The sequence below is a fragment of the Cinclus cinclus genome, chromosome 5 (genome assembly GCF_963662255.1).
Source record: "Cinclus cinclus chromosome 5, bCinCin1.1, whole genome shotgun sequence".
Taxonomy (NCBI): Eukaryota; Metazoa; Chordata; class Aves; order Passeriformes; family Cinclidae; genus Cinclus; species Cinclus cinclus.
Window position 1 is genome coordinate 17,955,526 of NC_085050.1, and position 117,466 is coordinate 18,072,991.

A 117,466-nucleotide genomic window follows, 5' to 3' on the forward strand; every position below is an offset into this window, starting at 1 on the left:
TCAGATGGCTTTAATGTGTTTCGCATGCTACATAAATTCAAACTTGATGGCTCATTTATTTGTTGGATTGCAGCGTTATTCAACCTAAATGAAGCCTTGGTATTTACTAATAATTTGGGCTCTGGCTGCTGTTTACTTAAGCAAGCAATGTCCACTGTCTTCTCTGTTGTCTGCATTAAGTTTGGACTCTACTAGCTCAAAGAATATTATAGAAAGGGCAAAAAATTTGCAGAGAAAATAGCTTTTCATTTGGGGACAATTATTTATCTTAGCCTTGAAAGATAAGTATTGCAATATTGCAGTCCCTGACATCAATTTTCTCAGTGTCAGAAACAACTCAGACTTCATCTAAGCTTCAAAGTACCCCCATGAGGAAGTGAATCATCGTTATCAAATATTTTGAAAAAGGGCAAATTTGAGGTAAGAGGAGGCTAGACTCCTTATTCCATGTCAAGAAGAGACTAAGATGCTTCCAGAATCTGAATCTGTGTTTTAATCTTGGGACCAGACCATATTTCCTTTTATGACGTGACAATATTCTTTGATGAAGCTACATACACCAATTACCAAACTATGTAGTGACACCACAGCAGAAGTGCTCAGAACACAGAGATTCTCTTCTGCTGTCTGAAAAATGAGACTATAGGGCTATAATGAGGAACTATGTAACTATGAACTGTGTGATTACATACAGTGTGCATGCTCTATTCTACCCTTTCATGTGAAGTTTCTTAAATCTAAATGTCATAGGGGAATTCAAGTTGAACTCTCCCAAAGCTGATTTTAAAGTCCTCACGTAGATGGGTATTGTGAGAGCAATCCTGACATTAACAGCTACCCATTAGATCAAAAAGACTCCAAAGAATCCTACTGTGCCACCTTAGATCCAGTTAGAAACATGAGTAAATATCCATAGTCAAGGCAAAAGATACTCATCCTTCCTGCAGAAACAGACAAGTGGATTTTAATAAACTGAATAGCCACACTCAGGGGAAACTTCATAGCCATTTCAACCAAGAGGTTTAGGTTGGATGTCAAGAAAAGGCTCTTCACCCTGAGGATGGTTGGGCACTGGAACAGGCTTTCCAGGGAAGTGATCACAGCACCAAATCTGAGAGAGTTCCAGATGCATTTGGACAATGCTCTCAGGCATATGGTGGAATTCTTGGAGTTTCCTGTGAAGGGCCAGGAGTTGGACTTTGTCAGTCCTTGTGACTCCCTTCCAACACAGGTTATTCTATGAGTCCATGAAAAGCTCAAACTGATGATGGGATTCAGAGTGGAACAGGATTATGGCTAATTCACAGGTAGGAAATATGGAACTGTAGTATAAACAGCAAATGTATTTATGCTATTAATTGCAATTTCAAGTTATATACATGGGCATGAATTTTCCCTTTCCTTGTAGATCCCAGAAGGGAATAACTTTAAAACTAGGAAAAATAATTTTTCTGGCATTGAACATGAGCATTCTTGGGCCAGTTCTCCCAGTCAATTTTCACTATGAAGCAGCTGCTCCTTGCTGGATCTTCAGCCAGTTAATAATTTTCTACTCTACCAAATAACTTTTCGAGTGGTTTATTAAGTGATTAGGAGTCTGCTCATATAAATCAAGTGGATTTCATTATCTCAGCACCAGTAATTCAGCCCTGTATCAGAAGGAAAGGTGTACCTGGAAGTACAACACAGACTCCTTACTCAATACTTGTCACTTTTCTCTTGGAATTGCAAACCACATTAGCTATGACACAAATCCGTTTTCTCTTTTCCCTCTCTGTAAAGGGCTATGTCAGCATCCAGTCTTGCAAGGGTATTGGGTTTGGTTGAGATAGAGCTAATTTTCCTCAAAATAGCTTGTATGGTGCTTTTGTTTGTACTTATGGCCAGAGCACTGTTGATAACACAAAGACGTTTTAGCCACTGCACAGCAGTGCTTACAACAGAGATCTTTTCTGCCTCATCCCACACTACCAGCAAAAGGAGGCTGGGGTGCACAAGGATCTGGGGGGGACACAGCCAGCACAGCTGACCCCAACTGACCCCAGGGATATTCCATACCCTGTGGCAACATGCTCAGCAATAAACAGAGGACCTAAGCGATTCCAAAGATTCTGTTGCCTGCAGCATTGGGCTATGGTCTGCTGGTGAGCTGTGACTGCTTTTTTATCACAGGTTGTCTGTGCCCCTATTTCCTACCTCCACCTAAACTGTCTTTATCTCATCTCATGGGTTTTCTTGCTTTTTCCCCTCCAATTATCTCTGCCCTCCTACTGCAGGGGAGCAAATGGCTGCATGGGTATGAGGGTACAGCTTCCTACCAGGGTACACACCACAGCAGGGTACAAGTTGTTATGCAAACTGTTCATAGTTTCTGGAAATTTCCTGACTCACCTTCCTTTTGGAAGAAGAGTAGAAGTTTCCTCCTCAGTAGCTTTTGGGTGACCTTAGTTGGGCAAGTTCATCACTGTGAGAAAATGGTGTCCCCAGGGTCAGATTATTTCTATGTTCTTCATCAACATTCTCATCTGATTTCTTGCTTCAAGCTCACTAGCTTGAGTTAGCCCCTCACTCACAAACACACCAGTACAGTGACATTCACAAGAGTTAATGTCATCATAATCTCATGCCTTAGGATCAACAAGTTTGCTTAAGATTTTAGTGTCATATACTAGGAATATGAAAGTTATAAAAAGCTACAAAAAGCATGAAATATTTTCACTGTATTTGAAACTAACATTGAAATGCACCCCTTGTATATTGATTTTACTTTGTTGCCTGTAACATGTACCAGCAGTGGAAAAGGATTCTGAAGTGAGCAAATCAATGGGATATTTTGGATTTTTATGGTGAGATACCTCTGCCACAACCATTACACTTTTTCCAGTGAAACCATTATACATCTTTGCACTGATCCAGCTTTACACATCATGAACACAACCTGTTCTTGGCATGGTAAGAGACCTGGGCCTTGCCACAATCTGAATCTGCTTCAGGATGTTCATAACAAGCATAGCAGATCTTCAGTAGAATTACTCAAGTATACTTCTGTTAACAAAATTTGGTAATCCTCCAATAAAAACATCCAACCCATATCTGGTTTCTACCACATCCTGCATAACCTTATAATCCTCAAATTTAATAACATCTGCAGGTTTGGGGAATAAAGTCTTGCAAGTGACAAGACAGATAACAACTCAGGGGAGGGAGACATGGAGGCTGAAGATGGAAAGAAGGTTTGTAACAAAATCAAGGGACAAAGAAAATGGAGTTGTATCCCTTTATTCCCCCTGCATCTATTAGAACAGTTTCTGATGCAAAGGACTGCCTTCCCTTCAAGGTTACAGTAAAATATTTCTGTGTTTTTGTTCTTTTTTTTTTTTTTTTTTTTTTTTTTTTTTTTTGCTTGCATGCATGCTAATGCTGGGAGTAGCAACAACAACCAATCCAAGAATTTCTTCATGTGCCCTGGAAAACAGCTGGTTATCCTATTTAACTGGAACTGAAAGACTCCACATTCATAAAACATCCCAGCAGGAGTCTTATTTTGTACAAATGTGTGCAAACTTCAGGGGGGAAATCTGCACCAGCGTACCTCATTATATCTAATGGAATACTATTAAGAACTCCATGCCCTATGAGCTGAAAGCCTTTCTGTAAGCAGGTGGCATTCTCAGTCTTGCCTGTTAATGCAGACACAGGAGCTGATAAAATCAGAGTGCCTTCATGTGTTTGCCTCCTATCTATCCTCTGTTTTTCTAGAGCCAAACATCCAGTTTCAGAGATGCTCGAATCATTTGTGCTGCTGGGCTGAAACTAGTGAGATTCTCCTGGTTGGAGATCAGAACCCACAGAACCATGCTGCACCTCTGTGCAGATCCTTAAACCTGGCACCATTTGGGGAGTTTTTTTGTTCCATTCCACAGCTAAAAGAAAGGAAGAAAAAAAATGTAAATATAAAAAATACTAAGAGCATCTTCAGCTAGAAGTGACTATTCCTACATGGTTTTACTCAGAATGGCCCATGACTTTAATAATTTATTTATTTGCTAATTAATCTTCTCAGGGGAGGAATTCAGGTACAAATATTTACCTCAGATAAAACCTTCAGAGTTTTCAAAATGTTTGTTAACACTCTCAAGGTGAGTAATTTCGAATTTATTTCAATTTAGCGATTCATATATTTTTAATGCAATTTTCCTAAAAATGGCTCACTCATACTGTGGCCCATTTGAGAGTACAAGAAAAAAAATCTTAATGACTTCCACTAAAATGTCAAAATGATTTTAAACAAGGCAAAACCAGGTTGTGTTCTTAATCCTGAACATCTGATCTCCAAAACCATTTGCCATGGAAGAATTTAAACATGTGCACAGGCTTACAAAAGCTGCACAAAACTAAGAGGTGTTAAGGTCAGATGAGGGCTGGAACCTCTGCAATTTCAGAGTGTAAATAGGATTTAGGAGTCTGTGTTTTCACTGAGAGAACAAAATTGGATATAATGAACACACATTGTTAAAATTCATCAGCCTCTCAGGGTTTCAGTTATTCTTGCAAAAGTCAACCACTGGGATAAATATGGCTGAAAAGGTGGGAAGCCACTTTACCATAAAAACTATTTTTATTCGGCAAAAGGTTGCATTTTTCAAATTTTATAATGTCTGCTGTTCTTAAAGTACAAATTCAAAGGTTTTACAACAAACTGTTTTGAAAAGTACTCAGTGGCTCAGGTCCTGAACTACACTCAGTTTTCAATGGAGGTGGGTATCCAACATAGATAACCCATAGCTTTTTGTTACTGTTTATTCTACAGTAGCATACCACACCATCTGAGGTGAAATAGCTGCTCTGAGAAAGCCTCCAGGAGATCAAGGGCTCTCCTGCACCTTGCTGAGTTCAAGGATGAGGATCCTCCTGGATGCTGCTGAGTGTTGACTCCAGCAAGAGCCCACGGTTGTCTCCAACCAGGGCTGCCACTCAACAGCCCCTGCCTCCACACAGAGAGCCCTTTGCTGGGCTCTCACCAGAACAGGAGCTGCTCCAGGTGTTAAAGCCAGGTGGGCTTTTGTCCTCCTGGAACATGACTGCCCTCAGGTTCTGTTGAGCTCTAGTGCAGAGCAGAGCCCACGGTGCCTGCAGGTGCCTCCAAGGATTTAAGAGTTATCAGGGTCTCTGATATGAGCCATGGGAGAACCAGGATCCTCCTGAATTTGTAAATAAAGCATTAGGGTGTTTCACTTTATTCATTTAGTGACTTGACAAGCACCTATGATTCTACATTTAAATGCAAACTTAAGAATGAGTTTAATTTTCCCGGTTTTGGCAAGGTATGCCTTCAGTACTGGCAACTGTAATGAAGTGGTGGGGAATATGGGTGAACTGGGAGACTTTCACAAACAAGTGCTGCTTGCAAGAAATAAGAGGGTCAGAAATGGGAACCTCTGGAAATTTATTTTTTCTAGCTAGCATGAATTAACCTAATCCTTGCTTCTATTGGCTCTTTTGGAAGAAGGGAGAAAGCAATGTGTGTACTTAAATGGTGGCTTTTTGTTAGTTTTTGTTATTTTTGTATGCTCAAGGTTTCAGACACCACTTAGTGCCAGGCAACTCTTCAAAGATATTTTGCTTTTCCCAGGATAATAACAGTAATGAAGATTCTTTGAGATAGAGCCAGCAAATGATTTTTGTTCCTATGAAGTCTGAAAATTCTGTAATGACAAGTGTGGCTTAATCCAGGATTCACAGCCACAGAAAAACATCTAAAAGAGGCAAACTTCTTGCATTCTGAAAGTGTACCTGAAAGGGAATGGATAGAATGTCAGAAAAGGAAATGGATGAAAGCAAACAGGAACTTTTTATTTCCTTTCTATAGCAAAATAATCAGTCTTGCACACAGAGAAGGAGTAGGTGATTATCTGAATGAACTTTGCTGAATATCTCAACTAATATCTCATGGGACATTCTTACATACAAGCCAATCTTGATCACACTCTTATAAAGCAGGTATGGGGATGGAGGGAAATCTGTGCCAGTTTGGAAATCATTCAGTTCCCAATAGGGAACGCAACTTGTCTTGGGTGCAGAAGTTTGTCTATTCAGCTTTATTCAGCCCTCCTGTTAATGACATGAATGACAGAACAAAAAGTAAACTGATTAAATTCACAGCTGTAAACTCACTGTGAGGAAGGATTAGAATTCAAAATGTCTGTGACAAACTGGAGAAATAAGAGGCAGGGAAAATAAAAATAAAGGAGGTAACTCTATTAAGACAATCGTAAAATCCCATACCTGGCAGAAATAGCAGATACTAAAATATAAAATGGAAGTAATTGCATAAGCAGCAGTTGTGCAGGAAAGGGTCAGGCAAAGATCTCATTATGATGTAGAGAATAATATAGTCTGCATGACAAGCATGGAGGTAGTTCTTGCTGTTTGTCTGGCACACTGGGATTTTTGTGACTTCTCTTCCAGGAAGTGCCCAGTCCATAGGAAAAGGTGGTTTACTTAACACAGGAGCCCACAAAATTTAGAAGAGAAGCTTAAAGTAATTGGAAATGTTTAGCAGAAAGATGGAAGAGCCATCAGTACAGAGTTAAACTCTCGAGTCTTCCTGAGGCTGCTGCAAATAAGAGAATAATCTGCCCCCTGTGTCTGTGGTGAGTACAACCAAAACAATGGTTCCATGCAGTGAGAACAAGGCTACAGAGATGGAAGACCAGAGGTAAGAGGAAGGACCGTCTAAGACACAGTTGATGGCAGATTCTTCAGCAATTATGAGTTTTGTCCTAGTTTGAAAGACAGGTGTTTGCTAAGGAAAGCAGAAGCCTCCCTTTGAACTGAAAAATGTGATCCTTCCTTCCTACAGATTATTATGATTTTGAAATTAAGGGAGCTCTCAGGCAAAGATACGGGGGTAGGAATAACAGTTCTTTACTAGTGTATCTAACAAGACAAACAAGAACAACAACAGCTATGAAATTACCCACAAACAGAACAGTAACTCAGTCCCAGTGTTTTTTGGCTGCAGGCACCTTTTCCCTGAGCTGCAGTTCCCGGTGCTGGGGGCGGGCGGGTCCCGCAGAGCCGCAGGAGGGCTGGGGGTGATGGCAGCGCTGTCCCAGGGGGAGAGAGAGATGGAGAGAGAGCTCTCCGCTCACAGTGTGGGTTCTGGTGCTCAGCAGAGTGCTGGATGGTGGCAGGTTACAGCGAGAAGGCAGCAGGGCAGGGTCTGACAGCAGTGAGGATGGCTCCCGATGCTGGGATGGCAGGAATGGGACACAGGCACCGATCGTCCTTCTCGTCCGAACTCCGCGGGGGAAAAAAATGGGGAGAGCCAGAGCCTTCCGTCTGCTCTTCTGGATGTTTGGATATCGAGGGGTTTCCCTCTTCTCTCCCCTCCCCCTTGTCACCAGGGCCCAGTCAACAGGTATCTTAGCATGGCAATGGGGAAAATTCCACAGAGGGAAAAGGGAGAGAACCAACCCCCAACAAGTTTTAAAAACAGGATAGAGAAGCCTAAGTTTTGATTTAGTAAGTCTTGATTGGTAAGGTTTGGTCTGGTGTCTCTAAATCCCTCTCAGACCATAATACAGATACAAACCCAGGGGTGATGACACACACAAACAGAAGGCATAGTGGCCTGTTAGCAATGACTGTGTATTTTTAGTACACTAAGGATAGAAATATGTAAAAATCATGGTCAGGTAATCTGTGAGGATCATTAGACTACTGAGACAGGTGCTATTAAATGTCATAAAAGACAAATTTATTTGTGTTTAGTTATTTGTAGATAACCACTGCTCATACATCTGACCTAATAGCCCAGTGTTCCTATGGCTCCTGAGCTCCAACATGAAGCTATGCACAGAGCTGAAGTTGTGCAAATATGCAAAATGTGTGCAATGTGAACTTTGAAATTTAAAAAACCCCTAGATATTTCCATTTGTGGCCATTGGGCACTGAACTTGAAAAAATTCTCATGTTTATTACTTGTCTCATCTCAAACAGCAAACCCCTCATCAGATTAATGCTACAAAGAGAAAAGGATAAACATTTTATAAAATATCAGGGAATAAATGCAAACACAAATAATAACCTAAATTATCTAATAGCTGGGCTCCATCCCTACTTCTTACATTACATATTTATATTTTATATTCACATGTGAAGATGAAATCCTGTTAAATTAGGCTGACAGACTTGAAATGAGTTTCTGAATGCAGCTTGTTCTGAAAGCTTACTTACAGATCATCTCTTCCCTCACTCTCATAAAATGATTTCTTCACGAGCTATTAAAGAGGAAGAATTTAAAGAATTTTTCAAATTGCCTGACTCAGAGTAGCTTGACAGTTGCATGAGCTTCTATTTGCAAGAGAAATTATTCCCCAGAAAGAACAGTGCTGTTTCCCTTTTGTTTATTTATTTAAGTTTTCTTATGGGTAATGAAAAGTTGGAAATGCTCATAGATCTTTTGTAAGAATATTATAAATGGATGCTTATCTCAGGCAGTAAATATTTTTATTTCTTTAAATAGAAATACCAAGTCAAGGAACAGGATTAAACAGGAAGAAAAAGTCATGACCAGCAACAGACTTTCCATTTGCTACAGCAAAATGTTTAATTTTCTTTTTTTTTTTTCTCCATAGGAATTGAAGAGCAGTTCCTCCATCATAATTCCGGCAGGATGTGGTCCTGCCCACAGCCCAGTGCCAGCCCTGTCTTCCCCACGCGGGTGAAAAGGCTGAAACAGCTCAGCCGGGCGGAGCTCCCCCCGTGAGCACCAGAGAGGTCAGGGGAGGTTCAGGGGCTGTGTGGGACAGCAGGACAGGCAGGGAACAGCCAAAGCCACAGCGCCTTCACAGCCACCCTGCCTGCACTGCTGCTTTCCCTGTCCTGCACTGCTGCCTGCACTGCTGCTTTCCCTGTCCTGCACTCCCTGACAGCACTGCCTGCAGTGCTACAGATGAAAGCCAGCACTGCAGGCTTTGGCTGCAGCCCCTCGTGCAGGTTCTGGGAAGTGCCAGATGTCACACAGGGCTGGGGTACACAGGACACTCGACACCTCACCTAATGCAATACATGGAAGTTTTGCTGCCTTGCAGTCTCTAACTCTACGCACCAATAAATGCTGCATGCAACCTGCTGCTTGCCTGATGATCCACCAGCATAACTGGCTCCCATGACTCAGAAATGACAGAAAGTGCCCAAACCAAAGGAGCAGAGCAGGTGCCCAAGGATCTTGACTGTTACCCTCAGACTACAAATGTCCCCTTTCTTTCAGGTGCTCCAGCCTCTGCCATATGTGGAGAAAAATAGTCAGCTCCATCACTCATTCCCAAAGACATAAAAGTTTCCTTCTCTGGCTGTTGTTCTTATGGAGAACCATTCTATCAAAAAAACAATGAGAGCAGATCCAACAAAAAGGCAACAGCTTGCTATAAAAGGATTCTCTCCTATGCAGTGTTTTCCTTATTATGTTTAACTCTGTGCTGGACAAATCAAACAACATTAAGTCAAAGAGCAGAGTAATGCAATAGGAATGGTGTTGTTGCAAAACAAGCCCACCAACCAAGCAACACTGAAGGTCACAGCATGGACTAGGAGCTTTTCAGCAGTCTCGTATAAAGCTCACTGTAAAATGAATTTTTTCCTATGCAGTCTAGAGAGCCTTGCAGAAGTTTTTTTGACTAGTCTGTCTTGTATAGCCCAGGAAACTTCAGGACATTGCTTGAAATTCAGGATACAAAAGATCTCGTAGAACTGGAACAAAAGCAGAGGTCTATTTTTTTAGAGCAGTGATTGTAACACAAGTGCATGGTCAGGTCACTGTGGGCTTTCCTCCCAGTAACTGCTGTCTGGTTTAAAGGCTGTCAAGCCCATTATTTGCTTATAACCAGAAAATTAAAACACAGTCATTGGGTAAGAACAGACTTTAATGATACACCATCTTTCATACTCAAAAAGAATGCCAAATCACCCTGGCAATTGCATTCCTGGTAGTTATCGGCCCTTCTCCTTTTTAAAATACATCTTTCTGACAGCAGCCCACAGCTACTATTTCCTTTCCATTCTCTGAAGTGCAGAGCACTACAAATACATCATTTCACTTTGCTGAAGTCTTTTCTGTCCCTTTGATCTTCTCCTTTACACCTTCTGCATTTCTGCTTCCCTCCCTCATGTGCAGTACATCAAAAAAGAGCAGCAAGTAGGTTTTTCCAGGGACAGGATCCCAGCTGGTGTTGACAGCACAAATGCCACTGAAGTCAGAAACATTGCTGTATTTAAGCCAGCTAAAATTCTGTCCCTAGTACATATTTCAAAATGCCTTATAATTCAATTAAAACTTTACAATTACAATTCTCTTCTCGGAGTGCTGACTGTGGCTCAGGAATTTCCTTGCAAAAGCATTAAACTCAGCTGAGTTTACTACTGAATTCAGTTCACTGCTTTGTGACTACATTTGTAAACAATGAATGATGCTCCTTTCTTCTTTCCATTTGTTGTGACCCCTTAATAATGGTTTATGCTGCTAAGAAGTAATTTTTTCTAATAGTACCTAGACTGCATATTTGCTTCCTGTATTTTACAAACTTAAACCTTTGCATTTGCTAGTCTTAGCTGAACATTTTTTGTGTCTCTTTATAAAATTTGATTATAAACTTTCAAATGCTTTGAACCCAAACAATTTCATAGTATTATCACACTGCAAATATGGCCTTTCCAGCTCAGAGACTGCCAGTAAATGAAGTTGGAAGAGCTGCAAAGGAGGCAGTGTTAGCCTTGGGGTGATGGACAATCCCGGTGCTTGTCTTCTCTGAGAGTTCAGCTCCCACTGAACGCTTCACAGTGCCCAGGAGCACAGTGAACTGAAAAAACTTGTAAATACCCTGAAGAAATACCAATTGTCTTGTTTCACAGATTAGGAACTGAACCCCAGACCTAAGGTAACACATTCACTATCCAAAAATATTTAATGATATAATATTCAATAATATTCAGAAATGAAGTTAGTTAATTCTGTATTTCCCTGGCTAATGATCCGAATAGTTGACATTCCTTTAGCTCTACTCTACCTCATACATAAAGAAAAAAAATTGTCTCTCTCACATAACTGAATATCTTGGATCTGATGTGGTATATGATACCAGTGAGATTAACACACACAATTTTACCATTGCAGAAGCTGACAGTCCCATTATTTACCTGGCTGGCAGAATATGTGAACTGGGAAAAGGGATTTTCTTTGCAGTTTTCTTGCATTGAGAATTGTTCTGTAGTACTAAGAACTACTCTTTTCTCTCCACAAAAATCTCACCCTGTTGCAAACAAATCCACATTTCAGCTACATCAGTGCGAAGTGCTGTGGGCAGGGAAACGCCTCTGAGAGGAGAGCATTTCTTAGCTCATGGGATGATCAAGAACATGTGAACTCCCCATGCTCCAGCCAGCTTCTGAGCAATTTCTCTGCACCTCAGTCTGATGTGTCTGATGTTGCACTGCCTCAGTACCACTTACTTCTCTCTTAGGAAAGAAATCACTGCTAGTAAAAAAAAAAAAAAAAAAAAAAAAAAAAAAAAAAAAAAAAAAAGAAGGGCTGCAGTGGAGTAGGTATCTTGGTGAGTAAAGCAGCAGAGGAGATGCTAACTAATCCTAAAACTTCAGAGAGGCATCATTGACATGTACCTCAACAATTAGAGTTTAAACTGTTTCCAAATCCACAAAAACTTTTGTATACATCCATATAAAACAGTTTATGTTGCTCAAGCACCATTTTTCATTTTGATTAATGAAGAAATAAAAATGCAAGCTAGCTCCACACAATCAGCACCCAAGTGAGCAAACTGTCCAATTGTGCCTTAATAAAGCTCCATCCTCTCCCCTGCCTGCTGAAGTCCACTTGTTTTAGATGAGTGCACAAAGTCACCAAAAGGCAGATTAATTTCAAAGTTTTATGGCCTTTTTCCTTTTTTTTTTTCCTTTTTCTGAAATGCCGATGAGGACCGAAAGCCAGACTAACAAACTCACCAGGAAAGGATCAAACATTCACCCTGTCAAAACAAAAATGCCTAGAACTTTCTCCCCTCCCTTCCTTCTTCCCTCCGTCTCCGCCTCCCTCCCCTCCCACAGTTCTCCCGCCTCCACAGAGCCAGCGTTACCTAATTTCTACACAAACACGCAGTTTCTGTAAGCATCACCTTCCAGCAGCTCTGGCCTTCTGTCCGATCACATCTTCGTTTAGAGGAGCAGAGGCGAAGAGCTACTACTGAGGGGTTCTGCCAGGTAATCGCTTGTTGGATTTTTACTTTTTGTTTGTAATGCCTAACTAGTGGTTAAGTGGCTGGACCAAGAAAAAACTGGCAAACTGTCTTGCTGGAATTTGTTGGAAGTAGAAAAGCCTACTTTTCTACAATACAAAAATATAAACTTAGAAATAGATTTAAAAACATTTTGGCTTGCTTGCTTGCTTCCTGCTGGGAAACAGAGGCAGTTTTTGAGATCAAGATCTAATTTAAAATACATAATCACTAGAATTTCTTTTAGTCATGGCTGCCAGTTGTATGTGTTTAAATACACATATGCATTCTGATTGTTTCAGTTCATCACATTGGACTGGTTTAGCAAGTAGCAGTCCACAGATACTAATCTGTATGTTTTGCAGGCTCAAAATTGCCAAGATGTTCCTGATTCTTTCTCTGGTCTCTGGGCTCGCTGTGTCTGGTGTCATGACAGACAAGGAAACTGACCCACTCCAGGAATCATTGCATGAAATACAGAAACAAGTGAATGACCTCTGGCAGAATTTGCTGTACCCAGTAGCACGTGATAACGAGACTGATGGGATGATTTATGCCACTTGTGAAATGAAGCCCAGCTCCAAAATAGATGCTGACAAGCCACAAGTGACTGGACAAGTCTTATTCAGGCAGCTTTACTCGTATGGAAGATTGGAAGCCATTTTTTACTTGGATGGGTTTCCATTGGATAGCAATCAGTCTAGCAGAGCTATACACATCCACGAGCTTGGAGACCTCAGCAATGGCTGTGATTCTACAGGGGGACACTACAACCCTTTCAGAGTGAATCACCCTCGTCACCCAGGAGATTTTGGCAACTTTCTTCCTAAAGAAGGCAAAATCAGAAAATACAAAACAAACCTGTTTGCAACAGTCTTTGGTCCATATTCCATCATGGGCAGATCTGTTGTGATCCACGAGCAGGAAGATGACATGGGCAAGGGCAATAACAAGGCCAGTTTAGAAAATGGAAATGCTGGGAAACGCCTGGCTTGCTGTGTGATTGGGATAAGCAACAAGAACTTGTGGGAAGAGAAACTGCCTGAGGTTATGGACAAGAAGAAGAGAGGGCTCAACAAAAGAACATAGAACCAGGCTTAGGTGAAGTCCAAAATGCCAGCTACAGCCCAGGCAGCACAAAGTAACTCAGGCTGTGCTATTGCCCCCTAAGATATATGGCTAAAGGATTCCCATTTGCTTGCTCCTCTATGCAATGCATATCACTTTTGTAGAGCTTCCTTTATGTAAGCCCATCAATAAAACCAGCATCAACTCAACATTGTGAGTGTTTCCTTGAAGGAAAAAGATTCCCTTTTATGCAATTTGGGAGTTGAATACAGGTCAGCAAGAGTGCAGATGGATAGAGTGTGGGCTAAAGAATCTGTGCACTGCAACGGTCTTTTAAGGGATTGTTAGATACTAAAGGAAAAAAGTAAGAATTTGCCTCTCATGAGACACTATTCTGTAGTTAGGTGCCAAGTTGAAAAGCAGAAAGGTCTCTATACTGTTACCAGTGTTGGGTGTTGTGTTGCACGACCTTGGTAGTGGACTTCCCCTAGAAATAAGGGAAAGTACAGAAATCTCTCTGTTGAATTTCTGATCCATTATGTTATTCTACTTGCATAACTCCAGTCTGTGCCTGTTAGTAACAAAGTTATATACAAAAGTTATAATGCTGCTTAGACTTATGATGATAAAGTCAGCAGATCAGAGAGAAATATCATTTTCAGAGCAAAAAAATACTGAGTGTGTTACTTCATACAAAACTGTAGGAACAAAGTCAGTTTGGGCTGGGAGAAATGACAGTGAAAAGATTTAAGTAAGATAATTTTCAGACTTAAAACTCTCACTTAATAAGGCTTTACTTTTTGAATTTAACACAACTCAAAACACCACCCCATGGCTATCATTCATCTAATAGTAAGAAGAGAAAAGGAAACAAGCAGGTAGAACAAATATATAATGAAAGGCGTTTATTAAAGATAACAAAATTTATTAATATAGTTTAACCATGTTGTGATGTTAATCCAGGCAGCAACAAAAGACTGGTTTGCAAATAAATTAAACTGCATAATTTAGAAAGCAAACTACAAAACAGAAGCTGGTTAACAAAATGCTTTTAGAAATGTAGCAGATTTTCAATTTCATCTCAGTTAAGATTTTGAAATACATTCCTGAGCTCATAGGGATTAAAGAAATTCCACTGTCTTTATTATACAAATTCCCATATGCTTAAAAATACTCTCACTTAGAAAAGAAGCAGCATTCTAAAAGATGCTTCTTAATCTTTCATTTTCACATGCTCATTTTACAAATTCAGTGAACATTATTCTTCTAATAACCACATCATCATACTTTCAAACTGAATCCTTCTCACAGATAATGCACCTTTAGGTATGACAATTTAAAATCAGTTTGTGAAATGCAGCTTCTCCATATTCCTGCCACAAAATTCCCTTCCCAGTTTGCTTCCCCAAAGCCCAACACCAAAAAGGCTTAACATGTCTGATTGTGATTTCTGCACTTCTAAAGTAGTAGAAAAAGAGAACACAGGTCTTACAAAACAAAACAAAAACACCCCTCCAAATCTAAGGTAGAGTCCACAAAAACCACAAGTTAAATTTACTGGGAAAAAAACCACATCATTAAAATAGCACAAAAATATCAATTAAAGCAACATCCGAGGAAGATACTGACAATATTTAATTACTTTCACCTAGTGCAGCAACAATGGGTTTTTCTTACAAGTCTCCTTGCTTTGAAGTCTTGTGCTCCTGAGAGAAAGCTAAAGATGTAGCTAGAATACACATTTGCTAGAAGAGAGAGAGGGCCAGTATTGCAGCAACGGCATCACACTGGAAGTCAGGTTTTCAGAGATCTATGTATCTTACTGGAATTTAGTGATTGCAAAAATTTAAAAATAGCATCCAAGAGGGAGAATGGTGTGAGGACAATTACCAAGATGCCCTAATTGTTCTGCTGTACATCAGTATGCTCTCACAGAAAAGACATACTGAAAAGTATCAGCAAATCAAGCACTAAAAAGCTCTTGATCCAGCACTGCTTCAACCTTAGACCAAGTTCTTCATTAACTAATAGCATTAACTGGCTCTTAAGGGATTGTGAGCAAAAAGCTCATTCTCACATCTCTGGGTCAGGAAAGACACAGGACAGGGAAACAGTAAAAGATGCTAAACATTTTTGAGCTCAACACATGAAGTCTTGACCTTCTTATTTGCTTGCCTCAGTTCTGACTGAACTGATATTTAGCTCTGTGCAGGATCAGTCTGTGAAAGATGGAAAAAATATATTTCAAACAAAACGCTACTTCATAGGACATTCAGGCATTGGAGGAAGAAATCCTGTACATTATCCTGGAGATTTTAGTTTCTACAGCTATTTATCTTCTGACTGTCACAAAAAGTGAGTCAGTAATGCAGTCAGTTACAATTGCTGGGAACAGCTTAACACTCTTTCGAACTCTTAAACTCTTGGGTTTTTTTCAGATAATGAGGAATTTTAATGCTGAACAAAATAACAAAATAAAAACTTTTTACTGCTTCATGTCCCTAATACACTTAACTATTTATATAACTTTTGTTCTTAAGGACTGCTGCTTAACATCAGTGGAATGTTGCAATGTCCAATTACCCTTAGAGACAAAGTACACATATTTGAGGAGCACTGTAAGTATGGCTTTACATCCTGCAGACAGACACTGAAAGGGTTACACAAATGCACCTGCTAGGGAAAACACATGAGAACAGAGACAAGCCACATTTTTCACCTTCTGACTATCACTCCTTATATTTATATCTAATAATTTACATACAGCCTTTCTTCTGCTGAATACAAGCTGTTCATGGGCTCTGACACCTTGATTATGGCAGCACCTGCTAGCTCATCTTACAGAAGAGTTTGTCAGTACTGCCAATATAAACTCTTTATTCAGTAGCTGACAAGTGGGCTGTAAAAACTTGCAGCTGGCAGTTATTTGTCAAAGAAGTACTCAATTTGGGAGGGATTTTCCTTTTTATTAGTAGTATTTTATTAAATTTGCTTTAATTTTCTCTGATTGGTTTCAAGTTCTAGGAGTGAGAAATGAACATTTACAGACAATTAGGTCCCAAGCTAGCAGAAAAATTGCCTTGACGGCTGCTGGCCCATAGAAGCTCCACAGCTGCAGAGACTATTCCATATGCTACAAACAGGAGAGGAAAGACCTGACTCCCCTTCCCCTGCAGCTGCTAACTTCAACGTTAAGTATTCCCTCATTGCTGCCTTCCTAGAAGCAGTGGCACAGCTCCAGCATCAGGACCAAGCTAGGGAATGACACAGCAGCCCCTTTTTCCCCCAGTTATTATAGGAATGTTTTTCTATGACTAAACCACTTCAAGAGAAGAAGTTTAAAAAAGTGACAGCAATGCAAATAATCCTTATATCATACCACAAACTGGTGAAATGAGGAGGAAAGGAGGAGTTATCCTTAATTCCAAGTAATGAGAGAATTTAGAAGACACAAAATTCCTTTAGAAAGGAGAGCACAGATGGAGTAGGCTGAAACCTATTACCCATTAACTAAGCCCAAAGGCCTGTTCCAGCTCCTGTAAGTAGAGGAATGCAGTTCTAGAAACTGACAGCCAAGTAGCTGGACAGGACATCGCTGGATCTCCTCATGCTGTTTCCTTTGCATTAGAACAGCATTGCTGTTTCTCACATTAAGACTTCTGGCTTCTCTGATGATATTTCTTTCAGAGCTTGATTAAACTGGGCTCTCAGTATCTGGTGAAATAACTTGCTTCATTTTCATGAGATGAGCTGGGGGAGAAAAGGAAAAAAAAATGTACAGTTGACAAAAGACAAAGGTATAAAGGTAATGAGAGAACTATATACATGCAAGGATGGTTTTCAGAAACTTCCTGTAAAGGAATGGTGATCTTATTCTAAGGATGTACTGACAGCCACTATATGTAAAGAGAAACAGAACACAGCCTGAGAAAGAAGCAAAAGCTCACAGCTTTAAGACGTTTCTCAATTTATCACTCCAAATTTTTCATCCTTGAGAGACAGCATTAAAATACAGTCCAGCACTAGGACCATACATGTTTCAGGAGCCTAGTGATAACAAGATAAATCAGTACCACTGGCCTTTTTACTACACTAATGTAAATTACATCAATCTATACAGGAACTTCAAATCATTACAAAAAATCAACACGACTAAACTTCATCACTAATTCTTTCCCGTAGATAATTTACAATGTTGGTACACTACAGCCAGAACTAACAGAAAACATATTTTTAAAATAATTATTAATAGTTCAGTATAAAATAATCAATCCTACAGCACAATATTTTACTGATCATATCTGCAACAGCACAGACACTGCACAAGGATTACACTGAGAAGCTTGAGGGCCTGGATTTCATACCTCAAGCCAAACTGTTATCCAAATATTCACGGTTTTCAGCAGGATCAGATGGTTTCTTGTTTTCAGATCCAGAGAGCTCCTCAAAGCTGTTATTTGTGTCTGCAGTTTTAACACTGAGCCCTCCATGCCTTCCAGCATCTTCAATATGCACCACATCCATGGTGCTGCTATTTTGATCCCCTCTTTCATTTGGAATGTCACAATCTCTCTCTAAGGTTTTGTCATTGTCTTTCAGGACCTCAGTTTCACCTGTTCTTTCATTCTCAGAGTTTGAGGGATCTGTGGGGTCAGATGGATCAGGGCTGGAAAGTGGGAACTCTATCTCTGATGAATCATTAAGCTCTGCTCCAACTCCCACATTTTGCTCCCCCACAGGAGCGCCTCCTCTTTTCCCTTCCAGTTCTGCAACTGTCAGTTTAATTATCTGACTTCCAAGCTTGTTTATGTCTTCTTCCTCAGAAGGTAGCTGGGGTAATGAAGGGTAAAAATGTTTATTTTGGATTCTGTTATTTACATTTGTTCCCTCTGGAGCCAGGGACTCACTTGCAACAGCATAAGTTTCATCTCGTTCTCCCTTCTGTTCTGCTGAAAGAGAAATGGAACAGCAAGATACTCAAGTCAGTTGGAGACATTTGTTATATACCTGATCTGAAGAATATTACTATCAGTGCTGGACCACAGAAATGTTTACCTCAGTAAGGAATTTTTAAGAGTGCTTCCCTATCCCTCCCAGGTCTATTTCTTAAATAATAAACAATCAACACTAAGTTTCTTGCTGGATTTGGCCCTGTTTTGGATTCCATCTTTCTCTAATACCAACAATTCTAAGAATCAGACAGTACCATACTGTTGAAGGTCAGGAAAGGTCAGGAAAACTTTTCCAGAGGAATATCAACTCCAAGCAAGTCACTTAGCTATGGAAATTTTTGGCACAGCTTACCATTAATCCCCCCCATCACTACCAATTTCAGGGTTTAACACGAGCTCCATTTATTTGGAGCTTTTCACAGGCTTTCATCCAATAATGAAGTTTTGTTATTGGTCCTGCAACATTTCTTCAATCATAAAAGATTATTTTGATTAGGGTAACAGCATGAAACAAAGCAGCAGTACAAGAATTTTAAGTATAACATTATACTAAAAGGCAAACACTGAAGAAAGTGTCAAAATAGAGATAAAATCAATGTGCAAACAAACACCCTTGTGAAAGTGTCCTTTAATGTGTTTATTAAAGGACAGGAAGCCTCATTGAAAATAAGCTTGCAAAGTAAAGTAAGAAAAATTAGGAAATGCCAAAAATAAGTCTGCCTTGAAGAGCTTAAAATTACTCTTGTTGTGCAGATGCATTACCTTTTAATATGTAAGAGTTTACTCAATTTCTCTTACAGGAGTCCTGCCTCACACAAGGATGGGACTGCCTGGCTGCAGAGGACCAGCCTACAGTCTCTATCATACCTGCCTCATTTGGAATTTGAGAGCTGCTGAGTGAATGAGACCAGGGTTGGCACAAAGGGAGCAGACACTCTTACGGCCATCAACAAAGCTAGGAATGCAACTATGAAGAGCTGGAATTTAAGTCTGTGGAAAAGGCAGGGATAAATTAACTTTCAAAAGGTGATCACCCACTGGATCTAAGCCTCATTATCTGAGAAGTCAGCTGGAAAACTAGGAGCTTGATATGCACTACTGCTCTGCTTGTGCTGTATATCAAAGTGCTCCAAATGAGCCAAAATGTATGTACCTCAAACTAGCACTCGAAATTAGCAGGATTCTACCTTCCTCTTTTCATGCTTCAGTTTCCTCCCTCTTACAGTAGAATAACACCAACCTATCATCCTGCTGCAATCTTCAGAAGATAAAGTGTCTCAAAGCACTAAATCACCAGAGAAAAGTTCATAGAAGAACAGCACTGTTTTCTTCAGGGAATGCCTGAAATAGCACCCAGGCAGTACAGCAGGGACAAGGCATTCAACAACAGAGCGGAAAAACCCCAAGTAGCTTCTCATTAGCAGCTGTGATGCTTAAGCACAACACATCCCATGACACTACCCATCCTGTGCATTGGATAAAGTGAGATTCTGTGGCACAAGACAGGCTTTAATTCATATGTCTTTAAATTCACTCTGTCATTATGCATGTTCACACAGGAACCGCAGAGATCCTACAGACATCCACCATCCAGCTTAACTGAAACAATGATAACAAGTGCAGATTAAAGGAGGCTTTGATGAGACCAGGGTAAGTAGATAGACTTGATAAAAAAAGCCTGCAAAAGCCCTCTGATTAGCTACAGATCTAGCTAGAGCAACACTTGATGCATTACAAAAAGTTCTGATGAAGAATAAATGTTTGTTCAAAAGCTAAGATTTCTTGGGTGAAACAGGCCCCAAATATCCATGCTACTCTTTAAAAGACCATAGCTGACCAATGCGACATGAGGTCTAATATATAACAGTAAGTAACAATTTCATTGCTCTCCTGGTTATCAGCTGCTTTCACTCGACTGATCATTCAACAGATAGGAAAATAAGAATGGTCTTGTTTTTATTTCAGTAGTACCTTAACTAAGAGCATACTTGTTTGGTGAATGATGGTAAATGAGCACACTCCTGTGTTCTTCCCACTTGCCAAGGTCCCCCAGATTTTGGAGGTACATAGTATAGATGAAAAACTGCAATATGCACCAAGTTCCTAAACCTCAACAGCAGTCATTCTCTGTGCAGTGTAATACAAAAGGTACCCATGCATCATTCCCATACTGATGCTGACTGCAGAGGAGTTGTGTGACTCCAAGCACAGGGATATGCCCCACAGCTGAAAACACGCTGCTTCCTTTTCAGGCTTTGAAGGGAAAATGGCAGCCCCAAACATCCTTCAGAAAAAGCAGCTGGAGCAGCAGAACAGGTTATTGTTGTGCCACCTACTGCCAGAAACTATGGTGTCCCCTGCACAGCTGGTTGTAGATATGTGCTCATCTGTGTCACCAAAAGGTTGGCCCAGTTTAATTATCACAGAGGTAACTTTTGTCTCAGTTCTCACTGCAAGTTTTCAGATATATTGGGATATAGGCAAGGGAAAACCCAAGCTATTTGTGCAGGCAGAACAGTTTTTAACCTGTTTTAACTCAATTTCTTAACCTGCTTCAGTTCAATGACAGAATTTCTGTCATTAACCTTGGTTCTCATTATGGTCATGGGACAGAGAACAGAAAAGGAGATCACCTACTGGGAGTTGATTCTTCCTGTGACTGCCACAGGTCTAATCCTTGTCTGTCCTTTCCTATCCAGGGCTGTTTTCTTCTGCTCTTCTCTTCCCCTGCCTATCCTTCTGCTCCTGCTCCGTATCCCTTTGTTTATACAGTCCCTACACTCACTTTGCCCATTTCTCATCCACCTTTCAGTATTTTTTAGTCACATCTTCCTTTCACTTGCCAGTGTTCTGATTCCTCACCTCTGTGCTCTGACCTCTGCTCAGCCACATGCAGGTCCCCCTTCACTCAGACTTCCATCAACTCTGTCAAACCCCATCTACTCTAGTCTTCCCACCACTTGAGAGTCCTGATCTTGGCCTTTCCTCCCACCCTGTTCCAGGCTTTTTTCCCCTCTAAGCTTACTTTATCTCAAAGGAATGGGCCATACAGAGTTTTACCAGCACTGGTGGCACAAAGTAAGCTTAATAGAATAATTTGTTTGTTTTTCACAGATGAGATTTTTAAGTGAATCACATAGAATGAGGTGGAAACTCCAGACTACTTCCTCAGGCTGGATAGATTTCAAATTCCTATAATTCTAGATACAGTAAATGCTTGCATACTTGAAAAAAAAACAAAAAAAACAAAAACAAACCAAAACTCAAATTCAAACATACAAAAGACAAAAAAGCCTGCCAAAAACCCATGTGGTCATCAGTATTTAACACAAAAAAGAAGCTACTTGGCTATCTTAAAAAAAATAAACAGCTGACGTAGAAAACACAGCATGGAAAGCTTCAGCCCAGAGCAAAGTTTGGCAGTGTTACAAAGCAACAGCAAGAGGGTCTGATGAGATGTGACAGGCAGATCAGACTGCCTGTCTGATCAGCCTGTAATCACAACTGTAATACCAGCTTCACCTAGGACAAATATGGAAAGAAAAGAGCATAATGCCACAAAGCAAATACTTTCAGTAACTCCAAACTTAATTAAAAATCAACAATTAAGTAGGTAAAATAATGAATATTTATGAGTTATTATTACTCACCAGAGAACTGTTCATTACAGTTTCACTTCTTACTTTTAGCAAAAATATCAGCTGATCAAGATTATAAAAAATGATCAGCCTCGCTGTCACATTTTATCAGATAATGACATGGACTATAAAGTCAAAATTAAGCCACAATCTATTTTGTTTCAGGACTAACAAATAAATTGTTTATGATGCTTCATGGTTAGCTAAGAAAGATCTGGGCATATCATAATGTTATGCCCATTAAAAACTTTATCCAAATGCCAATAAGCAAATATAATAATCCATCTCCCATCCATTATGAAAAAGTATGGAAAAACAAATCAAGGTTAGCAGCAACTGTCAAATAAAATTAAGCTTGACTTTGAAGAGATGTTAAAGCTTGGTACTGGAGAAAGATTTTTAACAAAACACATGTAAGACTATGAAAAAAGCAGTAAATTTCTCTGGGAAAATGAGTTAGTATTTCAATTTACCATGTGCAATCAGGAAGCCATTCATCTAGACATCACCTATAATGCAGGAAAGTGCTAAACCAGTTCCACAGACTGCTTCCTACTGTGCATTTTAACTGAGGGGAAAAAGTGCAGGAAACAGTTAACTCTCATACAGATGGCACGAATAACTTCACACAGTGTCACGTTATCTGGCAGGAAAATTCTCTGAGGTGTAAGACCTGATCCCTAACCTTATGCAATCCATTCAACAGTAACTTTTCAGTCGTTTCTTGGCTATTTGTACTGGGACCATCTATCTGTTTTACTTGTGGATGATGCATTCAATCTCTGTGATCACTGAAACTTTGCCTTCTGCTATCCCAGTGTGAAAATTTATTACGTTTTATTTGGAAAGAAATGAGTGCTCAGCTCTCATCATGTTCTTACATTTCAGGTGCTCACCTTGTACTTCAGTTCTCTGTGGCTTATCAGCAAACGCTAACAAGGGTGACCTGGCCCGCTGTATCACAGGCAGGGTTGGGTCGCTGAATGTTATTGTATCCTTCCCACCTGGAACAATCACAGTGTTAGAACTGCTGGTTCACCAATTATAACCACTGCATCATACCCTACAATTTTTTAACAGTGTTACTGAAAAGTACAGAACAGGAAAAGCATCTCAAATGATCCTTTCACAGTATGGAACAAAATACCCTGTACTGGAGCCACAATATGTAAGGCAAAGGCAGAAAAGCTCTATGTTTTTATCTGCAGTACCCAGTCAAGGCTAGATTTTGAAAGACCAGGTGCTGTATGCAGAAAATTGAATTAGCAATTAGAATTCAATTAAAAATAGTAATTATCAGATCATACCAAAGTAATGGATCACTTGCATGCTATTACCAGCAAGTGTTCAACACTCTTTACTATTATTCTGTCTCATGTGATACAAGCAGGTTCATTATTATGTAGCTTTACGCTTCAGATTTACATGTTATCCTGCAATGCTTCCTTTAAAAAACCCTAAAACCTCTGCAGATTAAGAACTGAGGGAGCAAACAAGTACACATTTCTGGGGAACAGAAGGGATTTTAAACTTAAAATTCCCAAAACATTTCTGAGCATTTTCCTTTTAAACCAAATGGAAAAGGCAATTTTCTAGTTCTTTTGCAAAAAAAAATAGTGCAAGAAACCTTCATCTGAGGACTGCTGTAGATTCTTAGTCTTTACATACTTTAGCAATGCAGAAAGCAACACCTGCAGATCCTTTAGGAAGTGCTCCACTATTCAGGATGCTCATGTTTATAGTGACTGACACTACCTTAAACCTGGAGGGGAAATGGCAGGAAATGTGCAAGATCAGCTAAGTGTGGTGTTTGTGTGGCCTCCAGAACAAGTGCCAACTGATAAGTAATGGCTGGGGAGGCAGCAAGATACTGCTCTATCTATCTCCATGAGAACCGACATTTATGTAACAACCACTTTGCCCCTCTAAATCTGTTTGTATGTTTCACCTTAAGGCAACATCCTAAATCTAATCACCCATCCAAGACAAAGACTTTCAAGAGAACACCAGGTCAAGAGATACCTGGAATAAATCCATCTCTAAGAAAGTTCTGGTGCGTGCTAAGGAATAATGAAAGTCAAGCTGCTCCCATGGAGTCTAACTGGACCACTCCAATCCCTAATTCCTTTTAAGGGCACTGCAAATACCTTGATCCTAAAGGTAGTAGTGATCTTTTCATACCCTTGCCATGTCAGGCAATACACTGCAGCAATATGAATGCAATTAATGCTTTTGAAGCATGGAGCTTGTCGAAATTTGATCCCCCTGTCAAATATGCATCAGAGTTCTGCCTCCACCAGAGTAATAAAAAACAGCATTAACTAACAACGAAGAGGACAACCCTCCCACTGTAAGATAAAATTAGTTAAAAACATTAAAAAAGGCAAAACAAATCCAAGCAATATTTCAAAATGCAAAAGCTCCTAAATAAATGTACTTTCCTGTAACAGTGAAGGAATTTTCTGTTGGAAGAACCAAATCATATAGGGGACTTGTGGTATGAAAATACCCAGCAGATATTCACACAGAGTCAGAAGCAGCCACATATCCCAAAAGATACAAAAGAATCCAATGAAGTAAAAAGATGATGAATAAAAAATTCATAGAGGTTTTAATACAAAAGTAGAAAGCAGAGGCTTTTTAGTTTATTTCATAAAAATAGTAAATCCTGAGCTGAAGTCTCTGAAGATAGCAAGACAAGCTTCACAAAAGATACTCCTTGACTTCCAGCCAGCATTTACACAGTAAACACATTCACTTTCACATTTTTCTCTGAAAACCAGCCTGGTTTCAGAAAATAAAGCTAAGCTCAGTATCCACACATTTTAACAATAGATGTGTCCCAAAGAGTCTGATGAATATTTATTTATTAACAACGATCCACATCCATTCATGAAGGAGGCACATAGGGGTACTGCTGCACTACATTCTGTGAATCATGATCTGAAGTTGGATTACACACAAAGAATTTCAACTAGCTGCTGTGTAAGCTCAATTTCGTAACTTATATAGCTTCATGTTCCTCTAATGAATTTTTCAAGGACTATAGTAAAAAGTATACAGATCTGAAAACACAGATAAGTTTTCAGTAGTAGTAAATTTTTCATTTTTTTCCCCAGGGTTGGGTATTTTCTTATAACCTCTGCTGCACCCTCTGCCACTATAACTAGCTACAGCCACAGCAGCTGCAGAGCCTTTTAATTCTACCCTGCCTCTGCTCTGTACTGATTACTGCAGGGCAAGAGGCAGCAACAAAACTCTCTTATCATCCCACACAGAAAAAGGCTGAGTCATAGCTGGCTCTTTCTTAGACTTTTTTTTACAGTGGAAATCTGGAATTTTCAGGAAATGATAGATTTAAAAAAAATACAGAATTACCTATCTGAATGCCTAGTGACAACAGATTGCAAAAAGAATAAGATGGTGTTTATTATGTAATGTTATTGAATACATTTAACTTATTTGTGTGCATATTTCAACCACAATGTAGCCAAGAAAAAGTGAAGAGTTAAATGCTTCTGTGAACATCACATTGTCTGCTTCCTTCTCAAGGGAAGTAGGATCATAAAAACAAAATCAAAGCCAAATCTATGCCCAAACTTACTTTCTTTTCAGCAATAAAAACAAACCTCACAAGAGATTCATTTAACTAAAGCCCATTTTCTAAGCAGGGCAATATAAAGTCTGGTAGGCAGAACTTCCACAGAGAATGAAATTTTACCTTCTCAAAAAGTAAATAAGCACTTCCTGTTGATTAGCTTCCCCATGGTCCATTCATGACTTTCTCAAAAAGCAGATGACAAATATGTCACCCATGACATACACCTATGTATGAAAACCAGAGGCATTCAAGATCTCTCTTCACTATGATAAAGTATATTAACAGCACTTGGAAGATGCTATTATCATGGTGACAGTGTATGTTATAAATGTTATATAAATGTTGACTAACTAGGAACATTAACTTCAGATTAAAATTCTGCAATTTGTAATGTGCATTTCTTTCAGTGCTAGAATGAACATCAGCTTTTATCTGCATTTTTTTTTCCAATGACAAAAATTTCCACTCACAACCAAATAAAAAATTTTCACTCTGGATTTAAGACTGACTAGATGAGATACTCTCCATGTTCTGCTCCTCACCCAAGCCAACACTCAGCTGCAGAATCCATTGTGGTATTCCCATACTAATTGTTACACACTGCTGTTTTATGGAGCATAAGCTTTACACGCCCTGAAAACTGGTGACCCACCAGGTGTTGCAAAGCTCTTTTTGACCACCTCAGGATTAGAGTGCACTTGGAAACAAAAGTGCACTCCTCATTTAAAAGGCAAGCAAAAAAATCAACAGAACCGCAGTGCCCAACAAAACTCACAATCCAGTGCAAAATTCCTTTAAAAATATTTAAGACCATCCCATCTTAGTATTTTCCTTTAGCCAAATGAATTTTCATGTAGAACAGCCTCTATTTCTCCTGTGGTCATTTAACTCATTTGACTGAACATCCTAATCTGCTGGATATAAAAATGTTCAAGTAACATTTCCATTTATATACATGCAATGACAATATTTAATGTACTGCTAGGATCAGTTACTAAAAAAATATGTTAAGCAGAACCTACTCCCAAATCCCACTGAGACATTGTAGCTCAGGCCTTCAGGCAGCAAAAGAAAGGAAGGAAAGAGACAGTTGTTATTGTACAAACATTAATTTGATGCTTTATCTACATGGATCAATACAGTGTAAAAAGTTCCCACTTCCATTTTTCAAAATACATTTTGCAAACATGAGAACTGCTGCATTTATTAGTGTAAAAAAATTATGGAACACTAGTTTTGAAAAACAAAATAAACCCCTACAGTACCTTGAACCAGTGAGTTTGAGAGACGTGTGCATAGAAATGCACTAAACTGCATTAGCAAGGTCTTAGACAAACATTTCACCTTCATCTCTTGGAGAATGTGGGGAGGCACAAATGCACTAAGTACACTACACGTGTTAGGTGACTAACTGTGGAAAAATCCACGGAAACAGATTTGGACCTCTAGTTCTGGAAAGAGTCAAGCAGGACTGAGAAAGCCCAAGCTGAAGTGGCAGCACACCACATCAGCCCAAACAGCTGAGCACCATAGGTTTGTTATAAGGGCTCTTCAGCTCTGTCAAATGTTTTCTTCTAGATGTACAGGTTAGGTGGAAAAAGCAGAGCCAAAAAACAGAAGCCTAAACCACCCTTTCCCACTCTTACCAGCACTGATAGGAATCTGTAAACAACAAAGCGTAATGATGCAAACACCACCAACAAAGCAGCATAATTTACAGTGGTTACAGAAGACACAATTAGGTGCAATGGGAAGAAAAGAAGCAAAATAGTAAAGGTAATTTAAATATTGCACATTTTCCAAACAACAATGTCTATTAGGAAGCAGATTAATCTCCCATTACTTCAGCAATTGAAAATCAAATACAATACTTAAGGCACTATAGGGAATAAGCCTGTTCTGGAGACATGGACTAGAAAATTTAGGACTATTTACATTTCCAATTTATAGAAGTTTATGATTCTACAGAAAAGCATTTAAAAACAGTAAAAAACAAAATCCGTGGTTACAAGAAGTATAAAAGTAATAAATAAAATTGGTTGAAAAACATAATGACCTGTGTATCATTTTATGCAATGTTTAAATAAAATAGTTCACTTTTTTTTTTTTTGCCTGTTGTCTATGGAAAGATTTTGATTACTTCAATATTTTAACCTTTTTTTAGCACTTTTCATGTTATTTTCAATACATATTTGACTTAAAAGTTGACAAAGTCTAGTGATTTTTGCTTTCCACTTAATATTTATTAAACATTTCTAGTTTTGCAAATATGCTGAATAGAACATTCACAAAATAACTGTTATTAAAAAAAAATTACAGCCAAACTTCTCGTAAATGCAAACATACCCTTAAAAGTGAAACAATGCAAGCTATTCGCTTGAAATTTTACTAACCTGGAAGACTCCACAAGCCAGCGATTTCCAAAGTTCTTAATTTCTTTTCTAGTTCTGCCACTCGATTACCTAGAATTCTTAGAAAAAACAACACTTGTTATACCAAGATAACCAAAGGCCAATTACTAATATAACTACAGTTGAATTTTTAAATTGCTACTTAACTAGTGCAGTAAACCTGTATACAGGGTTCACCAGCAGCCATGGACAACCTCTCCCAAAAATTAAATATATTTGTATTATCTATACCTTTCTATTATCTACAATTATAGAAATATAAGTATTTAAAAGTACAGAAATAGAAATATTTATAAATATAGATATAGAAATATAGAAATCTATATAATCTATAATCTTTTAATAAACCAAAAGGTCTGAGATGTACTGGATATTCAATCTTTGCATCAGAGAAAAAGAAAAGCAACTCACAGAATTTCTATCTTCTTGCCTGCAAATATCACTTTATTTTCTTTATAGCTAAAACCAGAAGGTAAAAGTCACACAGACAAAATATGGAAAAGTCAAAACAGCATCTAGATTGACTTTGAAGTTTCAAGACAAAAACTTTTGCCAGTCCTTTATTCAGGGAGTTTTCTCTATCACTAAGATTGCTTAAAAGGTAAGGAATACTTTTTCTATAACACCTTTTTTTTTTAAGACTGAACTGCTTTCTGCTTTACTAAAAAGCTTCAAGCTCTTTAATGCCGTTATCACCCACTCAGTATTCACTGAATTTCTCGGGTCATGTCTTCTTTTGTATCTGACTTCATACACAAATACTATTTGCAGCTAGCTCTCCTGCAGGATTTAACTCTTAGTCTTAATTCTCTCCCCAGATCAAATGAGAGATTTCTATCTGGCAAAGAAGACTCGCTTCTCCAATGAATTTTTGCAAGTGTTTCACAGGCACAGCAAGTCTGCTAGAGTCAAAATCTTTAAATAAATCCCAAACAATACTCACCAGACTGAGAAACCTAGACAAGGCAGAAATTCTAAACATGACAGCAGAGATTATGGACAGCAAGTTCTACTCATCAAATTACAGCAACAGGATAAGTCAGTTAAATTTGAACTGAATGCTGAGAAGCAGCATATCCCAGCCCAGCAAGGCAATAGTATCTTCCTGTGTATACCAGAGCTGTGTAATACAGCACTGAGAGCTCCTCAGCGAGGGCTTTATGTACAGACATTTAAGCACACTGGGAATGTCATTACTGACAAGATGGCTGATTCTGGAAGGATGTGAAGAATAGCACACCCAAAAGGTATCAAAGGGGCTAGAAAAATTGATTAACAAGGACTAAGCATTTTGGAAAGCTCTACTGTGAGTGCTTTGCAATGACACCATAAAATCCTATATGTATTTTAAAGATTACAAAAATATCAAGACGGGAGAACGAATGTAAAACAGAAAGAGGAAGCTTGTAATAAATATCAAAGAAAGCACTGAGAGGTACAGGGGTGTATCAACTAAAAAGAACAGTCCATCACATTCAAAAACAGAGAAGAAAACACAAATCAGTTCTATTTCCCCACTGAAACTCAGTATTTCCATGGGTTAAAAAGGTTATGATGGATCTATTATTCTCTCCTCCAATTAAACGCAAAACTATTTAAGTCTAGATTTCACTTTCAGAATGCTTCCACCTGGTATGAGAAACTCAGCCTTAATAACACTATTTTCATAACCTGACATATAGCAATGAGGCTCTGCAGTACAACACAACAGCTGACAGCAAAAGGCAAGGAGCAGTTTTCAGGAGACTCCACCTTGCACACTGGGAGTCCACTCCCACATTCCTGCTTAAGGGTCAACTAAAGAACTTGGAATTTGCCAGGCTTAGAGGGGAACAGAGAGACATGATGCAAGACACATCACTTCCACATCATGGTACTTCTGGCAGGGAGCTGACAAAACAATGTTGATTTGGCTAAAGATTGTCACCACAAAGGAGTCAGAAGTTTAGCACTTCTAATCCTTACTATTTTCATCAGTTCACCACTAGTTCCAGGCAGAAAACAGATGCTGCCCTCCCTGCCAGCTAGCCATAACACAGAAGGAAACTCAACCATCTGTAATAAGTTATTGCTACTGCTCCAGTTATTCAGGTAACAACAGCAAAGTCACTTTTCTCTTGCTTCTCTTAAATTTTATAATTTATTTATCAGCTGTACCACACTATTTCTAATGGTTTTGGAGAGAATATATCCTGATAATACCTAGTGAATCCTCAGAAGAGGGACCGAGTTATTTTTTTAACCTTTACTGCAGGTTCTTATATAGAAGGATCATTTTGTGTCTCAGAACAACGCTTGGCAACAGCAGAAGACGATATTTAACCCCACTCCTTTCATTCAGGAAGAGAGCAAAATATATTCAGTGATGAGAATCATTCTAGTTTGCTTAAAAAACCCTATTATCCCAAGACAGGCATGGGAGAAATAAACCCTAAATAAAGCTGTAAGTTCTTATAGCAATAAATTTCTGAAAGATAAATGTGTAAGCTATTGTGAACACAACGTGGTTTATCGCATTTCTTCCTTTCCCCTAAGACCTCCAGATAATTTGCCACCTCCATACATGCTGTGAGAAGACTGAGCTGTGGTGGCCTGGGTAGGTATTTCTACCTGGGTGGGTATTTCTAAAGGGGCTGCATCAGTTGCTAGCACCCAGTTCCCTAATCTCTTTTTTAATCTGTAGACACAGTGAACCACATCCTTCAACTAAAACAGAAAGATCATTTCACAGACACAGGTGATGATAGCTATTTCCACTGTTCTCTGGTCCTGTGCCTATTGCAACAGGGTAATTAGTATAAACCTCCCTCCAGGATAAGGTTTTACAGAAACTGTTGTTTGTGCAACAGCAGCAATGCTCCCACCTGACTTCAGAAGCCTCTTTCTGGCTCTCTCATGCTTTTCAACATACATGGCCATGATCTGAAGGGAGCTGAGCTAATTTACAGCACCTGAGCTCCCTTCATCTCACTTTAATTTAGATCTCTCTACAGAAGACATACACCCTCACAGAGATACCACCACCTAAATGCCTGTAAATAGGTCTGTCACAGTCCCATATCTGGCTCTACACATCTCATGGAAACATGTGCTCAAGTTACAGACTGATACAATCCTTTTTGTAATTTTGGACATGACCGGACTTGCCCAAGTTAGAAATCTTAAAATTAGTCCAATATATCTAACCACCAGAGCAGCTTTTACGCTGATCTAGCTTGCACAAGTGCTGGCAATTTCAGGAACAAACTGCACTAAAAAGAACATCTAATAAATGGTTTATTGCTGGTAGAATAAAAAAGGATGTTTATCCACTTGCTAAGCAGAATTAGAACCATTTGGTTTTCCATTTATGTAACCGTTTAATCTTGCAATACACTGCTGTGTAGAGAATTAACTTATAACTGCCTCTTCAAATTAAGCTAAAGGGCTGGTGAAGAAAAACACAGGACATTACTTGAACTTACCATTGGTAGCTACCAACCACCTTGGAAAAACACTATGTTTTTTAACCCAACAACTTTCTTTTTTCTGAAAACTGGGGATAAAACATAAAGACTAGATTTAGCCTACTTGTTCCTAGGCACATCCACCCACAGCTCCTTTTATCATGTCACATCTTTAGAAGAATGGCAATAATAGTAGTGTGTCTTTTCCAAGAAGAAGTGGCAACGGATTTTTTTTAACAACAGAGTAAAAACAGAAAGTAAATTTCAACAAAGCATCCAAATTCCAATCCATACTAAAAATACTCATTGTCTTGTTATTGCTTTAGTTGTTCAGAAAGCAAATCCACCATTCTGCCATTGTAAACTTATACAGCCAACTCTCAATCTGCAAGCTACCAAAGAGGTCTAGACCTTAGAGTAGGTTAACTGTATGGGGGAAAGTAAGTTCATATTGTCTGAAAAATCTCATTTACTGATAGTGAGAGAACCACCACTAGGTCATTCACCCATCAAATATCAAATGCAGAATTTCCTCCACGAAATGAAATAACCATCCCAAAATCTCATGTTCTTTACCCAATAAATCTCACTTTCTTCAAACAACAATCTGAAAAAGTAAAGGTGTCCTCCAAACATACTCTCTGCACAGGGAAAGACTGCTACCTTGTGATTTACATGAAACTTTTTGTCACTACATTTTCTCTCTAGCCTCACATTCTTCTCAACTTCCTATTTGGAATGGAAAAATGTCTTCAGCAAAAGAATGCATCTTCTACTAGCACCAGTTTATGAACCTGTCCATTTAACTTGTGCACTGACTGTACACTCACATCTAACCTTCTCCAACACATGGGTAGTTTCTTTCCCATTTTTACAAGTCATCAGTCTTATAACTTTTTACATGGCAAATAAATGCCCTCATTTATTTGCATCTCAAACAAAGGATGTTTTCCCTTGATGCCCTACTTGCACTTCCCTTTTCCACATTAAATTTTTATGTCTTGGGTGTTTCCACTTGTACTGGTTCCTATTCCTCCTAGCTCCTTAACAGCGTCTTTAATTCACCTAAAGCCAGAAGTGACAAAAGGAATGAGAACACTACATATTTTTTAGGCTCTTCACTCAACTTAGTCAGGGCTTACCTTTCTTTTTTTTTTCCCCTGAACCATCCTGAACTGAATGTAACACTACAATTCTGAGAACACTCCTGACCCTGGACTGATATGTCACTTCTCTCTAAGACCTGATCTTCTGTTGGCCACAGAATAGTAGTTTTTGCATATATTCAATCTCTACTCTGATGGCTGTAGGTGAACCGTTGGGCACACAGACATAAGAATTGTGTCTCCTTGTGTGGGTTATCTCAGGACAACCCATACTCAGTACTTGAAAGCAGAAAGAGTAGTATCAGAAAACAGTCACTGCAGTGATATTTGAGAGATGCAAGAGACTGCATATCACCAAAGAGAAATACATAAGAAAGAACTTTGCACAAAAAGAAAAATTATGAAAACTAAAACACTGGGTAGTAATACAGGATCAGGATGTAAAAGGCAAAGATTGGTTACACCTGGAACAACAAAAATTGTTCTCTGGATTCCTTCTGATGTTACATTAGCAGTAAGAAGGGAGTAAGCAGGTGTTAGCCCTTCCTTAGCACTGCTCTGGGCAGCAACTCCTCTTGCATCACAGGACAAGAACTGACTGAGCTGCCATTAGTTAGATTTGGGATACATTTTTACCACTTTAGTCTCCCTTTAGCTGATTAGGCACTTGCTGTCTCAAAAGTATTAAAAGTAGCTATTAACTGCTCCTCCATTCTGTTGCCACATCACTCAGAGTTATGCAATGGAATCTGCCTAGTATCTAAGTTATCAGTTTTCAAAGTGAATCATCCATTCTAGTGTAATACAGTTAACTTCAGTACTACTTCTTTTCAGGAAAGTTGTCTGGCTGTTGCTAGCATCTGATCCTGATATGCTTTTAAAAAGACTGAATAACCTCTCATTACCAGTAGTGACTCAGGGTTAAAAAAACCCCAACAAACCAAAACAAAAAACCCACCAATAAAAAAAGGGAGGGGGTGAAACTGAGCACAAAATCAAGGAACACTTCCTAGCTCTGATTTTTATACACTGTATATGGGCAATAATATCAGAATGTCACAAAATGTGTCCAAATTTTTTATTTTCTGCCATGATAGGAACTGTAATGTGGCTTCTCTGTAAGCCACAAAGAATTCTACTGATGAGCAGAACAGCTAAGAGTAAACAAATTCTCCTTTAAAGTTCAGTTCAGAGTTTTAAAAAAAATCCATGTAATAGCAATCCAACTGTGTTTATCTCCTTCAACTTTTAGCAAAGTAACTACAGGAGCAACAGCTATCATCTGTATGACACAGGCCTCTGAGCATGTGGCAAATGCTATATTAACCCTTTCAGACTCTTTTCCAAGAGCAACACTTACTAACCCCACCAGTGCTTATTACAGAATTCCTACATTGACAACCAATTGCACGTATCTTCTCTCCAGTTCAAGGACCTTCTTTCCAGAAGCTTTTCTTTAGCTGTCCCTACTGACTTCCTGCTAGAAGTCTGCTTTATGTTATTACAATTTGTAATAACCTGAGCAGCAAACCAATCCTTGCCTAGCAGAGGCAGACAGGTCTCTCTCAACCCCAGAATTTAAAACAACGTTAGTTTTCTCAAATCACAAATCTGATCTTACAAACTAAAGAATCCACCACACAACTATGATGATGAATTTTCTGTGAAAATGAATCTTCCTTCCCATTTCCCCGAATATTTTCCCAAACTAACTTTCCCATAGCTTAGTATTTTTCTTGTAAGTCATGCCACCTACTTGTTGGTTTGTCTTTGGTGTTGTATGACCATGTTTTTTTCATGGATGGTTTCCAGTAATGCAGTGGCCAGTGATTTGAGATCTGAAATGGACTGTGGTGTGGCTGGTAGACTACATCCATGATCCTCCGACAACAACTCTTGGACTATAATGTTAAAAACACAAATGAGTTTTGGCTTCCCATGCACAGAGATGCAATACAAACATTAACTTAGCATTAAGGAACTATTCCAATTACTTAAATGAATACATATATTTTTCCTTCAATTAAAAAACAAAGCTAAAAGATCAGAACTGTAATTTCTAGCTGGCATAAATATGATGGCTTTCCAAGTTGATTGTTATTCACAGTAATAGCCAAAACAAGTATAGGCAGACACATCTTACATTAACTCGATTCTGCTTTTGGAAAACTCTTTGTGCTCAGAAGGATACAAACTCATTCTTCTACAAATTAGTAAAAACTGGTCATTAAAACCAAAGCCTCCAAGGAATGTTTTATATTAATTTTTAGAACCATTACATCCTTCAGGTTATTTAAGACTGGTGTGAAAATACAGTCACCCACAAACTCTTCCTCTGCAACATTAAGTCTGTACCTTCAAGCCAAATCAGGAAGTTCACTAGTATCACTAAAATTTGTAACTAGAATCTGGCTCTCCTTTATGTAAATATATATACAGGTATACAAGTATATGGAGAAGAGGAGAAAAGAGAAGTCAAAACCAGAAAAATTAGTTTTGACTTACCATGACACTACTGATCTCACGTGTGTTTATGAATATACCTACATTTAAACAGTAGGGTGGCAAGCTCTACTGTTTGCTTCAAATAATTTTCTCATTCCCTTTCTTTCCTAATCTTGATATTTTCTTTGAAACTGAGAAAAAAGAATATTCCATTTAGCTACCCATGAGGAAACATGGGGCACCAAGATTTCTTGTAAAACATCTGAATGTAAAAGCTTCCAAGAACAGTAGCAAAAAACCTGACAGTACCCCTCCTCCACCACCCAGTCTATTTTTCACTGGAATGTGAATTGTGACTGCCATTGTTAGCAGAGCAAAGAGATGAATAAAGAAGTGATTTGTCAGGGTCTAGATAGTAAAGAAATATTTGATAAAACTAATAGGGGACAGAATGAATAGCAAAAGAATTAACAAAAGAAGAAGCAGTAACCCAGAGGCAAATTTTATATTGTCAAGTCAACTGAGAAGAGGACAGAATTAGCACATAGTAATAAACAGGGAATGAGAAGAGACCTTTTGGTTTGGTTGGTAAGGAAAAGGTTACTGAAATTAAGAGGCTGGATAAAAGGAATTCAATGAGATATGCAACATCATGCTGCATTTATGCAATACCTTGCTTTGCAGAAAGGACTCCAGTCAGAGCACTGCTACTGGATCTACTATGAGTCTTTGAATTTTTTCGTCTCTCTAGTGCATTCTAGGGAAACAACAAATATCTTATTTAGAAAAACAGTAGCCAACAAATCCTGTCATTAGGAGGAAAGAATCCGGAACTTTGGATTTTGGTCTCAGAGCAACACTGCAAGGCCTGGACCTTACACCCATAGTAAACTATGGGGGTGTAGCTCTCAAAGATTATTATTCTCCAGCCTAAAGTCTTTGTAATATTATAAAGACTCATCTGTCTCATCATAATCACTTTACTGCAGTCTCTCCCACCCAATCCCCACAATGTATATTTAAGACTTGCCTATTTTTTAATGATCTGCTGACTGCCAGTGAAGATACTGCAGTATCATGTAGACAACATCAACTGGAAACAAAAGCAGACTTTTCCCAGAATTTCTTTGGGTAGGTTTCAAAGGGAAAGTTCCAACTCCTCCACCAGAGTTTCTAGAAGCCCTTTTAGTACCAAATACTGACTTTCAGGATTTAGAAGCAGAATGGTCCTGCTACAGAAGTCCAGCTCTTTCAATTACAGTTCTGTGAAACCTGCCAGACCACTAAGATGCTCAGTTCTCACCAATAAACTAACTCATACTCCAAGAGACCCAAGCTGCAAGTGGGAACAGACACTGAAATGAAGTTGGTACTTGGAGAAGCTTTGCTCATGCACAAAAAGCAATTAGGGCTGTGACTACTTTTTAGCAACCTAAATGAAGAAGTCCTACTGACAATCCTACGAATACCCTTCTCATAGTCTGACAAGCAGCCCTCCCACTCCCCAAAATCACTCGCAGAAGAAAATAAGAGTGCACAGCTTCTGGGAAGGGCAAAAATCAGTCCTGAAGGTTTTATGTAAAACAACACATACCTTAACTCAGGAGAAGAACAATGAAAGCTTAGTGACCATTAAGCTACATGAAGGAATAGCACAGCCACCAGACAACAGGGAGACAAGGTTTTTTTGTGATGGCAACACAGCTGCAGTCATCCACCACTGTGTGATCTGCTACTTTTCACCTACCAGCTGTCTGAAAGGTTGATCACCTGCCCCCAGCAGAGTGATGGTTCTCCCACAGAAATTAAAAAAAGTAATTTCACTAATTTTTCAAAATACTCTTAACAGGTATCCCTTTGTACTACCCTCAGCTAAGAAGTCTACAAGGAAGAATGAGCATGTAATAGGTACACATACTAATATTGTCAGAATGTCAATTCTGGATTTTTCTTGCAAAAACAAATTTGTTCTTCAAACACATTTAACATGAAAATTAACAGTAACTTCCATGAACAAAGGAGCATAGTTTAGTTGATACACTGAGAGGATCTTACCTTGTATTTAGTAATACTAGACTTCAGAAGGTTGACTTCCTCCTGAAGTTGTTTTAATCTCTCTTGAAGATACCTGAAAAGGAAATTTAATCCTTTACTTCATGTTACCTACAAATACTGCCTCAAGCAGCCTTTTTTACTATTTGGCATGTCCTCTCTTTGGACAATTGAGAGTTCTTTTCTGTCTGCAGTTCTGTGAGGGATGAAATAACAAAATCTTACTGTTCTTGACCCCATAAAACTTGAAGTAGGGAAACAAATTGCATCAGAACAGGAGGCTGCCCTCCTGTTAGATTTGTCAAGAATGCTACATAACTATTTTGTATTGGTCATCAGGTTTCTGGGGAAAAAGCTAAAAGAATATATTTATGACTAGAGGAAATAGTCAGGAAGCATTTATATATGCCCTCTGTACTTGAAGGTCTGTGAGATGGACACATGAAGATTTGTATATATGTCAACACAAGACTCAGCTATGCAGAACTTTTGCATTGCAATATCCATCACTTACTTGGCACTTCTCATTAGCAATCACAAAGTAGAAAATTTAACTGTATAGTTGAAAAATGGTATATAGTTAAATGAAACAGTACAGTCCTTCCTAATAGAGTTTATGCACTTGGATGAGAGAGTTATTTCCAAATAGGAAAATATCTTTTTTATGTATAAAGGGTTTATAAGATATCTTCTTTCTTTATGTACTACTTTATGTAGTACAACTGCAGCTTGTTTGTGACAATTTAATTATTTCACAGAAAAAACTCACATCACTCTCATGGAAGCAGGGGGCTTAAATTGCTGCAGAACTCTGCAGGCCACACAAAACAGAAAAAAACCCCTGAAGTTGCTGGGAAGAAGGAATGCCTTTAGTAGTACACTTTCTTGCCTAAAGTGTAAGTTTTTGTAAACTGAAACTGTCTTACAAGTTCTATTTCACTTTAAGGTAATTTTTGACATTAAGGGAGATACCTACTATAGCTCTGTCAGTGACTCCTCTCTGTCATCCTTAGTAGAGACCATAAAACACATTCTTTTCCCAAGAAACCAGCAAGAATATCTACATGGGTGATTTCACCAGCAGCTTTTGTTGGCAAATCACTCCATGCTGACAACCTCTCCCTGTGGAGAAAATTATGCCTGTAACTGTTAACTCAGGTTACTTGAAGTCCCTGTTTCCAATACAAGATTAGTCCATTACAGCTTACTGGGAGTTTCTGAACACACAAATTTTTAATATTCTTGTTTTTGGTGCCATACAGCGATGGGTCTTCTCTTCCTATCCCTTATTTAGCCTTATTTGGGAACATCACTGGCATCCCTGTAGCCAAATACAACACTGGTAATTTCCTGTAGCCTAGATTTCTCAATATTATTTAACGCTTAGTTACAGTATAAACAAAACAGGCAAAACAAATTATCAAAATCTCTTAGCTTTCATTCTTGGATATATTTTCTTTAAAGTTTTGTTGTGACTCAATTCCTGATACTCCTATTACAACACCACACTGTTTTTCTAGGGCAACAGTAATGCACTCACCTGTTCTCCATACACAGAGCATCTATGTCAATGATACGGTTTTCATGCCCTCCTAAGACATGATTCAACTCTTGGTTTAGTCTGTCAGACTTATCTTGGTAAACAGAACGTTCCTCTTTCACATCCTGTAACTCATCCAGTGCAGCCTGAAGATCATACCTCAGAGTCTCAATCTGAGAAGAAAGGAGAGCTGTATCAGTTTAAGTTTAAACAATAGCTAACATAGGACCCAGCCTGAAACAAGCTTGTTTGAACAGTATTGATTTTGGACAATCAAAAGTCCTTTCAAAGCTCATAATCCCAGGTATTTTTTACTCAATTTCAGTAATATTTCATTAATTTGGAGTTGAGTAACTTTACTGGTTAAGATTTGTTTGACAAAATTTCTAGAAAACAATTAAAATGTAATAGCAAAAGACACCTCAATCCCTACTGTAATTCTGCTCTACAAACATATTAAGGTTCTATCATATAATTTCTAGGACTCCAAGAGTTAAGTCAGTTGAATAAGAACTTATTCAGAACTTATAAGAAAAAAATACCGTAAGTGCTTAGATTTAGACTAATCATGGGACTTGAGCAATAAGGTTCCACAGAATAAGAACTGAGAAAGTACAAAATAAGCCAACATGGAGGCAACAGGATGAGCTCTGCTACTAAGCAAAAGAGTGAAGAGGTCCGGTGTGAAAGATACTCAAGGACAAAGAGCTTCAAACTTCCAAGGAGATGAAACGGAATGTAAGAAAAGTCTGCAGTGACAGAAGTTTCCACCCATGCCTTAGAAAACATTGATAAGCCGGGAAGGACAACAGACCACCATTTAAAAGGCTGGGTGATGAAGAGAGAACACAGGCTTGGTAACGGAGTTAGCAGGGAGGATCACACTGGAAGAAGGCCAACAGACTTTCCAGTAAGGTACAGTGGTGCTGCAATTGAGGGAAGACTGAAAAATGAGAAATTCCTGGATCAAAGAATGGCTCAGTCAGGTTGGAACTGACACTGGTAGGAATAAGTGTGGGAAAAACTGAGAACACAAACCTTCAAAACTGCCCAGAAATTTATGCATCAGTGTTAGGGAACAAGTCTGATTCTACATGGTAAAGAGCATTCATAAAGACTTGAGGAAGGGGAAATAGGTCTGATGTGAGAATGTCTCAGAATAGGAGAAGAAATAGCTTGGAGGCAGGAGGAAGAGGACAGTAACAACACTTCTATAGAAAATTTGATTCAGAGGGTTTCTTTAGGAGGTACATCAGTCACTGTACACTGTGTTGAATACTTGTAACCGCCTGCACTAAAGATACCTTTCGTTGACATTCACTGACAATATTCAGTTGTCACAGGTTATTGCTGGACATTAAAAAGATAAGGAGAATCAATAATCTAGAGAAAAAAATCCTGAGATTAGGAATTCAGTCTAACCACTACTTCCAATATCAGTCAGCTAGCAGCCTACAAACGGAACAGAAATTATTTACTTGCTATTACAGTAGCTCTGTAAAATGACTCTATATGCCCATTTAATTACCTGTTCTCGAGCCTTCTCCAACTGTTGAACAAGGTCCTCCCGTTCATGTGCTGCAAAGTGGCGAGCCCCAACTTCATCATCTCCCAGTCTTTGCTTTGCTATGGTCATTCGAAGGAGCTGCCATGATGAAAACAGAATTTGGTAAGCAAGAGAACATGGGCTGCTGCAGCAGAGTATATCTGTATTAGAAAGTGTAAAGCTGTCATAGATTTCAGCTCTTCCAGGCCAAACATCTTGTATTATTTACATCAGAGGGAGGGTTCTGAGCTGAGGGTCAAATCCGGTTTTTAGTGAAAAAATCCATTTGAACAGTCAAAGCATCCACAAAAATTGAATCAGACCCTGCAACAGTCATCAGAGTATACAAATAGGAAAGACCAAGAAAACACAGAAATGTGGTCAATGTTTTTTAGTAGTAACAGGAAATAATTCCACTCAGACTATAACCAGAGAATTAGCAGAAAGCCTTTTTGTAAATATGTAAATATTAAAATTCTCTGCAGCTGTCTTCCTAGTTAATAAAAAGGAACAAAATGGCTTGTCCAGCTTCATTTTACTGACACTACTTAAAACCCCCCATGCAACATCAGTGCAGATTTGCATTAACAGCTGCTAATACATTTGCTTATGCACTATTTTTTTAGTCTACTCACAAAAGCTAATTCTTGTCAAAAACAAAAAAAAAATGGGCCAACAACAAAAAGACTCAGCCAAAATGCTCAAACAGGTAATGAACTCCTGAGCTTGTGACTGCTGAAAACAGTCTGACTTGAATTAATACACATTTACATTCAAGATGCAAAGCTAAAAGCAATGACCTTTCAAGGACCACAGAGTATTAAATACTAATCTATAAGGCATTCAGCATTTACAGTTGTTTATACTCAGTGCAACTAGGCCTCATCTTTAGGAGCTCCACAGGGACCAGGGAAACCCACCAGTCTGACTTTCCCTGTATCTTTGACTGCACCGAAGAATTAATGCACATCATTATATTGCAGTGTTAGGGGAAAAAAATCAATCTTCTGAAGTAGAAGATTGTACATTAAAATCTATCTTTGGTATTTATGGGATGCCAGTCACCATAGCTACAATGTGCCAATTAAAATCCTGCTGATGCAAGACAGACTACCAAAATCATCCTCCCTGCTTATTTCAGCTCCTGTTCAGTGCAAGTCACTGAAGCTAGTACAATGTGTGCTGATAAGAAGTTCACTTGTTCAGGAAAAACGGTGGCTGCAAAAGTAACTGGTTTTGGCAAACCACATTTCTCTATCCCCACAGGTAAAGTGCAAACCACTGCACAGTTAGTAAGGCTGAGTGGATATTAAGAGATATAACTCCTATTAATTTCTTTATCAAAACAAGTCAAAAAGGCAGCTAACAAATCCTAGAATGGCTCTATAGCTATTGGATTTTGTTTAAATGCTAAAGTGCTGATGAACAAAAGGTATGGTCATGTCATGTAATTTAATTTAGATAGATTAATTTAATTTCTAGAATCTCTCTCTAATAGCAAAGACAGCGCAAAACAAATGTAATAGCATTTTGAGGTTTCAATCTGGTTTAAAAATACCTGGAAATGGAAAGAGGAATCACACTTTATTAATGCCTTCAATGCATGCAGCAGAGCAAAACTTCTGCATAACGTTTGGCACCAGGTTGGGAACTGGACCAAAGCTGTCACTCATGCACTATGACCAGCTCTCCTCCAGCCCAGGAGGGGGTGAGGCATAAGATATAACTGCAAGCAACTGTAACTTGTAAGGTCAAACAGTCTGTCAATAAAAGGAGAACTCTTTATTTACTACCAATTTTGAGGCAAATAAAAAACCTCAAAACCATGAAGTCTTATGAAAAGAATGCTTCAGAAATCCAAATTCATCCAGTAAAAGCAGCATTACTAACATACACAAAATATAGTAAAATACCAATCCATAAAACAACAGAGTGCTTCTTCCAGACAGTTGGCCAATCAGAGAGTTGACAGGGCAGAACAGGCCAAGTCGTTTAATTCTGCATTGCGAATGTCTCATGAGGCAGCACCACCTGCTATAAAATTCTTCCCTGAAAATGCTGTGACCCAAAGAGACACTGTTATGCCAGAGGTTTAAGGGTTTATTTTATATATTAGTTCTTTGTTATAAACTTTATACACTTGCCCTCTAGCTGCTGTATTTTTGTTTCTGTTATTCAGAAATCACCAAGGAAAAGACCACTCCACTTAGGTTAACACTACCCCTCAGGATTCAGTGAACAGCATTCACAGCTGAATGGATTTAAATCAATGGCACCGTAGCAGAGAAAACTCCTGTTTGTCAAGAACCCACAAATTGTTAACCGAAACAATCCAGTGCTGCAAGCACTGTCTTTTTACATCACTTTCAGCTAAGAGAATTATTTACAAAGTAGCAACACTGTAGCCCCCCCACAATGCTTAAAAACAGCACCACTGGAATAGCTGCTGTGCAGGTTAGGAGTCCATAGATGATGCCTGCACCAAAGCTGGACACTCCTGATTATCAGTAAAATATGCAGAAGGAAAAGGGAAACAAGGACAACAACTTCTTCACAGAAGGCAGAAACCATCATGTTTAGCCACAGTCACAGCAATTGTCTTCATCATGTTATCTTACAAAATCTTAAAATGTGGATGAGAACTTGCAAATATGCTACCTGAAGACCCAGTTCTGCCAAAACACACATGGCCCATTTAACACTTCTCCCTGTTACTGCATGAATGACTGTCTGCCCGGCAATGAGGAACTGACAGTAACACCGCAGCCATTGGTCCCCATGCATCTTGCTCTTGCTCAGCACTGCTCTTGGCAGCTTACAAAAACAATTCCTTGCGTGGGTAGGGGTTCAGGTAAAGGCAAGTGAGTCATCTTGTCTTGCAGAAGTCTCCAGTTTTTCATAAGGTTTCAATTTTTACCTTTTCACATAAGAGAATTAGATTTTTTAAATATCTCCTTCTGTGTTTTAGTAATTGTTTCCAAGAATTGCTGCCAAAACATCAGGAAGGAAAAAGATTTACAAATAACTAGAATAAAGATAGAAGAGTTTTCATGTGTCAGAACTTGTGAGATTGTGATCAATCATAAAAAAAATAGCCTTAGATATCTGTTGCTGGAATGCTGCAGTCTAACTTTTCCTGTATTTCTCAAACTGCAGCAACAAATCCTTCCAGAGACTGTCTGAAGAAGTTTTATTATTTGTGCCAACGAAATTCTACTTGAAATGAGAGGAAAAAAATATTCCAGTTAAACCAAATGCAAGTATTTTGTTATTGCCTGATGATGAGTTTAACATGATTTCAACAAGTAAAATATCTCCAGTTCAAGGTATTCTTGTTAATCCAAGTGACTGCATCTTACTTGTAACAAACATTAAAGTGGTGAAAAACAAGTCATCAAAACATTTCTTTATCAATAGAGCTAATGTGTGATATTTAAAGAGGATTTTTTTTTCTTTTTTAGTCCTGCAAAGCTCTTGCCACTCAGTGACAAAGCCTGCATGAGTCACCCCTGCTCAGACACAGGCAGAATTGTTCATCCATAAGCAGCTTCACTTGCTGCAAAAGCAGCTGTTTGTTCATCTCTTGCCAGAAGTAAGGCTGACGCAGACCAGCTGGGCAGGATGCCCTCCCTCACTTTGGAAAAAGCAGTGAGAAGAATGAAGGGGAAAAATGTAAGAACAAACAAATTATTATAGTTTTTTGTTTTTTGCATATACCATGCATTATCTGGACTCCAGTGCCTGAGGTAGCCCAGCTGCCAGTACAAAACTGATGAGCAGAAGGGAATGGCTTTGTGAACAAGCCTGGAATTTTATCACTGAAGCTTGTAGGGAGAGAAATCTGACACAGGAGAAGAGTATTAAATCCCTCAGAGAGATGGCAATGCTTTTTTAGGCACCTTGAAAACCAGCAATATGACTCCAAAATGAGCTCTGTTTCTCATTTACTAGGAAAGCGAAGAATGTGTTCCAAAAATGAAAATCCTAGTCTAAATTAATCCGTGTCTGATGCAGCTCTTTCCTCCCACTCTTTTTTCAGTGATGCATTATTTTGCACCTTTTAGAGAAAGGCACACTGGGCAGAATAACTCCTTTTGTACTTTTCCAGTAATTTTGAGTATCATGAGTTTAAATTCATGCTAAGAATACAAAGATAACTAGCTAATACCAAGTTAACACACAAAGGTGAAACTAAACAGTGCCAGTTCAGCACAAAGAAGTAGGTTCTGTGTTACCAAGATCATACATTGTCATAAGGAACTACAATAGGTACATAACCTTGATATTTAAATGTGTTTTCCTACTTTTGTTTTCAGTTTGTACCAACAAACCCTTGCTATCCATTCAGGACTGGCTTGGGAAAGGCTGTGTGGCATAATATTGGTACTGCAGAACTGAAAAGCACTGACTTCTACACTGTAATATTGTTCTAACAGTAACATGCAGATGAAAATAAACAGTGGGAAACCTGGTCTTAGAGAGTTGAGCAACTTATGCTGAATGCGATGCATACTACAAATTCAGGTTTCACTTGACCCTTTCCCAGTTCTATGAACACCTTCAAGGGAGGTCTTTGGGACAAATAGTAAAAAATCTGCATTATCACAATATACTTATATTTAAAAGGAAATAAATAAACTTAAATGGAAAGAAAAAAACCCCATCTGAATAATTAAAAGCCATGTCATTGTTATTCAAATTTTAAAATCCTATAATTTTAAAACTGTAGTTGAGGGAGAGAATTATCATTATTTGTTTCAATTTTTTACTCTGTTAACCACCTCGACTCTCCAATTCAACCTCCCACTAGTTTGATCTCTGAATGTACTTCTGCATAAAGCTCCAGCTGTGAATGTTACACACATTTGGCTTGAGTTTAAATATTTCAATTAATGGAGACAACAGGAGTTTGATTAATACCAAATGGCAGATTTTGAGCAATGTTCCATGTAACTTGCTAAATTTAGCAATGAAATAAATTGGTTATGTAAGTGTAATGGGATGAGGGCTTAATAGAAAGTTCACTATACATTTTCTTAAGGGAAAAATTATGCTCCTCCTGCATCTACTAAAATTTTGAATTTCAGTACAAAAACCTGAAAATTATCACATGAAGAACACATGCTTATCTGTACTTATTTGTAAGATGAAATACCAATAATAAAATATGGGTTGTTTTTTTTTTAAAAAGAAAGGAACATAGAAAGTTTGAGAGCATTAAAGCAAGGCTAAATACAAAATACATAGTTAAGGACAACAGAGCAAAAGTAGCATACAAAAATACATAATAAGGTGCACTTACTGGTATTCTTTACAGTTTCTGTAGTTTCACTGTTCTAAGCACTTTTGTTCTGTAACACATCTTTTAATTTGTTTTCCTAAGAAGTAAATGCAAAACTCTAGCCCAGTTTATACATACCATGCCATTTACTGGCAGTATGTAATACCTTATTGTCCCCTTGTACTTCTCCCAGTCTCTGTTGTAGCTCTCCAATCTCTTCTCCAAGATGTTTATTTCGATCTTGAGCCTCACTAAGTAGTTGAGCAAGATTTGCCTAGAAAAGGAGTAAATATCAGTCAGAAGTCAGCATCTGTGGAGAGAAGTGTAAGTAGTGCTTGAAAAAGAAACCCTTGAATTACTCCTTATCCACCAACAATCTTTACTTTTATTGTTGGTGGTACCCAGACTTCATGTGTCATTAGAGAGATAACAAGGAAAGTCACCTGGGTTGCTTTATCTCTCATAGTAGAAAATACATGAGTGCATACAGACTCCCAGAACAGCACACAAACCTCAAACAAGACAAAGTGAAGACACTGAAAACAGCTATGCTAGTTCCAGTATCATGGCTTGTGGGAAGAATTAAATTCAGAATACTTTGACAATATTTATACAAAGCTGCCAAAATAATAGTATTAAACTTGGATATAATTAGATAAAAGGCACAGCTGAGAAAGAATTATGATATAATGAAAGTCCTTAATAGCATTTAGAATAGATTTCCAGCCAGTAAAGAGGTTCTCAGCCAAAGTCCCTGCCCCTATATGGAGCTATACCATGGATATCTACTAGCACAAAACTTCAAACATGACCTGATTTTTGTTGTTAGGTATCACCTAGATTCTGGAAAATAGAGGTGAAAACTGGAGTTTAAAGTCCAACTACTCCCTTTCCCACTCAATAATCCAAGTTAAAAGGAGTCAGTCACACTAACCTACTAAGTTAGAAGGGCAAGCAGTCTCGTCTACGATCCTACAATTAAATTCCATCAACTTGATCACTAATCAAAAATAAATCTTTTCCTATATATGCTATCTGAAATTGAGCAAATACTACAGGTAAATTTATTCCATTTTTACCCTAAAAATGTTTCATGAATACATAAACATTGACTCAACACTGGAAAAGCCTACCAATGACAGCTTTTCTAACAGAGTTAGAATCACAGTGGCTAAGGTGCAGCCTTTCAAGACATTGCCTATGGACAGCTTGGTGTGTCATCCACTGCCATAAATCTCAAGAGTATGAAAAGAAATGAAAAATGAATTTTTGCATCTTCTAAGCATGAGTTGGTAAAACCTCATGAGTCACTATCTCTGAGCCACCCTCAGACATACTCCCTGGATTTGAGGCCAATGCATTAACTGACTTTAATTCATTAAGCAACTGTTCCTAGTCCTCTCTTGGTATTTTAGGCTTAGTTTTAGGTTCCCCACTTGCTGCACTTCTCCTTTGAGTTCCCCATTTTTCTATTCGGACATCCCTTTTTTTCAATCTGACTTTTTTACTCAGTGATTCTAGTACCACTTGAGTCTCATAGGATGTTTTCATTAATTTTATCTTTACAACCCATACACTGTCAAAAGAACAAGGTATCTGATAGCCATTACTGCAATTTTGCTCCTTGTTCACTAACGACTGTTATTTCCACATCCTGCTTTACATTTAAGAGAACTATTACGAGGAATGTATGAATGTGAATAGTAACATGAACATAGCTATGCATGCATATGACCATTTGCAGGATTAGACTATTAAACTACCATCAAGTAGAACTTCTGTACATTACTACTGAAGAAGATAACTTCAAATTCCAACTGGCTCAAATTAGCAATAGTTTCAAACTTCTACATGGGAAAAATAACTCAAGAATCTGATAACATCCTACTTGATGAACAAGAAGCCTAAGTCACCGTTACAGCTTCTGTACTTCTGATGCTTTGAGACCAAAAGTTCAGAAGAAAATAAGGTAAGTTTCACACTCTTTTGGAAGAGATTAAAGCATTTCCTAAACTACTGACAAACCTGAAGAGTGCAATAAGTAGTTTAGGGAAAGAACGTAATAGCAGAAGAGCCCCTATAAATAGCCAATTTATAGCCAATACAGGACTACAATTAAGCTGCTTCTAATTTTATTTTCAAGAAAACAACCATTCAAGCAATGCAGAAGATTCCTCATGTATGCTTTTGTGGATTGTTTTTTTCCCTACATATTAAACAAATAATGTAATACTCATTCACAGGTTGAATGAATCAAGGAGCTTCAGAACTCATTGAATCAATGGTTTTGAGAAGTACTTCTTAACGGCCATTTAAAAGAAAGAAAACAAAGAACACATGTTTTCAGGAAATTGTATTTAAACTGAAGTATCTATGGCTACTGCTTAGATGCTCCTTTTTTTTTAAGCAAAGTTGACTTTCAATAATGCCTACGTTAGTTAAAAGGAATATGATTTGCACAAATCTCTCTGAAACACATCTATTTATAAAGTTCTTTTTTTTTATGATGAATTGGAACAACTCTTAACACTGCAATAGCACATGTAATTTCAACACCTGGAAAGAACTCAATCTCTCTAATCAGTGTTTACAACCGTAACACCAGGATTTCAGCAGTCTGTAGTTAAAACCTGGCTCCCAGTAATGACAGGAAAGGCATTACCATGCCTATACTAAATCTTCCTGCTCAGATTTATTTCCTTTAAAACCATTTCTCTGGGGTTGCAATTTTAGGCTGAATTTTATTTGTCAGTCATATAAATGACTTAACGTGACAAAAACCTTTATACTCACAATAGACATTTTGGAAGAAACTTGAAACAAAGAATTTTAGACACCAAAATAAACCAGCCTTGTTTGACCATGCCAGGAGCATTACAATGAGCTAAGTATAGATTTGCTCCTTCCTGCAAGCCTTGTATTGTACTTCTGTTAAACTGAACCAACCAAACTATGTCACAGAAGAAGTCCCCAGCAATTACTCATTTCCCTGTCTTAGAGGTTCCACACAATGTATAATTTAGACTGTTACGAGTTTCAAGGGTTTTGGCAAGACCTTATTAAAGCTCTTGGTTAAATGTGGATAGAAGGAGAAACATTTGATTTTCAGAATTGCTCTACTAGGCTTAAGGAGGGCCAGCCAAGACAATATGTTGATTGATACCTGGACTTGGTACCATTTCTTTGGCATATATAAGAAAACATACCATATGCTTGAAAGATGATAAAACTAACAATGGAGGACTGCCTTTGTGAACCTGCAAGCACGTAATTTTTGAGGAAGGGGGAGAAATCTATGCAAAGGCAAAGGCAATTAATTTTTCCATTTGGCAACTTCTTTTCAATATTCACAGAAAAAAACCATAGAATTCACTCAGAAATCCAAGATAATTTACTTCAACAGACAATAAACCTTATATCATTTACCAATGCAACAGAGAACGAATCTCTGTAAATTAGCCAAATTCAGCTTCTCTAGACTCAATTTCTTCAACAGTTTCTTTTGACTTTAGGTGAAGCCTTAAAAAGATTCCTGAAACCTGTGAAAGACTTTACTTCTTTCACTTATACTACACAAAACTAACTCCAAAATACTGAAGAAGAGAGGTTTCTGAGCCACGGATAAAGAAGGGAAAGATGTAGAGGCACCCTTCTGCGGCCTCATCTTGTCTTCCCCCTGCAACAACCGGCAGCAGTGGAAACTGTTTCTCCTACCCTCCTCTCAGTGCAGATGTTTCTAATACAAAATAACAAGTATTACTTCAGCCTTGTCTCAGTAACTGGCCAGTATCAGACAAGGTTTCAGAGCACTAGCCACATTCTGCTTCTGGCAGGCTCTCTGAAGCCTCTGCAGCACAACAAGCTATTTGTTTTATATGCATCTCTTATGGGAAGCTTGTATGTATCACAGACTCAAAGAATACCAGGAAGGGATTAATGAAGATCATCAAGTCCAACTCCCTCTGCCTCACATGACTACCCCAAAATGAAGCCATATACTAAGAGTGTTGTCCAGATGGTGCCTGAACTTTGGCAGGCTGGGTGCTGTGGCCACTTCCCTGGGAAGCCTGTTCAAGTGCCCAACACCCTCCCAGTGGAGCATGATTTGAGCACAGTCTAAATTCACGCTGCAGCGCTAGATGTAAGACACTGTCCCCATATTCCTTTTTCTTCTGACCAAATGCAAGTGAAAATAGCCAACAATCTCATCAGAAGCTATGAAGAAAGAAGATGTCTCTGAGAGTGCCAAGTGGGAAGTGCCTACCTTTATTAAATAGAAGGAAAAAAGCATGATAGATCAGAACAGACCAGAGAGTGAAAGATTCAATGGGATGGGATATCACAGACCTCCTCCTTTTCCACCTAGGCTTCATTAAAATTTGCACATTTTTTGGGATAAAAGGCAGGAAAGAACTCCACTTTTAGCTAGATGAGCATCAAAAAATACTCGCAAAAATATCCATAAATACTTATTAACATAAGCCAGTAAATACCTGTCAGACAGCAACAGATCTTTACTCACTAGTGACCAAAGGCCTAATGAGAAAAAACAGTAACTCCAAGTAGTCAACCCTGGCATTATGCACTACACTGGAGTTTGGCTCCTTTACCATTTTGCAAATCTAGCATTATTTTTTTTCACAGCACTTTAAAAATGACAGATAGTAACAGCCTTTAATATAGCTCTCAATTCTCTTGAACGGAAATCTTATCCAACACTTTAAAAAAATGAAAAAAGAACTTTTTGCCTTTAGGGTACTACCTGAAAAGTAATATGGGAAGGGGGAAGAGGGGGAAACTTCCAATGTTCCTTTACAGTTTAAAGGTATTTTTAAATGCAAACATTCATATATTGCTATTTACAGTCTTTTGTTTTTGCTCCAGCCACACCTTCAAACAAAGAACACTGAAATTATAGGTCTGACAGCAAAAGGTTTGATGAAACACTCAGCAACCTTGATGGGTGTGACTGATCAAACTTAAGTTTCTCCTCCAATGAATTCCTATGATTGCAATGTCTGAATTAATACAGAAGAACCTGTTTTACTTACCAACTACCAGTGTTCACTCCAAGATATGGGAACTGATGACCTCCCTTAGCAGTAGCTTCCTTGCAATAAAACCCCAAAATTATTGAATTTTTTTCTTTAAGATGAAAAACCAGAGAAAACTCTTAAAATTACAGATCCTGGGTATACAAAACAAAATACACTTAATATGGGTCATATTGTCATACCAAAAAACAAAACCAAAAATCAAAGCTTTGCCAAGCAGTCACTTGACATAAAACAAGAGAAGAAGAAAATTCTCTCCTAAATATTTTGAGTTCCTGAAGACATCTTAAACTTTGAGATAATGCACAAAAAGAATCAAAATCCCTTAAATATTTTGAGTGTTGTAATTAATTGATGGAATATTTATTGAGAGTACTCAGGTGCAGAGGTGTGCACAAGTGTCTCTCAATTCTATTAAGGTAAGACAGAGCAACCAGAGAACCTGTTGTACACATCAGGTCTGAGGGACTATCACATCTATTAGAATGAGCATTTCTTCTCTCCTAGACTTCACTGGTGGACTTGGCAGCATTAGGTTAATGGCTGGACTCGATGGTCTTAGAGATCTTTTGCAATCTAAATGAGTCTATGATTCTGTGTTAGTGCAGAACATATTTGTTGAAGAAACAACAGTGTCACTTCACAAAGCATGACTCCTAGTGTGGCTAATATGCTCTAGATTTTACATACTACCACCTGCTCTGACCAATGGAATAGAAGATTTCAGTGTTCAGAAACAAAAAGTCTCTCTACTGGCTATGCTCTTGGAGCCAGAACATTTTGAAATCCACAGGAATATTGCTTTCTATGTGTTGCAAGGACAAACAATGTCACTGTTTTCCAGCTGCTACCTCATGCTATGGGAATCAAACACATGCACCTACAAACCAAAGCAAAGTGCACTGGTCCATATTCGGCACATGCATAATGTTTTTCATCTTCAAACATCTTGCAGAGAGGAGGAAATTGCATTAATCTTCATAGCAACACTGTGAGATAAACACATGGCATGTAGAGAAGGAGACTAGCACACAACAGCCTTGTAGGAAAGCTCTAAGCCTGTACCACAGAATCAGCACACCTGGATGCCCCTCCGAGGTCTCTAACACATGCAGCAGGGGAAATAAACAGAAGCAGTTTGAAGACTGTGTGCAGTTACAGGGTTACAAACCCTGGGATCATGGAGAATTGGTGGGATAGCTCACACAACTGGAGTGCTGTGATGAAGGAATACAGGCTTCTCAGAAAGGACAGCAAGAAGGGGAGGAAGGGTCTTTCTCCCTCACCTTTTTTTTCTGAGAGGGCACTCAAATACTGGAACAGGTTGCCCAGAGAGGCTGTGAAGTCACAGAGAACCAAAAAGATACTGAAAATGAGCAATCTGCTCTAGGTGGTCGTGTTTGAGCAAGATCAGACTAGTTGACCTCAAGAGCTGTCTTCCTACCTCAACTATTCCGTGGTCTTGTGGTGTTCAGTTCCATTTAGTTTGATTCCTTATATATTTAAAATAGAAATCTAAGGCCTCCCCAGTGACATATACATTGCAGCTTTATTCCTGACACACAGCCCCAGTGCAAACCCATTATCTCCAATTGAGTGGTCTCACTGACATCAAATTAAGGAAAGCATATTTAGAACTGTGTCCCAGCACAGTCATTTTTCTAACCATGCATTTTACTTTATCTCTGTTTATTCAAACGATCTCATTTGTATTAAAAGAGCTTCCATTACGTATAGAAGGTCAAAGGATTTACTGATTTGTTATTTTAATGGCAAAACTTCTCCCAAACTGTAACTATACTGAAAATTTAAGCAATGTAGATGAAAATAGCAGGCAGTATATATTACGCTAGAAATCCAATCTATGTGTTTTTTAAGTTTCCCAGTGCAGCAACACTGGCCAACAGACACCTAGTAAACTTCCTTTATAATGCCCTGTATCACAGTTAATGCATGTAAATACAAATCACTGCAGAACTGTAGAATGGTAGAATTTCTATTTATATAGGATGCTCAGCAGAGGCTATGTAGACAGAGAAATATTTTAACATGTCTTTCAAAACAGGAGTTGTCTATTTACCATTGTGCTGGTTTCAGCTGGGGTAGAGTTAATTTTCTTCACAGTGGCTGATATGGGGCTATGCTTTAGATTTGAGATGAACACAGGACTGATAATATGAAGATGGTTTTGTCATTGTTGAGCAGGACTTACAAGACCCAAGGCCTTTTCTGCTTTCTGTACTGCCATGCTGACAAGGAAGTTGGGGGTGCATGGGAGGTTGGGAGGAGACACAGCAAGGACAGGTGACCCAAACTGACTCAAGGGATATTCCAGACCATGTGACATCATGTTCAGTATATAAAGTGTTTGGACTGATGGCATTTGTCTTCCCAAGTCACCATTATGCTTGAAAGGGCCTGCTCTCCCAGGGATGGATGAACACCATGCCTGCCCATGGAATGAATTCCTTATTTTATTTTGCTTTGCTTGTGTCAGCAGCTTTTGCTTTTCCTATAACTGTCTTTATCTCAACCCACAAGTTCCAAAGTTTTCACCCTTCTGATTCTCTCTGATTGCCCTCGTGAGGCAGTGAGTGAGGGGCTGCCTGGGCTTTGGCTGCTGGCTTGGATTAAACCACTACAACCATGCCTGAACGGATTTTAATATAAAACACACTCTTCCTAATTCCTATTGTTCCTGAAACATTTCGCCCCTCCATCACTTATCCAAAAATTACTCTGCACCTGACACCATAAGACATTACAAAACTACCTTCAACAACATCATCTGAGAGTGTCAGGCATGAGAGGCCAGGAAAGCACTGACAGCTCACAATCTGTGAGCAACACTAATGGTGAAACATTTACAGTAGAAATAGAGATTTCCATAGCACCGTTTCTCATTTTTTGCTTCTGCTGCTTGGCAGAAGGTGATACACACAGAGCAATCTTTGGATAGAATCATCACGGTATCATAGGACTGTTTAGGTTGGAAAAGGTCCAAGATGCAAACACAGCTTTGAGAGGAAAAACACTACAGAATACTGCGTGTTAAGATACCTTTAAGTAACAATTTTACAAAACCAGATTTTGAGTTAGCTGCTTGCTGACAAAAAATGCCCAGTTACATGATATTACATGATATTCCATAAAAACCATGAAAACTTTGTGCCGGAAAACAGGTTGAGAAGGCAGGGTGGAAAGCAAGACATTTTAAACAATCACCAAACATAATTGCTAATACAGGGGGAAAATGAAGGCAAGAAGAAGACAGTAGCAATTCCAACCAACCTATTACATTTAAGATTCTAGACTGAAATTTCAATAATAAGAAATAATTTCTCAGTTGTGCAACAGAGAGCAAATTGTTAAGGATATTGTGTTTTCATCTGATTTCTGACAATGAAAACAATATGCACTTTTGTGTCATATAGAATTCATTGGAGGATCAGGGTCTCCTTTCATAAAGTGACTGAGGTCACAAACTTCTCCCAGCACATACCTAGGGTTCCAGGAAAATAGGGAATGGAAGAAACACAAAAGAGAGATAGAACTTCACTCTTTTGTAGGTGAGAAAATGTTAAGAAATATATGTATGGTAATAATAGAAAAATATTCATAACTTTCTTTTATTATTCTCTGATGCATTTCTCAAAGCAAAACTATACTTTTCTTCAGAAAGGTTGCACTAACTACCCTAGGTTATCCACCTTGTATGCTACAGACATTTCTCAGGAAAAAAAAAAACCTCCAGAAGTACACTAACAGTCTACTACTGTACAACCTAACATATATATTATTCTGGGGGGAACCTATCAGTGACCCCATTTTCCTTCTTTCACTGCTACCAAGCATGAATACGTAACTTCTTCAGGAAAAAAAAAAGACTGCTAGGTAGATTATTAAAGCTTTTCCAGGCACTACCCCGAGTAAGACAAACTACCAAAACTTAATACAATCACAGCTTCTGAATTTAGACTGAATTTGGCTAGTATTTTAGAAACAACTGTCAGTTTTATTAGTTTTGAAAGATGAATTAGAAGAGCTATGGGATGACAAATCTCCCTGCCTACTTATCTCTGTAATGATCCATACACTGCTTTGGTTTTTTCCTTTCAACTAGCTATTCCTCAGCAACATTCAGAATACACAAACTTGTATCTGGTCATAAAGTTTTATTAGAATTCTGTTGGAATAACAGAACTGCAAATAAATTATGCTAAATAATGAGGAAGCTAAATTATTCTACACTGAGCACTGACTTCTGGGCAGCTATTTGTTTAAGTGCCTGAAGGAGTAATTATATTGCCTCTGGAAGTTTAGTTTAAAGTAACCAAAACCCTAAGCTGTAAAATTTTAAGCAAATAGCAAGAACTACATGCAAACTCTTAAGAAAAGGGTGATGAGTAAAACTTGGGATCCATTAACAGAATGCAATGACCATGTTTTAAACATAGTTAAAAGACTTCCAAAACTAGCAATTACAGCAGCAATTTTTGTTCTTTTAGGTTCCCCTCATCTCCCTGCTCCACTCATTGAGTTTTGGGTGCCATTTTTCTCTAAAAATTAAGATAATTTTAAGATGTCCACAACAGGGACACACTATGTGGATATCCAGGAACAAAAATGCATGTGAGCAGGCAAAAAGTTTTTCAGGGGAACCATAAAATGCAATTATCATTGTTTTACCATTTGTAACTCATAGAGTCCAAGTGGCCTGGGAGAATACTTAATGGAAAACAGCACTCACAATAATAAATTAACAATTATGGAAAGTAGGCAATTCATTCCCAGCTTACTTTTAAGTATGAGAAGTCCTGTCACAAATCCATTTTAGGACTCAACATGGAAGAATAAACAACAAGGAGAACAACCTCAAGTCTCTGTACACTGACCAATTTCAGTCTCAGATGAACATGAAAGCAATAGCCATATATTCTACAGTTCAGCTATTTCACAGTGAAATGTGCAGACAAAAGCAGAATTTCACAATTTAAAGACTGAGTTTTTCAATATTCAGAAATGTCTGCGTTTTTTACCAGTCTTCTTAATTAATATTTTTATTCTTTTGCAAAGTACTTTTGTAGAAGATAAGTAACATCAGCTGAAAAAAAATTCCTACCTGTTTCCTCTTTTCAGGTGGAAGCGACGGATCCCCATCCTACAAATAAACAGATATATTTTACTGGCAGCTTATTTCTGAAACTTGAAACGATATTAATTCTGTGAATCTAATTGTCTAACATGTATTTTAACTAAAATGTTATCATTTTTTTTAAAAAATACTGCTGATTAATACCAGTAATACTAACTTCAACTTAAAAAAATTTCTAAAGTTGAATATTTGTTTACATTTTTAGAACAGTTCATTACAAATTTGTGTTGCATTAATTTTCATACTGGTACATTAAGTTGCTGTGGAATAACAACACCACAGTCAGTTTTTAAATGGAATTATCACTGAAACAAATTTCCTCAGAGTCCGCACTGCATTTCTGTGTCCTATATAACAAGCAATGCCTCATCTCTGCAGAACAAATAAGTAATAATATGATTAGGGTTGTGCAACTGCAGGACTACTGCAAACAAGTACCTAAACATTTTTACAGCAGCCATTATGGACTTCTTTCCAATTTTTTTTGAGGTTCACCTTTGTCCCCCAATTATACAGTCTTCATAAAGAACAACCTACAATCAGCTCCCGATACTTCTTTTTCAGAGACTGGTGTCGTTCCCGCAGCTGGTTGGCCATAAGTTTGTACTGGTCTCTTTCTTGCTGACAGGTGTCCAGCTCTTTGGAAAGGATTAGCAATGCCTCCTTTTTACTTTCAAGTTTCCTTTTGCACACCAGATACTGCAGAAGAGAAAAAACCTATACATGTAACAAGCCATTTCTACCCAAGCCAGCACTGGGTACAAGAGGGTCAAGTTCTTATCTGAAGAGTTGGAGGAAGACTGCACAAGATCAAAGTCTGCTAAAAGTCAAGTTTTTAATAACAATCATGGGGAAAATATCTCGTATAGAAAACTTGAAATCCATCGGTAAGGTCACATGTTCACCTGACCATGGTGACTTTGAAAAATTTACCAATTTGAGTTTCTCATTCTTTTCTTTATATGCAACAGCATGAAGAACCTTGCAATTTGCCCAGAAGCCCTGACAAAGGTGCTAGAAGGAAGAAGCATTTGCAAAATCCCTTTTCTACATGTCTTCACCAATACCCAGCTCCCAGGTAGCAACCAATTGTTCCAGCTTCACTTCCCACTGCCAGCCTTCTCCCCACTACCAGCCATGTCCTCTAGGCTCAGCCTTCCAACTGGACACTGAAATGGGACTATGTTACAGCAGAAGGGGCTGCATGAATGATAACCAACATTTACCTTGACTACAAAATAATTACAGTGTGATGCCCTAATGTCACATGTAAAAGAAACTTAATTATGCTGTGATACTACAGGCACATGCTCGTTTGAGGCAAAAAAAAAAAAAGGAAATAATGCAGGAATGCTGCAAACACCAAAAAGGGGAGGGAAGACAGAGATGAGCCTTCCCCTGCAGCCACCACTTCTCATGTGAAGGGTTCATGCACTAAGCAAAGCAGAACTCACAAATCTTAGCTGTTCTGCATTAGTCTGATCTGCTTCATTGCCCTTCCCCATTGAAAGCAAGAGTAACGTCCATGTCATCCTCAATGTTATCTATCAGAACTTTCAGGTACCTTTTTTCACTTAACACGATGTTTGATCAGCAGATTCTTACTACCCATCACTTGACACTGCTCATGCTAAAGTACGTATTTCTATTTCTGATGTTACTGATATAAGACATGGCTCAAAATACTTTCTGAATGTGATCTGCAAGAGACCAAATACCACAGCAGTCATGAAAGCAATTTATAGTTTCATTATATCCTCTGACAAGAATACTTCGTCATTATGGGCTCTTGCACAAAGCAAGAACATCAGCACTTCCATACTGTTCAAGTCAGTGCTCTTCTTTGGGACAAAAATCATTCTTTGTGTGTACTATTTGCTTGGAATTAACTTTGTTAACCTCAATTTCAAGCCAATGAGAAGAAAAAAAAACCTGAGTTTGGTATACTAGTAACAGGCAACCTTTTCCAAAAATGGTAAATGCTTAGTTGCAAAAAAGTGGGAAGGAAATGAGCAAAGCAGTTCCAAGAAGGATCTGAACTCTCAAAAAGGACACTTCCACCTTGGATTAATTTTATTTCTGGCAATACTGAAGTTGAAATCCTGCCATAAATTTTCTGGATTATGATGCCTTGGCACCAACAAAGGCAAGTACACCTATGTACTTATGTCCCTACTGATACCTTACACAAATGTCAAATCCCTTGATAAAGGACTGAAAGGCATGAAAAGCTAAACTTTAATATTGTCAGTAAGTGATTATAGTAAACTGCTTCAAACTTGCTTACAGTGAAACATTTGTCAGTCTCTCTTCTTTTTGTCCCTGTTTCATCCCCTAAGTAATTCTAAAATAAGTCTTTGCTAAATTGTTTTTAAATATTAACTATCTGATAAAGCAGTTGTAAATAAAAAGTGACTAAAAGCAAACTTCACAATCACTTAAAAAAGAAAAAAAGAACAACCCAAACGGCCTAAAGCCCTGAACCAAGTAGCCTGTCCTGTCCCTTTAACAGGAAGAATCCCAGGAAGAATCCCAGGAAGAATGAAGCTGACCCATCCAGCCAACACCTGTGTAGAGTAGAGCAGCCTACACGACGCACGAAATGGGAGTGAAAAGAAGCCAAACTGTCTTATACACCCACAATACCCATAGGTGCCTGCAAGCCTTGCCTCAAGCGCTGCTGGATGAAACCATGTATGAGAGTCAGGAGTGAACCAGAGCATGTGGATTAGACTGTAAAACCCACTACTTACCCAGCAGGAAACACAGACCTAGCAGCAAACAAATCTTGCTTCTGCCATGAGTCACAGCTCTCTACAAAGGACACACTCAGAGCATATGAGAAGGCTTCACCTTTTACAGCAGCACTGGCAGGGGCTGGGGAACTCTCCACTACCTATTAGCCTGAGGATAACAAACCATAAACAGATTGTGGAGACAGTAATGTTCAGGGTCTAAATGAAAAGGAATAATGATGGCCACCTTGTTTAAAATCTGTTTTAACTAGATGAACTATGTACTGATGTTGTTGGCATCTCTCCTCAATGTCCTATTTGGATTTTACTATAAAAACGACCACATAAAAGATTTTCTGAAGCAATTTTTGCCTTTTACACATATTGACTTTCCCAAATAAATAGAATAAAACAGTAATAAGGTAATAATTTGTTTCCATGGGCTTATGGTACAAGAAACAATAAAGCCAGAGCATTTCTGTGGAATCTGATTATTCCTATGTTTGCAGTTCCCATTACCATTGCTGAAGGAAAACCAAATTTCACAAAGACAGACCTCAAAGAGGTTTTTCAATATATTTGTTTCTGAATGTTAAAAAAATGTAGCAATAATGGCCATAAAATGACCTAACAACTGTATACCAGAAATGGGTTCTAGTCAGGGAAATAACTGAGTCCCATCAGCAATTTCCCTTATATGGACAAATAAGTGCAACAAAATTGGTATGCTGTCAAAATGAACATAGAGGTGTGACAAGTTGCTTTGGAGCAATGAAAGCAATAAGGCAAATTATCTCAAACAGTCCAAAAAAAAGTATTCAGTAGATGCTTCTGGCATTCACTTACGTAGAGACTTCTTCCCTTGCAACTGAAGGAAAGCCCATATCTCAGCTGCTGTCTCTCAGCGAAACAAGTGAATTCTGTTATGCACTGTAGTTACCACAAAATGTTCTTATTGCTTTTTGTTTCTTTTTAATAATTTGGACAAAATAATCTATGAATTTTAAAAACAAAGTTAAATAACAATCAGCTGCTATAAATTCAGCCTAGAAGTTACAATGTACAACTTTTCAAATCTGTCTAGTGACTTCTATCTACCAACGTGCTGTTATCTGCAATAAAGTAAATTATAATTGCTACAAGGAAGATCATAATAATTAAAGGAATATGTATGACATTCTACATTACTGCTGAACTGCTTTACAGCCAGATGACTACTTCAGTGAAATTGAGTAAAAAGAGACTGACATTACAGGAGAGTGTTACTGCTCCAAGGTGACCCTCTACATCCAACACATACTATACCCATTGCTATTTTTAGTGACAAATCTGGGTAGATCTCATTAATGACGCTGTAGACACGGTCTAATAATCTGATGAAGCTGGAACACGGTCAAGGTTTTAGACTTTCTTTTTTTTAAACCAATAAACACACTGAATTCCTATCAGTTTTAGTTTTTGGGTTTTTTTTAATTTGTACAAATTACTGGCTTATATTTTGGTATTTAATGACAATTAACGTCATGGAAAACATCTAATTTTCCGAGAGCAGAAGCAGTGATACTATCTCCAATCTGTGCTTTGGAAACACTGTGGATCATATTCTGTCTTCTCTTGAGACTTGAGGGCCTTGTGCCCTCAAATGCTGAAGGGCTACTACATTTCATTGGACCTTGAAATCCATCATCTACCATGCTGAGAAACCACGAAGTCCACTCACCATCTTTTATCAAGAGATCCAATTGCCACCAAACTGCCTTAAGTTTTATCAAATTTCTCCTGACTGTACTCTTGGAGACAATTTTGTTTTAGAAACTCAAGGGTCCCAAAATGCACTGCAATCTCACAGCTTGGGATGTTTGTTGACTGTGTTTCTATGATGTTGCTCCCCTTGACTTGAGATTAAGCTGTTAACTTATCTGAAAGAGTCAAGCACTCAGACACCCAGAGAAATACACTTTTTTAACTGGTCATTTGCTTGCTATCTCACTTCTTGATATGATTTATCTCTGATAAAACCTGAAATAATACAGTGACCTTGGGTTTATCCCACCATATCAACTCTGCTTTTCCTGCTGCCCAGCTCTTGCTTCACTGTCTGCGGAAACACAAAGCAGGCTGTTATGACAGCCTGACACTGATGACAGAAGTGATATAAGCAGCTCCTCAGAACACCATGTCTTGTCTTGATGGCAATACTGCACCACAACGTATTCACTGGCCCTTTAGGAATACCACAATTTAGTAGTTAACACTAATGTGCGATGTGGCCCAGCCCTCAGAAGTTTTGTACGCTGTGCATCAGACAATATTATTAATTTCTTTCTGTTTCACAACATGTCTGTGGGTCTCTTAGCCAACCTGAAACATGGAAACATGAAAAGCAAACACTTTTTTTGCTGCCCAGAAGTCCAGCATGCAGGTCTTCAAAGCGTTCTCCAACAGCTCCAGAGAATTTTGGAGTGCAGTAAATCACAATGCCAGCTCTTATAGCATTTTTATTTCATTTTCCAAATGTCAAAGTCACTACAATGCCAACCAAACCAACCAGAGACCTTAGAGTATCTGTGCCATTTTGCTCTTCCCTACAGCCCCTGCATTTGTCCACATTAAGAAAAGCTGTTAAACTAGTGGCTCCAAGGCCTGTTAGAAGCTTTGTTAAAGACTCGTAGAGGTTTGGCAGATTACATTTCACACTTTGAGAAGGAAACATGACAGAATGCTTCAAAGATAATACAAACATGAAATTCTTACCAGTTTTCCTTCCTTTGCTCTCTTGTCCACATAAAAATTTGTGCAACCAATGGGAAAGGTGTGTTCTGCCAATTACAAGCGGGTTAGGTATCTCTTCAGAACTCATGTCTGGAAATCATATTGAAATCTAGCTATTTCAACTAGAACTACTGCTCAGCAGTTTGGTCAGTTCAAAACTACTACGCAAGGGAGCTCAAGAGACAAGCACATCACCTCCGTCTATGCTGCTAAAGACCATATATAGTCAATAACCAAGAAATAGCCTCTTGTGAATGAAAAATTAAACAGACATTACATCACTTCAAACCAACTTTAGGAGGCAGTCACATATGAGTAGCTGTAAACAGCATACACTAAACACTCTAATGCGTGGGAGGTGACAAAAGAAGCATTTTGACATTGGGTTTTACTCTAGAAGTTGGCAAATCTGAGAGACCTTGAAGACCATCTAGTTCCAAATCTGCTGCCATGGGCAGGACACCTTCAGCTAGAGTAGGTTGCTCAGACTCCCATCCAAACTGGCCTTGAACAACTCAGGGATGGGGATGAGGAATGGAACGTACTCTTGCGATAGTATTTTGACATTTATGAAGATCACTGGTTTATGGAGGACTTGGGCCACCAGCAAGCAAGCTCTTGCTACAGCTTAGCCTCTTGTGTCAAACCAGCAGTTACTGACCAATCTTCACCCTACAGATTTACACCAGATTTTAAATACTCTAAACATGGGTCACTGAGTGACATAAACGACAGATGAAAACCAGGAGTCCAAGCAGAAAAATTACATGGTAACTCAACAGGGTAATTAATCTTTTATATATGTATATATCTATATATGTATCTCCATACATCCATCACCAATACATGAACTTAGCTAGAGAACAAGTAAAATTTATTTTAGGATTCTTGCTCCTGAAGTGAGTTCTTCTGCATCCAGCTTGTGGGATTATCAATGGAAATAATGACTCTTTTATGCTCCTTCAGTGTTTGCTAAGTTGGCTTTGTCCCAGTATTCCTACCTACGTCATCCTATTCAGTTAGCTTAAAGAATGCTCAAGGTATACGTGGTACAAAGATTGTTCAGAGTACCAGGTGCACACTAGGCCTGACATATGTGTGGCTGTAAAATAAGTGGAAAAATACATAAATATAGAGGCAAAAGAACAAGCAAGAAGTTAGTGGTGAGCATAATAAAAACAGAGATAGATATGTGACGGTACAGAGCAAAAGGCACTGATATAGAATCAAAGACAAAAGGAAAAAGAAGAGTAAGTACAGAAAAAGACTGAAACAGACAAAAAAAAAATCTTTTTTTCTAATGAAAATATAAAGGCAACCTACAGAAATAAATGGTATGTGTACAAGTGTTTGTGCGGAAGGATCAAATATGCATCCATACCACTTTTCTTAACACCTGCAGTACCATAGTTTTAAAAGTTACAGTTGCTTTGACAAGTATTTCAATTACTCCTACCTTTCAAACCCGGAGGATTTGGCTGATACAAATGCAAAAGTATGTGACCACAGGTCTGAATCCATAAGTTTCTGGTCTGTTACACCAAGATTTTTAACCCCCATCTTATGTTTTAACTGTCTGCCACCTGCAATGGGAGATAGTTTGTTTAGAGCCACCATGTATTTTCTTGCTTGTGTTACCTTGCATTTTGAAAGCATTTCAAGATTTTTATGAAATGCATGGGGGAAAAAAAATTACCCAGCAGACACTGAAACTAGGAGGCCTTGAGAAAATCTGTACCACTGAGTGATAGGGTAAATTCAAAAAATTTATTACAAGTTACTTCAGAAGTCTGAGCCACTTTCTCACAGACCCATCAGGATGTTGGAGTTAATGGGTAAAACACATGGAGTGAATTACAACAGCCAAAGGAAGAGGAAGGCAAAAGAGGAAAACCTGTATCTTGACAGCACATTCTACAGGCTTCACCCAGAAAAACAGTCTGTAAGCCTGTTGTGGAAACAGAGAGAAAGGAAGGAAAGGTGGAATATAAATCACTATGCCTCTATTTTTTCCTGAAAAAAAAAAAAGAAATTATATGTATATTTACATATCTACAAGAATGTATCTTAGCAGAGTCATTAAACTTTACTACAATCAAGAAGCCCCTAAACTGAAGTTAATGGTCAATTTTAGGACTGAGTTTTCAGTTTAAACTATATAAAAAGTAAAAAAGTTCCAAAGTAATTCTAAATTACTTTTTAAAGAAAGGAAAAGCAACATTTCCTCTGAACACACCTCATGATCTTTCTCCCATCTAAAATCACTCTCATCCCAAATAAAACTCCATTTGAGAAATTATTCAACAGTGCACAACCAGGATACTACTAAAAGTGCACTTTTCACTTTCTCTTGGACCATTTTGTGTCTTTGGAAGTACTGTGTCCACAGACAGTCTCCAATTCTGAATGTACTGTACTAGCACAGATCTGGGCCATAAAAACTCACATTGAAATCACCAGGAGTAGCGACAGGTTCAACACCCTAAACTCAAATATCTCTTCAACAGGTCAGGGTCTTAGGCCTTACATTCAGTTAATATAATGGAGGCAAAGCCCTCCTGAATGAGGGGAATTCACCTGCGAATAAACAGTAGACTCGGTCAGGTTTATCCAGCATATTTATCCATATTATCCATCCAATGCCATTTGCACAGAAGTTTTATCTGCTAGCTGTAAGCAGAAAAATACTATTTTTACAGTAATGCAATGTAAAAATCAGCATGCCAGCCTACCTCATGAGTTTGGCTAATAAACAGATTTGTCTTCAATTATACTCCTTTAAATAATATTGACCTCAAGTTGCTTTGAGTTTGGTAACCTACCCTACATAAAAATGTGCACCTGTAAATGACGTGGATGTTTTAACGGAGATGCAGTGGACAATGAAGTTTCTATTCGTGTAACTGGAAAACCCTCCACCTGTTGAGGCTCATGAGCACGGTGCTATTACATTCTTTTCTCCCACAGTATAAATGTCACCATGGGTCTCAAAACCCTTTCATATGTGATTCAAGTGAAGGAAGAACACAAGGCATACGGCACAGGGGCAGCCCGGTCACCCAGGCCGGTGCCGCAGCTGGGCTGCGCTGCTCCCGGCCCGAGCCTCGGTCCTACCCGCAGTTCAGGGAATCCGTTTCAAACCAGCTACAGCAGCGGCAGCGCCCACAAGCCGCTCTCTGCAGCCCCAGGGAGGTCAATACACGGAGCGGATCGCAGGCCCTTGCTGCCGGTACTCCGCAGCAGCGCAGGGCCGCGGCGGCACCCGAGCAAGGCAGGGCCGGCGGCAGACGTGGCCGCACAGGGCGGCCGTGACCGGCTCGGCTCGGCTCGGCTCGGCTCGGCTCGGCTCGGCGCCCGCCGCTCGGCCCTGTTCCCCAGCCGGCGGCTGTGCCTGTCTCCGCGGCATTTCCTCGAGGCGCGGGGAGCAGCCGGGCTCGCCCGCCGCTCTGCCTCGGAGCCCGGCGCCCCAGCCCGCGGCCCCGCCGCCGCCTCACCTCGCTCAGCAGACCCTGCCAGTCGCTCTCGCTGCGGTGGGAGCTCATGGCTCCGGCGGGCCGCGGCGCCGGTGAGCGTCTCCTCCCGGCCCGGCCTTCGCCGAGCAACCCGCGGGAGAGGCGGGGACTGCGGCCACCTCTGCCGGCCCGCCCTGCCCCCCGAACGCCGCCGGGACCGGCCGAGCTGCCGGCGGGACCGGGCCGGGCTGGGCTGGGCCAGGCCGGGCCGCGGGGCAGAGCGGCGGGGCCCGAGCGGCACCTGCCGAGGGCTGTGCGTGCGGGTGTGCCTGGGGTGCGTGTCCCTGAGAATGGTCCTCCTCTCCCTACGTGCGCCTCCTGCATAACAGCTTGCCACTGCTGCCATCCCAGGCTCTGGACAGCCAGACTTCCGTGAGGATTGGTCGATGAGGGGAGCGGCATCCTGGAGGCTTTAGTATTATATATATATGTGTAACAAAATTATGTACACACTTGTGTTGTGTGTGTAATATGAGCCACAGGGGGAGGACAGGCAACCACTCTCAGAGCACGACAGTTGAACGCTGCCCACTTTGGGCACAGATCTCCGTTGTTGCTCAGTTCACGGAGGTGTAAAAACCTAATGACCCAGGAGTTGAATTGACTTCTTTATTTCGCCGCTGGCACAGACGCTCCTCCATCAGCACTGAAACCCAGGCACGGCACCCGCACAGCGCTCCTCACCCTTCCTGGTGGCTCTGCTCCAGCCATGTCCTCTGCAGCTCCCGTGGGTACAACATCCCCATAGACCAGCTCTACCATGAGGCACATCATGTGCGATCTTTATTGTACTCCTAGCACGGCGCGTTTTCCAGGCAGAGTCCAAGTATAATTGCATGGAGTATTTGAGCAGTTTAACCCATAAGTACTCTTTGTTTTCAATAACACCACAAACAGCACAAAACAACATGATAAAATATGCATGCCTTGTTCCTTACCACAATTTACCCATTGTTAAGATTTGTTTGTGGTTTGGTGTCTAGGCACAATGTCCTTCTGTTCTCTAAAACAGCTTAGAGAGCCCCGTTTGACAATTTCACATCCCTTTGAGCAGCTGATGCCTTGGCCTGCCACTGAGAACATTTCTGTTCCAGGTGCCTAATTAATGGCATATATGGAAAAAAACATAGGCCATAGCTAAACTCAGCATGAGCTCTCTTTGAATGGAAGATTATAAATTTTAATAAATGCCTGTGGTCATCTCCATATTAAAAAGAAAAAAAAAAGTCCAGGAGATAAGATAGTTTTAGTATGGAACTGTAGTTGAATAGTTACGAAGTTCATACATTTTACCTGCAAATTATTAACTTAGGCATTTTCTCCAAATTCTAAACCATTTTCTCCTATATTAGCTGTTCCTCAACTCTAGGCATGCTGTAACTTAAATGCTGGTGAGGGTACATTCATCTTTGCTATTTGTCCATATTTTTCTGTGGTTTACCTTGTCATGTGTATTATATATCCCAATTCTGCATCTTGTAGCAGGCTTCTCATCAAACTGTTTCTGAAAACAGCACTTCATTTGCACAGGCAAATAGCAAATAATGAAAATAAAATTAAATTAACAATAACTACAATTTAAACCACTGCTTAAAAGACTTGTTAATTATATTAGAAATGCAGTAATCTTCTTTGTGTTGTTAATAATTAAAGTTATACAACTGCTAGTGCAGATGAACCAAACAGAATCTTTTTCCCAGTTCTGCTTCTTATTTACAGAATTTCTCTCCTTTGTTTACTTGGTTGTGTAGCATGCTGGATTCAGAATACTTTTGCAGAAAGAGCACTGCTTTAAGAAAGATAACCCTTCAAAAGCCCTCATTTTTGAGGGATGTCACTCATTTTAATCCCAAATATGCTCACACTCCTCACAAACATAAGGTTTTAATTTTTATTGATGATAAGTATTCAAATGAGAAGTAAATATTCAAGAAAGAGAGGTTATTAAAACAAAAGGAGCTCTCAATGTTTTCAGCTCTTATGATTTTATCAAAAGGCTGATGAGAGCTGGTGTTTTTCAGAAAGCCCAAGCTCTTGTATGAGAATAACCACTTTCTTTTGAAGTAAAAGTAAGATTCAAGGGAATCAATTAAAAATAAGCTGAAATGTGCCTTGAGTACATTTGATAGGATCAGAAAGAAAATAAAAGAACCCAAATATGTATTTTTAAGTAATTGCTTTTAGTTCCTGATATCAAGACTTCTGTAATTTTCTTTGGCTTTTTCTGTTGCTCTGTGCCTTACTTACTCGTGGTTACTGCAAAACTCCAATGTAACATTCCCAATCAGAAACAGGCTATTTTGCCAGCCTCTAGGCAGGAACAGATTGAGATACAGGTCCTGTCATAACTCAGATAACCAAGTTAAGAAGAAGATGATCGGAAAGAAATACTATCACCCTAATTTAAAAATAAGAAACTGAAGAGAGTAGTGATTGCCTTGCCCAAGAAAACTGAAGTTTCCAACAAAACCAGGAAGTAAAATTGCAGGTTTCAGGAGTACTACTCTGCTGTTTTATTGCAAAACTAACAGGGTAGCTTGTTTTTGGTTTTTTTTTTTTTTCCTGCCTGCTGCAGTAACTGCTTTTACACCACTGCCTTGCCAGTATTAGAACACAGTGAATGCCTGAGACAAAAAATCATCTTTCAACCCTCCTCTTCAGCTACCATCCCGTTGCCTTTGTCTCTAGATCTGTTATCTTCTCTGCTTTCTTCCTCTATACATTCACTAGATAAAGTTATCTGCTTCTAGTGTTTCATCTTCCTCCTATGCAATTCTGCTTTGTGATCAATCTTTCCCTTAGTATCTTGATTTCATCTGTCTTTTCACCAGATTACCCTCCACTTTTCTAAGCATTTTCTACATTTTATTAAGAAAGCTCCAAACTTTCTAAAAAACTTTTTTTTTTGCCTGGACAAATTACACATTCAGAATTAGATCTAAGCTACTGTGGCTCATTTATGCATGTACTCAGGTAAACATATGTAAGAGATTTAAACAACAGTTTTAATTTGTAGGAGATGTAATCAACATTTCTAGAACACAGCTTTCAGAAGTCAGCATCTTTGTCATAAATTAAGAAAGAAAATAGCCTGGGTTTGTATCCATAGGTAAGCCAGTAAAGGGATTGCTTCAAATTTTGCTTCCTCTTTTTGTCAATATTTGTTTGCTGCACTAACATCATCATTATATCTATGTCCAGCTGTAAGGAAATATATGAGTAAAAACCCAGGGTAAATCCTTAAGATCTGGACAGGCTATGTAATTGAAATGTAATGAAAACATGTAGTGCTTGTCTCCTGAAGGTAGATTCAATCTCACTCTTCGTGGATGTTTCAGGGTTCCATTTAATCAGGGTTTAAATACCTCTGAATGAGGATATAAACTATCAAGGATAAAACACTCATTTTAATACTCTTGGTAATTTATATTGGCATTATTCTATTTCATGTTCATGTTAATGTGATGATAACCGCATGCTCAAAACTTCGTGCACACATTTTGGAGGAGGTATACTGTGTTTGGGTTACCATTACATTTAGCTTTTGTCTGTTCCCATATTTGTTTTCTTTCCTTTACCTTTGCCTTTCCTTCTTTAGAGACTGCTTTTTGTCCATTTGTATTCCAGCTGCACCCTCTAAATTTTCTTAGGTTGATTGCTGGTTTCACTATCCTGTACCAGCTCTTCTACTTCACCATGCGTGGTCTGTCAGCAGGACAACGTGATCTGCAGATCAGAAGCAGTTTAGCAGATATTAATTTGTGTTGAATCCTTTTGTGGTCAGTCAAGCCCATGAAGGACACATCTTAAGCAAACAACAAAGATCACTAAAATGATGGTGTTTCTCTTTTCCTCTTCAGTGGTTTCAGACCTTCAATATATTGCTTTCCTTTGTGTACTAGATGCTTCCTGTACTATTAAAATTGGAGACAGTCTTCATTGTCTTCTGATTTTTTTCTCTTTTTAAGCTATCTTATGACTTAGTTGGTGCAACTGAATACTGGAATTCAGAGTAGAGTATCTCTTCTAGAGAGAGAATGAAAAAAGAATTTTGGGGAAGAGTCAGGAACAGACTATGATCTGCACAAACCAACTCTAGGGGGAAACTTGGCGGTGAGGTTTGGCCAAAGAAGGGGGGGAAACCAAGGCAAAGCAGCAGTTAAGAGCAGGGTGTGCAGGCAGTGGATGAGTAGAATGCTCATGGAAAGAATTGAGGGGAAAGCTGTAAGATGGTGGGGCAGAGGAGAGACTGCAAGTTTGTAAATGAAATTATTTTGGAAATGAACAAACACATATAACCAAGAAAAGTGTGCTAACTTTGAGATTTTCTGAGTCACTGAAAATCCACAGTCTAGAATGTTCTGTTCTACAGATTTTCTAGTAGTAATATTTTATGCATAAATTTATATGCAAATGCTTCAAATAATTTTGTTTTAAATCCTGGTTTCTCCAAAGCCCTGTGATGTTGGAGCATCTAACTCTTAGGCACACTTTTGTCTGGAGATACTTCTGGCCTCCAAATACCAAAGTCTTCATTGGAAAAGAGCTGATTGGGTTCTTCCTAGCTTGCCTAGGGTGGAAATGCTCAAAAAATGGGTTGGATGGTGGGCACAGGTGTTCGAGTGGGTAATCAGCCCCTAAAAATTCCTAGCAAATTACATTATATTACATTACATTACATCCCACTACATGGAACTGTTCAGTTCAAACACTCTCTTTTGTGGACATACTTAGCCTAACACCAAGTATGGTCTTCAGTGAAGCCCCTCCAGAACACCAGGATATGGATGAGGCTCTGCAAGATGCTGGTGGCATCAAACCCAGCTTGAACAAGAAGGGTTCTCTAAAAGCATCTGTAAAATTAATTGGTTTGATCTAGACTGTATTGGAAAAGTTTGGCACTGTTGTCTGTCCTAGTAATAGCAAACAGCCATGTAGGGATTAATAACAAGTTATGTTCACCAGCAGAATTTGTGGCCCTTCCTGTACAATTAGAATAAGAAAAACTCAGTAAGAACTAAAAGATAGCGATAAGGAGAACAAGTACATCTCAGAGCCTGTTTTAAAGCTTGTCATTACAGTTGAATAGAGTCAGTGTAAATTAATTCTGTTTTCCCAGACGCATCAGATTCCTCCTGTCAAGACAGTCTCTCAAGAGAGACTTGAAAGTTTCTCACTGGCCTCCTGCATTATTATTTTTTTTCTTAAAATTCTCTTGCTATTGATGTAACCAAAAATCGAGTATAAGATCAGAGAAAATACTTTGTCAAGTGACTCAGACAGGCACAACTGATGGATACTAAGCAAACATGTACTGCATTTTATGTTCTTCTGAGTACACTAGAAAAATATAAAAAAATAGTTTATTTTACTAAAATGCCAGGTGGGAAATTCACGCTATTTTCTGCTACTATGAAATTGAAGAGTGACCCAGTACTGTCATCAGATCTGACATACGAGTGATTTTTCAGACTTGTAGGTTCAATTTTCAACTGGTGGAATATGTCAAATCCCTGAAAACTGTCAGACCATTGTAGAAATGTTTATTGCTGTGGCCATACCTTCACTCTTCAGCACAAAGACCATCACTTTCCATATGTGGTCAATACTCAGCATACCCAGTAGACTGTAAGCAGAGAGCAAGATGGGATACATAAAGTGCAGCCAGCTTGATCCTGTTCTTTCTAGTCCATTTGGCGAGCATAAAGAAAGAAAGCCCACAGGCAAAGAGCAAAAAATGGAATAGAAACCAAACTTAGTGAGAATACCATAGCAAAATAATTTTTCATTTGAAAATGTCTGTCTGGAAAAAAAAATCTCTCAGCTTTGCTGTGCAGTTTCTCTGGGTTCTTGAGGAAATTTCCCATCAAAGCCTGACAACATAGTTCAAAATGGCAATGGCACTGAGCTAAATTTGCCTGGTTTATGTCCAAATTACACAGACTTTTGGGACTTCAGACTCAGCCTTTTTTAAGTGAAGTTTGGTGAGCATTCTCTTATCTCCCTGGAAACTTGTCCAGTTAGTAAAAGCAGTTGAATCAAGGAGCTGAAGTTTTATTTCTCATCCCAGATTAGACTGTAGTAAAAAGGGTGTAACTCCTCTCTCTTCACATAAATACTTAGTTATAAAAGTGTAACAGATTTTACGGCAGTAATTAAGGGGTTTGTATGCTCCAGGTTTGAATCAATTGGAAAGAAGCAGAACCTTCTAATTATCACAAGAGCCATTGGAGTAGATGCTGTTCTAGAGTAGCTGTCTCCTTTCTTTGCCCCTACTGCTCTCTTGTATGGGGAGCACCACCTGCTTCTTTTCCTGTGTGAATTCTAGCTGTTCAATGTGAGATAATTGCTTCTACCTAGTACTATCAGGTTGCTTAGGAGTATTTTGCAAGTATATGTTTCCTCTTTAACTGCTCTGGACAAAATGTAGATATTATGTAAAAGTTGTAATGTTACTCCAGAATCTCACTTGGGTTATCCATTTAACTGATTAGATTATGATTTTATTAAGTTATTATTCCAGTGAAAATAGATCTCTAAATTTAATTCATTTCATACTGCTTGATCTACCTTTGAACTTCATACCTTTTTACTTTTTTTGTTATTGGTTTGTTACTGTTTATTTTAAAAATAAGTTATTTCCTTTCACTGAGACAGGGTTTTTTTTGTTTTTGTTTTTTTGGTTTTTTTCATCATGCTTGTTCATCACTGAATCCATTTAAAATATTATCTCCTAGTCCTACTGAGGGGTCATATGTGGATTGTTGTAACTTTTTCTTGTGTCCCCTGCCAGTTTTTGCTGGGCAGGGGAAAGTTCCAAGGTTTGTGAGCGCTGGCCTTTCAGGCACTCAGCTTCATGGTTTCTCACAGAAACCTGCAGTTTCCAGCTGGCATAAAAAGACCTGGAGAGCAGCTCAGACTTTTTCCACAGGCTTTATTATCATCCGTGAAGGGGTCAGGCTACAGATCCAAAGATGGGGGATCACACATGTAATTTTAAAGGGTTTGGGGGGATCACAAGTAAACCAATGGAAAACGGGGTTAACACATTTTGGCCAACTACATTATCTTTCTTTGTTTGGGACAACCAATTATAAAGAACCAAACCTAACCAATAATATTCTAAAAGGATAAGAAGAAGAGCTTTCATTTTCTGACATGAGTCGTTCTAAGCAAGTAGTTTTTCTTATCTCAAAGGAGGTTCCAGGGGGCCATTGCAGGGCTGTCTGCAGAAGGATTCATCTCCTCTACAGATGGTATATTTACTTATTCACTCTGACAAATCGTGGAGGCATCAAACAGTCAGTACTAAGAAGAACTCCATAAAACTAGACAAAGTAGTGGCTGAGGGCTCCAAATTGTATTGAGCAGTGGGCAGAAATCACAGCTGAAGTGTCTCTCCCTAGCCCTTGCCTTGTTCTCCGAGGCAGTTTATAGGGCCAAAAAAAATCATGAAACAGTTTCTGCATCACAATTTAAGGCAAACATACTGAAATGAATGAAAAAATGAATTTCAATCAATTTGTACATGGCATGCATATCTCTGGTACTTCCTTGAGCCATCTGGTTTATATGTACTGTCTTTTAAGAGTGAGATTCCTGCAACCTGCCAGCAGAGCATGAGGAGTAGTTTTGTGGCTGTGTACTAGCAATTTGGTGTGGTATTCAAAAGTAAGGAGACAAAGACACTCAGATCTCAGCTGAATAGGTCAAACTCTACGTGTTTTTGCCAAAAATATTTCCTTCATGAAGAGTTTTCTCTGTCACAGACTTCAGAGTTTAAATCAATATTCTCATTAAGTAGAAGTATCTTTATTTTTAGAAATGCATGCATTTAAAGGGTGGAATAAATAAAATTATTTAATGTTTTTATTGTTGGAGGTGTGGTCCAAAATCATCACACCATTCAAGCAACTTCAGGGCTAGAAGCTAAGTTCTGTGGTAGAACTTTAAATGCTATAAGGTGCCTAATTCCCATCAAAACTTTAAGACGTGTAGCCTTTCTTCTTTTTAAAGAAGCAATAACACATCATCTAACTGAGTGTATTATGTGGTGCTGCAGTAAAGCAGACAGGACTCAGTTTCTTCATGTAGGAAAAGCCAATTCTTTATTCACATAACTCATTTTTATACAGTTTTTACAGACTTTGTGTTTAACTCCAATTGGCTAGTAGTTTATTTTCACTGCTGAATTCATTGGTTGGTAAATAGCTAGGGTGTATGCCTGCATGTCTCGGTTGGTTTACATGTTTTGTTCACTGATTCTCATGGGACAGATCTTTTGTTATTACAGGTGCAGCCTGTTTTTCACCCAGGAATAGATTTGTATGCAAACTCATTTTCATTCTCTCAATTGCTTCCCATGGGAACTTAACTAGCTCCTTAGCTGCACTTAGAATAAGTAACAAGCCTAAACCCTGATTTTATAAAGCTTTTCTTTTGTAAGATTTCTATCTCTATGCAACAATGTGGCCCCTCATTTAATGTTTCAGCCAATCTGTGTACACAGAAAATTAGTCTTTATTGGAACATTGCTAGTTTTTAGGACCCTCCTATGAGCTTGCTCTTCTCGGTCATATTTGCACTCAGTTCAAGGCTGTTTCTCAGTCTATTCCTAAAGCAAGGAGAAAAAAAAAAATCCATTAAGTAAGAAGTTAAAGCCTGGTTACTAAACTACTTTCTTGGACATTTTGCTGATGGAAAGTGCACTCTGATATTCCAATTCTCCATTGTGCATGAGTTTCACTAACAGCACGTCTTCTCTTTTTTTTCAAATTTAGTGGTTGGGTAGATTCTGAGCACCAGGAGAATGTATCTGTTTCAATTTTGTATTTAACAAGGGGCACAGATGGTGTTAAAAAACAGGTAGAAGTGGTTAATCACCTGTGAATTTTGGACATTTTTCTGCTGTCCATAGAGGACTTGAGAAGTGCATTTACTGTGTGGGTTTCTCCACCAGGATTTGCATTCTCATGGTTGCTTCCAGTCAATCACCCCAGAGTGGTTTGCAAGTCTCTTCATTCCAAAGCATTGAAGACTTGCCCATGTCCACATTCCTAGCTCAACCAATGATTCAGGACCTGAATGGTGTGATATTTGGTATTCACACTCAGGCAAATCTGTACCTCATCGCACCCTGAATTATTTCATTTTACTGACACCATCTGTTTCTTGTGCCTCAACCAATTTGTATTCCATTTCAAGAGATGTCCCCTATGCTTAGCTTTCTGACCTTGTAAACTGATCTGCTGTACAGTCTGTTACAAATACTTTCCTGAAATCTGGATGAGTTATGTCAACGATTTCATCTTTATCAATTCAGCAATGCTTTTAAATCACCCTAATACATTTGTCATACATGATCCTCTTTTAGCAGAACCAGGCAGCTTTCCCTTTACTAAATCACCTTCCTAAATGAATTGTAATCTGCCTTATAAATGTTTCCATTATCTTGCTCATTACTACAGTCTTACAAGTCTGTATTTCATTAGGTCTTCCCAGTGTCTCTTTTTGACAGCTACAGAAGACACACAACAATGAAGTGCATTTCAGGTAAATATTAATGCCCCTCAAAAGAACAAGAAAAAAATTAGAACCTAATAAGATATATTTCTGGTGTTCAATAGTAGTTTTAGAGATTTCCTTAAATGAGTGCAGAATAAAGGGGGATTTCTTTGTTGCTGGCAGTTAGTGGCAGTGATGGATCATGGCATAGACATTCTCAGTGTTGCCAAACAATTTCAGTGTACAGAATTTTATATTGCTACAGCTAAAATTCAATGAACTGATTCAGAAGGTTCAGGATAAACTATAACAATAAGTTAAATCCTTAAATTGATTTGGTATTTTAAAAAGATAGGGAGCAGCAAGATGTCATCTTCCTTCACAGATCTAACTTTAACTGGAACTGTAAATCCAGAGCAGAGTACTGGTGGATAAGAGTGTATAATGTGTGATTTCAGACCCATCATGGAAATCAGTGAGGATTTGAGTACACCAACTCTAAAACATTATTGGAGCATTATAAGGATCCATCCAAAAAGTTAGGAGGATTTTTTTTTTGTATAGGAATAAAGATAAATTTCATATCTTAAAGAGGCTATTTTTGAAGAGTTCCAGGCAAGATGTGAGAAAAAAATGACTGTGAAAGAGGAAGCAGAGTAGCAGAGGCATAGATAACCACTCATCATACTATCCTCTCAAGATATGAGCTGAAGATGATTTCTATCAATGGCTTCCAAATATAACATTATTAAGCTTTCATTATGTTGTCAATCTAATTTGAATGTAAGTTATTCAGAGCACATGGCTACTTTGCCTTTGTGTTTGTCTGTAAAGCATTGCTCCCCAGCAGCCAGGAAAAAAAGAGAAATCTCAGATTAGAGGAGATAATGTCCTCATTGGAAGTCCTGTGTACAAATATTTGTTTCCTAATCACCTTTGTGAAACCTACCCCTGGTATACCACACAGAGAAATTCTTCTTCAGAGTAAGAAGAATTGCAGCTTATTTTTTACTAACCCTGGAACAGCCTCTCTGCTTTACGAGGAATGGAAGAAACTCCAGCCAAATTACATTAGCTTCTAGGGAAAAAAAAACGGAATCCCAAGATTTGGCTTTGGTGATGACCTGAAGTTCACAGAACTCTCAGTATTGAAAAACCTTCATGTTTGAGATGAAATCCTGAATTCTCACTGAAGTGAAATAGAGCTTTTCATTGACCTTAGAAAATCCAGGGTTTCAGTTCTTCTTTTTGAGACAGGAGTTATTAAAGTTTTTACATTCTGTGGCATGGTTACATAGAATTGAGTGCTATAGAGCATTCAAGCAATACAGAAAATATTATCCCTAGATCCACAAGATCTAAGAGAAAAGCCAAAAAAATATAGCTTGTTATGTGCTGGCAAGACCACCTTCCTTATCTTAACTCCAAATAAAACTGTAAGATTTTAACTGAAGGACAATTAAAATCTGAGAACATGCTCTTTATTATCCTACTGAGGTAATTTTCTAGATTTCAACTTCCCTTTCCCATCCTCTCCCTGTTTACAATTAATCTACTCTAAATCTCCCTGGTTTTGTTGCATTCTCTTTTTCTCCTCCTCTTTGTATTTCTTTTTCTTTCTGCTCTGTTTCTGTAGATGGGCCCTTTTTTCTATCTGACTTTATTTTATTTATGTATTTATTTAATTGTTTGTTTGTTTAACTTAATTATTTGTCTGCCTTTGAGCAGGGTCTGACTGAGGAGCTAGTCCAAAACTATAAAACTCCAGACTGGAGAGGCTTTCCTTGCCTGAATCTCCAGATCTGCCAGTGGCGAACCCATGGTTCCAATCTCACTCTCAAGCGAGGGCAGTGAGGACCACTCTCTCTTGTGTACAGAGACAGTTACTTTTGGGCATGAGCTACATGTGCAGCTGGATCAGAAGCCATTGTAGAACACTTGTGAGGCACTACAGCACATCCTACATGAGCCTCCAGTAACAAGCCAAGGATAAAGTCAGATTACAAGAGTAACCACTGGCAGCAGACTGAGCCCCACACTCACCAGGGTGTAAGCACAGGCTGTGTGTGACAAACATGGGTCTGTTAGGGTGCTGTTGGACCACCAGCTTCCCAGGAGAGATACACAAGAGCTGGGTCCAGCAGATCAATCTGTGGCTCTGACAGAGAATTCACTCTGCTCCCTGTGAGTGTGGGTCAGGCGTATGACACAGGACTTCAAATAATGTCAGCTAATGCCAGCAGGATTGACCAAACAAGATGAATACCTACCATAAAAAGACAGGGATGTAAAAGGTATAAGCTTGAGCTAAGCCAGGTGTGTTGAACATCCATCTGAGAATATAATGGGAACAGTTGAACATATGAAGACAAATACTGGCTCCACCTCAACAGACAAAAAAAAAAAAAAAAAAGGAAAACTAAAGGGCTAAAAATAAAAAGAAGCTATTACTTGGGGAAAAGCCAGGGGGTGGTTCTTGCCTTCATACGCCAGGATAACATACTGGTGGTGTGTTATGTTCTGGCTGTGGGAGCTGGACTGCCCTCTTTCCACAGCAGCAAGAGATGTGTTCAAGCATGTGATGCAAAGCAAGGCCAGTCCAAGCACACGGAGCAGGTCAGGTAGTGGTGCTGGTGTGCAGCTGCAGAATGGCTCAGTGGGGAGTGCCTGCTCTCCAAGCAGCACAAGGCGTGAAGGATAGGCATGATGCAGAGCAAGATGGAGAGTAATGGTGTTTTTCATCCTTTAGAGACTAAAATGCAGCCAAGCAGAGGCTGACAGGTAAAAGAACCAGCCCCTTAACAACTTACAAAGGGTGCAGAAATAACTTGGACAGCACCAACTAATCTGAAAGTGTGTTCCTGTGGCAGAGTCAAAGCACTAGGGCATTACCTGCCAATAAGCAAGTCTGAGTGCAGGCACTAAATACCTCCCAAGCAACAGGAGAAAGCAGTACAGGAAAGCTGAGAGAGGCAGATTCTCAGAAGCTACTCTGCTCCCAGCCCATGGAGAGTGGTCCTGGCAAGCTGCACACTGTGCAAACTACACACAGGATCAGGGGTGTTATGTGATCCTACATGTAAGTGAAAAATGACAGAATTTCATGACTTTTCAAGAGTTTGATTCACAGTTTTTGGGCTCTAAGTGAGCAGCAGTAGTATTGCCAGTTCTGTTATACATTCCCTGCTCAAGGATCCATTCTACATATATGGATTTTTTTGACTTTTTCTGAGTTTTACAAAAACTAAGCATGGTAGAAGAAGATACGGGTAAAAGCAAATGATGATAGAAGGATGGAAAAACTTCATGAAGTTGAGCAATGCACAGGATAGTGATTACCCTGTGGCTTATCTGCATAAGGGGCAAAGAGCTGTCCTCTCCCACGTAGGCTGCACCTGAGATGTTCTTCCACAGACATCTTGTGGGCAGCAGGGCTGTGTTGGTGTGTGTGACCTGGACTGTGAGTATCACACCAACAAGAGGCCAGGCTGGGGGAGTGAATCCCCCAGCTGCATCTCCTGTTGGAGTTAAGCTACCATTTGTCTTTTCTTTTTAAGGTAGTGATTTAAATCACCTCCCAAGTTTTATACTGGCATAATGTTAGGATGAGAGCAGTTAGTAACCAGTGGGGGAAAATACACTGCCACAATAAATAAATAAAAATTAGGTGTTCCGTTAGAGTACTGGGGCATTTCAAGCCTCAGGGGTTATTCATGTAAATGAATCTTGTGCTTATTCTGTCAGGCAACACAAATCAATAGCACATGAAGAAATAAGAACCAACAGTCTTAAAATCCCAGATGAAAACAAATTACACAAATCAAATCCCATTATAGATTTTAGGACCATTCTCTTGATCAGAGAGAATTTTTCTTCTGCAAATAAAGTTGCTAAAGGTGACTTCACATTAGAGTGAGACTTTTGAATTTACCTTCCAAAACATCTGAGGTGTTTGAAGTACTGTTTTTCTTTTGGATCAAGCCCAAGATGTTTGAAAATATGGTTTATTTGGACAGCATGTGAATGTTTGATTGATCCCAGAACTCTGTTGGCATAAAGATTTATTGAAGTGTGCTTTGAGGAAAACATAGTTGACTGTCCAGTGCTATCACTATGAGAACCAGATTCCCCATAAAAACTAACAGCTTAGCTATGACTCTAAATAACTAGTACAGACTTTTTTAAAAAGATTCTATAAAAACTGATTGCATTAAAGAGAAATCAGTCTTGATATCAACTCCACTGGCAATCCAAATATCTGGCATTTCCCTGCTGCCCTGTCATCTGCTCACCAGGGGTTTTTGCCTCCTTGTCTCTGAATCCTGAGTTTCTACTAACTCAACATTTTCCAAACGTTTAGAGGCATATGAAACCAAGATACTGAAACACAGGAAGACTTTTCCTTGGTCACTTGAACCTTGGATTTGGAAACCTAAATTACCTGAGACTAATCTAAATTACCTAACTTGCTTCTAATGAGAATGAGTTACAATGTTTCGTTTGAATCAGAAAGGCTTTCAGTCTATGAAAAGCATGCTTTGCATCTCAGAGGGAATGTGTAGTTCCTTGCCAGAGAATGCAGATTCAGCCCCTATCTGCACTAGCCATATTGGTACCCAGGTACCTTACCTTGCTTATCTGTGTTTAGAGGTCTTTGTTCAGCAAGAGCATCACTTTAGTCTTTCCACAGCTTGTTATGATGTTTACAATCTCACTCAGACTGCTGTTGAAAATGATTTTTTCCTTTTCCCAGTATGAAGTTACAACATGCTGTTACTGTTTACAGCAAATAGGCTAGCACGACTGCACAGGCTGAAGAGGAACACACATGTAGTGGTAGATTTGCTGTAATGCTTTCACAGAAACTTGAATATATACTATTTTAAAATAGTATTGCTATCAAAATAGCTCATTTTGTTAAGGAAAAAAAATATTTGTGGAAAATATTATGGAAATAAATAATTTGGAAATGGTACCTGCTGCCAATATTTTCTTAAGAACTGGTTCAATTTTAGTGACCTCTTAGAGGAACATAATATTACCTAGTCTGTTTGGAGGTATTATATACTTTCTAGGGGAAAAAAATAAAAATAAAGGGGGGGTGGGGCACTAAAAATTACTGCAAGGAGAAAGCCTGTAAATAAAATTCTGATTAAATTACTTCTGATTCCACTTTTACCTATAGAACTCAGTCTGTCAGATGCTCTACAAAAGACAGGATCTAACTTTTAGGGAGCAGCCACACTCATGACCCAGAGCAGGAGGCTGCTCTCTGAAGTTGTGAAATTGCATGTAGGTATTTGAAGCCTATATGGTATTTTCTGTCCAGCATTTAGTCCTCCAGCATAGTGTGTATATTCATGTACATGAACTAAAACATGTTGCTCTCTCTTGGTAATGTAAAAAACCTTGTCAACTAATGCATCAAAAGCACTTTTGTGTCTATCATAAATTCACAGAATGAAAAAAACAAGTTCTGTAGCTCATTTAGTCCAACACCTTGCTCAAAGCATGGGAAATGTTAAAATTAGGTCAGGTTAACAAGGCTTTGTGAAGTCTAGTTCTGAGTGTCTCCAAGGACAGAGGTCCTACAACCTCCTTGGCAATACAGTGCAGTGTTTCACCACAATGAATGAATTTATTTCCTTCTATCTGATGATAGGAAAGTGATGATCCAATGGGGTCCCTCCCAACCTTACCTGTTTTGTGATTCTATCTGACTAGAATGTCCATTACAGCAACCTGTGTCTGTTGCCTCCTTCTTTTTCTGTGCAATACTAAATCGGGAGAAAAATTATTCTCAGTTCCATCTAACTCTACACAGTCCTACCCACATTACAAGGCAGGGAGATTGAAGACATTTTCTGGCTATTAGAGTTTCTTTTTGCAGGCTGCCCTAAATGAAATGACACAGTCAATTCTCCATCAACAAAAATAATGGCTGAATTCAGTGGTTTTTATTGATGCATCACATTGGTGTTCAGATACAGGATTTCCCATGCCACAAGGCTGCCTTTACAAGGATTAACAAGTCTTCATTTCTGTGGTAGAAACACACTAGGTTTTTCACATTTATGAGAAATATGAGGAACTAGTGATATTCACTCTCTTTTACTTGGTCCTTAAAACATATGTGTCATATTTGTAACCACTGAAATAGCTGGTTAACAATTATTAATGCATTTATAAATGTGTTTATATTACTACATATAGGTAGAGTGTGTGGATGGGACATTACTGTACAACCTTAATCTAGATGAGCTTGCTTAATTTTTGTTCAACCAATTTATAAAAAGAGTCTGAATTATAATATTTTCTTTAAAAATTAACAATTCCACTAATCATTATTATTTTTAATACCCACAGGAAAATAATAAATTACATTAATACATTGATAATATAGCTGGATGATTAGGAAATATGACAATGGCCACCACAATTTCTCATCTCTTCTGAGGTGCCTGCTTCTAGCTAAGAGCAGTGGAAGAGGTCAGGGCAGCCCTTAGGCTGTTTGACTCGATGTTCAAGGGACATATTGGCATCCTCCTGATATTCCTCTCAGTCTAGCCCTAAGTGACTTGATCATGGATCTCTGGACTTGGGGAAGAGTAGAAAATGCAACTCAGGTGTTCAGCATCCTGTCCTGAGGCCTAATCATATGCCTAAGTGGAAGAGCTCCAAGTATCTGTTTCAGCTCCAGTGCAGCAGAATTACTAATGTATTCTCTACAGGGACCTGGGTAGTCATAGCAGTGCTAAAGAAGAAAGAAACAGATTTAAAAAGGCAGAGACCAGCAGCATTGCTCCTTTACTAGGTTGGTTAAAGTCACTAGTAATAGTATTTCCTTTTCTCTTTTCTAGATCTGGAATTTTTATACAACTGCAATTGGAGAAGGGAGTCTTTCAGAGCACTTCCTGAAGAGTCTTGCTTTTTGTAATGACAAGACTTTATATGAAGTACAACATTCTCAGCTGAGCTCTGGTTCAGACATTGTTGACTGAAGTGAAATAGCACAAATGTGGCTACTGTCTAGATATTCCCTTAAACATCACCCTGATTAGGAGTACACTGCAATGTTAATGTGTTCAGACATCTTCCTATACCTTGAGATTGAGGGCCCAAATCCCATTTACAGAGTGGCACAATAGGGAGACAATCTTCTCCCCTGGTTCTTGTGTCATGATGGATAGAAGGGAAGAGTTCAGCCTACTGGTGGGGATATGGATCCAGTGTGCAAAGCAGTTAGGATAGACTTCAATCCGTGGCACCACTGATCCAGTGAATATTTCCATGGATTACACAAGATGTCATGTGGCCTTGCTTTTCTTCTCTTTGTTCCACTGAGCACAGCTGCTGTAATTTCTTCAGCATCTAAGGGAGCAAACCCAGAGCTGCTGCAATGTAGGGAGAAGGGCAAGAGGTGAGGAACCATGGAGTGAGGCATCCTGTTAACTAGAAGGAGGGACAGGGGTCAGGTGCCCTGTCATGGACCATGGCAGAGGCAGCTTGAGCATCATGAGATTCCGGAGGGGAGGATGTACCCCGGCTTCATGGGTCATGAAGAGCACAACAAATCACCAGTCTGAGCCTTGAGGGCTCAGACTTGCCAGCACTGCATAAGCCTACCATTAGTGCCTCTAACTCTGAGTTTCACTTATGTGCTAGGGCTCTTTCATGCTTCCCTTTCCTGTTTGCAGAGGCTTGTTTAATTTTGCTAACAACTCTGAATGAAGATAAGGCCCGTGTGTGTAATAACAGACTAAAATTAAACTTCAAATAAATTATCTGTTAGGGTTTAAGAAAATCTTATCTGGGGAGGAATTAATCCTTGCAGCTTGTTTTGGGGCTTTAGCAGGCCACCAGGGATTTGAAAGAGAACAATTTTTCAGGCTGCAATATACACAGCAACTGGAACAATGTGCATAATTCCGTGGATATGATAAAAGAAAAAATCCCAGAAAGACACATAAACATCTGAAGTGTAGCATGAACTGACTGCAAAACAAATGCAGCTGCTGTAGATCATCAGCTGTCACTGTCAAAGCCCTGGTCTCTTTGTGACTAATGTCCCTGCTTCCTTTGTCACTGCATGTGAGGACAATTCTCTAAGTCAGCTCTATGCCCTAGTGCTCCCTGCTGCAGGGTTTGGGAAGCAGCCATTGCACCCTCTCAGTGACGTCAGGTGTTCTGACGTCTCAGTGCTCTGAGAAGACAATCTTGCTCAGTCCAGACTATTAATCAGATCAACACAGAGGGAGCAAGAAGTGCCCGTGGGGGTTACTTTGCTGAAAAAATGCTCACATGGCTCAACCTGCTGTTAGGAATGGGACAAGAGTTTCCCATTCAAATAGGGCTGGCAGAGGCTGGGAAAAGTCAGCCCCATTTGAATACTACCACCCCATAAAGGCTTGAGGGATGTAGTCCCAGGAACAATCTCAGACTAACACCTTAGTTCTGCTATTGTCTGTCTTGCAGACAATAAAGACAAAGACAGGAAGACCTCTCAAAACACTTTCTTATCCTCACACCACAGAGATACCTCAAATTTCCTTTTGCAAGAGGTTCCTGCTAGAGGTCTTTCATCTTTTTCCATTCTTTTTTTCTTTCTTTCATCTTAGCTGTCCATACCAGTTGTAGGGCAAAAGAGCTGTAGGAAGAGGTAATAAGAGAAAAAGAGCTTTAACAGCCAGGAGGAAATAAATGTGTGGTCTTTGGAAGCATAAACTAGACCAACAGTGAGGGAAATCACAGGGGAAAAGTCCAATGTTTAATGTTTTTTGATTTTCTTAAGCATATTTTTCTTACAGTTCTGGGGCCATGGATTATGAAGGGTTCAGAGTGAAAAGCCCTCTCAGAACTGCACAGCAGTACTAGAAGAGAAACTGCTGGAAAACATAGTCTCAAATTTCCATTATCCTCAACCACACAATGGAGTAAGATGTAAGTCTTAGGTGGAAATATGCAGTGCCTGAATTCTGCAAAGCTTTTCACAGCATATGCTGTGTATTCCATTATTGTTTTGGGAATATTTGACTACATTGCCATGCTGTCAGATTGTTATGGTTCGGGGTACTCAGAGCAACCAAATGAGTAATAGAATGGGCTAAACCTGTGTCCTGAAACCCCAGGAGACTGAATGCACCCATTTGTCCAAAAAATCTGACTGTGTTCCCTGAAGCTGTTTACGAAGAGGAATATCTTGCCTGACAGAAGGGAATGCAGTCAGAAGCTCAGAACACAGCAGTAAAGCATGTACATATAAAGAGCAAAACATGCATTCCACCTCTTTGATAGGCGGTTTAGATTCCTTCCCATCCATGCAGACGATAGCTCTCTGGCCACTCTCCCTCCCCATCCACTCTTCCCTCCTCACAATTTTTAGCAGTAGTCCTTTGGTATTTGCAGGTCTGTTTCACAACTGAAGAGCCCCAAGTCACTTTTTGGCCTACCATAACTATGCAATTTATTAGGAAGTTAAACAGCTGAGGACTCACTGGAGTCCAGCTCTGCTGTCCTCCCCATCCAGCACCATCTCAGCAGTGGTACACGTCTGCATGGTTACTCCAGCCTATCTCTGGGCCTGGGCTGTACCAAAAGAGGAGCAGAGATGGTTTAGCATAATGTGTGGTCTGCCTGGTCAGAAACCATCTCTGTCTCCAGAAAAGGGCTCCCTCCACTACCTGAGCTGCTTGTGACCCTATCTTGCTTATCATAAATCTCAGGTGTCAACAGAGGAATTGAGAACTAGGGAAGGAAAGATTTTTGAAATAATATTTTAATTCCAAAGAGTTAGAAAGCAAAAAGGAGGACCTCTTCTTTACTTCTGAAGGACACCAAATTTGCAGTCTCTGAAGCACAGTGGCAGACCTGCATCAGTGTGCAGTGCAATGATTCCCAGCCCAAAAAAAACATGCAGCATGGAGACCAGAGGATCTAACAGACCATAAGTGCTGTGTTGGTACAATACTTTCCCTCAGTCATGAACTGCTATCAAGTGGGCAAATCTCCCTGGTCTTCCATTCCTGTTGGTCTCCAGCAGTGCTGCAATCACATGGATCAAACATGCTGGTCTTGGCATTTGCCTACATACATAACCATCGGTCTGGAAGAAAACCAAGCGCTGTGTGCACCATTTTGAAGTTGTTCTTTCGTGCTATTTCTTGAGAGGCATTTAACAATCTGTTAGCAATCACTACCTGCATGGTTTTTCTCAGTAGGCAGCCAAGCAGGATGAGGCAGAAATCCCTTGCAACATGCAGTCATTTTTTAGTCCAGACTGTAATTAGGCACAGAGGTCACTACTGGGCAATCTCTAGTCCATGCAAAAAGACCGTATAATCTTGGCCACCCTTCAAATGTGGGCTGACGTGAAGAGTGAAAGACTAGATACAAGAGGTTAAGTAGTGTGGTGTGCTGATCTCATGGTATAATAAACCAGCTCTGTTCACCTTCAATTTCCATCTATAACACCCATACAGCTCTTAACAACAAATGTCATATGTTTTATTGTGATGGATATTACCTGCAAAGGCAAAAATGCTTCCAAACGATTGAATTTGCTGCCATGGGAAACAACGTAAGTAAATTGGGGTTAAATACAAAGAGACAAAAGAAATCTCTCTTGTTAGACTAAATACAATCTCACTTCTTTGCATTCAGTTTTGGAGGGTTCATGAATATCTTTGTTTTCCATAACCCTGCATGTTATTGAAAAAGATCTTTCATTTGCTTCTACTCTTTGCAATTTCTTTAGATATTCTATTTCCTTGCATCTGCAGAAGCTGAACTGTTTTTTGTGTGCTTGACAAACCATCAACATCTGCATGTGAGATATTTCAGAGAGAGAAGAAACAGCAAAAAACCTGAAGATAGAATCCTTTTCTAATCGTTTTTCCTTTGATTTTCAGACACTTGTGTAATAGGATGTATCCAACAGTAAATTTTTTTCTGAAAATATAACTAAGCAAATTCAGTTTTGATTTGTTGATACTAGAGAACAAACTCGCTGAAAGAAGTAGTCTGTCTTGCTCAGCAGCTACCTCAGACTGAAGCTGTAGTTTGATTTGACAGCACAAACAAAAATACAGAATTATGCAGGACTGATTCCTACTGAAGGTCATGCCTGTAACTGGAGGGTTGAGGTGGCACATTTCAGTACCTACTCAAGATCATGCTGCAAAAAGCAGGGAGTGTGGCAAGGTGCTGTGACCATCTGGGCATCTGCTTTCACACACAGAATGGTTTGTATGGTTTGTGCAGTGCCTTGGTGACAGTTGCCAGGTTTTACCAAGTAAAGGAAGAGAAGGCTCAAACCCCACCCCTCAAGGTTTGCAGCAACTGGAATAATTTTCCTCCCAATTTATCTTGCTGAATTGCTCGTGTAAATCAGGTGTTTCTGACTGAAATTTGCTTTGCACATAATAAGCTAGAGAAGCAGTTCCCACATGCTGGTGCCCTCCCCAAGTGGGAGGAGCTGCTCCCCAAGGAGCTCTCATTCCAATTTTCTGTTGCTTGGAGGAATTTAAATCCACTGCTTATAGCATTCTGTCTTTTCCCTAAAGACCTGGGCACCCTTGGATGCCGCCTGCATCAAATAACCACCCATCACTTCCAAGAAAGAAAGGGGGTTGCTTATCTATTATCATTTCCAAGTGTGGGCTCTGGGGAGCTCTTGGATCCAGACCCTGTCTCTCCTTGGGATTGGGGAGGGTTGAGCTTTCCTACCACTCATGCTCTTACAAATAATAGAGGGCCCAATAAGCATTCTACTTAGCCCATCCGTGGGGGAGACAACTGTCAGCAACTCATGAGTTACCTCAGAACAAACAGCTTTTGAAAAAGCTTTTTGTTACATTTGTTATGACTCTAGATGATTTCTACAGTGTTTACCTCAGTGTCAGTGTTCATGGATAACTACAGATAGTTGGTGTTCTTCAGCTTAAAGGGCTCAGCTTAATCCTGAGCTAGCTGACAGTGTGGACAAGTGAAGGTGAAGTACAGCAGGGTACCCATAGATGAGCCTGAGATGTTTTTAGCGAAGACAAACTTCGTGCCTTGGGTTGCACTTGGGAGCAGAAGTGACTCACCCTCTTAGCTAAATTATACCACTACGTGGGGGCATGCATCAAACTTCAGCAAGCTCCCAGTTATTCCAGAAGTTAGTGTGCTGTGCCAACTCATTACTTCCTAAATAGCTCCAGTGTCAGTGCTGAGTGGAGACTTAACTGACTGCTGACATTCACTAAGGTCACTAAGCTTGGTCTATACTTAGGAACACTTTGGTGCTGCAAATGACATGGAATTGATTTAATCTATACAATGCCTTGTCTTTGATGATCCTTCCTATCACAGGTCTGACCAATATGAACAATAAAAGTAGAAGACAAAATTAATATTCAGCTCACTAACTAAAACCTGGAGAGGAGTGTCAGTGAAGCAAACACTAAAGACAGCACCTGTAAGGAGCTGAATAGCAGCTGAAAATGTGGATATTCCTGCATTTTTTCCTAAGGAATCTAGTGTGCCTCTACTGATGACTGCAGCAAATGTGTAACACTTCTCACTGCAGAGAGCTCTTCTTGATTTGCACAGCTCTCTCTACAGTCCACATATTGCAAATGGATCCTTCCCTCTCAGAGCTCACTGAAGTGGATCTCCATGAAGAGGCCCAGTGCCTATGGCCAGATGACAAAGGCATGTACAGCTCTATTGGCAACCTTGAGATTTCAGCACCTTCATAAACTCCCAGATTTGAAAGATAATTCTCACCCCCCTACCCCTACAGCTGTTAGCACATCAGCAAGTAACTTGTGCCAAGCTACAAGAACCTCTTTGTTCTCCTCTGCCCACCACACCAAAGGGCCATGATTGGCTCCAGCTGGCCCGCACTGATAGTCTATCAAAAATATCAAAAGACAAATTATCCTCAGCTGACCTGCAGATGTTGCTACCAGACACCCTACAACAATAAAGATAAATATCTCAGCTGTCATTTAAGGGGAAATGGCATATGGTTCTTCAAGTCTGATGATTCAGACTTAATAATCTCCCAGCAATTATGAAGACAGAGGCAAAGAAAGAAAATTGAAAGAAGATAAACTCCCTATTACCTTTCATTTTACCCCTAAATCTGTCTTGAACCACGTCTGAGAAAAGCAAAGGGACCAATCACTATTTGTTACTAGCAAGGCAGCACAGAATTAACAAGTGTGCACAAATATGCATTCTGTTTTAATCGAAGGGTGGCAGAAAGGTATTGAAGTGTCAGTTTGTTCTGAATTTCACTTTATTCTCTCGGCTTAGGTCAGGTACTTCTTTAATGCACGTTGAAACAAACCATGTGAGAACCATGTGTCTGCTGCAATGCTGGAGTGGGCTGGCTCAGGCACAGCAGCTGCCTACACATCTGTACCTGCTCTATCATATGGGATGGGACTGGAATTCAGAATGGATGTGAAAACAGCCTTCTCCACACAGTTCTTATCCAGGATTTCTTTATCATTTTCCATCTCAAAAAGCAGTGAATGTCATTTTTTGTTGGGTTTTTTAATTCTACCTGTGCCATCTTCAGCCAGTAATAAGCTCCAAGCTTATCCAGTCTGTTTTTGTGACAGAGAAGGGGAGCTGGCCAGGCTTTCACAGTCCCAGCTGTGTGGGGATTTATAGGACAAGCTCTGTATATTACAAATCATAAAAATTGGGTGGTAGATATTCCTTGGATAGAGGTAGCTGCAGTAAGGTTGTGGCGAGTAACTGCAGGCAGGACTCTGTAGTTACTCACTTCATTAAGTCTTAAATGTAACGATTGCAAGGTGCAACCCAAGCACCATAATCAGATCCCGAGGTGCCAGAGGCACAGATAATTGTAATGAGCCTACCTCTGAAATGAAAGGCCGGCAGTTTTCTCCCCAGATGCTAATGGCACAAAGCAGAGTCAGAAAATGCTGTCAGCAGGAACCAGGAGAAGATGGGGAATCAAAGAGGCCCTTGGGCTTCAGAGTTTGCAACAAATAGAAGGCAGATGCCATTAACCAGTGTTCCTGATTTAACTTCTGTTTCCTCTGCCTATTTCTAACTTGCTTCAGAAGCGTCCCAAGTAAACTGACACCATCCTGTCCTCATAGTTTTCCATGAAACTCTGGAAAAACTTTTTTCCATACTGGCAGGACCAGAAAGAAAGAAGCAGAAGAGAGAGATTGATTTATATGCAGCCCTCTCTGTCCATGTGCCAGCCCAGGCTCCATCCACATTGACCCCACCAACTTTGGGTGGTGAGTGCTTTCTTGACCCCTTGGCCTTTCCTTCATGGGACTAAAATGAAGAATGAACTGTCAGGGCACACCTGCGACTGGAGGATGAGTCAGCCCCAAGGGGCTGCTGAGTCAGAAGAACTGGGACAGCCACTGAAGATGGAAAATGAGCATTCTTGTACAATCCACTGCTAATGTCCAAGCAGGAAATAGAAATGAACTTTGGAATAGAAGTCAACAATTACAAATGAATAAAAATGGGAGGAATGCTACCAGAAGCCCTTCATTCTGGTGATGTCATGGTTCCCAAATGCCCTTCAGAAATGCAAATTGCCTACAATGTAATAAAAAGGGCATTTTCTAGAGTGTGCAGAGCTTGTGTAGTTTAATTAAGCATAAACTAGGGTGACTCTTGAAAGGAAAATGATGTGGATTGCATTCTCTGAGTGACCTTGGAAAGGCACTTATAACTTTCTCTACACAGCAATTAAGTAAACTCACACTTGATATGCTGTCACTCCTATTCCTTTCCTTTATTTAGAAAGATATTTTTTATTCTCTCAGATTCCCTGATCTGACATTGATTTATCTCTGTACTTAGAAAATGTGATTTGTTTCCCTCAAAGTAAAATATTTGTCTACAGCCTCACCCTCTCTAGTTTCCTAATCTCTACTTCGATGTAACTTATATTAAACTTCTGGAACCTGCTTTCCTTGCTTTCCACCAAATTCTACCTAGGAGACTTCAATGATATGGCAAAACTGGAGTAAGGAGATGCCTATGGAGATTCCTCATCCAATCTTTCCAGGACGCACCTAGTGGCCTTGATGGAGTGACTGTGTCAACAGACAAAGGAAGACCTACAGATGCCATCTATCTGGGCTACTGTAAAGGCTTTGACATGGGTCCCCACTACATCCTTCTTTCCATAAATTGAAGGAAGATGGATTTGATGGGTAGACTGTTTGATGGATAAGGAATTGGTTGTATGATCACATCCAGAGAGTTGTGGACAATGGTTCAATGTCTGGATGGAGATCAGTGAGAAGTGGTGTCCCTCAGGAGCCTATACTGGGACAAGTACAATTTAATATCTTCATTAATGACATAGGTGAAGCAACCAAGTGCACCCTCAGCCAATTTGCCAATGACACCAAGCTGAGTGGTGCTGTTGACACAACTGAAGGACGGAATGTTATGCAGAGGGATCTGGTCAATTCAAGGAAATCCCATGAGGTTCAAGACCAAGTGCAAGGTCATGGGTCATGGCAACCTGGGTCATGGCAACCCCCAGAATCAATACAGGCTGAGGGATTAAGAGATTGAGACCAGCCCTTCAGAGAAGGACTTGGGGTCACTGGAGGTTGAAAAGCTGGAGATGAGCCAATAGATTGTGCTTGAAGCCCAGAAAACAAACTACATCATGGGCTGCATCAAAATTAATGTGACCAGCAGGCTGAGGGAGGTGACTCTTCACCTCCACTCTGCTCTGGTGAGACCCTACCAGCTATGTGGCTCCCAGCACAGGAAGAACATTGACCTATTGGAGCAAATACAAAGTTTCTGTGGAAACCTGATTGTGTCCTTTCAGTACTTAAAGGAGAGCTATAAGAAAGATGGAGACAGACGTTTTGGTAGGGTCTGTAGCAACAGGACAAGGGGTAATGGACTTAAACGAAAAGAGAATAAATTCAGAGTAGGTGGAAGAAATATTTTAAAATAAGGGTGGTGCAACACTGGAACAGGTTGCCCAAAGATGTGATGGATGCCCCATCTTTGGAAACATTCAAGGTCAGTTTGGACAGGGCTCTGAGCCCTGTAGTTGAAGATGTCACTGCTAATGGTGGGCATGTTGGACTTGTCATCACACAGTTCTGGGGCAAGAATGGCAATGGTTTATGGGGGAATGGGTACTGTGGGATAGATTGGGGTTCTGTGTTTTGGGGGGTTTTTTTAGGTTTTAGATTTTGGTTGTATAGATTAGGTTTAGTTTTTTTGAATGGCTTTCACAGTATCATTCTCTTATTTTGTGGGAGATCTAACATCATGTAGTTTTATTGATTCTGAAGGTCAGTTTTGAAGTCCATTAGATCATCAAGCCTGTGGTTTCTCATAAAGGAGGCTGACTGTATGGGAAATTCAAGAGTTGTCAAGTGCCTGGCTTGCTAGGAAGTAAAAAAAGAAATCCAACCAGTGTTAAGAGCTCAGCTCCATTGCTACTGAGATAGGGAGTGAAAAAGAAATCTGTTATTCCTGGCTGTGAGCAGCGCTGCCAAAAGGGAGCAATAGTAACAGCTCATCTCAATGGGCCAAGAGTGAGTGGGACTGAGGGGATGAGTGGGACTCTTACAGCCATTCTTGCACATCTGCCTTTAGCTTCACCTTTCAAATATACCCTGCTCTGTCTTCCCCTAGAAATTTGCAGAGGATTGACTATCCTGCATTGCTCTTTAGGAATGCTTTTCTCTTGGCACCTTGCTATGACTTTCAAGGAGTAGTAGATACTTTCCAAGGAAGATTTGAAGAATATGGTAATGGGTGGAAAAAAATGTTCACCTAGCAAGGGCAAAGAGAGCAGGGGAAGGTAGGTGGGGAAACAGTGCTGATTTGCAACTGATGTTTGAGTTATGATAGAGTTTCAGTGAACCACACGACAAGGGCTGCTGACTCATAAAAAGGTAGAACACCCAAAAGGAAAGCAATGATCCCAGCAATTGCATCCCATTATGGTATGTCAGACATGTCTTTGATTGCACAAGTCTATAATTAGTTACAGAGTGTTGTGTTATTTATGAAGAACTAAGAGGAAATGAAAGAATTACCCCCTGTCCTAGTGACTAGCAGGATCAGTGGACAGCACTCAAGGATTACTTTAAATAAAGTGTATTCAGTGCTGATAGATTTATTTTTTTTTTCAATTTCAGTGTAAATGTCAATGATTCAGTAAAATTTAACAAATCTTAAGAGACCCCCAGAGCAAAGATCTGAAAGTCTTGGAAGTAATTTTAGGGCTTGGTTCCTATTTATTCAGCATGTAAGAAATCCACTTAAGTATCTTAAGTATTTTTATTATTATTATTATTTTAAAAATCAAGGTCTCTTTACTTGTGGTAAAAAGAACTGAGCTCATGAACGAAATTCGCAGCAATAGCTGCGTTACTTACTTGCTAACACTAGATGGGGTGTAAGGAAAGAGTGAAGGGGAAAATCAGGGAAGAGCAAAACCTTGGAGGTCCGAACTATCTCAGGCGCAGAAGAAAGATTTAACTAATCTGAGCATGGCTTTCTCCACCTTGTCAAAAGCCAAACCCGATCATAAATAGACAGGGACCCGTTTGCCCACCCTGCTTATTCCTCTGGCAGTGTGGATCCTCATAACATGGGTATTTAACACGTGTGACACACCAGTATTAGTCACATTAACTACATTTTATTTGTATATTGAAAGAGTACACATACATGTCAGTAGCATAGATTGCATCAGCTCCTCTTTTCTAAAAAAAGCTCAATGTATATACAACCTTAAAATGCTCCTGCTGTAGCTAGTGTATATTAAATCAATGCGTATATAAACTAATGATCTTTACATAGATTTATGTATTTTAGAATACATTAAAAGTTATCAGTGGCATGTTCTGTTATCCTTTTTCACTGTCCTGATGGTATAACATTTCAATGAATTATGGATATGCATATTTTATTTACTATTCAAAACAATTTTTATTACAGAATATAGGCCATGGAGACAAACTCATGGTTGCATTTGGAAAGGAAGAAAGTATTTTTCATGATTAGTAATTTCTGTTTTTCTGCCTGCATCCTGCAGCTTTTCCTTGGGAGCAGGAAGAGTGGAACAAGGCTCCTTTTGAGAACTTCTCTTTGTTTAATCTTGTGAAAAGTACCTTAACCTTTTCTTAGTCAACTGGTGCATTTTGTCTCCTCCCTCTTATCTGCTTTGACCTCCTATGCATGAACTCAGCAGAAGAGGCAGGGCAGTATCTGACTCCAGGCTCTTCCTGGAGCTGGGAGGGATGCTGAGCTGGGCTTTCTGACCAACCAACATAGCCACTCAACAGAAGCAGCAGCCTGCTCAGAATTCATTTCCTTCACTCTCTTCTTCTAGTCCCATGTGAACGAGCTAGACTCCTGCGGATCACTTTATCCTCTTTATTAAGCCTCTCTCTGCAGACACCATTTTAATTTAATTCAACTTGATAGCCAAGTCTCAAAATCCCCTTGGATCTTGAAATTGTACAATCTCCTGGTATTCAATACACAAGCTTTTTTCCAGCATCCTCTTCAAGGATCCAATTTCTCTAAACTGGCTTTTCACTCTGACTGATGCTCCTTCCTGAGTGACTAGAACTCACAGTCATGCCCTAAAAGAAAGTGCTGGTGCACTGAGAAATGCCACCCTCATCAGAATATCTAACTCTAGTAAAACTTGCATGCTTGACAGAAAAGCAATACAAAGTGCTTTCCCACAACATAGGCTAAATAAACGTTACTTTCCAGCCATATCCACTTTAAAAAGTAAACTGGTAACATAGTACAAAGATCCATTCATTGGCAGACATGAATGTCTTTGTTTTTTCAGATTTGTTAGCTTAATCCTAGGAGAGGTATTGCTAAACCCTATTGCAGAGCGTTGGTTTGCATCTACTGGTCTTGATTGAACCACTGGGACTGACACCACACTGGGGTTTGGAGGGCAGCTCACTATTTCAGAGGGGGAGATGGGCCAGGTTGCCAGTAGTAGTTATAAACAACCAGGTTGAGCAACTCTGTAGAAAAAAAATCCCTCACACATAATTGAAAATCAGAATGAGTTATATCTCTGACAGTAATAATTTCATTTCATAGCAGAGAGGCAAAAGCTGGGGAGGACTGTGATATGCCAGGTCATTGGTAGGTTATGGCTCCTCACAGGAGTCCTTACACATAATCCTCTTCTGCAGCACACCCTGGATATCAGAAAGCCTATGAGAACAACCCTGTTTGTGATCATAGGCTGTGTTTCACATGTCTAGCGGAAAAATGTGAAACTCACTCAGCAGAAGGATGGTGAGATAGGCCAAAGTATGAAGGAAAAAAGGACAGTTTCCTTTGCTCCTCCTGCTTTATGCAAAGCCTCCCTATTATCCAAGGCAACAGTGCAGCAGCAAGACATGACAAAACAACCTAGTAGACTAAGTGGTAGGGAAACTTAAAGAAATATGTTGTGTAAGAGAAAAAACAAGAGCTCTGATACACAATTTTGTTGGGTAAGGGTGGCAAAGAGCCTTTCCAGGATAACAGTCCCTTGCTGTTATCCTGAGAGAGGCTCTGTGTGCCAGGATTGCCCTGTTTAGGATGACTGAATGCTTTGGTCTGTAACCACTCAAAACACCAATGAAGCACAGTCTGCTCACATCCTCCTCTTTAACCTTCAATGGATTGGCAACCTAGCACCAGCCTGGACTCACCCAGTAGAAATCCTTCTTGGAGGCAGGATTAGCTCTACTCTGAAACAGCTCCAACATCTTCAGATGACTTGGTGATACTGAAGTCACAGTTAGACTTTAGCCAGCAGTAAGATTTCCCAAGCACAACTTTGATGTCCCAAACCTGAATTTATTGCTAATGAGCTGTGCTGAGGGAGAAGCACTGGACAATAAATCACCTCCAGTGAGTACAGAGGAGCTACAACATGGAGTGCATCAATGTCAATATGTGTTTCAGGCAAAGCTTAAGCTCTGCCTGCTGGAATGAGAGTTCACAAAAGAATAACATGTTAAACCCCCAGAGTCTACTGGGAAGCATCAGGAAAAGTAGGAATTAGGGCAAAATGAAATAGATTTCTGGAATACCTATTAAAACAGAGAGTGGGTGGGATTTGTAGTTGATTTGTTTATGGCATCATGCAGACCTCTGGTATTCTTTGTCTGTGTTAACTTGTTGAGATCTCACAGTCCTGAAGGGACACACTCTTCCTGGCTGCCCATTTACTGTGGGCTGGGCTACTTGTTATGCACAATTTGTTGTTGAAAAAAGTGAATAATGGAAGAAAAATGGCAATAGATTTTGACTCTCCCTTCAGTCTGCAATGAATTATAATGATGTCTTGGATTTACTGTGCACCAGAAAGAAAGATTTTGAAGAGCGAACTCTGTGTATTCTGAAATGTTCCTGTTTGCTTTTGCAATTAATCAGCAGCCATGAAGAACTGACTCTAATATTAAAACTTACACTACTAAAACACTAGTTTAGCAGTCAAGATAATTTTTATGTATGGCTCACTCTTCACTTTCTTTATGAGATGTTCAACTCAAGGTAGTTTTCTGGATAAAATATAAGTTATTTTCTTAGATGTCAACATTAATTCTAATGCACTGCACTCCTCTTTGAATGACTGCAGATTGTGAGATATCTCTGAAAAAGGATAAAATGGACATGTCATGCAGTAACCAAGTAAATGCAGTCCCTGATTAATATGCAAGTTTGAAAAGTTCAGAAAATGTCATCATATTCCATAGATGCACCCTATTTTTGGAAAGGTCTCTTTTTGTTTTGTTTGTGTATAAATGTCATTCTACATAAATTTCACTCCACCAGATTTTCATAAACTCAAGTCAATGATGATATGTTCAAATATTTGAGTGTTTCCTTTAAAACTAGAGGCAAAGAAAAAATCTCTTCGATCTGTTGACACAGCTGTGAAAGACCGTGGTGCTTGCACGTAGATTTCTTTAAATAATCTGAATATCTTCTTTTCACCATCCCACTGGTAAATCTGGGAGAATGTGTAGTCACTTCCCAAGGCTAGGTAATAATTGTTCTTGAAGGAGAAAGGCTGCAGTGTCATTGCTCCTCGGGATGGAAGAGCCTGTATCTCCACAAACTGTTTGCTATTCCATTTCATAACTCTGGAGTCACCAATGAATCTTGTGAGTGTGATGTAAAGGTCATCTTGCATCCTGAAACTCTTCACAGCCAAGACATCTTCCATGTTGGGGATTTCACTGTGTGGGACAAACTTTTTGGAGGCTTTGTTCCACTGGAGTATAATGGGCACCTGGGCACGGCTAGAGAGAATTAAATGTGATTTCCCATCTATATCAAGAAACTCAGCATCCGTGTCCCTGAACCACTCATGAAGAGACTGATACGAATAAAATCCTTTGTTATTCCACTTATACACTGTTGACAAACCTGCTTTAGAGCTATCTGCTATGACAAAAAACATTTCACTGTCTATCTCAAAAAGCTCGATGTCATTTGGCTTGGAAATGCGAGATACTTCAATATCCTGGAATTTGACAAACTTCGTCCAGCTTTCATCAAACTTGTAAATGTGTGAGCCACCAAAGAGCTGTGCCACCACCACAAAGACTTGGTCACCAACAAGAATGGCTTTACATCCCACTATAGACTGACCTATTGCCCAAAGAAAGAAAAAAAAACAACACAGGTATTAGCACAGCACAAACCACCATTTACACCACAGACATTACCAAACCACCCCTCCCCTCTTTTAGACCTGCACCATCTCATAATTTTGTCTCCTTCTACTTGCCATCAGAGCACCTTTTAAAGCTTTTTGCTTCCCAATAACTGGAGTGATGACTTGTACCACCCTGTAATGTCTGCAAGTATGATGTATCATAAAATGCTAATTCCTTTTTATGCAAAATACTTTTTATTTCTCTGTTTGTTCAAACACATGGTCCCTAGTATCCAAAACAATTATTGAAGCAAAATTTTATTATTTAAAAATGACAAGAGTTTTTATCTTGTTGTTCATCAGAATCTGAAATTCTCCTATTCTTGTAATGTCTATCTTTCCATCTTAACTAGAAGAATGAAATATAGTATATTTTCTTGCTCCAGAAGGGCTAGAGTCAGCTTTTTGCTAATGTACATAGAAATATTGATGCATCTTGTGGATATATCACCTAACAGCAGGATGAAAAAGATAAGTCTAACTCTGTTGTTTGTGTTAGGTTTCCTTAGATTTTGTTAAACTATTTAGGAATAATGCCAGATAGATCAGATCAGGTTATGGTCTATTTTGAGAATGTCAAGTTACACTAAACAAGAACCACATCAAAAAAGTAACAATGAGGCTATTACGATAAGTGTTGTTGGAAGCAGAGAGGAATTTGTCTGTGAAGCACACAGTTTAGGTAGAACTGTAGCTGCACAAGTTCCCCAATGCATCCTTGGTCAGTCACTACAGGAGATTTACCCTGGCTCCTCCTGGTCCCCTACCCGTGGCTTTCAGAGCTGGCCTGGGATGATCTGCCACCCTTCCAGTGTAGGAGAGCTGGGAGTAACTTCATCTCAAGGACAGCAAGGTATCTGCAGCACAGACATGAATGGTCGAACTGATTATCCAGGCTCCTTCTCATCTAACTTAGTCAAAACACAAACTCTAGCAGAGCTTTCACCTGTCTCCTGTCTCCTTCTGCAGAGGACAGCAATGCTTTGCTCTTCATGTTCACTGTAAAGGCAACCTTGACAGCTAGCTCAGCTCCATAAGTTGTAAAGGGCTAAATTTAGATATCCAAATGCCAAGCATATGGTAAGCAGTGAAATTCTCTGTGGATCTGGCTCCAGAGCTCTACAAAACACTCGTCAGGCTCTACAGGAGGTTTTTTGTGTGCCTGTGTCCCCTGGCAAAAATCTCAGGCTCACATACATTTCAGAGTCCAGAGCTCAAGCTCAGACCTTCCAGGAGCAAACTCTGGGTGTGGAAGTAGGACACAAGTCCCAGGCAGAAATGTCTCCTAATCAAGTCATTCAGAGGAAGGTGAAATACACCTGGAAGGCAGCAGCTATCTTTGCAAATGATTCAAACCCTCAGTTTCATTTCCGGAGATTTTCTAGGGCTCAGCGAGCTCTCTCTGGGCTGTTGACTTCTCAGTTTACATCCCTGGTACATATTTTACCCTAATCTACTAAAACATAATGAAACCTAAAAAAGGAACATTTTTCATTTCCAAAACTTTCCTGACAGAGGGGTAGTTTCTTGTAAACTTTTGTTAGTGACACACAGAGCTGATCTCAGGAGGTAAGTGCTTTCTGCCTTTGTAGAAGTCAACACCAGAGAGGGGCAGAGCATACTCAATATCTCCCAAAATATAATGTAAAAATAATCAATCACACACAACCAAGAGCAGGAGGGAATGATGCTCCATTGATAATTTAGCTCCTGAGTCTTCAAAACCTCTGGCATGGAGAATCTGGGAAATCAGGTTTGAAGACTCTGCCTCTGCTGTCATGATGTGACTGAGCAGCACAAGTGTTGGTCACGGACAGAACAGTGGTCAGAAAATCAGCATTAGCACATCACCTGGCATCCACACAGGCTTTTTGTTTGATCAGTAATCTGAGCATGTTGCTAAATTGAAAGTAAATTCTGAAGCTTTACAGCACATCCCTTTAAGTAATTATCACAGCTTAAACATCTCTGTCATTTTCAACTGGCTTCTTGGTCAGCTCACCCTAAAAGCATCCTTCAGACCTGTTTCCTCCTACATGCAATAGATTCTTTTTATACTCTCTTTTGCAGGCACTTTGGCAAGATCAAGTGCTCCTTCAGCTTCTGCTTTAACTTGCTATGTGATTGAGGCAGAGAGTGCTAAGCTGGGCCATGGTGTGACATTCATGACAAGTGTTTGTGCCTTCAGAAAAATTTACAAGATTGGACAAAAAAAGCCTAGTCTGTGTGCTACAGTCAGGTTAAATGTGCATGTTTTAACAAGACACATTACTCCATGGAGTTACTCATGTCCCAGTGTCACTCACTACAGTCGGCCAAATTCAACAGAGATTCAGGACAAAACCCAACAAGCTGGTCCCATCTACAAATCTTATCCTTGTGAAATGCCAACAGTTCATCAGTGACTGGAATCCCAGTGTGCATATACCTGTGATATTGTCGTAACTCCTGAAATTCATTTCAATGTGATCCCACTCCAGCACCATGCAGTTCTCCATGCTGGGCTGTGCAATAGCTACAAACACATCATTCTTTGAGTTGAACGTATCCACTGAAACGGACTGGTAGGGCAAAATCTGGTGGACAACAAAATCTAGAAACATACATTTACAACAGTTAGGATACATCCTTGCTGGAAACAAAGAATAAGATTAGAATGATGTACACTGAAAAATGAGTGAAATACTCTGGATTTTGTATAACGCTGTCATGGAAGTATCAGTGCTCATGTTAGGCATGCAGCAACAGGGAAAGCATCTCCTGCTTCAGGTATCATGAACTGTCCTCTGGAAATGTATTTGTCAAGGAGATCAAATATGTAAATAGTGAAATAATTCAGATTTTCCATCTAGGCTGGATACTATCAGTGCAATAGAGAGAGAAGTCTCTTTCCCCACAGCTGGAAGTTGCTTTCCCATCAAGTGAAATGGCCTTGCTAGAATCACATTCAAGCTGAGAGACAGCAACTACCAGCTGAAGTCCAATAACTTCTTAAGTCATGCAAATTTAATCACTGGCAATTTGTGTTATGCTAAACCAGGCAGAAAGTGAAATGATATCTGAAGTTTGCCTGGGGATAACCCCATTTTGCCTAGACCATAGACAAAATGGTGTAATCAAAAACTCAGTTAACATAATGTTTTATGGGGCATTATAATGTAGTTTAGGCATAAAATACAACCAACCTGAAAATTACTATCCAGTGAAAAACTTATCCTAGACAATAAGACTGAGAAATTAGAGCAACCTGTAAAGATTAGGAGTCTAACTCCAGAATGAAAGACATTTTTCCCCTCAAAAATTAGGTGCCTTTGTAGACTTAATTTGAAAATTCACCATGGGGTATGTCAGCAGTCACCACAAAGCCAGTCTGGGGCAAAGTGAGGAGACTTGGGTCTGAATTTGACATTTGACCAGACAGCTGCACAATGTCTCTATTAACAGGAAAAAAACATGGTGTAGTAGAGCTGACAAAGCACTCAGGTCTAAAATGTGGTAGGGGGCCTTCACTGAAGTAATGTATGGATATAGATATGTAGAAAAGGAAAAGCATCTTCCCTGTGATGGCATTTCTGTGCAGAACCAGGCACTGCTCTGTTTTAAGCTCCATTTGCTACATGCCTCCACCACACACTCCTATGCTGGAAGGGCCTGAGCGTCCAGGGATTTTGGTGAAATGATAATTAAGTCCTCACTCAAGTCCCTTATTTTGGTGCATTATGAAATAATTGCTTCTGAATGAAGAACCCTCTGTTTCTGCATGCTTGAAAGCCTTGCCCTTGAGGAGTTACACTTGTGGAGAATAAAGATAGATGACTACCATTAAAAAAACAGAGCAGGTTCCACAGCTGTGAAAGAAATTATAGTCTTCATTCTTGGAAGGACTACTATAAATACAGAGTGGGCTTGGTTCATAAATGCTGGTAGGCAAACAAGAAAGTTATCTTCAGTCTCACTGGGAAAATAAAAGGGCCGGGGAAAACTGACACCAAAGTATGCAGAAAGTATAAGTAACTGACCAATTATAAAAGGTAGCTAACGGATGGAGCAATAGCAGACACATCACAGAAAATAAAAATATTGAGGAAAAGTACCCAAAAAATAATCCTGAAAAGACATCTCTTGAAATCTGAACAGTTGTGAAACACTGGGGGAATTTGTGAATTGAAATAAACCAGTCTGCATGTGAAAATGGGTAGGGAAATCCTTTGTAATCAGCAAAAAGCAATAAATGTTGGTTTTAGCACCAGCTGGCAATACCAGATTGTAAAGTAGAACAGAGTTACACAGTGGAAGTTGCTGCCACATCAGGGCAGCAAAAGATTTAGGCCTTGGGGGCTTGATTTAGTTCTACATATCCTGCTGTAATGCCAGAAAGAGCTAATGCAGTAAATACAGGATTGGGGAAGGAGCCCATTTCCTATTTCTTTCTCTTTGAAGTCGGATCCCCTGGATGGGAGAGAGCAGAGGACACAGCCCACACTTTCCCCTGTGCTGCTGGCTGCACGAGCTGTCCCCCTCTCTCCCCCAGCCCATACACAGCTTTGCTCTCCCTCTCTCAAGACTCATGGTTTTCATGCTGTTTTCTGCTGGCTGAGAGTGGGGGTGTCCCCTGTCCTCCGGTCCACCTCTGCTTATTCCACCTCTGCTCTCACTGTGGTGAACTGGAATAATGGTGTCACAGGTGAGGGACCCAACACTTATTGGGCTGATTTTCCTTCTGGCAGCCCTTGCTTGGGTTGATCCCAACACACAGGAGCACTGACGCCAGCACGGGAGAGCGGGAGAATGCAGGGAACATTATAGGACACCAAGGAAAAATATAAGTGATGGTCTGTTTGTGCAGCTGCTCCAAAACTGTATCCTGCAATTCAGTCCCACTCTCCTCACATCCCTTGTTCCCTACAGCGAGTGGATACTTCTACTCCAGGTGAAGCTACCCAGGACCTGGGTGTACCAGCAGGGAATGTTAACCATCCTTTCCTTTCTCCCACTACAGGAGATCTCCAGCACAGGAGCAGGAATGGAGCAGTATCTATTAATTGGCAAACTGCCTCCCTTCCGGACAGCAGGGAAAGAGAAAACCACCTCCAGAAGACAATCCCAGCTAGGTAAAGAAAGGGGAAAACAAGCTTCCAAAGCTCAGTGAGATGATCCCTGCCTGCAGGTCTGGGCAAAGCAGATCCCAGGCATGCACATGGCCTGTTCCCAGTGGTTGTGGGAGCCCAAGGCCTGTTTTCCAGACTTGTGAAAGTGAGTTATATGTTCCCCTGTGGTGCTCACAGACACAGCACAGCCCCCTCACACACTGTTGAGGAAGAAAGACAAGAAATGAAGTGAAATGGCTTAACCTGCTTCCATGATGCAAGCACTGAGAAATGGAAAATACAGATGCTATCACAAAAAGAGATAAAATGCAGGTCGCCGATACTGTCAATCACTTTCTCTGTGAAGAAGCAACAGGATCATTTTGGTTTTTGCCTTTTTATTTTAAATTTGGCAGCACCTCTTTCCATCTCTCCTGTTACCATTGTAGCAGTTCAGCTAGTGCAATGAGCTGACTGGACCAACAAGACACACATTTTACCAAGTAATCTGCTTTGTTACCATATCCTGCATCCAGTCATGCTTGACACAGAGTACTGGAGACCAGAAATGATGGAAAGTCTGATCCCACCTGGCAAAGGAGGGAAATACTATACTAAAGACTAACATGAGTGGAAGAGGTTTGCAGAGCCCTGCCCACCACTGACTGAGAAAGGAGAATACACCTATGGGGTATATTGCTTTACTTAGAATACATTATGTATTCTAAGCCTGTGACTTATCAGTCCTCAATGAATATGGGCATATTTACAGTCCCTTTAGATCTGGGGGAGGCAATGGCAGAGAAGGAGAAAGCAGCAGTGGCCTGACACCACACCACAGACCACCAAGGTCACACAGAACAGAGCATGACAGCTACATGCTATGCTGTGCTGTGGGAGCACTTCTCTGAGGGCTTTTGAACAAATATTCAGATGGGCAATCTTTGCCCCATGGAATGCCTTCGGTCCCCAAAAATTCTGCAGCACATGAAATTAGATTTATGCTTGGTGTAATTTCACTTACAGCAGACGAAGGGACAATGTTAAGGTGTTATGCCTGGAACAACTTTACAGTGTCTAGGTACAAAAAAGTGACAGAGGGTCTGTAGGTCAGGATAGGTTTTAGGACCAGGTAAGGCTTTATCTTGTGCACTGTCACTGCTACACAGTTGCTTAAACCACATTGCAATGAAATAAATCCTGCTTTTACTTTGCATTGTTGCGTCTCAGTGATTTGGCAGACATAGGAATGTAACTTTGGTGCTGTTCTAAACTTCATTGCTCTCCTGTGTTTGGCATCCTTTTATGCAGCAGGTTATTGCACTTCACCTCTGCTGCTCCTCTGACATAATTTTGAATTCTGAATTCATTCTTTTTTCCTTCACATATTGCCATCAAAGCATCTTTCATACCATTCCTGAAATTTCATTTTACATTATTAGTAATCACCTTTTCTCTTATCTTCTAATAACAATGACTGACTTGATGACAAATGAGAACTTGCACACCTTTGACATTACTGTCTAGAAAAATGGCAGAGCACTGACATTCTATTCAAAAAAGATGAAAAACAATACCTGCAGCTGATATTTTCAGTTATATGATGTGGCTACATTTAAAGATAGGTAACTGCATCAGTCTGGGTATAAAATATAAGCATAACCACATGCAAATTTCTCTTTGCTCCCTTCAGCATGCTTTACGTTACCTTACAAAAAAAAATTAAAAAAAAAAAAATCAAGAACCTAGGCAAGACAGTAGTCAGAATATTATTGGACTTTTCTCTTCAACTTAATGGAGTTCTATGAAGAACTGCTGGCACTATTTCCACCATCTTCTATGCTAACAAATCATGATTTATCAAATAAAGATAACAGCTATAGCCACATTTCTGAACTTATTTTCATTGCTTTCTGTGAAATACAGGGATATTGGGAAGCTCATCTGCCATAACTATATGGCTTTATTCCAGATAATAGAAAGCATTCTGTGATGAAAATTAAGCCACAAATTGAGTCATAATCAAGTCTTTTGGTATATGAATAGGCAGAGCTCTTCTCCCTTTATCACTTAATCCAAATAAAAACCCAGGACATACTTTGGCTTCAAAATGTAATTTTCCTATTTTGTACTTGTTCTAGTACTTAGAAGTGCTTTGTATGTAACCCTTTCCTCCCCCCAGGTCATGCTCATAGAAGCAAAAGGATATAATCTAAACTTCTGATATTTAACCATTTGTAGTGTGCTTAGAAATATACATTCTGAATACCTGTAGTGGTGCATTCATAATCAAAACTTGTCACATCATTTAACTTCTTATCCTGATATTCTGCTGGACCAATACACAGGACATCAGAAACTGTGGAATTTGTCATCTTTAACCACAAAAACAGCCACTTGGCTTTGCAGTCACACTCAAATTTATTTCCCCTTAAATCTCTAAAAAAACACACAGAAATAAACATATTTTGAAAAAATTGATAGTAATATGAGCACTACAGAACTGTCATCACCTTGACATGCTGAATTTCAAAATATCTGAGTATCCTTGAATTGTTCTGAACCAAATACAGGGAAGTTTCTAAAATTGGATTATTTTATTATGAGCTCTCTTTCACTGAGTGTTTTGAAAAAACATTGTAGTTTATGGTTATATATAATCATAGTAGTGGAGCCCTGTGATTCATGTGTAAAGTTACTTTTTTGGTAACTTTTCATAGGATGAGGACTGTAATGTAATACATCCTGACATTCAGGTTGTCTGTTGCAGGTCTCCTTTGCACCATTTACCACTGATACAGAGAATTCTCATTACTTCACTAAACAGTTCCAGTACCACTGGTTGACAGAGCAGCTTTACAGATATAAAACACAGATGCAAGACTTGTATTTTTTGAGTTGCTGCTGATGTAGAGTCAATTTTACTTCTTCCTGCTAATTAATGTATGTGCAATTTCAGCACTGTACTTGTTCTTTGATCCTTTGGCAATTTCTGTGGCTTACAATTTTTCTTTGCTGGTTGGAGGAGCCAGGCCAAAAATAGGGGAATACTAGTTACACAGGGAAATACTGACACAATGTCAGTAATGTGCTACAACTGCACAGAAACAAGGAAAAGAAGCTTCTTTTCTTTTTAACTAATCCCTTGTATTAAAATAATCTCAGGGAATATGCAACAAAAATAGGGAAACGTTTTCAGTTTTAAGATTGTCTCCCTTTCTCTAAAACAATTTATAGGAGACATCAGAAAGATGTACAATAACACAAGACACACACAGCATCACAAGAAGCAACGGTGATTTAAGAAATAGCAGTTACTTTAGAAGAGTCTATCAAGCAAACAATTATAAAATGAAAGAAAGTTAGAACAAAAAAAAAAACCACACTTTTTTTTCTGTGTAGATACTAGATACAGCACCACACACCCTGAACCTAAAACTAAGAGCAGGAGTGACAGAAGCAGTAGAAAGATTCTCTTTACTTACAGTTCAATTAGAGAATCTAGATCACTGAAGACATCCCTTGGCAGAGCTTTGAGATGGTTATTGGCCAAAGAACTAGAAAAGAAAGTAAGACCTTAATATCATTGCTATCTCTTGTAATTCTTACCAAGTCTGAGCTCACCTACAAGTTGTTAATTATCTGGTACTGTCCAGCCACTGGCACTGTTAGAAGTTACCAGGAACAGGCATTAATTATTCTCATTCAGGAATGGAGATTGCTTGAAGTTCACATAAAAGTAAAATATTTAAAGTCTTTTTTTTTTCCCCAGGTGCAAATGTAACCCACAGAGCAATCACTGAGCACACTGAAAAGAAGCAGGAATGTTGATCATGGGTAGGCAATGTGGTGGTGCTGATGGTACCAGCACAGCACTGGGGGTACCAGCGGCATCCCAGACCCAGATGTGCCTGCACACAGACAGCCCAACATCTGGCAGTGCTGCTCAGGCAAGAATTGCTCTAAAGCTGGTTCTTAATTTATGGAAGGCATGTGGTTGACAGCAGGAGAAAACTGACACAGAAGGAAGAGAAGTTTTCTGTGTAGCAGGAAAACTAGTGGTCTACCAGGAGAGTTTTGTTCACGTATAAATTACTCTATCAAGTGTTGAATAACTTACAGGTGAGTCAGGTCACGAAGGCCACGAAATGCATTTCTTGAAATGGTTTCAATTTTGTTTCCTTCAATAAATCTAGGCCAAAAAAAAGTATTTTAAAACACTTCAAGTAACATTATTATTATCATCACAGCACTTTAAGCTATGGTTGCCAGATGCAGCATATTTTTGGGCAGCTCTTTCAGACTGAAAGGTGGGAAGTCTCAGTACAGCTGCTCATGTTCCTTTTTCCCCTTTCCTTGGGCAGACTGCAACAAACAATGCAAGTATCTGGCAGCACAGGGGATGGCAGGTGACACAAACATCCATCAGAAATGGAACAAAGTGAACAAGGCAAAAAAAATTATTCCTCTCTTGGTAATCCTCTCAGGATGTGTTGTGTGAGGCAAGAGACCTGTGCAGGAGAGTCTCCTGAGGCAGACTTGAGAAGCTAAAGTCTTTCCTTCCACTCTCACAAATCCTCAGTGTTTTCAAGGCAGCTGGCAGCACAGCAGTGCCAGCACTGCTCTGATGGGGAGCTCCCATGGCTGCACACACACACTGCCATCTCTACACCTCCACAGCCCTGAACTTGAACTGTGCATGTTTGACATCTGCACAAATGGCAAGACCACTGCCTTGGTTGAGTTCTGGCTGCCACAGTTGAGCCCTGTCCAGCTGGGACATCTCTGCAGGGTGCTGGCTGCACACAAGTCATAGCCCTGTGCACTGGGGGAATAATGACAGGCGCGTATCGATTCCAGCAGCACACTGCTCCTCCTGAGTGCACGTCAGCATTTAAAGAAAGAGCTGATACTTGAGCATCTTGACCCCTGAGTGCTTGAGGACGCATCCCTAAATACACCATCATCCCTGAAAAGCGATTGCAGCCAGGTGGCCATCAAGATATTGCATGATACAGCTATACCTGGATGAAGGCAACTGTATGCTGACTTTATAAAAGGCTTATGAGATGAAAGTGCCTCCCTTACTCCTAAGCAGCTCTGTTTGCCCTCCACAGAAGTTAGAGGAAAAATGCTATGATACAAGGTCTCTTCTAAAGAGAGTGAAGATGGGAATACAAGAGATGACAAGTGCTCTTGGTTCTGCAGTTTAGGTGTAGGAAAAATCCTTCATGAAGTGACCAGGGCCCTGACTGTAGGCAAAGGGTGCAGATGAGAAATTGTTGTGCCAATGTGGGAGATGTCAGAAGCAGGTCAGTCCTCTCAGGGCTGTGTGGAGCCACAAATTCAATCCACAAGAGCCACCCTGCCTCCTGACACCCTCATTGGCAGCGGGCATCCCTGCATACCAGTTCAGTGGTCCATGGAAACAAACAAGGCTATATTGCAGCAAGCTGGAACTCAAGCATTTGCCAGATTCTTGAATCACCAAGCCTGGCCTCCAAGAGATGCTACTCTGGGAATTCCAGCCTGTATGCCAGCAAAGCTGCCATCTTTGTCAGATCTGTCTTACCCAGACTGGATACACAGAGTCAGTTTAAGGGTGCATTGAATGCCGTTAGGAGTGCAGCAGGACACAGTCAGAGGTAATATTATCAATATATAGATATCAGCTGTGGGTGGTCCCCAGCTGCTCTTCAGCCAGACACTTTGGCTTTGTACATACAGACACTTCTCATTGCTGTTTGTCAGTGAGGTTTCCTTCTTCTCTACAAAGCCTGATCCCTGGTAACTAAGAGACATGAGTTATGGAAGCTGTACTGGTTTTACTGTCTGCATGGCCAAAAAAGCAAATCACAGAGGAAGGCCACTCACAGCCACTTCCCAAAAGGTGGAAGGGTGATTTGCTGGGGAAAGGAAAAGTTCTATGGATTTGGCAGAAAAGACAACCACAAGCATTAACTGAGACTACTTGTTCTGATGCCTTCAGTTTTAGCTTTCATATTTTTCAGATTCTGTACTGTCTTGGTGTGTGACTCTGAACTTCATATGAAGTGTCAGCAAGTTCTCTTCACAGTTTATTTAGACAAAAAAAATCCTTTTCTAGCCTGAGAACCAAGGACACCATTGCAGCTTCATGTCCAAAAAGTATAAACAGCAAATTGAGGAGAGCAAACTGGAGGATGGGACTTCATAACCTGGAACTGTGACTGGACAATTAACTTATATTAACTGTAACTGGACAAAAACTTATAAAAAGTGTGAAAACTCATGACCTGCCATCCATCTTGGGTGTAGCCACAACCAGGTTCTTGTACTGCCCAAGGTGTACCTTTTAAAGGCCTTTTAATAAATACCTACTTTATTCCTTTAGCACTGTCTAGCTTCTGTTCCAGGTAGTCTCTCTAGGCATCAGTTCAGCTGCTAAAATAATTTGAAACTGGAAGACTCTACCAGTCTTCATCCTGCTCCCTGGCTTGCAGCTGGTGGTCAGAGATGTGCCCTTTGACCATCTGAGGAGAGCAGGGTGTTTCATTCAGACAGGGATCTGCTTGCAGTGACCAGTACAACAACCACGATGTATGCTATGCTGCTGGGACAAGCCCATCAGCACTTCAAAACAGGCCACTAGTGGTACAAGCAAAAATGTTTTTCTTCCCTTTTACAAACTACTGCAAATAATTTTTTTCCCTTGTAAACACAAGGGAAAGAGAATGCTTAGATAACTTGCTATCTCTGAAAAATCCAAATGTAGCTGAATCATGGATTTTAGCATATACATTTATCATTAGCTGCAAATTCCATTATTGGCTACTCCACGTGTACCAGACTATTAACCCTGAATATACCCCATCATAATATTTGCCTTCAAGATTTTAGCACCAGTCAGTTTTATTAGCATTGGTCTTCCTGTAGGAAAGGACTAATGTTTTCCACAGCTACATATCAGCTTGGAAAGGTGGGTGGAATGAGGATGTTTTTTTAGGTTGTATTCATAGTTTCAAACACACCAGTTCATACTGACTAACACGGACAAATGCTGTCCTTTGGAGTGTGAAGGGAGGACAACCTTGTACCAAGGCTAATACTTTTTTTTTTTTATTTTTTAAGAAAAGAGGGGAACTAAAAAAAAATAAATAAGGGCCAGAAAAAGAAACGAATGTAAAAATCAGCTAAGTGATCAATATAAACAAAAGGAGAGTTCAATAATTTTAAATAATAATATAAATAGTTACAATAGTTTATATTATATGAAATGTGTGTTTATATATTTATGTATTTATAATTAATTAGATAAAGATAAATTCTATGGACATTAAACAAGATATCAGAAAAAAGGCAAAGTAGGAGACAAAAGCTGAGAGAAGAGAATAGAATCAGAGTTGTTCTGTGCAGTGCACCAGTATTCTGCAATTCCTACTCAGGCTGCCCATAGGTCAGGACAGGCTGCTCTACCTCTTGCCTGAGGTTCAAATCCCCTTAGGAGGTTAGGCACAGTTCTGGAAAGCCAAGCCAAGCTCTTGCTAAGCAACGCTTTTTTTGGTGTGCTGTAATTGCACAGAGACACCTTGCATTCACAGCATCTTTTAAAAATGCACTGTAACATCTGAAAAATTGTCAGCCACCATAAGAATACTTGCACAGGAGTGGAACATAAATCCTTCAGCTCCCCTGCTCTTGGGAATCACAGTAAAGACAAGGACTCTGTAGCAGGAGTCTTGGCAACTTATCAAAACATTTTTATTTATAAAGGACATAAAATGCCAAACTTACAGGTATTCTAGATGGAAGAGACCAGCAAAGGCATCATCTCGTATAACAGTGAAGGAGTTGGAGTTCAGCAAGCTGAAAATGGAGAGCAGGCATTAGGAAAGAGCATTAAAACTTGACACACTGGATTTTGCCTGTTGTGTTTATTGCCCATGACCAAACTAATCTTACTGATTTGAGCCCGTATCACCCCACCAATGCAGCACACATAAAATATGTGGAATGGTCTATGGGAAAAAAAAAGGCATTACATGATGGTAGTTAATGTCCACTACTCCCCAGGAAAAATGTCCCATTGACCTTGGTTAAATGTAACCTGGTCCTCAACTCTATGGTCCACTGAGCAGAACAAGCCATCATTAGAAGGCAGGTGTGCTGAGTGTGGGCCCCATCTGCTCACCACCCCTCCAGCCCCACAGACAATTTTAAGAGTGCACCTCAGCACCAATCCTAAGCTCCCAAGCACCAGCTCTCATTTATGCAGTCACCGTGGGCCAGCACACACTCATTCCATACTCCCAGGGGAATGCTCCAAGCCTGACCCGCAGATGGGGTACAGTATCCAGTGGGAGGACAGTTTGCTGGAAACACAGACACATCCAAACCACTGAGACAGAGAATCCTGCCATCTTTATAGAGCAAAGCCCTGTGTCCACAGGCTCTGAGGAGGAGCTGCAGTGCTGCCTCCTCCAGGCAGTGCCTTGCCCTACTCCTGTGTGAACTTCAGGGACAAAACATGTTAGAGCTGCACCAGAGAGACTGTCACCTGAGCCAGCACAACACAACCAAGGAGAAGGAGGTTATGGAGGCTCTGCCAGTAAAGTTCTTTCCTTGCTCTCTTAAAGCACAGCAGTGGACAATCTCCAAATGTTGATGTTCAAAGGCAGAGAGGGAAATCTCCTTTCAAGAAAATAACAAAACTTATTTGGTCTAAAATATTAACGCTGCACAAAATAAATACTTTTTGGAAAATCTCAGAATTTTCACGTATGAATGAATATGTTCACACTAATTGCTTTATTAGATCAACTGATTAGTCTTCCTTTTGTATGGTTTTAGGCATTTTGTTAAAATTAATTTAGAAGACTAATGAACATGAAATACAAACTTTCCCTGTGATCCCTGGATATTATGCTAATACTAGACAAATGCTCCTTAAATTATCCTGAAGAAATCTGACAAAGATGAAGACTGCCATAAAAAAAACCCCAAAACCTTTGCATTACTATTTTACCATGATTACTGCCACAGAAGGCATTGTCCTGAGGTGCCCATGTGCCCAATTATGCATGCAGCTCTTTGCTATTTAATCGGGTTTTTTTCCTCACGTTTTAAGGAAAAAGTTACAAATTACACTGAACAGAATTTGTGAGTGCTCAAGGAGGTGGTAGTGGTGACAAAGCCCCCTTGCTCCCATGTCTGATTCACCACATAAATTGACATGAGCAACTTCTGCTTTTCCCAATGACCCACCTCTGCTCCACCACCCTACACACCCCAACATCTCCAAGAAATCTACTGCAGCTAAGGAAAAGGGACAATCTTTGTCTACTCTTCCTCCCTCTTCCTAGTACCACCGTCCAAACCAAGCCAGATTCCTCTCCAGCTCTTATTTCCCACCCATGGATTCCTCCCTTTCCTTCCCAGCTGGCACCCGGTCACTGTTTGCCACCCTTTATTGGTGGCAAGGTCCTCGTGCCCTCTGCTGGGGGCTTGGTGCTGACCTCCAACTCTCACAGAACCTAGGTTTTGGGACCAGCTCCACAGTAAAGGAGGTGAAGGCTTCCACCCTTGCTTTGCCCCCTTCCCCCCAGCATTTTGCATGGAGTGCTGCTCCTCCCAGTAGGAAGACGGGCCTTTGAGTCAAAGGAGGTGGGGTTCCCAAGGAGAGGAGCCTTGCCATCAGCTACCAGACACCTTTAGAGACTGCCTCTTGCTAAGACCAGTTTTAACATCTAGTTCCGTGGCAAGCCTGGCTTTCTGGCAGGCTTTGGATCCTTTTCCTGAATTTTTCTTTGCAGTGTATCTTTGCCTGGGGGGGTCAGTCAGACCTTATGGGGTGGAGGTGTGGAGGGCCTGCTTGGTATCAGCATTCAGGACAGGCTGCACTGGGCTTGACAGGTTGCTGCTCAGCTTTGCTGCAGACTACCAGAGAAGTGAGTATCCAGGCTTCCCTGGGGGTTGTACCGCAGTCTCCGTATCCTCCCTGCTGCCTCCCGGGACAGCTAAATTAAGCAAGTTTGGATAAGCTGCTGGAGCAGGAGGCACACACCTAACCGCAACACGGGCACGACCAAGCAGCTTGCCTGGGGTCGGGAAGGAGGGATGGCTGCAAAGTGCTGGGAGCTAGACCACTGTCTCCTGGGACAGAGGAGCGCTGGGACAGAAGGCATCTAAGGGTCATGCTGAAGCACGGAGTCATGCTGCAGACAACACCAGCTCTTCGCACACAGAGGATTCCCTCTGAAGTGCGTCCTGGAAGCCTCTGCTCACCCCATTGTGCCCACAAAGCCAATGCCAGACTCCTGGGCACAAAGTGAGCAGGAGTGAGAGCCACCACCACATAACTCTGAGGGACAAAACTCAGCCTAAAACTTACTAAAGCTGAAGTTAAAAGAAAGAGGAACTTAGGGCATTATAAAAAAATTTTCCTCCTTTAGTAACTACATACACATTTTATGAAGCGGTTTCTAAGCAGAAAATGCATCCCTGAGCTGAAATGTTATGAAACAGCAGCTACACTGGGGGACTGTGCAAGCTGTCTTCCCCCGTTTTCTCCCTTGCTACAATGGAAAGGGAACTCTAAGAGAAACTGAGAGGCTCTATACTTAAAGGGACTCTATTTAGGAGGAAGGGTGAAGTGCTACTTGGCCGTGCTCCTTCCCAGTGCCATACTTACAGCAGCTGCAGGGAGGGCAGGTGGGAAAACATCCTGTCCTTGACTTCGGAGAAGGTCCCGTTGACCAGGCTCCTGGAAAAAAGAGATGCCACCCATCAGGCGGGACCTCCCCGCATCCCTTGTCCCCCCTCCCGCCGGTGCCGTCCCGCGCTGCCGGCACTCACAGGGAGCCCAGGCCGGCGGGCAGGCTGCGCGGTGCCCCCGCAGCCCCCACGCACAGCGCCGACTCCCGCCAGCAGCTGCAGGGCGGCCCGCAGCGCGGCCTTCGCGGGGCGGCGGGCGGCGGCAGCGCCAGCAGGGCGGCGGCGGCGGCGCAGAGAGCGGGCAGGAGCCGGAGCCGGAGCCGGAGCCGGAGCCGCAGCCGCAGCCCGAGCGCCATCCCGGCACCGCCGCTGCCCGCGCCCCCCGCGCCCTGACATCAGCGCGGCGCCGCCTCCGCTGCGGCGCCGGGACGCGGAGGGGGGGTCCCGGCGGGCGGGGCGAGCGGGGAGAGGCGAGGAGCGGCGGGGGCACCTCGCCCTCCGCATCCCCGAGGGACAAAAGCCGAAAGCCCGCGGGAGGCGAAGGACGTGGGTGGCCCCCGCTGGTGGCTCCGGAGAGATGCTACCCCAGAAAAGCGGGGGGAGCGTCGAGGCGCTGGAGCGTGTCCGGAGAAGGGCAACGAAGCTGGTGAAGGATCGGGAGCACAAGTCCTGCTAGGAGAGGCTGAGGGAGCTGGAGGCGTTTAGCCTGCAGAAAAGGAGGCTCGGGAGGGATTTATCGTTCGTTACAGCTAGCTGAAAAGAGATTGTAGTGGGACGGATGCAGTCTCTTCTCCCAGGTAATAAGTGATAGTACAAGAGGGAACGGCCTCAAGTTGCACCAGAGTAGGTTTGGATGGGATATTCGGCAAAGTTTCTTCACTGAAAGGGTTTTCAGGCATTGCAAGAGGCTGTGTGGGGAAGCGGTAGAATCATTATCCCTGGATGTATTAAAACAATCACAGAATCATGGAATGGTCTGGATTGGAAGAGATCTTGAACATCTTCTAGTCCAAACCTCCCACCATGGACAGTTTCACTAGACTAGGTTTGTCAGAGGACTATCCAACCTGACCTTAGACCCTTCCAGGGATGGAGCAGCCACAACTTCTCTAGGCAACCTAATGTGTATGTGTGGTGCTTAAGGACATGGTTTAGTGGTGGACCTGGCAGTACTGGGTTAGTGATTGCACTTGATGACCTTAGAAGTCTTGTCTAACCATAATGATTCTGTGGTTCTAAGACCAACTCGAGGGACATCTAGATCATGAAAGAAGCAAATGGATGATGACTCCACACAATTCCAGTTGATTTCCAGTAGTATGTGTGTGTTAAATATACATTACTTGAATCATGTTGTATCTGAATGCTTGAAAGGTTTCAGAACTGCATGTAAAACTACATTTGTGCTGTCCCAATTTGAATCAGACAGATCATGCATATCAATAAAAGAATTACTCTTGTAACTTTGTGCTACAAGTTACTTGTCTTGTAACATCAAAGAATTATTTTTTGTAACTCTTGTAACCTTCGCCATCCTTTGTGTCCCAACCTCTCTTCTTGCTTTGCATGGCCAGTCCCAAAATCCCCGTTCCCATTTCCAGCGCTGCAGCTTGTGCCTGCTGCCCTTCCCCATTGCCCAGGCAGTCCAGCAGAGCCTCCTGGTTGAAGACACAAGTGAGACTCCTGTTCTTTGTGCTGAGCAGACCCAAGCCTCCATCTCCACCCATACACAATCCCTGCAGCAGGCAAAAAATCAGAAAGCAACACCTGAACTAGCAGTTTAATTAATTTATCATCTGATTAGGCAGAAACAAGACAAAGAAATTGTTTGAGGTCAGTGTTAGTCCCAGTTTTCTCTACCTCGTTTAATCTTTTCAGTGATTTTAATGATTTGTGTAGTACATCTCTTTGCAGGAGCTGTAACACACCACATCTGCAACCTAATTCTACAGCCACAATAATCTAAGGATGTTTATTTCATTGGCAAGCAGACAGGAATTGTTGTGAACCCTTAAAGCTGCTGGATTTCCTGTCATTCTCTTTCAGCTGGGTCACTGGTGCTTTATCCTGATGTCATTGAAAGTGCCAGAAAAAAGAATATTAAAAAATATAAGAACACTATCGGAAGTCAAAAGGTTTTTTACTGTGTCTTACAGTATCCTTCTGGACAAAATATCCTGCATGCTGCTAGAAAAGTCCATGATAGACTGGGCAAGCAGCTGACTGACAGGTTGGGCTTGAGGTGTTATAGTAAATGGGGTAACATCAGACAGTCAGCTAGTCACCAGTGGGGTTCCATAGGGCTCTGTTTTGGGGCCAGAGCTCTGTAAGGTTTTTATAAATTATCTGAACACAGGAAATGAATGTACATTAAGGAAGTTTGCCAATGATACTAAACTAGGAGGAACTGTGGACTCCCTCCAGGGTAAAGAGGCCCCGTAGAGAGATGTGAGTAAGACTATATGGCTGGGCAGTGACCAAGCATATGAAATTTGGCAAGAAGTGACAGATTCTTCACCTGGGACAGGTGATCCTGCTTCTTCATACAAATTAGAGGATGACAGCCTGGAGAACAGTCTGTGCAAAGAGATCTGAGGATCCTGGTCAGTGAAAAGTTGGGTATGAGTCAGTAGTGCCCTAGGAGCGAGTAAGGCCAGCCCTGTCCTGGGGGGCATCAGGCACAATATCACCTGGCAAGGGATAGGGATTTTCCTGCTCTGCTCTGAGCTGGCATGGAATGGTCTGGACCCTGCTCTCACCTTGAGCTCTGGGGGCAGTTTTGGGCACCACAATTGAAGAAAGGACATAAAGCTATGAAAGATGTTGAGAGCAAGACTTAATGAAGAGTGGCTGTGGTTGCTGGGTTTGTTTGGCTTGCAGAAGAGAAGGCTGAGGGGTGACCTGAGAGGGGCCTACAGCTTCCTCAAAGTGTCAGCAAAGGGGCAGATGATGAACTCTCTGGTGGTCACTGACAGGACACAAGGACATTGAATGAAGCTGCATCAAGGGAAGTTCTTAATGCAAAAGGGTATTAACTGAGATGGTGGTCAATCACTTCTACCCAGAGAAGTTGTCATGCCTCCAAGCCTGACAGAGTTCAAGGAACGTGAATGCCACTCAGTTGTATGGTTTTGTTTTATGTAATCCTATTAGAAACAGGGAGTTGGGCTTGGTGATCCTTATCTGGTCCTTCCAACCAAGTTATTCTACGATTCTATGAAACAGACACAACAATAACTTCCCAGAAGAGGCACGAAGTCATGATGTTCCCATAAACCAGACAAGACACTTCTCCATGAAGAGTGACTGTGGCCATCCAGAGATGCTACTTTGGGAAGCCTTTGATGCATTCACCCTTTGCAAGTGGCACTCAGTATTCTGTCAGGAAACATGACTTTGGGGTTCAGTATTGCTACAGAGTTTTAAACGTATACAAATGCCATATTGGTATGAAAAGCACCTTCTCTAAAAGACACAAAGCTAGGACCCCAGTTCCACAACTCAGTTCTTCAATTTTACTTCATGCTAGGCTGTTTCTTGCAGACATCTAAAAATCTCAGGACACTCCAAAACAGAAAACCTGCTAACATTGCCCACAATTAATTTTGCAGACAAGGTGTCTTCTGATTTAACTGATTAAAATGCAATTTATTTGGTGATCCTCTCTATCTCCCCATGGATGAGGAAGAAGGCTTTTCTCCTGTCCCCCTCTGGGGTGCTCTGTGCAGCCTCATCTGCAGCATCCCTGCTGCCTTCAGTGAGGGGTTGCCAGGCACAGACTGCCCTTGCTAGTAGTCTTGAAAGTGTCAAGGGGGTTTTCTCTGAATTGGAAGAAGAGGAGGAGGAATGAGAGGAAGGTGCAGCAGGGCCAGGGAACTGTGAAGGAAGGTTTTCAGTGTGAAGAGTGTGGGCTTTGTCAGAGCCTGGAGCACCAGCAGGGCACAGCAGATGGTCCTGTCCTGCAGAAATTAAAAATCAGCGATTGTTTTGGAAAAGTCACATGACAGAAAACAGGTATTTGACGGGTTAAAATATAAATTATGCATATAGATAAGTGCATATACATTTCCTTAAAATAATATTTAAAAATTGCTTAGTTTAAAAAGTCATGCTTATTTTATCAGCAGTATAAAAATGCAGTCATATAAAAATGAAATCTCTTTTTTGAGAAGAAAATAGAAAATTTAATTTGATGTTGAAGTAGAACATCAAAGAATGAGAAATAATACTCATAATAATAAGAAAGAGTGCATTCTGCTGCTTTCCTTCAAATTCCAGCTCATAGGCTCAGGTGATTTTTTTATGTAGACTTGCAGGAACATCCGTTTAAGTCATGCCACAAATAAATGCAGTCAGCTGCATATGAAAGCTTGTGGTATTCAATACCCATAGATAAAATGGCATTTCAGATGGGCAAATAAGAATTCAGACAGCATGTCAGCAGGCATGATATAAAAACCTGAGAGACAGGAGAGGTGCAAAGGCTGTGCCATGCGTTTAGAAGAGTCACCGTAACCGAGAGTGCAGGGAACATGGGGATCCCCTGGGATTCAGCATGTACCCAGTGCAGACCTGTACAGTGGTACATGGCATCTTCCAGCTGGATGTTAAGTGGAAAATACTCTGATTCCCAGGTGAGTATGGCTGAGACATCTTCACGCTTTGATGTATGACATTATCACTGTCATTTCTTCTAACACAACACCTCTTTCTCTTTTCCAGAATTTTGGATATTTATCTTGAATTGCAAAGAGAAAATAAATCAGAATAGCATTTAGGAGCACATAAATATTAAAATAAATGTCTTGATGTGAAAGTTGTCAGCTTTGTTTCTTCAGGATCAGGAAGGCATTACTCACATGTTCTCATTTTCACTGTTCAAGACCTTTCTCATAAATCCCTGCTTTATTAAAAAAGTATTAACATAGAGGCTTTAACTGTATTTTTTCCTGTAACTTGACAGAAGTGGACAGTTATAGATAGCAGGCTGTTGAACAGGTCACCCCATATGAAATGAGAGCATGGAAGGGAAAAACACATCAACTTTTAGAAGAGAAAATTTAATTTCTAGGGTATTTTGCAAATAAAAATTAGTTTTGTTGGATGACAACACACCACCTCTCCAAAGTAAGAAATTTGAAAAAAATTGTGGATGAGAGTAAAGTGTGTCAGTGGAAGTGTTCCCACTATGAGGACCCTTAATTGTTTGTGACCCTGCTGTGGGAGAAGGTATGGGAAAATTAATGCTCTGAGCAATATCCATCTTGCTGAGTGTTTTCTTTTCTTCCTTCACTCATGGTTGATGTGACCTTTTCGGACTCCAACTGCTAGAGGAGATGTACTGCAGCATGCAGAGCACGTTATTATTATCTTGAATTTTCTCCAGCTCTCAGACCAAATGTTTAGCCTGCTTGGTCAGGATTAAATGTCCTTTGCTCTTGACTTCTCAAGATTTCAGGTCCAGATTGCACACCTGGTATGTTACTGAGTTTTCTTTTAAAGAAGCACAGAAGGAATTTGCTTTGTTGAAATGTAGCACTACAGGATAGGCTTTTATGAAAACTGTTTTAAAAATATTCTCAGAAATTTAAAAAAAATTATACAGGTTGCCAAATTCTACTTTTGGAGAGCTATCACATTCTCTGCACTGCCACCTTGCTCCCCAACCCCAGGCTCTTACACCAGCAGCGTGCTGCAGACCCTGTGTGGTGAAGGTGGTTATTCACATTACACCAGAAAAAGAGGACTTGATCACACATGCTGACCTTGTTTGCATGTTTTTTAAAAAGCCTCTAAGCCAAGATTCATGGTGTCTCCAAATCCCCAGATCTGGAAAGGAATCACTG

The 117,466-nt window shown here is 40.1% G+C and overlaps 3 protein-coding genes across 3 annotated transcripts; 1 reads left to right on the top strand and 2 right to left on the bottom strand.

Moving 5' to 3' along the window:
- The first annotated feature begins 12,671 nt into the window (after positions 1 to 12,671).
- SOD3 (superoxide dismutase 3) lies at positions 12,672 to 13,379 on the top strand. The gene has a single exon (XM_062493428.1). The coding sequence runs from the start codon at positions 12,672 to 12,674 to the stop codon at positions 13,377 to 13,379; it is 708 nt and encodes a 235-aa protein (XP_062349412.1).
- A 4,344-nt stretch (positions 13,380 to 17,723) lies between these two features.
- On the bottom strand, positions 17,724 to 64,634 carry CCDC149 (coiled-coil domain containing 149). The gene is made up of 13 exons (XM_062493429.1): positions 64,587 to 64,634; positions 56,123 to 56,284; positions 55,553 to 55,591; positions 45,543 to 45,650; positions 40,078 to 40,194; positions 38,550 to 38,722; positions 37,013 to 37,085; positions 35,630 to 35,714; positions 34,269 to 34,413; positions 27,943 to 28,019; positions 26,572 to 26,604; positions 22,845 to 22,952; positions 17,724 to 18,307 (listed from the first exon to the last, which is right to left on the bottom strand). Exons 1-13 carry the CDS (start codon positions 64,632 to 64,634, stop codon positions 17,724 to 17,726), a joined length of 1,752 nt encoding a protein of 583 aa, XP_062349413.1.
- A 30,322-nt stretch (positions 64,635 to 94,956) lies between these two features.
- Positions 94,957 to 111,976, bottom strand: LGI2 (leucine rich repeat LGI family member 2). The gene is made up of 9 exons (XM_062493630.1): positions 111,762 to 111,976; positions 111,598 to 111,669; positions 108,702 to 108,773; positions 105,049 to 105,120; positions 104,414 to 104,485; positions 103,198 to 103,367; positions 102,437 to 102,478; positions 98,270 to 98,434; positions 94,957 to 95,774 (listed from the first exon to the last, which is right to left on the bottom strand). The coding sequence occupies exons 1-9, from the start codon at positions 111,974 to 111,976 to the stop codon at positions 94,957 to 94,959; spliced, it is 1,698 nt and encodes a 565-aa protein (XP_062349614.1).
- Positions 111,977 to 117,466: the final 5,490 nt, after the last annotated feature.

Excerpts from the sequence above, each read along its gene's own strand:
- LGI2 (XM_062493630.1), bottom strand. The coding sequence starts at position 111,976 with ATGGCGCTCGGGCTGCGGCTGCGGCTCCGGCTCCGGCTCCGGCTCCGG. Across the intron at positions 108,774-111,597 it reads CTGCCCTCCCTGCAGCTGCT|CTTGCTGAACTCCAACTCCT; the intron begins GTAAGTATGGCA and ends CTCCATTTTCAG. Across the intron at positions 102,479-103,197 it reads TTATGAATGCACCACTACAG|AATGTCAGTGCTCTGCCATT; the intron begins GTATTCAGAATG and ends TTTTTTGAATAG.
- SOD3 (XM_062493428.1), top strand. The coding sequence starts at position 12,672 with ATGTTCCTGATTCTTTCTCTGGTCTCTGGGCTCGCTGTGTCTGGTGTC.
- CCDC149 (XM_062493429.1), bottom strand. The coding sequence starts at position 64,634 with ATGAGCTCCCACCGCAGCGAGAGCGACTGGCAGGGTCTGCTGAGCGAG. Across the intron at positions 37,086-38,549 it reads GCTCTGTGTATGGAGAACAG|GTATCTTCAAGAGAGATTAA; the intron begins GTGAGTGCATTA and ends TTTCCTTTTCAG. Across the intron at positions 34,414-35,629 it reads AGTCCTTTCTGCAAAGCAAG|TCCAAGAGTTGTTGTCGGAG; the intron begins GTATTGCATAAA and ends TTAACATTATAG.